Source organism: Aythya marila, assembly GCF_965140915.1.
Source record: "Aythya marila genome assembly, chromosome: 21".
Lineage (NCBI taxonomy): Eukaryota > Metazoa > Chordata > Aves > Anseriformes > Anatidae > Aythya > Aythya marila.
In genome coordinates, this window is record NC_139062.1 from 6,955,975 (window position 1) to 7,099,335 (window position 143,361).

Sequence of the window (143,361 nt, forward strand, 5' to 3'; positions counted from 1 at the left end):
ATGCAGGTGAGTGTGAGGCAGAACGGCCAAGCTGGTGTATTAACACACTTCCAGGAATGTAGAGCAGGCTCTGTCACACTCATACAGCAGAGCTGATCAAAGCCACATGTGGATCTGATAGGATGCTGAGCAACATAAGAAACAAAACTCTGCTTTGGTCCCAACAGGTACTTGCCCACATGGCTCAAAAGAAAGCGCCTTGGTCGTTCATGATAAATGATGTTGGGGCAAGGCAGGGGACAGTTCCCCAGAAAAAATGTTGTTTCAGCTGCAAAAACAAGATCAGATTATTTGGAAAGAATGGAAGAAACAGCAGTAACAGAACAGGGCATGGCAGAAGTGTCTCCTTTAACAACCGGGCTCTAGGAACATATGCTAGACCAGAACTCATCTGACCATGTGGTCCCTTTATCTCCAGTGGGCAGAAGCAGGTATTTGTTATCCTTTAGGATGTTTCCTAAGTAGACATATAAAATAGTAAGCAGACTGTAGATGACTCTGTGTACTGCCTGTTGCCATGGGACTTTACAAATCGGCCACTGGCTGGCACAGATTCTGTGGATCAAGATGGTTGTCTCAGGGGTGGTTGTCTCAGGGGCAGCTTTCCTCATTGTCTCCAGGTCAAATTTCAGGCTGTTCTTGAAGCAAGCCCTCTGGATACAAGGAGATGAGGGAAAAAAAGCCTATATATATATTTGAGATCTGCTTAAGAATTGTCAAAGATCGTTACCACATGCAGAAGGGAAACTAAAACCCCATGTGGTTCATGACTTAGCAATAACTTCTTATTGTGGGTTTCTTTTATCTGAGCAGTGTGATGAGCAGAATTGTGAGCTGATACAAAAGCAAGAGCACTGGCTTCTACAGAAAAATGGGGTGATAAATCCAGAAAACAAGATCTAGCTTAGAGAGGGAGAGTCTCCAGCACCAAAGTGAAAAGCAGAGGGAAGGAGCTGAGAGATCACATTGTACAGAAGAGGACGCAAAATGAGAGGGATGAGGGAAGAGCAGGGAGGATGGACAGGGGCAAGCATTTCTCCTGGTAGCTGGAGGATACAAAATGCCATCAGTAAGGTAAACAGTACTTTCTTCTGCAGTACAAACAGGTGCAATGTTGTGGGCAGAGAGCGCGTTTTGTTCCTAGATGCTGTTAAAGACTCTTCAGGCCATCTCCCCTCTGACTCCACATCCATATCCATTCCCCTGGGACAGGCAGCTGCAGGACAGCACCTTCAGAAGAAGCACCATTTTCTTTCAGGTGGCCCTTTCCTTGTAGAAGAACACAGTTTTGCACACTGACCCCTGCAAGCAGGCAGCTAACAAACATCTTTGACTCTTCCCTCTCCTGTCCTTGCTCTCATGGCAAACTTCTCTCCCACTGAGTGAAAGAAGGGCCGTGACAGTCCTCATCCTTCTCGACTGGATGGGCAAAAGCTCCAACATACTCAGCTGTATCCAATGTCCTTCCTCTGTGCATGCAAGGCCAGAGTTTGCTATCACATCTGCAGCTGCTATCTGAAGCCCATGTCTTTTCAGTGATAATCAGGTCTAACTTGGTCCCTAAGAGGAAATGTAAATGTTGCTTGTGCCTGTGCCCATAATCTCCAGTCCTCATGCAGCAATTTACATTTACATTTTCCAAAGGTCCCAGGCTGGACAGACTTACATCCTGCCCCTGCTTAGCAGCAATCTGGCCTGCCTTGGCCCTGCTTTGGGAAGCCATCAGTGAGAACAGAAGGGTAGAGTGGGGTGGGGAAATCTGCTGTCTCTTTAATTTATATTTATGATTTTTGTTTGTTTGTTTGTTTTTAAACAAGTTCGTATATTTGGTCCATAGGCCTTCTGTGGTCCCTATTATATCATCCTTAACGATCAGCTTGGTTATTCCTTCGTATACAACATTCACCAAATTTACACCAATGGAAAGAAAAGGAAACAAAATGAAACATTTCTTTTTTTTTTTTTTTTACAAAGAAAAAAAAGATCAATTTGGCTTTGACTATGCCAGCTACCTAGATCAATGGAAAGTCCTTAAGTGTGGGCAAAATGCCATGGCCAGGTAGGTTAGAGGGAGGGCATGAACTCAGGGTTAATAAATGTACCCAACCCGTTGTCTCTGGCCACAGAAGTCAGGTCATTGAGGCCAGGCTTGCCTCTGAGTGCTCTGGGAGGAGCTGGATACTTGGAGACCCCTCCCCATCGTTTCTGTCTCCTTCACAGCTCAATTTGGTGCGAGGTGGAAGGGAATTGGGAAGGAGTAGGGTCCGGGTACAGGCAGATCTCTGGAAGGCTGGTGGTGTTTTCTCCAGTGGTACCAAGTTGCTGGAGTGGGTTGTTGGCACAGTCGGACTCTTCAGTAAGCTTGGCCTGTCTCTACTGGTAGGAGACCCAGAACAGCTGAATGTTCTCCCAGCTTCATCCTACGCTGTGTAGACAGGCTCACGTTCTTGGCCAAATAATCAACAGCAGCTGAAGTGGGGGAGGGAGGGGAAGGAGGGTGAGAAAACAGCACAACATGAGGATTAGCTTTTTGTAGAAATGAAGCATTTGACATCAAAGGATATGTAACCAATAGACCTTGCAGACTGACTCTTAGAAGAGAGGCCTAATTCAGTGGTTGTCCCAGGCACAAGGGTCCTGTTATACTCCTAGGAAGGAGTGAAAACAGTCCTGCTAGAAAAAAAAGACAGGGTTAAGCACTGCTGTGGAATGCAGTGTGATGCTGCAGTCCCTCAAATCTCTCCATGGACCTACCGAGAAGAGCTAAAATTCTACTTCTACTATGGAAAATGGTGTTTCCAGAGGAGCTGCCTGAAGATGGGCCTGATCAGAAAGCCAGCAGGATCAGACCTCCAACTTCACCTCCCTGTGCCACCTGCAAATCCAAGCCCTGCATGCAATGATGCCAGTGTAAATGGCTGCAAAGATTTCAGTGGGACCTCCCCAGTCTGGATGGGGCTTGAATCTGACTCACCCACTGCATGCTGACTCATCTCCATGAGCTCTGTTGCCTGCCTTCACCCTTCCTTCCTACAGGAAACTGCTTTGTTTTGGTGAGAAATGCAGCCACAGCTCCTGAGGCAGTGCGTGAATCTACATCCCAGCTCGCCTGACTGCCCCGTGGTCTGAGGGGGATGAGGAGCAGGGCAGGATGGTGACATTGCTCATTAGCTGAGCTTCAGTCAAAGTCTCTCCCTTTCACTAGCTTTAATGTCTCAAATTAGATTAATAAGGAGCTGGCAGGAGATGTACAATCAGTGCCAATGAGTAAACAAATTTCAGCCATCAACGTCTTGTCAGATGCCTGCCCCAGAGGAGGTCCCTTCTAGACACAAATTCTTATTAGAGTTGTCATATCTATTAGAATTCCTTTCACGCTTCTGCGTTCCAGCACCGGCATCATTAACACAGCTCCGGCCTTTGGGAACCACAAGGACCACATTAATCTGGCATCTCTGCTCCTCACCGGCTGGGATAGCACAGGCTGGCATGCTGGAAGCAAGCAGGCTCATCTCAGGGTAGATTATATGGAAGCACAGCTTCTACTGGTAGAAGGGTCCTTTCAGATCTGAGTTGGGCACTTGGGGATGGCATGCTGGCTGGTGCTCCCCATGGACTGGGATCCTGGAGTAGCTTGTCTCAAGCACTGATCTCTATCAAGTTGTGTTATGGTGTCTCCAGCTTCAGGGAGATACCTAGGATTAGAGTCTGGGAAAGACCCTATGCTATGGCTCTTGTCCAGACCTTATCAGTTTAGTCCCCTGATATTTCAGGTCATGACATTAAATAATGACTTTGAGAAGCTGTATGTAAAGAGGGAATTCACTCCTCAGGCATGTGTGTGTGGTTGTGCCTCTTTTCTTGCTGGTGCCTGTGCTCTGGGTGAATTTGAATGCATAATTGGGAAAGGAGGGAGAGCAAGGTGAATGGTTGGAGCTGTTCATACTGCTCTTGGCTGTACCCAGCAAAACGGAAATTTGATGGCAACCCTATCCTCCTGAAAAAAAAAAACAAAAAACAAAACAAAAAAAAACCACCACCCACTTTCAACTCTCAATACTGCTTTTTGTTCCTAAATTCCTGTGGGAAGAGTTAAAAGGCACCAGGGCATCCCACACCAGAAGTCAAAGTTATGTTTTGTTGGTTTAATACAGGGGAAGCCAAAAAGGCTTATGATTTTTTTTTTTTTTTTTTTTTTGCCACATCACAGAATGAAGAAATACATAGTTTGAACTTATCATCAATAAATAATGCCTTTATGGAGGTCATCTCACACTGATCAGCATTCAAAGAGAAGCAGTGAAGAATTAAACCTGGAAGGAGTTAGAAATATCTGCTAAATTCAAGATGCACCGAGAAAGACAAGAAAAAAATTTCTTATATGAAGGTCAACTTCATGTAAGTGCCTGCTCTAGCAGGACTAATTAGCAATGAAAACTGTTTCCTCAAATAGAGGTTATTATAAATGGAGCTCATTATAGGAAATGTTTGTAGTGAAGCAGACATATATTGCCTGAATTTACCTGTACGTATAAATACCTATACATATACATGCACACATGGAGAATTTGCTGCTTAACATAGATCCCATGTTAGAACAACTACAGTTGGCTTGTGCTGCAGCTGCCGTGCAAATTCTTAGCAGCTTTATGTGTAAAACTTGCTGTCATGCTGGGTGTGACTCCAGTTCCCTGCACTGCAGAGCAGCAGCATTCTAGACAGTGCGTGGTGGTTTCTCACCTACCTTCCTCGCTCGAGCATGAATCCTTCATGACTAGCTACCTAGAGGTCTGTGGGCATGGGACACATCTGGACTAATTCTGTTGACCACACAAGGTTTGCTGTTAGTAGCCTGGGATTTTTAGCTCCTGTGATTACTAACAGAAAAATACTCCTGCTCCAAACCGAGCCCAGTGGGCTCTATACTGGACTTCTAAATCGAAAAGAGGGAGCTGTGTGACAGAAAGCAGGAAAGGAAGGCAAATAGAACAACTTAAATAGCACTGGGTGAGTAGCTCTTCATGAGCACAAGGAGAGGCCCAAGTAAAATTCCTGCAGCAACCAAGACAAACCCTTCTTTCTCTTTCCCTCTCCTTTGCTGGTTGTTCTTTCTCAGAAAATGTAGATCGTCCTCCTTATTTTATTTTTTACACACATGGGTGTGACTAACGTCTTGCCTAAGGGAATCTTTATTGGAAATACATGGTATTGGAATTTGTTTAAGATTTTTATCAATAGCACGTGTGTCCAGCCTCACATTCAGAAGCGAGGGGAAGGTCAAGGGGTCACAGATCAAACTCCCGAAAAACAAAAAAAGGAGGGGTGGGGGGAAGCTACTATTGATCCCGTCTGCCGCCACAGCCGGTTCTCATTTAGCTGTAGAAGTTAAAGACATTAAAGGGCTGTGACGGAGAGGGGAATAAAAAGCCACAGCCAAATGGAAAGAAAGGTCACTGAGGACAAGCTATGGGCAAGCAGGAGTGCTCCAGGAGGAAGAGGATGCACCTTTAACCCTCCGCGGATCACTCTCTCACAACACCATACTTATTATTAGTTTAACACTGGCAGGTGAGCCCTTTGCCAGGCTTTCTGGAGGAGAAACAGACCCTCCAAGGGCCTCACTGCCTTCCAGGTCTGAGCTTTGGGTTCGGGATTACAGTTCCAGCCTCACTTCAGTCTTAGTAGAACCACAGCCCAGTTGACAGGCACTGGCTTAATGGTTTTTGTAGCAAAAGCTGAGTGTGGACCCAGCCCTTACATTATGGAGGGCAGGGGAGGAAGCAACATACATTGCTCTACATCACTAAGGGATGGCATTAAAATCCCAGCTTTCCTTTGGCTGAACAGGATGAACATTGTAGGGCTTTCGGAGAAGCAAGAACTGGAGATGGGGGAGGGAATAGATCTGGGAATTCCTGTTCTTCTTTACTAATAGAAATGTTTTTACCTAAAATATTTTAATTAGGAATTTTGAATTGGACTGTAAGGGTTCTGGGAGCAATCTCTCTATGCGAAGCAAGCTCCAACTATCTGGTGACTAGATTCCCTTTTTCTCTCTAGATGGACAAATTTCCATGCAATCCCTTCCAAAACAATAGCCGTACCTTCACAGGTCCCCTCCCTCTCCTGTCATATACCCTGCACAGAGGAATGAGGAATACATTCAGCACACTTACTTTGTCCATACTGTCCATATTGGTAGCCAGCCACTGGGTCCACACTGTAACTGGTAGTGCTGTAGGTGGGAGGACAGTAAGACTGCGAAGTTGGGAGGCTGTCCACGGACTTGATGGAGTCACTCCGCTGGCTGCAGCTGGCAGAGATGGAGTTGGTAGTGTCCAAGCCACCGTGAAGGGGAGAGATGGAGAAGTCAGCCTGGGGCTGTGGAGGAACCCCACTGGGGTTGCTCAGGATGCTCATCACCTGGAGAAACACAGGAGACAACACACCATCATCCAGAGGAGAAAGGACGTGCATACCTTCATGCATTCCAGGGAGAGGCTATCTATGTATACTGGTGCTTGATCAGTATAATATGCTGTATCAATATAGGTTTAACTCAGATGGAAAATGAAGGCCTGCTTTCACCTAAGACAGACCCCACATTTGGCTCCCCTGTGCTTAACGCTTTATATGAAAGACATTCCTAACAGGTAATGGAGAGGTTGCTTTGTGGCACACTCAGTCTTTGGTCTGTTTTTTGCTGCCCTCTGAACAACATTGACTGTGCTGTTCAGAATGAACGCTAGAGAAAGGAATAAAGCAAGGAGAAACCTGCTCAACATGCTGCCGTGAGCTAGCACATCCTCCCTTCCTATGCACAGCCCTCACAGAAGAGGGGACCCATGAGATATCAAGCCATGATCTGCATTTAGAAAAAGGGACTCTGAAGACAGCCACTGTCTTTGGAAGTCTGAACGGTTTGTGAAGGTCCCTAACTGAACTAGACACAAACCCTTCCTGGTTTGGATGCAGATTCTGCAGTAGGGACTGAAATGTCAAAGCTCTCTTTACCCTCAAAAATCTGCATTAAAGGATAACTAGTCCCAGTTCAGCTCATTTCAGTATAGTGCTTGGTTTTAAAATGTAATTAAATTTGCACACAAGCTATCTTCCTGCTTAGAGACCTGAAACAGATGAACTTTTTTTTTTTTTTTTTTTTTTTTTAACTTTTTTTTTCCCCCACAAAAATGCCAGATTTGTTCCTGTGGGTGAGTTTGAGGTAAGCTGCTGCCTACAGGCCTTCACACCAGTGCCCTGATCCCGCCAGCGCTTTAATGCAATTGCCTTCTGCAATCAGCAAAATGACCCTCGGGCTGCCAAGTTAAGAGTGTAAAGAGTTTGCAGGAGCGGGACTGCGGCGAGGGAAGGAAGGGAACTCCTGATGCCTCTCGTTGATCTCTGCCGGCCGCCGCAGGCGTGCCTGGCTACATTTGTGCTGGGGAGAGGTGGGGGGAGAGGGGACAGCCTGTCACCTCGGGGGGCCAGGCCAGCGCTCAGATGCCGAGCGGCTGAAAATCTCCGAATTTAGCATAACCTTATTGACATCAATTAAAGTGGCAAATTGGAAATATTTGGAGCCTGGCAAGTGGTAAAATGAGCCCTTTATCCCCCACCAGCGGCCTGGTGAGCTATTGTGCGGAGGATACATTCTCTGGAAGGACACAAGAGGGGTTGTATAGAGCGGCGTCTCCCCTTCCTCCTCACCCCGACACCTTCCCCATCCCCTCCTCCCTCACCTTCCTGCTGGAGCAGAGGCTTAGGCTTGGCGCTGGCCTTTGCTTTCTAAAGCTTCTCCTCCCCCCCGGAAGGGCTCCGGAGTCTTGCCATGATGCTTTGCCTTGATGTGATGCCACCTCCCGGCTCAGCTGGCCTGAGACCCTTCCCAGGCATTTGTCTGGGAGGGGGATTTGGAAGCAGGGGTGGCTGGACCCCTGCGGAGCAGGAGGTGGTAGGGAGGTACTGCGGAGGGGGGAGTTAAAAAGCCTGGAAAATCAGGCTTACTCTGACCACTGGGTTTGCCTGCAGTTAGGTGCAGAGATGCAGGAATAAGCTTTGAACAAAAAGCACAGTGTTGGCAGCATGGAGCTCAGAAAAAGTTCACTTAACCTTTCCTCCTTCAGGTTTTTCAGCCTGCACTGAGCTTAGGGTTTCCTACTGGTCCCCAAAAGTTAAAACCATCTTAGCTGTTTCAAGAACCAGGGCAGACTCTGCTCCAACAGAGCCTAAATTACCTCTAGCCCTCCAGACCCTCCAGGCACAGCTTCTTAATCACACCAATGAGGCCTCGTGGTATCTAGATGAACTTGTTCAGTCACAACTGTTCACAAAATGTGCCCGTGGAACTCCTTGCCCCATGACAGCACAAAGACTGACATACAGGGAGATGAAGAAAGGAAATTGCATTTAAATATGCAATACTGAGTGGATTAATATGAGAATAGGGCTGTCAGGATGGATGTAACATAAACCTCTCTGCCTCAAGGCTTATGCAGCAGGGAAATCATGGGAGTGTAGCCTGAATGTAGTTTTCCAGCTGCTAAGTTGTTTGTAACCTTCCACTAAAGCTGGGTCATGAACTTTGATCTGTCTCAGCTACGAATCCTCCCTCTCTGCCCCTCAGTGCTGCTGACTGCAGACATACCTCCTAGCATCAGCCTCGCCTGGGCTGTTGGTGTCACGCCCTGCACCGCCTTGCCCCCATGGATATCCAGGACACTCATGAATGTGGCAGCCACAAAACATCAGTGGACTTCATTTGCAAGCAGAATCAGATGTTTAAAACAATAAACATCCTTCTTGCATGTACTAATACACAGACGCAGGAATTGTGAGTTATTTTGGGCAAGCTCCAGCTTGGGCAGCACTAAGTAGGAACATTTTGATGCTCCCTCCGTGAGCTGTCCAAGTCTGGCAGGGCTGCTGGACTGCAGATTTGGTGCATGCACTGCAAACCTCTGCAGGTGCAGGAAGAAATCATGCACTAGAAAACAATGGGCTACTGGAACCTCAGAGACTGGAGGGCTTTCTAGTGCTCTCTGTCTTGGCCATCTCCCCAAAAAGAGTCAGCTGCTTTATATTACTCAGGAAAAATATAAAGGTCTTAAAGCAAGCAGAAGTCATATTAACACTTCCACTAAGGCCTTTTTAAAAAGAAAAGGGGTTGTAAAGTAATGTTGGTAAATGAAACCCAGATTCACACTCTTTAAAGTGAGAGGAGCTGAGACTGGAGAAGACACTTGCACAAATCCTACTAAAGACAGTAATTGGCTTTAGTCAGTCAGAATCAGGACTGGTTTCTAATCCTGGCTCTGCTACTGACTCGCAAGGGCTTGTGCGAGTCACTTAAGCTAGGACTCAACTCAACTGCCCTTAGCCACGTGAAGTTAAGTTTCTAGTCTCTTCTAATCCTCCAGAATCCCTCTACAGAGAGACTGACACTTCTAAGGGACAATTCACCCTGATCTAAGACCCCTTTCATAAAAAGATGGTCTTTATTACCCTCTGGAAATGCACTGTGAGACACAAGGATGCTGATATTTCATCATGATGATACCAGGGTGGTGAACGGACATGTAAGCGAGCAGAGGTCAGAGAGAGGGGGTGCTGGAGGGTGAGTGTGAGATGCACATCCCTGCTGGATGCTCCCACAGGGGTAGGGTGGCTGTGTACTGCAGACCAGCTGTGATACAGGCTCAGCGGAGCCAGGAGCCCCAAAGAGCCAGTTCCCTCCTCAACAAGGCTGACCGTGGGAAACATCTGCCTTTTCCAGGCACACTGAGCAATTTGGGACTGCCAGCCACCCCCCTCCCCCTGACTCTGTTTGCACAAGGACAGCATCTGATCTTCCCCACCCCAGGACACGAAGGTGTCAGAAATAACAAGAGCAAACCACAGATTTCTACTCCCCCTTTGCTCTGCAGCCGCCCAGCATGGATAACCCTACATGAGCCCTTCAGCCTCGGCAGGCCAGCATTATCTGACTTCTTGTTTCAGCTGGATAAACTCATTTTCCAGGCAACTTTTGAACTTAGGGAAGTCTGAGGCATCTGGAGAAATACCCTCCTCAAGAATGCAAAGTCCTTTTACCTTTTCTTTTTGACCTTGCTTTCTTATAATTTATTACTTCTTGGTGCATTATCATCACTAACTAAAAATCAATACCCACTTCACATCTGTAAGGTTTTATCTGGAGGGAAATCTGCTACCTGTCCATCACAGTGACTGACAGCCTTCCCTTTCCCCTCCCTCTCATCGGTTGTCTCTCTCCCTTTCCCCATCTCCTTTCCCTCTGCTGCTGTCCCAAATCAGTCACAGGCTTGGCGTGGGCTTGCACTTTAGGCTAAGTCAATAACAGCCACGGTGCTAGGGGCCTTCGGCCTTGTTCCTACCCTTTCCGGAGGTCATTTGTCATGGGGGAGAGAGGGTACAGGTCTCGATGTGTTGGGGAGACCAAGGTTAATGAACAAAGACCCTCATGGATGAAAGAGCCAGCCCCCCCTCCCTTGCCTCCTGCTGCTGCTGCCCTCCCCACCCTCATCTCTGCAGCTCCCCCCTGTCCCCCCCCATCCCCCCCCTGGGACGTTTCATCACTCTCTCCCATACTTTAAAAGAGTTAAAAAAATGTAATTAATTCCCTCCATTTCTGAGCTGGCCCTCAGGGCCTCTGGCCATGGAAACTGTAGCAGGGGAAATGTGCACCCTTTATGATAAACGAATGTGGCTTTGGAAAGGCAAGTGCAATTAGGGCCTTCAATCTGTGCAATCAGGCCTTCAGATTTTAGGTTTGGAGGTTGGGGGGGCAGGAGGGGCTCGAGGGACAGACAAGTGATAGGGAGAGATACTGCTCAGATAGAGAAGGGTGTGTGCATGTCAGGGAGGGGAAAGGGGGGATAACAGGTTGGTCTGACAACAAAACCTTGCCCCTGCAGACCTGGCTGCTGGACGGCCTCTCTGGCCAAGATCTCCATGGGATGCACAGGGATGGTCTGGGCCATGTTGGACAGGCTTCACATCCTCAGAGTCCCCACATCTCCTGCCCTGCATCACTGGTTTGCTCTGGGCTTGCAGAGATGCCCAGCCAACAGGCATCAGGCCCTGAGACACTGCAGACTTGCCATCTACCCTCAAGTGGTGCTGCACTATCTCATGACCAGGAGGACGCAGAGACGTTGTACGGAGATCAGATCCAAAACCCAGAGTGATCGGGAGGCAGGAGCCCGTGGACAGCATTTTCTGGAGTGACTACCAATGCTGCGTGTCTCTGGTTTTGTGCACCTGATTTGACACAGCGTAAAGCATCCAAAATCAGAGGCTGCCTTAGAAAAATGCTGCATTTAGAAACTGCTGAGCCTGGCTAAGTTCTGAATAAAGGGAAGACGTAATCATCTGCAACTAGCTGAAGGGTGTTAACTCCAAAGAAGCTGCCGGGTAGTCCCAAAGGAATGCAAACTGGATACCAGGCGGCAACTGAAAAGGACAAAGCAGAGGAAGGGTCTCCTGGCAGTTGGCAGTATTTCTGAGGCTGTGGTACTGTTTCCCTAGGAAGAGGTAGAAATCCTGTCTTTGGGAAAGGCTGGAAACACAATTGGTTTGAATATTTAATCCTAATCAGAAACATTTAGGAAATTCTGCTGTGAAGAATCTGTTTGTAGGCTGAAATCTCTCTTTGTTGCAGATTCTGTGGGGACAACTTTTACACCAGTTAGCAGGGGATGAATATCTGACTGATATTCACACTCGTGCTTTCCCAGTACGACTATGTGCCTGACAGTCATGTTGGGAAAGGTGTTAGGTCTTTTGGTTTTATACTGCGTGGAGCAAGCTGCCAGTGCACTGTGAGCTCCTCTGTGAGAGGTTGGTCTCTGTCATTCATGGTCGATTCAGCTTCTGCTTTGGGGAGGTCATGTGCTGTCCTCAACATCTGTTCTTAGCTACTTGGTGGGGACCCAGATTAATCTTTTGCATCTTTCCTTTGCAGTCTTTTCAGCTAATCTTTTCCTTCTCTCTTGCAGAAGGCACCTTTCCTCATATTAATGCTTTTTGATCTCTGTGGATTCATTTTCACTTGGTGGGAATAGGAAGAGCTGATTATTCTATACATATATTAAATAGAAACAAAATGAAGAGGTGACTGTAAGACTACTGAAAGACGAAGAAAGAGTTGGGAGGAGATAAATAGTTTCCCCAAAGATCTTCACTTGAAAGGAGGATAAATATATGCAAATATGCCCCTAGGTAGGACTAAAATGACTTATGTAGCAATCACTAACAGTGCACTCACAAAGCCAAGCAATTAATTTTGAATATTTTCTAAATCACTAGACCCAGCTGAGTTGTATCCCAATATGCCAATCCAGTAAGTGTACCCATTAAATTTGATTTTGCAGTCAGGCCAAGAAGCAGGACAGTGCTTCACACTTTTTGTGCTTAGAAAATATCTGATTTGTTCAGTCTAATAGCATTTCCAAATAAATTTTGGGGCTTGAGGAGTGAACTTGACATTAAACTTCCTTACCTTCACTGACTTCAAGCACAATCCTGATTCACACTGGCATAAATGAGCAATGACTGACTCTGTACTTCCACTTTGGTGTGGGTTAAAGAAAGCTGGTGCTCCACTGCCCCAGCTTTACCTCACTAGTTTAGCATGAGCAGCCTCTGAACAGACTCCATCCAATGCCCACTGGTCTGAACAGCAGAAGGAATGGAAACAAATATCACATCCTAGAAGATTTGGTTTTATTTCAACTCAACATAAAATTTAATAGTGCCTTTTAAATAGAATTTGAAACATCAGGAGTGAAATCTAAGCTCCAGTGAGGTATGTGGGAGTTCAGCCATTAATTTAAATGGGGCATTTATTTTGCTGTAGGATTTGGTTGTATTATAAAAAGCATTTGATGTAAATGGCTTCATCTAGCCCAGCACTTACAATCAACCCATCAGCATGTTACCTGAGCATCAGATGAGGATTTCTAGTGCTGAGAGTGCTGAGGAGAATGGTGTTATAAATAGGAGCTAACAGAATCTTACAAGCTTTAGATAATTCCTCATCAATCCGAATTCCATGGCTTTGTTTTGTTTTGTTTTGTTTTGTGTTTGAGAGGCAGATATGCTATTGATTGAAGGAATGCTTATGGTCTTCTCTGACTGGAGTTTCTTATAAGGCGAGAAGAAGTAGAAATATTTGCTTCCTATTCTAATCAATGTTATTGCAGTTGGTGTATTTACATTGAATAGATGCAGATAAAATGGCCATACCCCCCAAAATGTTCATCACAAATGGCAAAGGATTGCTGTGGAAGGACTCCAGGGCTGCTGTTGTATAGCAGTGATGTTTCATTTACGTAACCTTTTCCACTCCAGTGGAAAATGTGTGGAGACAAGTGAAATGACTTTCCCAAGGCCACACAAAGTGGATCAGAACCAGAGCCAGGAACAGAATGCAATGTTTCTGAATCCTTTCTGGTAAGTATGGGACAGACCATACTGGACCCCTTCAAAGTGATCAGAAACAGTTACTACAGGTCTGTGCTTGAACTGTGACACGGTTTGCCAGTGAACAGTAAAACCAGAAATATTGTCAATGCCTTTCAGTGACTTAAAACATCTGAAGGATGTTTCAGCACAATAGGGGAGTAGTCTAGGACACAGCAGGTGAAACGGAGATGAGCATTTGTGTCCTAAGACGACCCTGGTCACTTGATGGATGACAATCTGCTACACACTCAAGATGGAGAGGGCTTGGGGAGATGCTGGTGATGAGATGGAGCTGGGGATGCAATGGTGAGCTGCAGCAAAGCAGGCCAACGCAGGCTGCACAAGGGGAGGATTAGAAAAAAAAGGCGATGGGAAGTTATTACCTGATTGTTCAAGGCTATGGTGAGGTTCCACCTGGAGCACTGCATCTTGTTTTGGGCACCCTGCTTCTGTAGAGATGTACAAATTATGGAGAAGGTCTAAAGAAAAGTTTCTAAGCTATACAAAAGAATGGGAAGGTCTTAGCTGTAATGGTAAGAGAAATTGCTTAACCCGGGATGGGCTAGAAAGAGAAATGGGCTCTTCTTGCAGTGGAAATACCATAAGGAAACCAGAAGTACCATGGGGTTATACATCCAGTAAGGGCTATAAGGAACTTTGCAGCAGAAGTGTAATTTGGAGGGAAGAGGGCAGGCATCACTGTGAATAGGAACCACTTGATCTAGAAACAGGAGCTGCTATCCCTTGTGATAGGGCACCAAATTCTACTATCACTTCTGTAAAAACAGATGCTAAAGTTTCTAAAACTCTGGATAACCAGAGAGGAAACAAAAAGGCATGCTGAGCTAGCATAAGCTGTTGGAGTTAAAGGGAGGTTCCAGTTCTATGGCTTTCAAATTCATTAATGAGAAAAATCAAAAGACAGGACTCACCCCTTTCAGAAACAGGAGAGACTCAAGCCTGCAGGCTAACTAGTGCTGTGCCATGTTGAAACTGTCGGGGTTTGATTTTCAGGCACTGCTGAATATTTCTTGTCTGAAAATGGGCTGTTTGTGCTTTACATCAACATCTTTATTTGCTTTATGTTACCTAAGCTTGAAGTGTTTTTTCCTGATTAAATTTTTGTAATTGCTAAGACACTTTATAGAGAAAACCAAAAGAAAGTCGGTGCTTCCCAAATGTGCTGGGTGGTGATCTAAGCCACCCCATCTTCCTTATTTCCAGGTAGTTAACCACACTAAAAAAAAACAAAACAAAACAAAACAAAACACAAGCAAACTCTACCCTAATTCTGTTTTACTCCAGAAAATGTTTCCATGTTTCCCAGTGAAGACCAAGTGAATACACTGGAAAGGAAAGCCTCCATGGGAAAATTGCTTTGTTGAGATATGGAGCATCTCTGGGCACCTTTACAGAGGGTATTAATTGCAGGAAGATGAATCTTGCTTGTGGCATTTTGGAACTCACAAAATCATCTCAAATGAGAAAGCAGAAAGGCACAACCATGGAAAAATGGAATTCCTGAACATTTTCAAGCCTTGGGAAGGACCCAGCTTAGGTTTGGCTTTGGAAATGGGTTGGGTTGGGGATCCTTGTGTCTTATTTTGCACCTATCAATCCAGTTCTGGGTAATCTCAGACATGCTGATGACAGGTGGGGAATGAAAATTTTTCAGGTCTGGGTGAGAGATTTAAAATACCAAGAAATAAGCAAACACATACAAAGGTTTCCTACCATATCAGCCCTAAACCTATTGCTGTGCATCTGCCTGACATGAACAATGGCAGGATGGGGAGATCATGCAGTATAGCTAAGTCCCAGCAAATTAAAACTGTTTTATGAACTTCTGTCATTCCCCACTGAGCTGGCTCTCCTGTCAGCAGCCCCACACCAGCAGAGACTAACAAAGACAAGCCAAAATTCACAGAAAGGTCTCCTTTTCCCCTCCTCCCTTTCCATTTCTCTCCCTCGCTTTATTTATTTATTTTCCCATTTCCCAGCTAAGCTGATCTGTGCTCGCTCACTATCACAACCCCCTGCGGACACTGGTAATGGAGTGCGGGTGCTGACTTACTGCTTCGAAACAAGATTTCCTGAGATCCTTTGAGCCTGCTCCATGCCCCCCCCTCGTCTGCTTTTCTCTCTCTGTCTCTTTCTTTTTGGAGAGTGGAGGGGAGCCTCTATAAATGTGAAAGGAGCTGCACTACAAAGAAATCCCCGAGTGGCATATCCCAGCCCCAGGCGAAACTGCTTGGTGCACTGATAGTCCTGCGTATCTGCTGGAGGACTCCTCTTTCTCTTCCCCTCCCTCTTTCTCTGATCAATCGAGGGCTGTAATCAGTTAAGGTCCAGCTTAGCTGCAGTGTAAGATACACCAGTTAAGCAAAGCCAATGCCTCCAGGGTTCCCACCGTAAATACGGAGAGGTCATGGGGAGATTAAATAACCCTGATAAGTTCAGCAAGTGCAGTGCTAGCTAGGCGCGCACCAAACACTTAATAACTTGAGCTGGCAGAAGAATGGAAGAAGGAAAATCAGAAGTGCTTCCTAATCCCAGCTCCTCTGCTGCTTGTTCACTTCCTCTCCCAGCTCCCAGCCTTCCGGAGGAGGGTCGGTGCCTTTTTTAAGGTGAGGGTTTCTCTTTTCACCTCACCCCAATAAATGAACAATCCCCTGGTACTGTCCAAGAGTGCAGGGATGAATTTGTAAAGTCAGGACCTCGCCTTCCCTCACCTGCAGGAAAATGACAGCTCCTGAATCCAGGGAAATGCCTCCTTCAGCCCTAAGCAGTGTTATGTGCTTTTCCCTTGGACTTCTCTCTGCTGCTAGGGAGCAGTGTGGGATTTTTAAAGACAGGGAACTACTTGCTTTTGCCAAACATGAGCCCCAAACCTTTTAGGATCTGAACGGTGGGACAATGGAGCTGTGTCCACCATGGTCTGGAGCCAATGGTGTGGAGGCATTAGTGCAAATAAAAAGGTGAGAAGACAGAAGAAAGTTGGTATCTTTGCTGAGAACAGTAACTTAAATAAAGGATTACCCTTACAGTTATGATGTTCTAGCACAACAACCTTTTCCTTTTTTTTTTTTTTTTTTTTTTTTTTTCATGGTAAATCTTTTCCTTCCTCTCCATAAATGCCCATTTTCAGAGATGGCCCAGGAAAAATTGAGCCCTTTGTATCCGTTATTTATAATCACCTTTACACTAAGTTAATCACCTTTATACTAAATTCATGCTGTGCTGGATCCAAGTAGCTTATATTTTCATAATGCACTTCTTGAAGAGGCTGGGGATGCTTGGGCTGCCAAGGGGACTTTGCTGTGCAGGATAAGCTACTGTCTGCTTCTGTTTCAGAAATGCCAGAGCTCATTTCTGCCCCTCAGACATGAGAAATCTGGAAGGATTTGGTGACCACCAAATCCTCCCCCAAATTCTACCTGGTCTTAATCCTGAGCAAGTGACTGGCTGAACACAACATGAGGTTTGGAGCCAAACAGCACTACATCAGCTCCCATCTAATTGGACATTGGCCCACTAGGCATTACTGATAGGGAAAAAAAAACCAACATGTAAGATTTATTAAAAACGATGCAGACGCACAAAGAGCAGAACAAAATCTTTAACCAGAAGTGATAAGAAAGCCCTAAAGGATTTGAGTTTAGATAAGTATCCCTCTTTGAGTCCTCCAGCTCTCTAAAAGCTATTTGGACTGGAGTTTTTCTGTGGTGTTATAGGTGCTTACTTAAGCAGGGGATGAGATTACCTCTTCCCCGGGTGTTTCAGCATTTCTGCACCTGGGGTCTGCTGAGGAGCAGCACAAAACTTGATCAGTTTGCAATGGTTATTTGATTAGCCATCACAAACAGGTGAAGCCTTGGAACAATAAGTATAAAAATAAAAGAAACTCCTGGGGTAATGCATCATTAATTGTGTCTCTTTCTTATTTATCTAGCACAATTCAGTTCAATTGTGGCTATGTCTGGCAGCACTCCAAAATAAAGTATTTTTTACAATTATAATACAAAGCCATTGAGAAGCACTCTCAAACATCAGAGTAGTAAAATGCCTACCTTTAAAACCTTGCTTTTCCTATTAACATTGTTTACTGCCTTGAACTAAGTGACTTTTAAGAAGAAAAATATATGTTGATGAAAAGTAGCTGTCTGCTGGCAAAACTATACCTGCACCAAAGGGAAGGGTCAGTACCTCATTAAAACTAAACCCCTTCCAAAAGAAAACAGTAACACATTTACTAAATGGGTACATAAACCAAAACATTCCTTGCTCTCCAGTACAAATGCAAGGAACTTTGTACATTAACCCCACAACTCCTGACCGAGCTACAAACTCTCTTTTAGGAAAATATCTTGACTGAAAGACTTGAAAATGGCAAATCTTCCAAGGTGCTGAGTCAAGTTGTGCCCCTCGCCCGTCCTCCTCCCTGTGGAGCCAAGAGGAAGAGTAAAGGTATCACACCCTTGCATTACTTGAGCGGAGTTTTTAAGGCATCTCCTGCATGCAGAAGTTTAAATCACACAAGCCACTGCTGATCCAGAGATAAATGGTGGAAAAGGGATTAGAGATACTTAGCGGAGGAGAGGGAAGACTCAGGAAGGGCTGATTATTTTAAAGATATGACTATTTAAAGATAATGATTGCATAAATTTAATTAATGCATTTTCATGCTGCAAATGGCCGTTTTGTAATTAATGTATCTGGCCTCGCTAAGCATGGGAGATCACATCTCCCAGCCCCCCCCTCCCTTCTCGATTCCCCCCTCCGCCTCTCGTTTAATGAAAGACAGAAAGCAGATGACAGAAACAATTTGTCAGCCAGTACGGGTGTCAGATGCCTAATTGGTTGCGCTGAGTTAGTGGAAAGTAAAGGGGGAGAGGGTCGAGGCTGGGGGGGTTCTTTCCTCTTTATCAAGGCTTCAGGGTGGGTGCCTGTATCGGTGGGGGGCGCGGCGAGGGGGCGAAAGTGTTTCTTGTTAATCGATGGAGATTAGGACACAGATTGGCTGTGGCAGGGACTGGGCAGTGACAAGAAGGGGACAGGAGAGGCTGGTTAACACCCGTGCAAACAAGCTGCCATATCTCACAACGCGTTAAGTCCCGGCAGCGCTGACAACACCAGCGGTCCCTGGCTGTGACGGCTTGGGGAGAGCTTGGAGAGTGGCTTGGCAGCCCTGGGCACAGTTCCCCCCTTTCAACGTGCACCCTTCAGAGAGGGCCAGATCACACCCTCCAGCCTCACTTTGGAATTGAGGAATCGAGGCATTGGCAGAAAGTTTGGGATCCTGGGGATGGGGGGGGAGGATGAGGGGCTGAGGCCATGGGTAAAGCAGAAAGGAGCTGGTCAGGATGTCGAACCCAGAGCACTGCGCAGGTCTTACTTGCCCTAAGCTTTGCTCTGGGTTCAGATCACTGTCTCAGTGTAGGATCCTCAGAAAACCCACACGTTCTGTCTCCTCCCATGCCTGCCCCATTGTGAGGTTGCTTTAAAAAGTGCAAGATTAAGCAAAACAGGAATTAATGTATGTTCCATCTGGTTCCTGAGCTTTGTGGGTGCATTTTGGTCACTTGTCATAAACACCACAACCAACTAACTATCCCCATGTCATTATGTGGGAAGCAAAATCTCCTTCTCCATGCAAGAAGGCCCATGAGTCTGAATCTTGCTGAATGAGGGAGCAGAGGCTGCGAGCCCCCCCCAACCTGACTCCAGCGAGGACCGAGCATCGCAACCCTTCAGCCCCCCCAGAAGGCAGCAGGACACAGCACAGGCTATCCAAAGTCACGACCAGGAGAAAAGCAGAAATGTGTCTCATTTCTATGGTCTAGGCAACTCCCATGTATTTATTCCAAGCAGCAGGCAGAGCAGGGCTGCCACCTCTCACCTTACAAGTGGAAAAACGAGCCCAATAAAGGCCGATAACTTGAGACTGCACCAAAGTTTATGGGGGAGCAGGAATTTGATCATCCCAAACCCAAGGTTGATGTCCTCATTCCTGACAGCCTTGCTTTGTACTAAATTAAGCAGAGAAACGAGAAGAATATCAAAACGTTAGATGCTAATTGCTTAGTGTCTCTACAGGACTCCCCCTGGCAATATAAGAAAGCTTTACAAAGGTGGGAACAGTTTCATCAGCTCTCACTGACACCAAGAAAGGTGATAGGCAGAGAGACATGGGGAGAAAGAGCTAAGAATAGAAAATGTTGAGTTTCCATACTGGGCTCTGATCACATTTAAACATGCAGCCTGTGGTAATAAACATACTACTAAGCTTCTGCATTACACTGCAGGTCCCTTTGTAAGTGGTTTACGAAGGGTCGCTAGGTGATGAAAAAATGTTATGAAAAAGATAAACAACCGTTTCTTTTAGATGAAAGAAAGACTTTCAAATAGCATAAATGGAAATGGAAAGGGAATGGGTGATGGATGCAAGTGAAAATACAAACTTTTGATTTTGAAAGATCAAAATAAAATAAAGGCTGCAATTTGTAACAAAAGTATATTTAAAATAAAATATCCAATTGAAACAATTTTGTCCCTTTGCTTACAACAGAAAAAGAAACTCTCCAGAGAGCGTTGAATGAAATGGCACCATTCTGCTCTTTGCAAAATGTCCCAGCAACCTGCCCCCTCATCCCTGGTCATCTCAGTTACCCACTCAGCTGCAGGGTGAGCCTGTTACAGATATGTGACAGCATCTTGTAATCTGAAGCCATTCTTATTGCTATCTATTTCTGCTGCAGTGACATGGAATTGATGCAGTCTAGGGGCATGTACCACTGTGCAAGACCCTGCATAACACAAGAAACAAGATCCCAAATCCTCAAAATGGCAGATGTATCAGATCTGGGGACTTGCTATCTCCCATCAAGCCTGGCTCTCTTACTACTCACACCCCAAGAAAGCAAACTCAGAAGAAAAAGAAAGAAGGTGAGGTATCATACCCTTGAATCAATTCCCCTGCCCAACTCTAAGAAGCAAAAAATGGCCTAAGATGCTGCAGGTAAAATGGAGGAATGGGAATTACTAATCCCTGCTGAAAATTTGACTTGCACAGACATTGAAGAAATATTCAGCATTTACTTCTTCCCTACACACGGCATACTCTCTCCCCACCACAGCCCAGCACTGTCCTGTAGACTCCGGTATACACCTAGCTTTTTCCTTCTGGTTTATATGACAGGAGAGCAAATCACTGGGCAGGGGAGCTCTGTGCGGGAGGAATATAGTCTATTGTGTATTAAACAAATGCTAAATGATTACAAGCACCATATTGGCAGAGAAAAAAGCAGGCTGCGGTGAGTTGTGCCTGTCACATCACTGCTCCTGCTTGGCAAATAAGTTCTAATGCCCAATTGGTATTTATTAGATGACATACAACAACTGTCTCATTAAATCAGGGCTTGAGTGTAGGCCGGAAGTCTTAATTTAAAGTGTCACAAGCTATTGAATTCAGATGCCTTAGACAGGAGGAGAGAGAAGGGAAGGGAAAAAATGGGGTTTAGAGAGGTAGGAAGCAGTAACTGGTCCTAACCCACCTTCTGAAATGGGTTGTGATTTTGATGCTGGTCTGAGCTCTGGTTCAAAAAATATTTGTTCTGCATTTGCTTTCTCTCTCTCTCACTCCCCTTTACATGCACTTTCAAACTCTCCCCCTAATAAACGGTTGGGCACCTTTCTCTGTGCTTTAAATGCAGCGTCGAAAGCAAAGGTTAATGCTGGAGATTGCATTCCAATTGAAAACGCGGCAACCGGTAAATTTGGTTTGTTTAGAGTGGAAATGCTTGAACTGCTGTAGATGGGTGGCGGGTGCGAGAGCATGGGGAGAAGGGGGCGGGAGGCACTCCACGCGCCCCGGCTTCTCTCCGGACAAAATTAAATTTCAAAGTTTAATGAGTTGCGAAGGGCACTGGATTAAAAAGCCTGGTCCCTGCGCTACCAAAACTGAAGCTGTGCGATGAAGAGAGAGAGAGAGAGAGAAAAAAAATCCCACCAAACCCAAAACGTCATGGAACAGAGCAAGTGAAAAATGTCAGGGCAAATTGCTCTTGACAGTGTTAATATCTGCACCTCATAGCAATAATTACATGTAAATAAATAGTGAAATAGCTCTCAGCTGGAGTCTGTACTCCGAGTGCAGATGCCACTAACAGCCAGCTGGGGACCTTTCACTCTTCGACTGCCATTTTCCCCCCTTTCTTCCCTCCCTCCCTTCATTTCATCTATGCCAGAGCTGCGAGCGCAATTGCTGGCAACTGCAGGTCTGCTCGCAGCCCTCCCCCCTGTCACAGCACCATGCTCCCTCCCTCTTCGTGTCGCCCTCCCAGCCAGGGGCTGCAGTCGGCTGTCAGGGGAAAAAAACATGCTGCTTTTAGCCCCTTGCAAGGGGAAAACAAGCTTTCCTGGATTCACGTCTGGCAGTCATGTGAGTAAAGCTGAAGGGATGAAAACAGCGTGGCTGGCTACCCTTCCATCTCTGTGGGCTCCTAAAAACATCAGATGGGATGGAGCTATCTCTTTCAAGCACTGGGATTAAGTTCCTCATATCACCAAGGTTGTCTATATTTCAAAAGAACACTGGAAAACATGCGGTTCAGCATCAGAATGCAAAAAGATGCTTCATTTCCACAGGAGACACATCTCCCATTGCTATCAGTAGCATCCACAGAGATTTGTGAGCCTGAGCTGGCTCTTCTAACCTTTGCCCATAAGAAAAACACACTTCTATAAGCCCACATCATTCTGCACTTCTACAAACCCCCGTCACTCCTTCCTAGGGCATGGCTCACCACAGGGCATCATGCAAGGCTGCTGTGACCTGAGCAAGGGGGAAAAAAAGCCACCGCACCATCAACAGCATTGGTGAAGGTGGGCTGGAATCCATCTCTTGCTTCCCCAGGCTCTGGAGATTTGCTGGCAGCTTAAGAAATCACAAATGATGGGGAAAGAGTGAGTATCACCAGACTATTCACCATCACTTCCATTGAATAAAGGGAGTAGGGGTGAAAACCAAAGTGCACGAAGTGTTGCTTCACTCAGTGGAGCATCGGCCTGCGGGACTCCTTGCCTCACGAAGCAGCAGATGCGTGGATCAAAAAGGAGACTGGAAAAGTACATGGAAGGAAGGTCCATTGAGCACTACTAGACAGAAAAAACACCTTTTTTTTTTTTTTTTTTAAGGAAATTCCCTAAGTGAAAATAGTGAGAGACCAAGTAGTGCGACTACCACTGTGCTCTCAACGGCCCCGATGTAAACCTTCCCACCACCTCCCAGGCCCTTCACTAATACAGCCAAAGAGCTGCAGGTGTCTCAGCAGGGAGGGTGGAGGGGAGGACTGCGGAAAATAAACATGCAATTGCATACAATTATGCAGTTACTAAAAATGGAAGCATTTGTACAGAGAAGGCCTTTTGGGCTAGAGCAGGGGGCTTTGACTACACCCAAAGTCTCAGGTGATAAGGTTCCTACCTTAAAAGTCTAAATTTAAGCAAGATAAAAACCCTGTGTCTCTGTTCTCAGTCGTGGAGATAACAACCTTCCCCACGGAACCATGAGAAGAAACACATCCCAGGATGATGAGATGCTAAGATATTACGATGAAAGTCTTAGATAAAGCTAACCTCATTATTGTAGTCCCGTTTTCTTCTACTCGATCAATTTATATCTCTGCACCCTCAGTTTAGCTCCCAGCCCTACAAACCAGGGCCTAGTTATAAAGCCACAGGGCCCCGCTAACCATCCAGCAGACCCATGCTGCCTACTCTTTGCTGGAGGAACTGCAATAACTTGTGGTCTGAGACAGCAGCAAACAAGCCCACAAGGTTAGCACACCCAAAGGGGGCAGGAATGGTTTCGCCCAGCCACACAACCCGACACCCTAGCACCCAGGGGTTGCTGCTCCTCTTGCCTGGCGGGTCACCCCGAATGAAGTTGGCCCCACTGCCAAAAGGTGACGTGCTCTCCCACCAAACCAGCATCACTCCAGGGCCAAGCTGCTAGACCAAAGCAAATGAATAAAAATAACCTGCCACTGATAATAGGGAGATATTCTTAGTGAACTACTGCCTTGTGTAAGGGAGAAAAGCTTTGAGGGTTTTCCTTTCGGCTAATGAAATTCACAACAACACCCCACACTGCACTGAGCAACAAACACAGCTCCATTATTTGGAAAACAAATATGTTCTTTAGAGCTTCCTGGTTGTCAAACACCTTTTTGTTTAGCTCAACAACTAATCCACTTATCGGAGGATAAAGCTGCCAGTGAATCACCAGTATGATAAAAGCATGCACAAAATTAGCAAAAATTTGCCTATGGCTCCTGCACATTTAACAAACACCAGCTAAGAGAAAAATGATTTCCTTTTTTTTTCCTTTTTTTTTTTTTTTTTTTTAATAACTGAGATCCCCAGGAGAGATTCTGTCAGATAGTGGCTTTTATTTTGCTTGCAGTTTCCCCCCCCCTCTCTCTTTCCATATAACCCAAGCACTGAGGCAAGGAGATGCTGGGAGCTGATATCAGATGCACGGTGAAATTGGAGGTATTTGAATAAGCAAGAGATGCAGACAAGCAAAATTTTATCTTGTTTATTTTTATTATTTCATTAAAAAAAAAATAGTGCTCAGGCATTGGCTGCTTCCCTAGGACCTTGGCTGTGCTGGATGTTTTCCTGCTCCTGAGGCTGTAACACCTATAGGACACTGGATTTGTCCTTCCCTGCTCTTCAGTGCGGACTGCAGCCCTTTGGGATTTTAGCCTCTCCTTTCTCCTGCATGACAGAGCCATGTGAACTCTCCCTGTTACGTGGATGAGGAAAGGTTGGGTAACCAAGTTGTTCACAGGGGTTATACTTCTCAGAACTTCCAGTCCTCTGCTACAACCGTTAAGTTACCATCCCACTCTTAAAGTCTTTCACTGAAACCTTCACAGGGACCTCACAGAGCATTAACTGGGTAAACAGAAGTTATCTGCCCTCTGAAATTCACTCAGCTACATAAACCTTGGGAATTCTCCATTATGGATGTATGCAGACATGTTCTTGTGAGATTTCCAACATTTCTGGGCACAGTTATAAACCAGTGTATGTGAAAGAGGGAATGAGAGAAAGAGAGAAACTGGGAATGAGAGCTCCTTAGCACTGGAACCTAGATAAAGAGGGTTCCTCCTGGCCAGGAGGAGCCAATAAGCTGATGCACGGAGCAGCAGCCAGACCTTGCACCACATGTTGCACACAAACTGCTTCAGAGCCCAGCAAGGTCATCTCAGGTGCTGAGGGTGCTTCCTTGGGCCCAAATCCTTATTTTCCTGAGGTAGTATCAGTTTCAGCCAGACATTTGCTGGACACTGTAGATGAGCAGGAAGATGAGGTTAGTTCAGGACTGAATTGCTGCAGCTGAGCTGAGAGCACTGGGGGCTTTGAAGGCTTCTGGCTGTACTTTCTGAATGTGCACCTTTACTGGAAAGTACCACCAGCACCATGAGTATTGAAGGTGCAGATCAGCAACTGTTCCAGGCCATGGTGCCACTGCAAGAGCCAGAATGGAGAGTGCCTAAAGCATCCCAATACCTTCTTTTCCTCCACCAACTTTGCCTAGGCTTGAACAGGACCACAGCACATGATGAGGGGATCATTTAGGGGAGCTGGGAATTAATCAAGAGGCACCCACCTGTCAGGCTGGTATCTGGAACTAAATGGAAACACTTGCTAGTGCTTGACCTCTCGCCCTCCAGACAAGCCTGCGGCTCTTGAGTGGCTGGAGAAACCCTCTTGTCGGGGCCACAGCTCTGAGACCCCAGGTGAAATAAAGCAAGGGGAGCAGGCAAGGAGAGGTGTGGGAGCTGGGTTGTAAGAGGTGGAGGAAGCAGAAAGAGGTCATAGCTGGTGGGGCTGATGCAGGGACCAGCAATCTTTTGGCACTGGTGGCAGAATTCAGTCAGAGAGCTGGTGAATGACTTGGATGTGATGGGGAAAAAAACAGCACACAAGGGGTTGGCCAACAAGCCAAGAGCAAGAACTGCCCGAGGCTCAGTGCTGTAGGCAACAGGCTGCATATTCAGAGATGCTGGAGACAATTAAAGTCAAATACTCCCATGCCTTTCTATATGTCCCCTGGATGGGCTTTGTTTTGGATGAGGTATATCAAATGCATCGGTGTGGGCTGTTTAGCAGTACAGCACATGTTTCAGTGTTAAATCAACCCTTCTTGTACTTAACAGAGGCCAAAACTGTACTGACTAGTGGTCAAACCAAGGCAGTGCTAGCTGCTAAACAGCAGAAGAGAGCCCTGAATGCCTGCCAAGAGATCTTCAAATACCAGTCCTACGGTATAGGATTAGGACTTAGGACTTCAGGGGCATCTGTGTAAACACCTGAGGGAAAGGAAAGGACAAATGCTTCAGGGAAACTAGCCTTCTCCAGCTGTTCAATACTGAAGAGAGAAGAGTATGGAACAAGATCTGAGCCAATGCATGACGTGTTGGGACATCTTATACTGGTGACAGCATCTTATAAGATGTCCTCTGGACAGAGTTTATACTAGAAGCCTCCTGGAGCTGCAACATAGACCCTAAAATTCTCTACATGAAAACACTTTACAGATGGGCACAAAAATGAAAAAGGGAAAGGACGTTCATGGGAGCTAGGCAGAGACTGAGAGCTAGGACAGCAGCTCAGAGCAAGGAGTTAATTTGCTTTCTGAGTTTTAGTAAGCCTGTGGTCTTGTGATGGGAGTAAGAGGACAGAAGTGGCTGCTATGGGAACCAAGAAAGCATTTTCCACAATTGGTCCTGCTTTTTCTTCTCCATTGCTCCAAGCAGCAATGACTGTGAGGCCCCAGGGAGAGTTCTAAGCCTCACTGCACTGGGTGCTGTACAGAAATGTGGCTGAACTGCATTCCCTTGGGCTGAAAGCCCGGAGGTATGGATGCTGCAGTGAGCAGTGCTTTTGTAGAGACTCATGCATAGAAGAGATGAGGAAACAGAACACAGCTCCAGCCAATGATGCAAAAACATCTGGGGGATGGTATGTGGCTAAATTGAACGCCCTAGGAGTGCCAGCCCTATCTGGCGTTGAAATCACCCTGCTTTCTGGGAGAGAAGAAAGTGCTGGAAAATCATGCCACACAATGACGGAGCAAATGCCTTTAGAAGCAGGCAAGACAGCGTCACATTTTGCTGCAATACCAACGATCCCCTCCAGCCCAGCTCTCCTGCATCAGCGACCTGGCTCTCACCACTGCTGCCCATTTTTAAGGAGCCCTATGTCCCCTTGGAAAGTGATCCCCCAGGCCACCACTGCCCCACCTCCTTCTCCTTGCTGCAGCCTGCGTGTCCCATGGCAGGAGGTGGTGCCCACCAAGGTGCCTCCTGCAGGGCACAGAGGTGCCAGCAGCACAAGCAGCCCACAGCTTCAGTAGAGCTGTTGGACCCACATTCCCAACAGAGTTGCTGAATCCTGTGCTGGCTTTTAGGTCTGGGGAGACCCCATGTGGCTCCTAATTCGGGGCTGGATTTGTGCTCAGCTGCACACTCTAATCGCTAATTAAAGGTTTGCCATCATCCTCCAGCAGCTGTCAGTGTCCTACAGGTCGATCCCCAAGCAACACTCTGCTGAGCCAGAGCTGCCGATTGGAAAGTTCATTGTATGGGCAGTGTCCAACCCCTTCCCCATCCTCAATACACCAGGGTATTTATTTCCTTGTAGAAAAGGGTTGCAACATCAGACAATGCTCTGCTTTGCACCATCTATTCTCTCTTTCTTGCAGTCAGCCCACAAATATTTCTTGCTTTCTCCCCTTGTTCATTCTTTTTTATTTTTTCTTTTTCTTTTTTCTTTTCTTTTTTTTTTTTTTTTGAACGAAAAAATGTTATTTTGTGCCTCCTGAGCCTTGTCGGCTGGGCTCGGCTTCTGTATCAGCTGGAGGAGCTTATGAGCCTCGTCTCCTCGGATTTAGACTGAAATTTTGATTTTCTGCCGCGCTCAGATAATGTGGAAATCCTGTTCCCCGATATTTACTGTTTATCAGTGCAGCACAGCGCAGTTCTGGGGGGAAGGGAATCTCCCCCTCCATGTCTCCCCTCATCCCCTCCACCCCCCATCCTGCATGCTAATGGAGTTTGACTTCGGAGCAGACGCTACAACAAAAGCCTAATTATGGCGAGTGGAGGGGACAAGGAACTTCCCGGCAAAGAGGCTCTGCATCCCTGGGACAAACCCTGATCAGTGTCCCCATCACCGGGGCCTGCCAGAGCATGGGGCTGTTCCCTTGTCCCATCTGTGACCACCGAGCCATCTGTCCCTCTCTTGGCCCACTCCTTGCAAGGCTTTGTCACCTTGGGCGGACCTGAGGTCCCCTCCAGCTTTATGAAATCAAGGATGGGGGAGTGCAGGAGCATGGCAAGACTTGCCACATCCGCTTTCCCCCTGCTCCTCACCTGGATTAAGTGGTCTTGTCTCGTGCCTCCAGGTTGCCCTGAGCATCCTGGTCTATTGGATGAGCTCCCTCTCCTTTCACATCACGTTTGTCCCAGAAGAAGCCCACGTGTTTGGGGACCCCCTGAGCATTCCATCTGCAAGCACAGTCACCTTCCAAGGCACACATCCTGCTCCCCGTGTGCCAACACAAGCCAAGCCCCGCGTCCTCCAGTGTGGATTAGTGTTGCTGAGCCCTTGCAAACTCATTCCTGAAAGGAACCTGGAGGCAAGAAAGGGAAGGGGCGGGGGGGGCACTTCGCTGCCTGACATGAACTAGGCAAGAAAAATAAAACAATAATAAGAAAATCTGGGGCTCAGCAGCAGGGGAACAGCTCTAAGGACCACTTAAGTGGCCAGCGGTGCATAATGCCTCACTATTAATGAGGCCTGCTGCCGATCCCTAAAAGGATTGGTTATTGTCAGATAATGTACAGGGTTTTCTCTTTGCCCCCCAGCCCCTCACGGGGAAAGCAGGCATTTCCCTGTGGTTGGGATTGAGCTGAATAATGTCCTGGCCACCTGCAAACGTGCTGGGCTTTCTCTGCAACTGCATAATTAGAGGCAGGAGGGTAATGCAGCATGGAGAAAGGAAGGAAAAAAAATGGGGAAAAGAGTGTTTTTTTTTTTTTTTTTAAAAAAAAAAAAAAGGGAAAGGAATGGAAAGGGAGACAGGAAACTTGATAAAGCTCAGCTAGGCGCTCTCAGTTTGCACTGTTCTCTATACAGCTTGGCTGTTGGCTGGCTCTTCTGGTTTAAAGTGACTCCACTTCTTATGGAAACGGAGAGGCGGTATTAAAAAAAAAAAAAAAAAAAAAAAAAAACAAGACACAGAGAGCTTCCTTATCTCATGGAGACAGTTGTCAGGAATCACTTTGACTGAGTCGTTTTGTCTCCATGCTTTTTTTCGCTGTCAAGCAGGCCTCAGGACATGGATCAAAGGAGAGGCGCTGAGCGCTCGCTGAAACTTCTGATCCCTTCTCGGTACAGACGCACGAGTGGCAGACAGCTCTCCTCCACATCAAATGGAAGGAGAGAGGAGAGGGAGGAAGAAGGGAAGGGAGAGGGAGAAGAAAAGCTGGGAGAGAGACAGAGAGAGAGGAGGCTGCGAGGCGCTCTCTGCCGCTCCAGATCTCAGGGGACAGACAGACAACACCAGTCTTTGCTTTCCCTCTTTCCCATTTCTTATCCAGAGCGTCCCCTTGCCAGTGTCCCCCCAGAAAACTAACAGTAACACAGATATTTGCCCCAAACTAACAGGTGAGCTCCCCAAAGGAGCCTCAACCCAGCTGGCCCTAGACATCAATGGTTCCCAGACCAAGCTTTGCACTGAAGCAAGAATCACTGTGAGAGCTCCCTCCTGCATTGCACGCTTGGATATCAGTTTCAGCTCCTGCACTGGTTTGGTGGGTGAATTCCTACACTAAAACTACCCCCTGGGTGTCAGCCTTGCCTCCTTCCCTTCAATCTCTAAAGCTGGTCCCAGCAGTTTTTCTGTTTTTGCCAACAAGCAGTTCCCCACCCTTTTCCCTGTGCTGCTCACGATTCCCTTTCAGGTACTTATTCCCTGAAATAAGATCCCCCTCATCTCCAAACAGGATAGGCTTAAGGGCTGACTCCAGCTTACTGCGGCGAGCTAAGACCCTCCACACCTTTGATCAATTCACTCCTTGCACACCCTAGACCCTGCTAGGATTTCTGCTCTTCAGCCCTCACTGTAAATTGATCTGGTGCACGCCTGTCTGATGGAGGCAGGGAGCAGCATCTTGCATCTCACCTCACCTCCACTGCTCTGCAAGGAGAAGACCCCTAGGTGGCACATGCCCTACAACTCAGCAGCCCCCCCATTATCTCTCTGCTGCACACACGGCTACATCTTTTCGCCTCTGCTCTTCACCCAAACCTTCACCCAAAATGCTGCAACCTGGCTGTCCGCAATCCCAGCAGCTGGAGGGCTCTAGGCTGGGGGAAGGCCTGGGTTTCCTTTATCATTAGCACATGTAGATGGTGAAGTGAACAGAAAAAAAAACTGTACTGCAAAACAACCCCTTTCAAAAGGCATCCCTCAGGCCTGGGAAAGCTGGAGGTCGTGGCATATCCCCCTAACAGTGCACACCTGTGGTGGTAGGCTGTCCTGCCTCCTTGCATCTCTGCTGTTCTCTCACACCCACCGAACCCAACATACTTTCCACAACCCCTCTTTGGGGAAAAAAGAGGAGGCAGGTTGGGCTTAGTGCCTGACCCATTGCAGAGCTCATTGCTGCAGATTTCTCCTGTCATAGATGGCTTTTCACAGCCATGGCACAGCTGGAGCACAGCTGTTACACCACTGCCAGACTTTAACAGGCACACAGAGTGCATGGGCACGTACACTGGTGTGCACACAGTGTGTACACGTGGGACATTGATGCCCTTGTGCACACAGACGTGCGAGCACATGCATGTATGCCCCTGCTTCTGAGTCCTTATTATTCCTTTTATTGCATTCCTCCCTTTTAAGCTTCCCCTCTATTTCATGTCCCTCATTCCGGCGCTGCCTTTCCCTGCTGCAGTCCCTTGATTCCTCTCGCAGCTCAGCACCAGCTCCCCAGTCCCTGGGTTATTGCAGCTCTTCGAGCCACGTGGCGAAACACTCGCCTCTGAATGCCAGAGGTCGCTCAGAAATGCCTGTCACCAGGCTGGATGCTGTATTAATTGCTAATCTCTCATTTTCTCTATCTGCCCTGCCTGCCTTGTCTCGAGTTCCCTTATTAATCATAAAGCAGGGCAAATCCTGCATGTGATTCCTCCAGGTCTGTGTCTGCCAAGTCCCTCTCACCCTCCCCGGTGAGGAGAAGAGACAGGACCCAGAGGAGAAACATTTCGGCTGAGTCGGTGCAACAGAGCTGAAAGCCCCAGCAGCCCTGCTCAGCCGTCAGCAGGAATTACAGCCCCGGCAGCACCCACCCGGCTTTCACTTTGCTCCCACCCGCCTGTAAAATGGGAAGCTACAGCACAGGGCTCAGGTAGGAAGGAGTATTTAAAGATTTTAGGGTACAGATTTTCACGTCTTAGCCTTGGGTGTCTTAAATACATGCTCCCTGCTCCTAAGTCTGGGGGCTTATCAGACATTTTCACACCTCCCTGCACTTATTCCTCCTGTTGTCACTGGTCTCATCGTTCTCCTCACTTCCCCCCTCCCCTTTATTTCTTCTCCTATTTCCTCCTTATTCCCCTTTCTCCCCACTTCATCTGTCTCTGATACCTGAGTTTACCAACAGCGCAGTCCCAGGGGCTGATCCTGGGCCATCTGAAGTTAACAGTGAAGCTCCTGGCAATCTCAAGGCTCAGGAGCCGTTTGCTCTGAAATCCTTTGGTGTTTCTCTGATTTCAACATCTCAGTAATACACACAGAGAACAATGTCTGGTGTGGAAACCACACAGGAACAAACACCACCGGTGCCACCCAGAGCATTAGAAGTAGGGTTAAGGTAATAAGATACTATTTTAATTGTTTCTAATCAGTTTTTAATGGGACCTGAGCATCCAAATTAATCAAGGAAACTCATGAAACCTCGTTTGCTACATATCTCCAGTGAGGGCTAAAAGCAGTTTCTGCAAACTTCCTTGCAAGCAGAGTTATGTGACAGTCAGGTGTAAACGGCATGGGTGAAGATAGTTTTACTGCAGAGGAAAAATGAACAGAAAGCATTTTGGTGCCTCAGATATCAATTTTCCCCCTCCCATCCTATTCCTCTGTTTGCAGAAACAAAGTCATGAGGAATCAGGCAAATAAATACGTATCTATTTTCACACGAGAAAAATGTTCCGTTCTCCCCTTTTGCCACCGCTTGGAGCAGAGGCGTCTAACTGACAAGAGCAGATGGGCTTTGTTTGGTTAAATAAAAAAAAAAAAAGAAAAAAAAAAAAAAGGAAAAAGAAACTTTAGTGGAAAAACCACCAGCTTTCCTGGGACACATAGGTTAAAAGTTTAGAGAGACGGAGCTGCATTTGACACTGAGCAAGGGAAAACGCCAACGCAGTCTCAGCAGAGCCAGTTTCTCCTGGAAAGAAATCTGGAACCCCTGTGCCCCTGGCAAAAAAGGACACGGATTTTAGCACGCGTTTGCCTCATCCTCCTAAAATCCTGCGTGCAATCTGTCACAAGGTTGTGGGGAGGCTTCTTTGTTGAGGTAGAGATAGGGTGCAAAGAATAATCGTGACTCAAAATAGGGACAGAAACCACCTTCTGAAGGAGAAAAACTTTATTTGAGGGAATCACAGTCCTCTGGAGAGATGGGGCTGGAGGGGGAACTCAGAGGAGGCAGCATACGGGGGAATAGGGCAGAGACTACATGGAAAAAAACTGGAGTGGAAAAGGAGTGGAAGGAGAAAAGGAAAGGAGAGGTAGAAAAGGGAGGTAGAGAAAACCATGAGGAAAGGTTAAAAAAAAAAACTTCTGTGGGGTGGCACCCAAGAGCAATAGAGGTTAAAGAATATTAGAAGAACATGTTCCTACACTAAGATAAGCCGGAGAAATGAATCCTTATCCGTCCAAAACCAACCCTTTAAAATTCGAGTGAGAGAAGGGTCTCCTTTCAGGGAAACGGGGAATCCTTAATGCTTCCTCCCTCAGCAACTGTAATGCCAGGATGTTCCCAATCTGCTTTGAGGGATGGAAAGATTAAGAATAATAAAAAAATTGCAATAAAATATGTGTGAACGAGGGGGTAATTGTGGACAAATGCAGCATTCAAATTCATTTTTCAGCTCTTTTACACACCATTTCAATCTTATTTTCTGCTTGTTAATGAGATCTTGTTGGTTGGGGTGGGCACGGCTGCCCAGTATCGCTTGGGTAATTGCACATAATTTTCTCTCTACTAGTGATTTGCATCAGATTTTTTTTTTCTAATTCTTTGCTATTTAAATCCCCTTCTCCCTTTCCCCCTCCCCCCCAAATCTCACCCTCTCCTCCCCCTCTTTCTTCCCCTCCCCTTCTCCTGGCCCAGCAAGACTCATTTTGAATGCTTATTATAGGCACAGTGTCTCCAACAACAAAAAAAAAAAAAAAAAAAAAAAGGGAACTAGACAGAAAGGATCCATGTCACTGAAGGAAGCAGCGCTGTCTCTCTGGAGCCAGACACCACGATGCCTGCTCCCATCTCGCCAGCTAACATCGTGTCCTTCCCAATTGCCAGTTTTCCCAAAAAGGCTGCAGCTGGCTCTTCTCACGCTTCTGCCAGGACCAGCGTGCTCCTGACAAGGATTCAGATGATCCCTAATCCCACTCCACTGGGGCCGAGGAAAACATTACCCTGGACAGTGGAAAGAACTGGAGCCCTGGGATGATGTCAGGAAATGTGAAACTGTGCTACGCTTGTGTAGACTAAGAATGTCCCTGAGTTTAGGACTTAAAATTTCAGGCAGAGCCTGACCTGTGCCTTTAAGGCTCCCTCCAGGAATGGTGATAAACCTGAAATTGTAAAACCTGATTCCAACCTTCAGTCTCCAGCCACAGCCACATTAACTCTCTGTGCTGACTATACTGCCATTACACTGGGAGTGAACTTGCTCATAGAGCAAAAAATCCACTGAAAGCCCCAAGAAAATTAAAGCAACAAATATGAGATGATGAACAAGTTTCTCTTGGCTCTTAGTGTTTCTGGAGGTGTCTTAATCTTCTGGTGATCCTGTGGGTTTGCTGAAAGAGTCAGTGCTCTCAGAAATAACATGGTATGAAAGCACAGGAAGCGCCTGACTCTTAACTATGCCTCAATATATTCTTCAGCTAGACAGTGGCCATTTGCAATAAACTAATTGTCTTCTGCTTTTCAACAACCCCTTGCAAGACCCCAACATGCTACAGTGAACAAGTGAATCAGACACATTTGAGATAATAGGCCAGGAGCTAAAAAGGAAGCAGAAATGTTAGGAGGGGAAGCAGTGGACAGGATCCTTCTGAAAATGTGAAGTCATTTTAAGAGGCAGAAGAGATGTACTAGAGAGGAAAGTAGCCCAGAATACAATATGACCCTACTTCTTTGTTGTTTAAAAAGCACCCAGGGAATTGCCCATCATCACAAACAGCAGAGGCTCAGTCAAACGTGGCCCTCATTTTTCTCTTTGTGTTGACTTGTAAGGTACTAATTTACTTTATTTCCTTCCACCTCAGCCCACACTGCATACCGCTTTCCTGAAAGACCATCAGGCAAATGTTGATCTGAAGTTATACTGATTTTACCACTACAATGAGCCACTTGTCATAAACTTTACAGCAGCCACAGTGAGAGGCGAGTCCCAGCTAGCAAAGATCTGAACTTCAGAACAGTTGGATGCAAAGTTTGTTTTGCTGTCAGTGTGAAGCAGGACCTGGCTAAGTATCTCTTGGTGCCTGGCCTTGCTCTAGTTGGATTTGACAGGTATTCTCAGATAAAAGGGAAACGACTCCTCTGTGGGATGAAAATGAGTTGGAAATGTTTAAAAGGTATTCATGAAATCCCACCCATCTCCACACACACTAGTTTTACAACCTACTCTGTTCCAGTGCTTTGAGAAATGGTGAGACCAAAGCTCCAGGGCCAGAAACCACCCACTGGATGACTGCTACCTCTGGTTCTCACCCTTTGTATTTAGCTTTGCTTCAGGCCTGTATCTCTTTGCTAAGTTTTGGCACAGGCATCAGCCAGCCAGGAGGCAGCTCCCAGCCGCAGTCAGGCCAGCTGAATCTGTGACAGCTGCTGCTAACCCACGCGACCTCTGGGGAGAGATGGGGACCTCACTGCTGCATGCTCCAGCTCCCTGGTACTGAGCTACTTTCTGCTAATCTGTGACTGCTGCAGCCACTGAGTGCACCCTGGCAGATGCAAGGTGACTCATCTGGCTGCAGCTGGCCAGCCCGTGACATACACATTCTCAAACAGGCTACGCTCAGAGCAAGATCTCTTTCCTACAAAGGCTGTCCCAGCACGAAGCAATCTGAAATAACTGCTCAGGTTACCCTGAGGTCTCTCATTAAGATCTGGGAAGGGGTAGGGAATAAAGGATCATGCTTGGGTAGCAGTTTAATTGTGTGGGACACTCCTTTGCACAACCAAGACAGTGTTCTTAGGTGAAGTAAAACATCATCATGGGATGAAGTAGCTGAACTTCCCAGCTGACTTCTTGCTCCTTGGCAGTCTCAGCTCTGGAATAAAGGCACAACAGCCTCTAAACTGGGGCAACGAGACGTCACTTCCGAGGAGGGCTTTAGAGATCCAGGAGCAGAACAGGATGAGGCACAAAGCTGTGCATGCTGCAGGCTGGAAAACAAGCAAGAAACGTGGCCATTTCCCATGTGAAGTTTGGGTAGAACTTTCAGCAACGTCTGCCCTTTCTGTCAGGAGGGGGAGGACCGAAGTGCATGCAGGGGGAGCGCACCGAGACTGCAGAGGCCGAACGTAATCCCCTTTTCTCTGTTGTGGGAATGGAAATGCCATGCTTCTCCTCTTGAATTTCAACTGCCAGCACCGAGCCTGTCTGGTGGATTCTGGCCGGGACACCCAATCCCAGGGTAACTGGATAGTGTGCTGAGCGGCAGCAAATGCTGGGAGCTCTTGACCTGGCAGGCCCCCACCCCCTTGTCAAACTGCAAAGAAATCTCCCTCCTGCTGCTGCTGAAGGATGAAACCAGAGAACTGTCTGTTTGCAGCTCTCAGACAAATTGCCATCATTTGAAGTTCCCATTTTTTTCTACCTCCTGACCACTCTCCTTCCCTGTGGTTGATATTTACCCCTGCAGAGAGCAAACAGATACCACAGATACTTGCTCAGGAGAATGGGAGGGTGGAGGTGCTATGGGCTTTACCTGTAATGCTGTGAAACAGCTGAATCTTATTGAGACCTCGCAACACTTACACACACCCCACTATATAGATGAGGATACTTCTGTATTTCTCGCATCCCTCCACTAGGAACAGCAGAGAGCTTAGAAAGGCAGGAAGTTGGCAAGATCAGTAAATATAAAGCACTCATAAAATAACCTGGGTTAGCCTTTTCATGCACAAAAGAAATAGAAGAATTTATATGCTGATATCTTGGACCTCGCATGATTAGAAGCATTAGGGAAATAGGAATCTCCCCTTCTTGGGGGTGCAAAGCTCTCTTTTCTTCAGGACTTCAAGATAATGTATCCTCTCTTTCCCATACAAAGGGCTTATTGGCTCAGGACTCTATCTTCCCCTACTCTGAGCCTGGGGGCAGGGTAATTTGGGATAGGGATAAGCACAGAAAAAGCATTGGTCTGGTCATTTTAATGAGTCTCTGACTTAGCAAGCAGGACTAGTAAGTAGATGATGAACCTACAGAAATGGAAATTGCATGATGGACTAGTGTTTGTGCAGCTTATCACGTGCATCTCATCCTTAACTTATTCTTCAGTTCTAAATTGCACTTGTGAAAATCTGAATTAGTCATGTGCCCTGGACTATCTAACCTGCAGCCTGCCTTTGAATTCCATACCATATGCTCATCTCCCAAGCCTAGTGCTATTAGAAATCCCTTGTCATAAAGATGTCTCCCTATTTCCCCCACAAATTACACTGTTTGAAGCAATATTCAGTCCCGTGCCAGTCACACTTTACATTTTCTATCTTATGACCATTCAAAGCTAGAAGTGGGATTTTTATACCATTTCAGAGAAGCTGCAAAATTTCCCTCTTTCCATTGACACTCAATGTTTGTTTTCACACTTGAGAGATCACAAGATATTGGACCTTAAAATCTATATACCTCTGTGATGTCCCCATTTATTGGACTCCTCTCTAAACAGTTGTAGCCTTTTCATTTCAGATACCTACCTCATTTCTCCTGTAGTTTCAAATTATTTTGTACTTCCTGTCTTAAATAGTGTTACTGGCCACTCTGAAACAACTGCTACAGGGCACTTCATATGTCTCCATATTTCACAAGTGACCGAGAACAAAAGCAAAACATATTTGGTACCCTTCCAGGACTGCAGACACCACAAGAATACAAGTCCTTGCTGTTATTTTTTTAGTGTGCTTTGTTGCACTTAAAAGGAAATGTGTATTTAGAATATAGATTACATCAAGTAAACCAAAGAGAAGATTAAAGGCTCTATCTAATGAGGTGACAAAATATTAGAATTCTTATTCCAGGATGGTGATAGAGAGCAGATCTAGTGTGGGCTGTATTCTCAGCTGGTGCAAACCCTGACATCTCCATTGACTTCAGTAGAGCTCACCAACTGAGAACATAAGTCTGCTCCCATTACATCCACATAGCACGAGCTCTGCTCTCTGTATTCTCCAGACTTGCTGATGATGGAAGACTTAACCTCTCTACACTGCTGAGGCTCATTTCTCTGTCATGTGCAGCACTGAAAAGCTGTGCATGCAACTGACAGCAGTCTGATAAAACCTGGGTACAGGGCCCTTCAGAAGGCAGCTGGGCCGAGCCTTGGTGCTCTATTCTGAGCTCAGGCAGGGATTTCAAAATCAAGGGTGTGATATATGGGGAGGCCGTAGATGTTGCCTGATATCCTTAAAACATACACACACTCCATTTTTTTACACCAGTAGATGCATGTGAAACGTATCTTTCCTCCTTTAAAGCTTACCTACATCTCTTATTCTGATCTTGTGGAAAGCATTTAGCAGAACTGATTACATGACAAAATATTTCTCAAAACTAAATCCCTGATCTACAAATCCTTATGTTTTGAGGAAAGTCAGACCCATGGCGTTTTCACAACTAGTGGCTTTCCAAGTTTCAGCCAGACTCGGACAAGCTGGCTCCAACTAATCTCTAGATCAGTGGTCCACAAATCATGGCCTACTCTAAAGAGTCTGAAAAAGGTAACTGAGAAAATCAAGCTTGCTGCCATTAGGATAAAATCAACAAATGAAGGGCACACACCTGCACTGGAATTTTTCTGGAGTGCTGAGAAGACAAACACCAATGCTCTACGTCCTGCTGTTTGCAATTACAGTATGCTATCCTGAATACAGGAACTAACAGGATACAAATGCTCTGGCAGTGTAGTGCTGAGCTCAGGATAGATATTGCCGATAAACAAATTAACTAATTGTTTTAACGAGGCTGCCTCCAAGAATTCCTGACAATAATAATAACTCCCTTGTTTACCATAATTCATTGTGATAGCCTGAAGTCTGCCCTGCTCTCAGAGGATCTGGACCAGCCAAATACTGTCAGCCAAATAAAGAGAATGGAAGCAGGTCACATACCTGTGGAGAGAGGCCATTGCTAACAGGATTCATGTGGTTGGCAGGAGCTGCAGCATTCATGAAACTGTCTGAGTAGCTGGAGAAGCTGTGTCGGGCCCCATAGGCAGAGCCGGTGTCGGCAGCAGCGGCTGCGGCAAGCCCTCCCTGGTGCATGGTGGATGGCGGCAGGGGCTGGGGTCTGTGCACAGTGCTTCCCCCATCTGCGGAGAGATTGTTCAAAGGTCAACCAACAGTCGTGGGGTGGTATGGCTGGTGCTGCGCAAAGCATGGACTGGTAGTTTGGCTGTCCTGATCTCAGCTTCTGTGTCCTACCATCAAGGTGTTCCAGGTGAACACAAACATGACATGTGACAGCACAAAATGTGTAAACCTGGGACGAAACGTCTGAATTTTCTCTTATTTTTCCTCCAGACCAAGGGTGCAAATTCCTTTGTAAAGGCCAAGGCCAAAGCCGGCTAGAATTAGCAATACTCCTAGGAAAACCACAAAGGAAAAGGAAGGGAACCACAAAGGAAAGCCTATACCATGCTCACTTCGGACTGATGTGCTCTTCATTTCAAATCTGAGCAGGACAACAGTCATGAGACACACTGGTGTAGCAGAAAGGTCCATGAGACAGTGGGCAGGCCAGATCTGCCTGTTCTCCAGAGGAGAAAGCAGAGTCTCCAATGACTTGAGGCAAAAGCTGGCCTCCCCAGCTAAAGGAAAACCACCTACCTGTTACAAGAATCTAAGAGGAATGTCACAAATCAGAAAAGGAGGTACCAATGGGATGAGTTAGGGCAAGGGGAGAGCAGGAGTGCAGGTGAAGGGATGCTCACCTTGGGAAATGGTGGTTGTTGGGTAGGTGGAGTCCGGCAGTTGGTACGGGGGCAGCGTTGGCATTCCTGTGGGTGGGAAGCCCCCCGGCAGCAGGTGGTTGAAAGCCGCGAGTTGGTTCGCTCCTGCCTGCTTGCGCCATCTCGCTCTTCGGTTGCTGAACCACACCTGAGACAGGGACAGGAAAAAGTACGTGTGACTCTCGGAGCAGCTGTCCTATCACACCTAGACTGGGTTACAGCATCCTGAGTTACAGCACTGGTCAAAAACAGGTTCAAATTGCTGCCTGATATTGACTTTGAGAATGTTGGTCTCTGTTCCTCAGTTTCCTTTCTTTCAAGTGACAGTACTACCACTGCTCTGTTTCCTGGGTGAAGACACATGCATTTAAAATTGTGAAAGATACTGTTAAGAGCATGGGAGGGTGCTATCAGCAGTAGGGTGAGACGAAGAGGAAAAATTTAGCTTGTGTATTCTGAGACAGTCCATACCAAATAGATGTGTTGCTACCACCTGGCCATTCTGCCTTGTTATCTGACAACTATGTGAATTATGCTGAAGGATTATGTACCATAATAGCAACACGGCTGCACTGTTAGGAGGGATAAATAGACAGATTAGCATCATGGTTTCTATGTTAGACAAGCTAAATAGATAGAACCAGACCGGAGGGAATACAAGGTTTTCTTAGCTTCTCTGTACTGCAGCAAATCACTGTTGTCTGTATGCTAAGACATGCTCTCCTTGCAAGAGGCACTGCAGTGTGCACTAGCATTGTACTGCAGCCAATTTAAATCTCCATGCATTAAAATAAACTCAGTATTAATGCATGTGCAAAGCCAAGCTCATGTTTCCTACAGTGCTACTTTACCTGTAAGACGCTAGGAGAGATTTTTCTAAATGCATTTGTCTGCCCTGATGTGTTTTATCATGAGCAATCTCCCTTCTGGATAGCGGAAAGGGCTTCTCAAGCTGTCTCTTGGGCTTGGTTTACTTTATTTAATCAGAGAGGCTCTCAGGACCGATCTCTGTTTGGGGTTCAGAAGTATGCGGATAAGCTTTCAAGCCAGATGAGAATGCAGCTGCTGGACTTTGTGAGGCCTAAAGGGCTAGGAAACATGATTAAATTTCACAGCAACAAGAAAAAATGGAGCAAAAATCAAGAGCGTAAGACATTCGGAGAAAAAAAAACCTCCATCAGGCTTCCAAGCTGCTCAACGTCAGATCAGAAGCTGGGGTTATAAGGGTTTGAGGCACTGCAATCCAAACTGTCCCCACATCTTGTGAACCAAAACAAAACTCTCTTCCCTAAACATAATGGAATCTGAGTCCAATGCTCCGACATGATCCAAATCTCAAAGTGGGAGTCTTGCTCTGGCCTTTAAATTGAGTCTCTCTGTAAATGCTCACTTCTTAGCTTGCCTTTTTCTTATTGGCACCTGTGGGTATGTATATTCACTCAACAAGGCAACCTGTTTTCATTTAGAGATTCTCATTTAATGGAGTGTTGGCTCCAAGTCCACACACACTGCAGTGCTGCTGCAAAAACAAGCATATGATGAGCTTTATGCACAAATTCCTTTGAGGTTCTCTAGATCACAGTCTATTATTGCTCTTTGGACATGTTACTCATCTAACTAGTGTGCTTTAAAAACAGTTTGATTCAGACCCGCTAATGACAGCTGTGTGTGACCTGCTGGCAATGGCCTTGTCCTGGTCAGTCCTTCAGTTCTTGCAGTTATTTACATCCATGCACAATGAAAACAAACAAACAAAGAAAAAAGCCCAGTTTTCTTTGGAGGAGCTCATCTAAATTAACCTCCCTGAAATGTATACAGTGCTGATGTCAGGTCCTTGGCACCCGATGTGCCTCTTTACAGACCTGTTCCTACTGCACTGCGCTACTGAAGCAGCGTAACCTCTTAGCACCTTCCAAAAGCGTGACAGAAATAGGTCAGCTTACATCCGATCTGCATTGATCAACAGAGTCCATGCAGGTCAGAATCTCTGTGCTCATTTTTGGCACCATAAGTCGCTAGCAAAATCTAGGACAGAGTTAGGGAGAGAAAAATGAATGAACATCAAGGTCTGTAGCACTTTATAACATTTTTACACAGCCCAACACATGGCACAGTTTCTAGGAGCTGTGAGCAACACAAATAAAAACCTTTCATTTGCCCTGCTCATAAAAAGTGGATGGTCCTGTCCTTTTCTCACACGTGCAGGAATTTGTTAATTCATGCACATTAAGGATACACTACGCATCTTCTCCTCTCATATCATTTGCTTTCACTTGCACAGTTACGGACATAAAAACTTGTCAAGTATTTCTATTAACCAGAACACCAGGAGATATATATACCTCCTCTCTTCATAGAAAAGGGCCTAGCCTGTGTCTGGAAGAGCTCCCACTCCAACAAAGATCTCAGTGCTGAGGACAGCATAAAAAATTCAAATAACCAAGGACCTATGAATCCAGGAGTTGGGAGGGAAAGAGAAGATGAAGTCCAAGAAAGTAAAAGCCATTCTGGTGATTTCTGACTCTTTCCCAACATCAGAAAGGGTGGGAAAGTTCCTTTTTATAACCAAGAGCCAGATGTTGGCAAATCCACTGGGGATTAGAAGTTCAGAAGAAACATGTGGAGTGAGAAGGTCTAGTATAGGACTGGGTTCTCCAACAACATCTCCACGCGTACTCTGGTTTCCCTGTGGTGGTTTGTCAGTCGGCTCGGCTAACATATGATCAAAACACAACTTTGGAGAGATTTGCACTGTATTACATTACACCACATGAGGTTAGTGCTGCCCATGCACCAACACACGTATCTGCGTAGAGTTCAAATTCACACCTGTGTGTATAACTCCTCCCATCTTGCTTCTCCACATCCACTTGAGGGTGCAGAGCTGCTATTTCATTTTATTTTATTTTATTTTATTTTATTTTATTTTATTTTATTTTATTTTATTTTATTTTATTTTATTTTATTTTATTTTATATTTCATTTCATTTTTAAGGGAGATAAAAGGATACATTGGATCCTTTTACAACCATGTCGTGTTGACCAGAAAGGCCTCTGCAGGGGCCATTCTTGGGGTGCCCTCCAAACTTCAGTCTGCAACACACAAGGGTATGGGAAGAAAGGAGGGAATGCTATTTTGCATGGCATTGGACTACAACCAGAGAAAAAGTCAGTTCCTAATTATACGATGGGATCCTTGTATGACTTCAGGGAAGCTTTGCTTTTCCAGATTGAAGTCAGTGGAAATATTACTTCATTCAATAAATTTTGGTCCTTACACAGTCCATGCATCAGGTTACAACTTCTACAGTGAGGATAAAACCCACGTTTTCACACATTTTAATTTATTTCAAGAATCAACCACCTGAGTCAGAGGCTCTCATTAACTGCCGGTATGCGCCACACCCAGCACAATGAGGTCTGTGTCTCAGCTGGAGCATCACAGCAAAAGGAATAATAAACAATAACGATAGTAAATACATTTGCAACCAAATGTGATTCACAACTACATGCTGCAGTGCACTGCTTCCTAACGGAGCCTGGCTGGAGAACGCAGCCCCAAATACACTGAAACCTTCCACAAAGAAATTGATAGGATTTATCTTCCCGTGCAGAGGAAGGGACATTTCATGGCCCAAACAGGTTGATTCTGCCCCTTACTTATAACCCACAGAAAAAAAAAGCAGATACATTCCAGCTAATGACGTTAGCAATTCTTTCCCTTCCCCCGCCTTAAAGGTGGCTCAGGCCTTTATGCTTATAAATCATTTTACTGGTAGTTAAAATATAGAGGCTAAAGCATCTAACTGTAATGCGAGGCGCACTTCAAAGGGAACCTGCTTTCATTTCACAACAGTTAAGGTTTTATCAGCCACTAAAGATTCCCCCTGCCAGAGGATACTGTTACACCATGTTAAGCCCAGGGTGAAGGCTACGTCTGCTAAACCCAGACTGGTGGGAAGAAGATGGGAAGGGGAAGAAGTTTTGAAGCTGCTGGTCTGCCTGTGGAGATGTTGTTTGAGAGGCTGCTGGGGCAGAATTGCACAATTACGGTTGTATGCTGGGACCAGGGCAGCCAGCACTTGCAAAAAGGACTGTGTGAAGAACCCAAGAGCAGAAAAACTGGCACTGCAGAAACCTGCTGCTTCTTAACAAGACAAGTTCTTCGCAATCATTTCTCTGTGCATAGCAAAGAGATCTCGTGCTATTTAAATATGCTGCTTGCCAAAGGTATGGCAGTACATGTATAATACAGGTCATTGAAGGCAACAGTTCATACCTGCTAGAGATATTTGGGGCTTTTGTCCCCATTAATTGGCTTCCAAAAAATGCATTATATAGACAGGAGATGTGTTACATACACTGCTCAGCTCTGCTGAGGGCAAGTGCATAGATACAGAAGTGCCTGTATGGAAAACAACTTAAAAAATTACGTCCTAGAAGGTTCTTCATGTTCATCCTCCCAGTCAGAGTGGGTTTGGGGCAAAGGTTAGGGCACTGGTTTTTATTTAACATGAACACTTGCACCCAACCCTGCCAAGGGCTGGCCCGAGATGTCCCAGCCACTTGTTCTCAACCAGCAGAACAGTGGAGAAGGGCTGCAGAGACAGCTGCCTGCCAGGATGGGGCTGGACTGAATTATCCCTGCAGCCGCTGAGATATGGGTCAGCTCCCACAATTTGTCAGACAAGGAGAGGAAAGGAAGGTCAAAAAGAGCCTCCTGTGGGAAAGAAAGCCTGTTGTGTTCCTGCTCAGCCTAATCAGGACTTGATGTTGGAGAAAGATGGATGGGATAAATGAGCTCATAAATGGAAACAGGGATGGAAAAGCCAAGCCGTGCCCTTGCTCTCCAGCAGCATGGAAGCAAACATGTGTTTGCTTTCACAGGCCCAAGAGGCTGCAGAAACCAGGTGGAAAAGAATCATCCATCCCAAGCAAGCACACAAACTCCACCAGAATCTGATGAGGTCTCTCCCCAGGCTGCATGGGGGAGGCTGTGCCAGGTCAGGTTCTCCCTGGCAGCAGGGCAGGTCCCTGCAGTGCCTCCTCACCTTGTCCACACTATCATAAATGCTGCAGACCCTGGGCTTTCTAGGCGGCTGATGCAGTAGGCTTTCAGAGAGAGGAGCTCTAGCAGCAGCACTGATGAGAGACCCAAGGTAGTTACAGCTCCATCCTAATGTCTTCCCAGGCTGGAAGGGCCAAGACATTACAGTGAGATGGGGTCCTGCAAGGCCCTACAGCAGTTTAGTGATGCCAGGTGCTAAGGGGTGCAAAAAACAGACATCAGGGACATATGAACATCATCAAGGCTATTGAGATAATTCTTTACAAAACAAGAAAAAAAGCCCCTAGCAGTGCACAGATTTTAGGCACACAGATTTTATCTGTGCGTGTAAGGATACAGCAGTATCTGGTGACACTTTGGCTCAGTGCCCAAAACACTGAGCCTCTGTCACTTGTGGGTGATACGGTTAAGATAAATATTAAACAAGGTTAGTGGAGCAGAACAAATGATTCTTCACAAATGAGATTATCCAATGAATTTAGCCTATATTTCTCCTGGCATATCCCTGTTCCTGAAGGTGTTAGCTATTTATAACATTCTTCTGAAGAGTTTGAACAGTTTCTGGTAAATGCTTTTTTTTTTTTTCAAACTGCTTTTTATTCAACAAACCATTGTTGGCAGTGAAATATTTCTTTACGGCACAAGTTACTTTACTCTTGCAATATTATGTATAGCCTTTGAGTAGCTATCCATGAATTAGTTGTGACATAAATGCTTCCTCAACCAAAAAGCCATCTCTACCTTTAAATGATCATCACAGTATGAACACCTTGTAACTGCTGATAGATTGCATCCTCCAGACATGGAAACAGGAGGCAGAAAAAATGGAGCAGGTCCGTCTGTCCACTTCTGTGCTGAGACATCCTGTCTAAGCCCATGTTTGAACTCATGGCTTCACATCTCCAAACCCAACGCTGACCAGTGATACAGCTTCACCAGGGGGGTTGGACCCAATGATCTTTTGAGGTCCCTTCCAACCTCTACAATTCTGTGATTCTGTGATTCACTGTTACGAGGGAGTTCATACTTATAGAATATATATATATATACACACAATTGAATGACATAGCTACTGGATTCTGAATGACTGTTTGCTGATGCTATTGCGTTTTCCAGATCTATTTTTTACGTACTGTGATTACTTCAAGTCGTAAGAGAAAATTCTGTTAAATTAATAAAACCTCTATTTTATTTATCTGCTTATCTTTATAAACTCTGTGTCTGAGGGTGAATGGGACTTCTGGAAGCCTGAAGACATCTGGATGACTTCAGTGCTGCCATAAAGCAGCCGCAAGACTGTGCATTTTATGAAGTGCTCTCTCTGCACTTGCTCACTTGCTTCTTAGATGGCCCAATTTTAATGGTGTTTGAGTTGCATTTAAACATTTCAGAATGGGCTTTGATGTTCACACCTCACTGAGGTGAATGAGATGTTGGGGGAGTAGATTTCTTGCTGCTGTTGTTTGCCTGGATATAGACTGGGCTTTAGCAGCAAACCAGCAGCACGTTGAGTTACACTATTGAGATTTTCTTTGCAAGGAAAAGCTATGAGCCTTTATAATAACTTAAACACTATGGGAAGGGGCTTAAAGCTTAACAAACCCTTGCAATGCCTACCCCTGATTATTATAAACGTTCTCCATTATTGACCAAGCTGAATCTATTACAGTGGTGCCCCAGTAAATAGAAAGCCTCCTCAGCTGGGGAGGTTGAGGACAGCCTGAGCACCATGCGTGCTGGTTCACGTGCTCACTTCACCTGGCACACACAAGGCAGCAGCTCTGCTAGCATCAGAGCTTCAGCGCAGGGCAGATGAACAAAGCGTGTGAGAACCATTTTGGTCCACCTTTGTTGAACTGGAAATTTTGGGATAAAGGTTCTCCTCATAAAACCTCTCGGAGGCCCTGTTTGTTTTTAATACAATGGGACAGACACTCTGCTGCTATAAATCAGTGCAACTTCACTGACTTCCATTTAGACCAGCTGAGTGCTCAGTGTTACACACAACGGTTTCATCCAAGGCACTGGGACCTAGTTCATTGCTTTGGCCTCTGGGCCCTCTTGCCTTTGTAAGAAAAGTAAATTGTTACCACATTGTTTAGGCGATCCCCTTTTCAGCTTGTGACTGTGAGGGTGGCAGTTCTGCCCCTTGGTCCAAAGCAGACCAAGAAAAGCAGAATAGGACAAACAAGCAAAACCCAGAACTGACTTGTCTGAATCTCAACACCAAAATCCGTGATTTTTCCTAAAAACCACTTTTTACTGTATCAAATGGATTCCTCCATCTGCAGAAGCCAGCAAGCTCAAAGGAGCACTTTCTGACATAAAGTACTCCAATTGTTTCCTACAGGTTCCCTGCCACACACGTACAAACCAAGCTGGTCTTGTCAAATTATACAGCAAGTCCTGAAGTTTGTATTCATTCCAGTTGATTTCAAGCAATGTTTTGCTAGAAGGACTACAGGATTAAGTTTATCATCTTCATCTTCAGTAAATTTCATACTTAATGAAATAATGCTGACTCTCTCTAGCAAGATGCCCTTAAGGCTGATGCAGCTGGGACTTTGTCCCCCATGAATGGGACATTTCTATTTCCAAGGGTGCTGGTCACTGTAATTCTCCTACAAATATCAAAAGTGCTGATGCTTTTCTAAGGAAGTCCATAGATGTGGGCAAAGGATGTGCTTGCAATTTCAAGAGATCACCTCTGGCTTTAGGAAAATTTAGGTCAAAAAGGACTTGCCACTGCAGTTTGGATATCTGAAAATTTACTTTACAGTTTGTTTTAATTTATTTTTTTTTCTGTCGCAAGTAGATGGATCAAGGGCTTATTTGGAGGATATTAGCTGGGGCAAGAGTGTCGTTGGTTACTCTGCAATCCAATTGCATTTCTGTTTATAATTCAGGCTGGACGTGAAAGAACAGCAGCAACACTGTGAGACATCCAGCACCGATTCACTAAGTGAATGAAAACTTACAAGCTGGGTTGTACGAGGCTGGTTACCAACCTCTCCCTCTCATCATCTGCATCCTTCTGTAGCAGGATCTCCCTTAGCCGCATCCAGGGAAGCATCCAGACCCCACTGCCATCTCAGCAGCATTCAGCCCTTGCTGGCTTTACCTTGCGGAGCCGCTTCCTTTCAGCTGCCTGGAACAGCACGCTGCCCTCACCCTGACCTCCCTCGGGAGCTGGATGCCGCTTGGCACCGCGCCACGGGTCTCTCGCCGTGCCTGGCCACACGCACCGGCAGCACTGCTGCGGTTCTCACGGGCCAGCCACCGCAGTGCCAGGGGCTGTTCTCGCAGCAGGCCATCTAGCTGGGCGCTCTGGGGCGCGAGAGTGCGGTTGGCCCCGTGCCGTGGAAAAGGAGAGTGCCAAGCTAGGCTCTGCCAACGAGAGCTCCAGCTCCCAGCTCCTCCGCACGGCCTCTCAGTGCCCCAGCTGCTGCCAAAAACACGGGGCAGCTGTTGTGTCATAACCTCATCGCAGCTCTCTTCACAAGAAATGTAAACGAGTCGGACCCTCAGGAAGAAAGAAAACATTCCCAGCCGACCTTTAAGGGAGGGGGACTGCCTCAGAAGGGCCAGTTTGGACACTTCTCAAAGAGTTTGGGAATCCAAACACCAGGCAAACAGCATTAGGCTCCAGCAGCTTTTCATGACTCCAGCTTATGCTCAAAGCTAGAGGAAGCCTGGCTGTCACCGCACCATCCTTCCACATGACGCCTTTGTAAAGCACCATCTCAAGGGCAGGCCTCTGACCGCAGGGACAGCTGGTGAAAGCACCGGGGTCCCCACTAGCACAGAGCAGAGAGAGAGCTGAGAAGTTCCCACGAAATCTGTGTATTTTCTGCATAGACTGCAGAGAGCTGCTGGGAAATGGGGGAATGGTGGTTTGAGCTCCTTCACACTGAGAACAGAATTGCTTTGTGAAAAAAATTTCAAGCAAAATGGAATGGAATTTCTTTTCTGGTGCTCCATTCGGCATGTCTGAGCTGCTGCAGCATGATCTAGAATATGGCTGTTTACTACAGTTTGAAACTGTGTCATAAAATACATATTATGTGAGTAGCCTAGAAATGCACCGAGATTTCAGAGACAGAATTGCTCTGAGCCTTTTTATTAAATGAAACATCCATTTTCTCCCAGGCAGAAATCACAATGGTATCCATCATAAAAATGATCAATAAAGCATTGGGTTGCGACTCCTGCTCTCCAGTTTAATTTTGTTATTGAAATAACGGTTTCTCAGTGCATGGAATTTCCTGGGAATTAATAACAGAGATCAGCATCACAAGGCACCCACCCCTTCTCACTTTTGATTTAATTCCAGAAAGTGCCCACTGCCTAGACTATAGGAACTAGAATTAACGTACTTGCATGCAGTATGCATGCTTGTACCCAGCTGCCTATGATAGGACCATCTGAATCACACTGAGAAGCTGCCATTTATTTTTTTGGGAACAATTTTGGTGGGTTTCTAGGAAAGCATTTTGAGATAATATTTTGGAGTCTGTCATGTCTGAGTTATTACAGCAGTAGGGTGAAGGGAGAGGGGCTGTTTGGGTGGGAACCTATGCACTGAGGTCTATTTGTGAAAAACATTTCCAGCATACACATTTCAAAACGACTTGGGATTGTGGGGCCGGTCTGGGGACAATTTATGCATGCGTTCTCCTTTGTTTTACCTTATATTCTTTTTGTTGATAGCGTTCAAATATCAAATTGAAAAAAGCACTGATGTTTGTTTGTGACTAGCCTTCAAATTACAACACATTTGGCCAAGCAGATACACAAATGGGATCATCTAAGAGAAGGATTAGTTTCAACTCGCTAGCCCTATGACTGATGTACCTGGTGTCTCTTCTGACACTGACACCGGTGCTGCCTCAAGAAGTCATTTCCACACTTAAATACGAATTTCTGACAAAACTATTTTCCTACTGAAAAATGCTATACTGACAAAGCTGAAACCATTTGTGAGAAATGGGTTGTTCTGAAAAATGTCCATTCTCTAGAAATACCAGTGAGAAGAAGTTCAAAATTATCAGAGAATCCCATTAAGGTTGTTTTTTCCATATAAGAACTTTAACGCTGTCAGTTATGTAGTTGCAAAAAAACAGTATAAAAACCCAGAATACACTGCAGATCAAAATCAAAGCTTCCATTAAATTCACTAAGTGAAATGCTTAGCTGTTAGACTTAATTTTAAAATCCATGAACACTTGGATTCAGCAACTTGTTTTCTGGAAGTGTTGAAATGGGACCATGCAGATGGGCAGGAATTTGTTCAGTACTGGACAATTTGTGTGGCCACATGAGTCAAGACATTGCCCTGCACAAAAACAAGTCAGTGGGAATTTCCACTGGTGGCCTCACTCAGCACAGATCTGGCACCATAATCCTGGTTTTGCGGAAATCCATGGCAGTCTGCGCTGTGTTTGGGATTAACCTTTTAATGTCTCACACCGTATGGTGTGTTGAAGCCTGAACACTGGAATCCCGCATCTAACCCACACAGACACTGCCGTGACCCTGCTAAAATATTGCTCACCCTCCCGTGATCTTCCTAGCAGATGAGAAATTGGAGCTTGGAAGTGCTCCCCCTCCACCTCTTCTTGTTGTTCAGCTTGTGGATTTTATTAGCTGTCAACGTGTCAAACTTCCACTTAGCTAGACAGCTGCAGGACTGGCCGGACTCTAAGGCCTGCCAATAAAGTTTAACAGAGCTATCAGCTTTTCATGTGGAGGAGATTACAGTACGTGAACACTCAGGTATCAGAGGGAATGAACGAGACCTAGGCAGGTTCATCTTTCATGTGGTAAAGCAGAGAGCTGAGCAGGAGAAAGAAGCAAGGAGAAAGTATGCACAGGCCTTCTTGTTTTTATTCAGTGCTGGAACAGTGATTAGCTCAATGGGATTGCAGTGCAGGGGTGGTGTTAATACACGACACAGTTAGAAAGCTGGGTAGCAACATCTGACCTCTGCTTCAGAGATGGGTTTGATCAAGGGACATGGCTGCACAGCAGACAGAAGGCACAGTTCCAGAAGATGGATGAGGAATGAACAAGCACCAAGGAGCAGTAAGGGCTACTCTCAAGTCTCTTTTGTGACCACGGGCCACCAAATACCTTTCATATGTCCACCTCCCATATTATATGCTAATATGATAAGCTTCTGCAGACAAAGTCTGTCTCTGGGTAGATGTTAGCATGGCCCTTAACACCCAGAAACCCTGGTCTCAGCCAGACCTACTGTTATTGCAGCTATCTTTAATCCAAAAGTGCACCTTTTGGCCTTAGAAACTCTTCTGAGACAGGAGTATGACTATAATGTGGTAGAAGATATCCTGCTGGATGGTGCATGTGAGTGCGTTTGTGTGTGTGTGTGGCTTTCCCCCCCCAAAAAAAAAAAAAACTTGATTGACTAATGTTTGTAGGTCCCGAGAGCCAGTAAAAGATCTGCTCTGATATCCAGAAAATTTTACAAGGGGCGGCAGGCTTAAAAGTGGTGGGAAGAAGCTGAGCCTGCCAGGATGTCAGAATGAGAAAGCCATCAGGAATGTGCCTTGGAGAACAGCTGCTTGTGGAGCCCTGGCAGAAACCTCCATGCAAGCTGCCTGGGAGCAAGTAGGGGGATTCAGAGATCACAGCTTGAGACAAGGGAAAGGTTCTCCTTATTTATTTATTTAGCTTTCCCTTTCTCTGCTCTCACCTCCCTCCCTTCTCCCAGTCTTGTCACGGTGAGGCCAGAACCCCTTGGAAAAAGAGAGAATCTGCCTCTGTTTTTGCACTCCCTGGCACTTCAAGGCTCTTCCCATCCTCCCTAGCATGTCCTCATCACAGCTCACACAATGCAGGTTTTCTCTTACCCCATGACAAGGTGTTACCTGAACTCTGCTCTTTCTTGAAATGCCCTTTTTTTACTTTTTGCAACTCCATTAACAACTTTATGTTCATCTACACAAGCAAGAGCAATTAGGAGTCGAATATGAAAAACAAAAGCGGGGGAATCCACACATTCCAACATTTAGTAGATTAGTTCCCTAAATTAGCCACTTTTCCCAGTCTCCACCTAACTAAGGTCCTGCATGTCTAGCAAATTAACACTCTTGCTGTTGAATACTCTGACAAGGCCTTTTGACTAAGATCAAAACTGGAAACAGCTTAAAGTTCACCAGATTCCCTTTTTGGTGTTTTTATAAGGCAGACCATGAGGGATGATGGATTCAGGAAAACCTGGCACCTCCCAGGAGGAAGCTGGAGGGATGTAAGGATGCGTCTGCTGCAGTGCTGTGACTGGCTTAACACTGGGAAAAGTCCTTAGCCAGGGAACACCCCAGGTGTGTGGGAGAAACATCCATGCCCAGACAGCTCAGGGAAAACAGCAGAAACTTTTGGCACTTTTGGCTTCTGAGCAATCACATCAAGCTCATTATCGTGAGAACCACAGAACAATAGCAAAAAAAAAAAAAAAAAAGAAAAAAAAAAAAAAAAAAGCCTGTTTTGTTCTGGAGAAGCAGGTTAATTGTCTGTGTCCCTGCCACAAGCCTGGAGTACTTTCCCTCCTCTCTCTGCCCGCAATTCAACTGTTGGCTGTGTGTGCAGAGAGCCCTGTGCTTAGCCTGAAACCTAATCACACCAGCCACACGGAGGACGGACTGCTGGGGTCTCCATTTCACTTCTTTAACCCAGCACAATCCCCAATCCCTCCCCCTTTCCTTCCCTTTCCCCAAGGGACTCTATTATACCCCCCGATCTGTTCACACTCCTTATCCCTCTGCATGTTTGCACACACTGCTGACCCAGCCTTTATCTGGAAGACATAAGGGTCTCTGTGTGGAGTTCCCACAAGGGCTATTAATCGTGTAGATGTCAGCGTCCCCCGGCTCCAAACCCTCCCTTCCTTCTCCTCCCCTCTTCTTCCCTCCCCCCGCCCGTTTTGTACTCTCTGGAGATCAGGGGGGAAAAAAAAGTTTTATGAAAATTCACACACACAACTTGCAAACTTTGCAAAATATGATCTGCTCCCCTGGGCAAGGTTGGTAAATGGTGTGATTTCTCCTAAAACACCAAATACAAACATACACACACGCTGCTTCCTCCTAGGCAAATGGAGGAATTTCCTCACACAGAAAACAGAGCTGAACGCCTTGCCAAGTTAGGGAAAGTTTGGCTCCTGGTCCCAACCTGGGTGGAAATCCTCCAGCTGGTACCTCTGCAACAGGCCAAATACAAATGGCATATCTGCAAATTCATGGGAACGTGGGAATCTACAGAGCTGGATTTTTGCCTCAGATTCTTGTGAATGGGGCTCCAGAGAAGAGGTGCAACCAAATCACCACCTTTCAGCACCCTCCTCCCCAGTGCTACCACCTCCTTCCCCAAGGTAAGCAAGAAGCTGTGCCACCAGGTTGACTCGCCATGCGTCGGTTCTCATTCTTACCTGAACTCGGGCCTCAGTGAGCTTGGTTCTCTGAGCGAGCTCCTCTCGTGTGTAGATGTCTGGGTAGTGGGTCCTTTCAAAGGCCTTCTCCAGCTCCTCCAGCTGCTCAGCGGTGAAGGTGGTTCGGCTGCGGCGTTGCTTACGCTTCAAAGGCAGGTCTGGTTCAGATTCAACATCAGAGCCTTCATCCAGCCTGTTACCTGGGTAGGAAAGAAGTACGAAATTATGTTTGCATGGGTAAAAAGCAATAGGGAGAAAGGCTGTTGAAACAGTTCGGCATGGCAGTAATCTCAGTTCTGTAATGAAAGTGTCCATCAAAACAAATTATCTGTCCCTGTGCAATATAGCTATCAGCTCTCTACTGCTACAGTAGTTTCCTTCTACTATTTTTTCCCCACATTGTAAAAAGACAATTGAACAAAATAAAATTTGTTTGCATGAATGAGATGGCTCAAAGTCCACAGTGGTTACAGTGAAAGAGCTTCCAGTTGTTGACTTATGTTATTTCAATAAATTTCCATTTTTAGTTTGGAATGACTGTTTTTAAGAGTTGCACATTTTACATTGAACATATGTAGAAACTGAAATGAGTGCACAAAGTTTTCAACACATGATGCTTTGGCTTTTGCAGCTATTTTTCTCTTGTGTTTTTTTTTAAGTATTAGTGTTTGATATTTCAAGTTTTTAAAGAATCTTGGGAAGAAAAGGAGAAATAGGAACTTTTGCATTTGGGAAAAATATGTCCTGCTCCCCTTCATCTTTGTGTTGGACTGCCCACAGGACACAGTTCTTCTTCTCTTACTTTGCAAATTTCAGTGGGCATTTTACAGAAGGTCAGACTCTTGAACAAAAGTCCTCCACCAAGCTCTATTTGTTCACCCATTTCCTCCACCTTCCCTTGCCCTGGATCTCTGCCCTTCCCTTTTCCCTACCTTCAACCCCAGGCCAAACCTATCCCTTTCTCAGGCCCTTTGCTTTTCTCTCTCCTCCATAGCCAGCCGATGATGCCAGCTCTTGTCTGAGCAAAATTAAGCAGGGCTTGCTGACAGTGAGTACTGTTTGCAGGGCACAGAAGGTGCTATCAAACAATAAACCCAAATAGAGCTGGAATAAGCCCAGTTCTGTTCCTTTTGTTATCCAGCGGTAAAGCAGAAGGCACTATGTTGATTTACACCAAGGCTACAGCCAGACCCATGGATTTTAGATGGGACGCACTGAGCACGGCGTTAGCTGCGTCCCCAGTGTTTGCGAGAAGCCTCTCAGGGTACAAAGCTGCAGTTTCAGAAATCTGTGCCCGAGGCTTCAGGTTATCGCTTCCCTGCAGTGCAGACAGTGATGTATGGAGGATCTCAGCTAGGATAAAACTTTATGTCTGTCTTTGGGACAGTGAAAAATATGCCAAGGGATCACAGCACTAGAGAACGAAGAACGTGATGTATGGAGCCTTTCAGCTAGGTGAGAGATCTGGCCTCTGCCACCTTAGGATCATAGAATCACTAAGGTTGGAAAAGATGTGCCAAGATTATCTGGTCCAACCATCCCACTACCAATGTTACCCACCTTTTCACTCACTCTCATGAAAATAAGAAGCTCATTAAATGTGCAATATTATTATTTTTTTAACCATGCTTGGCTTATCTTTCAGAATAACTGTACAAACATAAGACAGAGCTAAAACACCATGCTCACATTTATTTTTTCCTTTTAGGTAAACCTTTCACAATTTGGGATTAGAAGTGGGACTTACATATGCTCACCTTGACAATAAAGTTCCCTAAGGCTAGTAATAGTGCTTTGCAAGCTCTTTATGTTCAGGTCCTATGCTATCATCACCCAAAGTCTGCCTTTTTCTTTTCAGAGCTGGGAACGACAGCTGTGACTTCCCCAACAGCTGCTCAAGAATGGTGGCCGTTTGAGGAGGAGGAGGCAAACATCCCATCGGAGCTCACTTGTTTATACTGAGAAGATCACAAAATGCCACTGAATTCAGTTGCTACAATACAAAAATGCTTCTATTGTCTATTGGCTTCGCTGTGAGGACGCGATGTCAGAACCGAGTAACTCCAGTTAAGCAAAGCCATCACTTCAAAGCTCTCCCTTCTTCTAGCTCTGGCTTACCAATGCACAGTGTCTTCAGACACATCTGTGTTGTTAGATCAAAACCCCTTTATTTCTCACTGAAGGCAGTGAGAAATTCACTGTTGACTTCAGGGGACCAGCATCCGTCCAACATTTTAAAGACAGTTTTAGTGTACATAGTAGAAAATTGTTACTAAACTAGCTTTTTGGTTATGTCCATTTCCAGGGAAGGTCTGGAATCTCAAGTGGTTAAAAGGAACATCTGTACTTGAAAATAGCAGCCCTGCACATCTGCATCCCAGATGATTTGATGCAGGTAGAAGCACATCTGGACCCCAGAGTACCATGCTGCGCAAAAGCACATCTGGAAACCTACAGCATACAGTAAATTTCTTTAAGTTGATCACCAAAGTCACTGACTATTATTGGTTTAATTAGTACCTTCTCAGGTGATATGGAAAAAAGGATAGAGGTGAGTTTTGGTCCGAAATGTGAGAGGGACAGTGAGGAGGGAAGGAAAAAGTTACACAAAGTTAAATATCATCTATCTCTGCAGCAGAGCATGTTTCTTTATAGCTAATACACAATCCTATATGGTTTATATACCCCACAGTAGCTATGATGCTTCTTTATCACAGGAGCTATCATTTGTGGCCTGTTTCACACCTGGTGCAACAAAGGCCCAGCCTGCCTGGCAAGTACTATGGTGACAGCAATATCAAAGTGACTTTTTAAGATATAACTCTTCTCCTGCCCACTTGATAGAAATGCAGTAACATCTCCTATGGCCCACCACTTCTTTGGTGCAACTGCTCACAGCATTTGTAGCAAGGCTGGGATCCAGCATCTCCCCAGGTGAGGAAAGTCCACAAAACAACCTGTAACCCGTTTCATCTCCCACAAGTCACTTCGCTCACTTTTTTGCTGTGGAAGTCTGCAAGGGAAACAGCCAAACTTTCTGCAGTAGCTTTATGCTCCTAATGAACTATCCCTGATTGGACCACAAAGTTTTGGGAGAGGACAAGCAAGTGTCACAAGCAATTGCCTGTCCTGCTCCCAGCAGCACCAGTGACCCTGCCGGCCATCACCCTGGCTACAGGGCTAGAAAGAAAGAGCACCAAACCTCGCAACATAATTTGATGTAACACTTTCTACCCGCAAGCCTCCCAGCAGCTCCCAGCTGGCATTATCTCCATTTTACAGCCGTGGCAGGGATGGCGGAAGTCACACACCTACGGTCACCCTGTGAGTCAGGAGCAAAGCTGGGAAAAGAAGCCGCAGCGCCTCGTGCCAAGTCCGAGGCTCCAACAACCCGACTACAAAGATGAAACCAAGAGAACAAGAAAAATCCCAGGGCATGTCTGGAACCAGCTGGTCTTAGTACGATGCAGCTGCTGCTGTCAGACAGACTCACTAAATAATATAGAAAGTCTTTTGGCTGAGACAGACTGCAGTAAGAGCCTATTATCTAGTGCATCCCTATTGTCAGGGGACAGTCTCCTTTACCTGTTAACATACTATTCAAAGATCTAACATTTTTTTTTCCCATTCCTAAGTGGCTGAAATGTGCCAGGCAAACCATTGCCATAATCTCTACAAAGTTTCTGTGCAAGGAGAAGGTTCACAGAGCTGCAAGAGCAACTCACAAAAAACTCCCTTGCTAGGCAAGTCTGGGGGGGATCCATCCAAAACCTGAACACTTCGTTTCTTGCCACACATCCCTGTGTGAAAAACAGATGCACAGCACTACCACCAGCATGAGCAATGGGAGAATCCGCATTTGCAGCCTCCAGCACAACCGGGCAATCACTGCAGCAGTAACAGTTAGCACGCGCTGGCAGTTAGTCAGCACGGACAGCAGTGAACACCCTGTAAATAGAAAGGTGGAGAAATATCCGGCAGCAGCTTCTTGTGTGGCTTACCAATCACTTGTTGTGATGAAGGATGGGAAACAGCTAGCTGTCCGATAGGCAGCTCCCCCAGGATGTCATACTGGCTGAAGACTGACAGGAAAGAATGGAACAGAGGTAAATGGAGAAAAAAAAAAAAAATCTCATGGGAGGACAAGCCAGGGAAAAGAAAAAAAAAAAAAAAAAAAAAGAAAAGTGTGTGTTTTACAGGACACACTGACCCCAGTGCTGTGTTCAAAAGCTATTTCATCTTTATTATTTAGCATAACTGTTTGGTAGCTCAGAAAGAAAAAAACAAAAAAACAAAAACAAAACAAAACAAAACAAACAAACAAAAAACCTGCTGCAATCTCTCTGCTTTGCAATGCTTCTGGAAATAAACACAAACTTCAATATGGGAATGCAAATAAATTTGTAAGTGTGAAAATTCCTAATTTCTTCCCCCTGTTCAGAGGGGGCTACACAAATGTAGAGGCTCCTTCTCAGATCAGACCCAGCATAGCCTGTGCCAGAGGGGAGCAAAGACCACATGAAGGGACTTGCTGAAGGTCTGCATGGACCAATGTCAAGTCCCACATCTTTAGGGAGGAGGAGCTGGAGAAAACTGCACAAACCAAGAGTTTTTTCTCCCCATGGAATGAAATGTGGCCAGCGCATGGGTGCAGGTGTGCCCTCAGGATGACATAAGAACAGTGACAAACATAAGCCTGGGCTTGTCCTGAGACCCATTCTAGCATGAGAAAATGTGTAAATTATGGCCCACAAACTCGACATTCCTGAATAATGCTGCTGCTTCAGGTTGGGGTACAATTAACATGAGCTGGGCAGAGCTCTTTGTAGGGGTTTGAAAGGAACAGAAGTAGACTGGGGCTTGAGGAAAGGAGCAAGGAAAACCCTCTGTAATTATGGACTGAATTTGTCCTCCCTCTCCACAGCCCCTTCCCTCTACTTCCCTTCCTCCCCCTCTCTCTCCTCCGCCTCCATTGACTGCTTCTGGGCGCTTCTTAGCCCTGGAGTTAAATTAATCAACAGGATTAGGCAGAATCGGCCACAACAAGACACTCCAGGCTCAGACTGAGCCCTTGATGCTCTGTAAGGACCTGCTGCCTTGCCTTGAAGCACCTTGGTGCCGTCTGGAGCGATTGGCAGACAGGACCAGACATGAAAACGCATTCATTAAAGTGGGGCTCGGATTTTGTTAGCAGGTAAAGGGGAATCACACATTTTTTCCTGCAGTATTTCTTCTCTTTGTCACCCTCTCTCTCATTTCCTCTCTCTCTCTCTCTTGCTTTCAGCTGCACCATCCTAAAAATTAAATGTGCGTTGGATGGGAGAGATGAAGAGGAGGAAGGGAATGGCTCTGTGGAGGGCTTTGCTTTAACTGCACCGCTTGTGCTACAATTGGCTTCAGCAAATTCGCCCAGCCACTGCTGGAGCAATGGTGATGCTCCACAAAAGCGGGCTGGGAGGTGGCTGGCCGGGAAGGTAATGCAGCCACAGGGGAGCTTGGATTTAATGGCACAAGAAAGGAAGGAAAATCTCACTTTGAGGGCATCGCTGAGATCTGAGCACCTCACGTTACAGCCCCACACCCGGTCTCCCCCTTATTCACAAAGCTCTTCATCCACCAAAGCTGTTGGCCTTGGTGTCCCACGTGCGCATGCACGTTTCACTAGTCCTGTACATACACGAGTGTCAGGGCAGGCTATTTTATGCTAGAGGGCAGCTAAAGAGGCTCTCAATGACCTTGGATAGGTTGCTTCCCCTGCCACATGATACTTTTGATGTTTACACTGCCTTAATGATTGGAGCCACATTGCCACTAGCCAGTAAGGAGGCACTCATCTCACAGGTGGAAATACCTCGATTGTGGGTACACATTGTTAGGAGGGCCCGAAATAATAAAACGGGACAAAGATCTGCATATATGCAATACAGCCACAACGTTATTCTCTTCATTCCTGCTCTATTTCCAAGCACTCTTACTGAATTTAGCAGGTTGAGACTGGAACAGGCCACAATCTAGTTCTGTGATGTTGGTATCTCCTTGCTCTTTTTTCCACCTGCTTGTGAGACCAGCCCCTTGGCAGAACTCAAAATATTGCAGCAATAAGCAGCTTTTCTATGCTATTGAAAACAAAAGTATTCATGCACCTGATCAGACTACCTAAACAAACAGAAATCTATCTTTGCTAAGGAGACAAAGCAGAGCCAGAATAAAAGTCATAAAGGAAAATAAGTCCATAAGCTAGAAAAAGGAGTCCCTGTGCAGCCCATAAGTAAATAATTACATGCTTCAGAGTTCCTACTGCAACAGGACAGACAGAATCACACAGAATCACAGAATGTTAGGGATTGGAAGGAACCTTGAAAGATCATCTAGTCCAATCCCCAGAAGGTGTGATTCTGCCCAGTGCATCTATAGCAGAGCCTCTGGGTAGAGCAAAGTCAGATGAAGACATGGCAGAGGGCTCTGCTGTTGCTCTTAGCCATGGCACATGTGTTGGAGCAGTGCGGGTGGGACTGCACACCCCTCAGAAGCACGCTAGCATCCAGGTGGGATACCAAGGATCAGCAAGACGCAGCCATTTATTCAGAGCATGTCCCCTGCACTGCACCTGCAGTCAACAGCTTCAAAAGCAAGAGCTGAAACTCTCCCTGACTTCTTAGCATCTGCCTTTCCCTCTGGCAGAAAGCAAACAAAACCCATCAAAATGCAAACAAGACTATGGTAAGCCTGAAAGAGGGAGACACAGTGGTAGCATCACAGACACAGAATTGCATTGCCTAGATTTTTCTTCCTAATGTGAAAACCAGAACAGCCTCTTTTCTCTCTTCTTGGAAAATGATAAAGTCTTGAGCTCACAATGAGAAAGAGATTCATATTTGTGTGGAGAATAAGCCCCACTCACCTCCAAGCCTATTCAACAGCAAGTGGAACTGCAAAGAGAAGACAGAGCTGTTTCAAATTCACCTCTCATCCCCCCTCCCCTGTCCAAGCGCATTCCCAGATTAAAAAAATAATAAAATAAAATAAAATAAAATAAAATAAAATAAAATAAAATAAAATAAAATAAAATAAAATAAAATAAAATAAAATACACAGCCCATACAATAAACCTTGGGTTTCCCCCTCCCTCCCCTTTCCAAACGGTAAACTCCCCATTCTCCAGCATTTGCTCATGCCTGTGTGGCTGTATTACAGTTTAACATAGTTTAGAGGGCTGTGGTGTGGAGCAGAGGCAGAAAACGAATCACATAATAGTTGATATGCGTTTTAATCAAGTAATTCGGCCCAAGCAGAATGATAGAGCCTGTTGGTGGGGTGCCCTTGAATACCAAACAGACTGGGTAGCAGGCCTAGGAAAATGAAAAAGTCATTTACAGCTCAGCTGGGGACTGCAGTGTTCAGCAAAGCATTAGTGTGGGGGCCTTAGGAGATAAAGGTTTGGGTATTTTTCTTTTTTTTTTCTTTTTTCTTTTTTTTTTTTTTTTTATTCAGGCACTGAACTGGCCAGCTGTAACCAAAGCACAGACTGAGGTAATGCCCATTGTGGGTTGTACAACTTAGAAATAATATGGTGGAGTGGATGCTCTCAAACAGGGGTGCAGGGAGACAGAGGCAGAGTGTACATGTATGCCTAGAGGGAACATGGAAAGGTGAAGGTCAAAGTGAGAGGTGTTTTGCAGCTTGATAATTCCCTCACCATGCCAAGATCTCTTCTTGGAACCATGGTCTTATGTGGAAGGAGAAGCTGCAGGAAGGACAGAGAGAGGAATGCTGGAGGTTTAATAGACAAAGAGGGAGCACATGTAAAAGGTACCCAGGTGTGCACTCCTCCTGTAGTGGCTGAGGGGATGCAGCCAGCCAGCAGGACAGCCCCAGTGAGAACCACACCACCTATAGCAGCAGTCTGACTTCCTTCGTGCCTCAATCCCAGGGATTCAGCCTGGAGGAGCCCCACATTCATGTGTGGGGCTTGAAGACAAGACCTGGATCAGTCTGACAGGCTTTACCTGGCTCTGGCTGTCCTACTTCCCAAAGCACTCAGCCCAAAGTTACTTTCCTCCCAGCTCTGACAGAATTTGCCTCATAACTCAGCCTGGTTCGGGGCCTTTAAGAAAACTCTTATATGAGAGTATCTCACCTGGCACTTGACCATGAAATATATACATGCCTCTAAACAAGATAAACTTCTCCTTGGTCAGGGTGCTTAGGATGCACAGGGGTCCAGAATTCACCTCCATTTGCCATTATAACTTGTCTGCATCTCCTTGAACAAGCAACCTCTGGGCTCAGATCCAGCCAGGTGTTTAGGAATAACTACAAGTAGAGTGTTGCAAGACTTTGGAAAGAAAAAGCTAGAGGGCTTGTTTTCCTTGGGAGAGTCATCTGTCATTTGCATCTTGCCAAGCTGAGGACTTGCATGGAGAAAGGATGCAGCCAACAGATGCTCTCCTCTGCACTGCTCTTGGCGCCGACTGCAGCTGTCCCAGGCAGCCTGCTTAGGTTGGGAACATAACTTCCAGCTTTGAGCCCAAGGTAAGCTAGATGAGGGCTTTTCCAGCCCCACAGAGGAGCAGGAATTGCATCCCTAACCATTTGCTTATTCCTAATCCGTGCCACGCATACAGACGAAGCACACTCCTTTGCAGACGTACCCCAGTGCAGCTCTGGTAAAAGCCAGGAAGCTGTAGTCCTTTATCTCGGGGGAGGGATCTGGCCCCGGAGGCTCCATCTACTCTGCATGTGAAAGTCGTAAGAGACATCAGGGCCCCAGCAAACCCCACTGCAAATCAGGGCCTGGCAGCCAAGGTACCAGCTGTGGTGCCCCCACGCAAGGACACATGGTCACAAAAAAACACAACATACTCTGTTCCTTGCGAGTAGTGAACAAAACCAAATCATCCAGAACATTTGGAGAAAGATAGGGAGGGAGGCAGGGAGAAAGAGAGCCTATGTCTACAACAGCCTTTGTTAATTCCCAGCACTGGTCTGAACATAAACAGATGGAATATCCATCAACTCCAGTCGTCTTTTCTTTTCTTTCAACTTTTTTTCTAGTTCTCGCCTCCCTGCCCCCTCCACCCCTAACACTCTTTCTTCTGGCTTTTGTTTGGCCTTTTAAAGAACCCCGAGGTAATGAGGCCTGCCCCAACTCCCCAGCACATCTGTGAAGTCCATAAAAGGCCCCTTTTTCACTTCAATATTCATAGCCTCGTGTTTGTAGCAGGCGCAGGATCCAGCGGAGGGCTGCACGAGAGAGTCTGCAGGGGCTTGCTGGCTCCTCTACTTGAATTGAAATGATGTAGTCAGAGAGGCATCAATAGCGCTCCCAAAAGTGGGAAGCAAAGGGAAACCAGCTGGGATATAGGGGAAAGGAGGAGAAGAAAAGGTCTGATCAGTTTTTCTGGAGTTTTCCCTTTTTTGCTTTCTTCCCTTTTTAGCATCATCTCTCCAGTTCCCTTAAAACAATTTCTCACAGATGTATGGAAGTCGATGGAGCAGCGCAAACACGTCCCAGTTGAGGGTCTGAGCTGCAGAGAGTAGCACAGGGGCGCCCGGGGTGCTGGAAGCCTGCTAGCATTAAGGATGGGAGAGCTGATCCTGCTTTGACTTACCTATCAAAGCAGCAAGCAAACCCAGGCCAGACCAGTGGGCCTGCAGCACAGGATGCCAGGCCCTTTAGCTGGGCAAGGAAGACTGGCACACAGCTACATGGGGCTGACGAAAGCTCCTGATACCCTAACCCAAGGGAGAAAATGCACCCATTTTGCTTGGCACTCTGTGTCCTGCTTCAGCCCTGCTCCCGGCAGTGGTACCCAGGCTAAGTACTAATACTATGTTTATGCCATGCCTTGACAGGCCTGAAGCTGGGGGCCAAAGAGATGCAAGGACATGCTGGTGGTGCCCAGCTGGCTGTAACCCCCCTCCGTGCTCCAGCTATGCTGCTTTTCCCCCAGCAGCAAGAGTACACAACATCACAGCCACTATAATGAGGGGGGGAACCTCCAGGAGCCCGTTGCACCAGTTTGACTCCTCATTCTGTGCACAATACAATATCTGACCCCTCCCTGCATGCGCTCCAACCACCCTCTGAGGGTGCCCAGAGGTACAAGCACCACAATAGAGAAGGTACTGTACTATCCAAACACCTTCAGGAAAACAACGCTCGGATCCACAGGAGCGAGATGTTGAATGGAGCCCAGCCAGATGACTAGCACCTCCAGGCAGCTTTTGCCCTTACACCTTGGTTCTGATATTGGGAATGTGTGCCTTTGTCCCTGCCCCAAGCCCTCGTCCTTAACCTAGTCCAGTGCTTTTTCCTTAAAATTTTCCCCAACGCCAACTGAGCAAGAAGCACCACACTAATGTCTCAGCCATTCAGATACCAGGTGGTACCTAAAGCAAAATTTACCTTCCTCCAGCACAGGAGTGTAATCCACTTGGCACAGCACACTCAGTGCGTCGCTCGTGCACAGACATGCTATCTTTGGTGCCCAGCATCCTAGTCAGGTGCACAAATCCAGGTTTCACAGATGCTTGCCTGAGACATCCTCTGTTCCTCCTGACTTTGTCCCACTACCCCTCTGCTCACGTACTTGAAGTGCTGCCGCCCTTCCTATTACAGTCCTGGGCCCCATGCGCTCTGCCAGCACATCTCAATCTCAGCTGATGGCTGCCTTGCTATTCCTGCCCTGGGGTCCCTGCACAGCTCTGTCACTGCTCCTCTATCCCAGTTTGTGACAAGTTCTTTTATTTTCATCCTCAACCCCTGTATAGCTCTGCCAGTGGCCCTTAATCTTGTCCTGTAGCTCCTCTGCTGTTCCAGCTCTGGGCCTCCCTGGCTGGATACATCGAGTTAAAGACCTTTCAATATAAGACTCTTTCAGGAAAGATAAACAAATTTAACCTCATAAACCTTTCCCAACCCTGAAAAACCAGCCTGTGAGAATGAGGCACCAGAGACCACTTAACCACACATGAGAAACACATTCCTCCTGCTGTTTGCAAGCCCTGCTTCATTTATCTGAATGTCAGAGCGACTGCCTGAAGCCAAGAGGTGTGTGAGAGTGGGCACGAGCAGCCACTTTGCTTCCTTTACTTTGTCTTCTACCGTGTCTGTGGAAGCAGAGGGAAGCAGTAGGAGTCATTACGGCAGGTGTCTCAGGAGAATATCTGACTCTTTTTCCCTCTTCTGCTTCCTTCCCTTTCTCGTGCCCTTTTGCTTTATGCATACTCACTGCGTGCACACACATCCTCTCTTGCTCCACCACTTCCACTTACTTCCCTGGTCTCGCTGCTGTGCTCCTGTTAGCTCCTCTGTCTTTCTCTCTCTATTTATAACCCTCCCCTGCCTACTTTTCTCCCAATGCACACAAACACTCACAGCTTTACATTAATTTCAGCCCACGGAGAAAACTCCAAAGTGCATGAATGTTAACAGCTCCAGGAGAAAAAGGCCCACAAGCAGAGCATGCCCCTCATCAGGTTGGCCAACAGCAACTTTGGCTGCCGCTGAAAATGTGTTGAGAAGCTGGACTGTGACATTTGCCTGCAATTGAACCCCTCTGCTTGTCTCTGCTGCTCTCTGCTAGCTGAGCTGGGAGAAGAAAGAGAAGAAAGAAAAGCATAGGGAGGAGAGAATGCAAGTGACAGAAAGAAGGATTGAATGAAGGAGTGAAAAGAAAGAAAGATATCCCTGCGCCGCTTGGTCCTTTATCAGCCCTGTCATCTGGTGCAGGGCCCTGCACGCATTGTCTCACCTTGGACAAAACAAAAAGGCGTTTTTGTGCAGATTCCTTTAGAGCTGCCAGAGCCCGCACCTTAGGGGGTCGCTCAAGGCTGAATGTGCAGCTGACAGCCCTGTGCAGCCCGATGTGATATCAATAAACTCCGACACGTCAACTCTTCAGCACAGCTCATGTGGAAGGTACGGCTTGAATATTAAAACCTCCAGCGGCCGGGAAATAAGCTTGGGGTGGAGAGGGGAGGAGGTGGCTCAGAGCAAGATGAGGTTGGCGAACGAGGGGGCAGTGTTAGCAAAAGCTAGGGGCAAGGCAGCCAAAAAAATCACCATTACAGATCTGCTACCTGCTGTCTGTGTAACTATTCAGTGTCATTGCTCTTCTTCTTGACCATCGGTGAGGACAAGAGGCACACGGGCTTGTGAGATGTCTTCCACTACAGGTCCTGGGACAGGGATTCTCTGCTGGGAACTGAGCTGGGCAGGAGTCCAGCAGCCAAAAGAGAACCTGAGCTCACCTGCTCAGTATTCTGCCCTGCCTCTTGCTTGGTGGACATTTGCTTCAGTCATGTGTGTACAAGGGAGCAAATATCCCACCTCTGTGCACACTGCCCTTTATCACACAATGCTGCTCCGCGGCATCGACCAGTGACAAGGTCCCAGCTGAGCTGCTGGCAAAGCTTCCAGCCCAGAGTGACAAGTGCCTGTTTTGCCAGCGCGATACTGAAGCATGGTAACAACTTTTTGCCACTTCTGACACCGTAACAATAAGCCTTCCAGATGAGTAGGAACAGCACATGACAGAAGTACTGCTGCTCATTCGTGCCTGCTAGCACTGGCTGCAAAACATTCTCTACTGATACTTTCCACCACTAGGTTCCAGAGTGAACACCCCCAGCTGAAACAGCAAAGGCGACTCACTCCACAGAAATCAAGCTCAGAGCCAAGTGAGGCTCTCCAAAGTCTACATAATATCCACAGCCTCTATTTCAGCTCAGATGACAGCTCTGAATTTTTAATTTTGACACAAAGGTTAGAACGTATTTTTCCTGAATTAAATACTTGGAGCTCCCCTTGGTAGAGGGGAACCATCCCACCACCAGGAGCAGAGCTGTGCCGAACATGTTCTTTAGTCCTGACAAAGGCAAGACACAACTGCTGCATGAGGCCACGACCAAGACAGAACAGTAAGTTTCAAAGCTCCAGCCCTACAGAGGAGCTTTATTGGGAGGTAGGTAACTATATATGCATAATATTCTGTGTTTTTTATCTGCCAAGAATTCCTCAGGATACATGACTTCATTCTTGAGATATTTTAAAATGTAACAAGGGATCTTTCAAGGGCTTGTGATGATCTCTTTCCCTCTCGGATTGTGATTCTATGAGGCAACTGTGCCCTGACAGACACACAGCATAAGCTGAAACCCTTCACAACTGCTTCTTGCTTAGGAATTCAAGATGAGGAAGAAAGTCAAAAACATTTCCCACCACCATTAAAGCAGAAAGATGTGTTCAGCAGAGCTCTGCTCTTACAGATGGAGAGACTGAACATGTGCAGAGCACTGCTTTTGCCTGTCAGTCACTGATGGGAGCAGGTACATTTGTCACTAGATCTATTTTGGTTAGAACAGCGCAGATCTTGAGATTTTCAGTTCAACAGCCAACTTCCCCAAATGCAGGGAGGTGGTGTATTCCAGGATAACCTTAAGTAACATCTGTTTGACTGGACTTGTTTGTTTTGTTGGGGGTGTGTGTTGTTTTAAAATCTTTTGTTTACTTTTCTTTTTTCTTTTTTTTTTTTTTTTAAACCCAGGTAGTCAAAACAACTCAGCTGACCTGAAACGAAAAACTTCAGTTGAATGTTGACCACGTGCCCTTTGACAGTTCCAGAAATTAAGGCAGCCAAGCGTTGCCCTGCTGTTTAGAGACAAGGGACACAAAGCTTGGTGTCCTTCGTATTTGGCCAGAAACAGGAGCATCACATAGGAATACTAATGGTCTGCAACCTAGTGCAGGGGCTGGATATGGCAGATAATAAGTGGCATCAGTGAGAGTTTCTTAAGCTGGGCAGACATTAAGTGGGGAGTTTATAAGGTGCCTAACATCCAACAGGTGGCTCCTCAGTGACTACAAGTGTGCAAATGGGAGAGTGTTTGTGTGCCTGCTTCTCTGGGACCTGCATGGACACACGCAATCTTATGTGACTCCAGCTAATTTCTGGCAGCAAGGTGGTGGCCATGTGAAAAATCCCATGAGCTACATGTGGGACGGACACAGCGAACAAACTGACTCTGAGCAAAGATGGGAAATAAAATAGGTACTGGCAACTCCATTTCTCTCTCTCTCAAAAAAAAAAAAAAAAAAAGAAAAGAAAAAAAGTCAGAAACCCACAGAAACCTACTCGAAAACCAAGCAGTGAAGTGGTACAAGAAGGAAGTTCTCACCCCCAGCTTGAACAGACACACCAAGTGCACAAACAGTCACAAGAAAAATATTTTTCCAGCTACTGAGGAGCCTGCATGAGAATCACCCACCCTCCAAGGGGCTTGGTAATATGTAAGTTAGTTCCACGCCACGTAATTTTGAAAGCTGAGCACTGACCATGCAAAAGCCTAACCCCTTTCATCCACCCCTTCTTCCCAACCAAATTTTACAGACCAGAGAAAATTAGCTGGAATGTTTAATGAACCTTTTGATATTCATACTTCTTCAGCTGGTAAATAATTTCATTCTGCACGCTGAGGACATTCAGGGTGCAAGCATGGAGATTTTCCTCTTGGGATAGAGCAAGCTGGCTTAGCTAAATTAAGAAATTACCTCCCCTGAAATTTGAAACACTTCAAAAATGCAGTTGCCTGCATTGTCCAGATTCTCCGTGTTTTGGGGTGTAAAGCATTAACTGTTACTTATATTTCTGTAGTTCCTACAGCCCATTCCTAGGGTTAGGAGGGAATTTTGCACTGTACTGAAGAAAATACGGACAAATGATGGCAGAAGGACCTGACAAGGGAAATAGATGGTGGAAATTCATTTTGCAGGTCTAAGTCAAGACTAGAAATAAAACATGGATGTCCTGGCTCCCAGGCAGCTGCTAGGTGCATTGGCCAGGGTGTTATAATCTTAAAAATATAAGAAAATTCATGGCTTGGTCCAATTCCTCACACCTCACCAGGTGCACTGCATAACTCCTCCTATATCAAGCCTCAAACTCGTGCTTCGGTGAAAACACACCTTTATGAAAGACACCACTCTGTTGAATATCACCTACAGCTCTAACACATTATTCACGTAATTGATTAGCCAGCCCTTCTTACTTCAACACTTCCCCTCCATGCCTAAAGATTCCTATTTCATGCTTCAAAAATCCCAGACAGACCAAGCTCTTGGGCTGCACGAGTTTGCTGGACAGCCCCATTGCTGTCAGCAGCAGCAGCATGGCAGACCCTGCTACTAAACAGCGAGCAGAGCACTCAGATGCCATCTAGCAAATCCAACTGGTCAGCAAAGGTCTGAACTCAAAGGTGCCCTTTGAGAGCAGGAGTGTTGATTTGTTTTGGTGGATGTTTTCTAAAAAGACAAGCCAACAGTGAGACAACTTCCTCCACAATGCAAAATAAACCACGCGATAGGGCAGTCAGAAGAGTAAGCAACAGACCTAAACATGAAACCTTGGTAAAACGCGCGCTGAAGAGCAGGCCCATACTGCCAGGATATTAATTTTAACCCTGGACGTGACGTGGTTTCGAGGAGAAACCCCACCGGGATATTCAATCACTGGGCTCCGATCGGCAGCAGCAGGAGCCAGCCCTGTTCTGGGAATGGCGGGGCTGCCCCGGGTCACGTAGCCACCGCTCCACTCCCCACTGCGAGGGGCCCCAGCGCTGGATATTTGCAACCGGCTTTAGCGTCACAGTGGGAGCTGGAGAGGACTTACCAGCCCTTTGTGCTGGATACGCTTTTCGGTCCAATGCTGCCAGCGCTATCACTATTAGAAATGCCACCAGAATACAGGATAGATTTTCCACTCCCTTCTCATCCATTATCTTATCTGTCTGTATTGTCCCCTGTTTGGTATTGGGCTCAGGGACAGCTGACACACACACAGACACAACTCAAGAAGTTCCAGCAAGCCTTGAACCTCGTCGCACGGGCCATGACAGGGTCTTTTGAAGGCACGCTTTGCACACTGTGTCTCTGCGATCTGCGCGAGATGCTGATATTTCTGGGAACGACTTTCAAAGCGCAGCACACGCCCCGTACCTACTAAGTATTAGGTGGAAGCACCCATCTCAACCCAGCGGAGACCGACCGCTCCCTTTGTACCGAAGAACAATCTTCCCCTCGTTGATTACGAAAGATTTTGCCTCATGCTGACTCCATGGGAGCTTTGTCGCACTAGGTACTGAACAGAGCCATGAAAAATCATGGTACCTGCTCCACAAGCCAGGGTCAGACAAATCAGGCATGCATGCCCTCTGGGAGCTGGGGCAAAAACATTTACGTTCTGCTTGAGTTCTTTTAGTTTGTAACAACGGACCACGGCCAGCCTTAGAAAAACAGTAGGAGCAGTACAGATTTTTCTTGACTGCAAGTGTGATCTAACATTTATATTATTTTGGTTTTCTGCAGAAGTTCACTTGGATCAATTTCATACCCAGAAGACAGAAATGTTTCCCTCACAAGAATTGAAGTTTCCATCAAAACATGTACAAACAAGATCAGGTGCATACTTTGGTATACATATATATATAAAGTGCTTGTATTTATAAAAATAAGAATTTTTAGAGTCAGAAATAATATTTAAATTTAAAATATTTTTGTAGCCCATAGTAATGACAACAAATTATAAGGAATTATTTAAGTATAACAGTTTTCACTAAACCAAAGTTACATTCTTTAAATTGGGAACCATTCTAAACGCTTCGATTTCAAAGTTTTTGTTGATGGCACTCAAGATTATTTCCCAAACCTGCACAATGTCACCCTCTGCTGACGCATTCAAATATAAGTTTTTATTTAAAAAAAAAGAGATAAGCGGTCACTTTAGTCCATAATCCTGCCTCTGACAGTTCCCAATGGCTGGTACTTCCTGGCCGAGGCATCGGCTACCCTGTAATTATCTCCTACACCCTTCACTCGGCGGAAGCAATGGTGATCTGCCCAACACCAGTGAACTCAGAGCTGACTTGCGCAAAAAATCGAGATCAGTTTCCTCATTAAAAATAGTTATGCAGTGCGTAGGATCCACCTGGGGCAGTATCTAAAAGTTCAGCTGCTATTTAAGGTATCTTGAAATAGCTGGGCTGGAAAAAGTCTCTCATGAACCACACAATAATCAACATATGAAAGATACTTACATTGATAAAAAGAGAAGAAAAATCCACAAAGACTTCATTACTCGATGGCAAGATTCTGCTATGAGAATTGAAAGTCTAAGAGGAATTAGAAGCCAGCTAAGTAAGGCCATAAATAGCTATTATTTGTTAGAAAAGATTTTATATTCATGAGACAAGGCTGGAGTCCCCTTTTCCACCTTCACCCCGCGTTGTCTTACTGTGCAGAGGCACTTAGCCACTTGGTTTAACGTTCTGTCTGCTCACACGCACACAAAAAGCACTGATTTAACATCATTCTCTCAGCACTTTCTAAGCCCTGCTCCATAAGCTTTAATTTGAGATAGAAATTAAACTGAAATGTTTTCATCTGGTACTTCCTGGGTCCAAAGAGCCAGGTAAATTTAAGTACAACAATACATACAACATACTAGCAAGGCACATACCAAAATAAAGACTGTGACAAGTGGAGTAAGGCCAATATTTACCATATACCAATAACATTTGGGCCTTTTAATATGCTATGCGTGATATCTGAAGGGGAAGACACCTAAATCTGGACTGCTCAACGTGCAAAAAAGGCTGCACCCATAGTTTCCATCTCACATCCCCATCCCCAGGCCATTCCTCATAGGCACTGACAGTAAAGACAACATAAAGGAGACAAGATATTTTGCTGTGCTCCAAATGACCATGAGAGGGGAGATGTGGAAATTAGAAACTGCTGCGGGAAGTGTGATCCCTGCATCCACCTGGATGACAGCTTTTTTCTCTAGTCAGACTGATCGTTTGGTGTAAACTTCCTCCTACTACTCCTTCTGCCCATCACTGCTCTCTCCTAAGCCAGGGATAACGAAATAACAGAGCTCACAAAGAAGGTTAGGAGGTTTTTTGTTTGTTTGTTTTGTTTTGTTTTCCTAACCCCTCAGAAACCCTAACATCCTCTGAAACAAACCCAACAACAACTCAGCTGGTTTTCCCTTTATTATTGTTGGAGACATCTCCTCCAGCCCCTCCCTCCCTATGGATCTGCTGCTAATAAGAATCGTGTAAGTTTGCTGTACACCTGCCAGATAGTCAGATGGGCCCAGGAGCCAGCTTGTGTGGTGGCTGTTTTTCCTGGAAGAGAGAGGCTGCAAAGGCAAGGAGTGCTGTAACACCAGGGCTGGAAAACACAGCAGGAGGCACCTCACACACTGCCACACTTCACAGCACCACACTGGGAGCAGGAATAAAAGGGATGGAGGAGAACAGAAGCACACGGGAACGTTAGCCCTAGGTAAGCAATGCCCCCAGAGGCTCACCAGAGGCAAACCCTGCCTCAGCTAGGTGCTTGTTAGAGAGAGGAATTCAGCAGAGGCTGAACTTAACACAGGACTTGCTGCAGGTTCCTCTTACTGCCCTCACCCCTGCCCAGCGCAGACATTTGGCCTGAGCACAGCAGCACACATGGGGCTGTGCTGACACATTAGACCCTTCAGGGAGCAGAGCCAGGCAGGGGACAGGGTTAGCACAGACCACTGGAAGGGCCCTCACCTTGCCGAGGCTGCAGCAGGGCGCTGAGTCCCTGCTGGCCCTGGAAATGCTGGGGCAGTATCACCCAGACTGGCCAGCCATGCTGGAACATGCAGGCCAATGGCTTGTAAGGCTGCCCCGCTGGCCCACAACACTGCAGCTGTCCTGACTGACCAGCCACAGCTGGCTAATTACCCAAATGAGGGCTACTTGACTGATTAGTTACCTAGAGCAGGGCTGTTCAAAGAACAGCCTGCCAGGCCTTGCTCAGCGCTGCCACACCTCAGCCTGGACACTGTGCGTGCTGGGGCCTGGAAGGTGCTGAGAGGGTAGAAGACACTCCATTTTCTCCTCAGCCAAAAGAAGGGAGGTTGCTGCCTTACCTCCTGTCTAGCTTGAAGATCTTGAGTGCCTGAGGCATCTGTTTGCTGTGAGGGAGCAGAGGGTGGCTACACATGTGAGAGGGACTTGGCAATCCCTGAGGTTTGGGGGAAAAGATCTGAGAAATTATTCAATAAGGGTGAAAGAAATGAGAGAAGAGGCTGGATGGTGTTCAGGGAGCAAGGACAAGCAGTTATGATCAGGGTGGGTTACACAGGTCCCGCAGGAGGAAGAGAATTTTGATGTCTCCCTGAAGAGAGAGGTGCTGGCTTGTAGAGAAGGTGGATTTAGCAGCATAACTCTGAACATCCAAGAAAATGGGGAAGAAGAAACTTAACAGCAAGAAAAAAAAAAAAAAAAAAAAAAGACTTAGTAGGTCATTTCTTGCACACGTCCATCAGCCCGAGGCTGCTCTTGCCAGTGAGAGTTTTTCCTTCAAAAGCCGATAGTTTAAGTCCCAGTGCTTTCCCTAGTGTCCAAATGCCACAAGAGAGGGAAATCCGGGACTTCACTAACCACTAAGACCTAAAATCCTTTTTTTTTTTTTTTTTTTTTTTTTCTTCCCCTCCCTGTCCCTATTTCTTTTGATTCAGACAAAACTTCTGAAGTTGAGTGGACCAAATACGAGGGCGTTTACTCAATGCTCAATTCAGATGTCACTGGGGGTAAATCTCCATAATGCCAGCTGGCGCTTGCTTGAGTGAGCAGTCATTACTTTCTAAGTCAGCCGCCCAGGAAAATCTGCACCAGGCCTGCAGGAGGTGGCCCTGGTCAGTCTGAAGTGGTAAAGGAGTGAGTCTGCCATTGAGAACAGGGTTTAGGTCCCTACACCTTCACAGACTTAGAAAATGTGATACAATCTTAAAAAAAAATAAAAAATGTGTAGCTTCTGTTTTTGCCAGCTGTAAAGCATGAGGTGCAGCACAGTCTGCAGGGGAAGACAGTTTGCAATACTCTGGTCACGAGGCCAGACAAGCAGCTTCCTCTGTAAATTGTACCAACTAGACAACTCTGTTTTTGTTACAGCAGCCTGATCTGCTCCATTGAGTTGTCTGTGGAGAGCGTTAATTGTAATTTACGGAGGCTAAATTCCTAATAGTGGACTAGTTTAAAATCGCAGGCTCTGTCGAAATTAGCGGTCCGCTGATTTAGAATGGTTAAAAATATGTCTCGCAGGCAGCTACCGACTGAGTGAGATGTACTTGATGTTTTTTTCACTCTGCAGGCAGGACCCCGTGCTTATTTCTTCCAGCTTAAACAGCATAGGACACATTAAAACAGAACAAAGCAAAAAGCCTGAAATGAAAACCTCGATAGTAGGAGGGGGGGAAAAGTTAGTGAAAACTCAATGAAGGCAACAGCCGTTTCTTCCCGCCTCAGGTCTGATTCAATCAGGTCTTTCAAAAGAAACTCCTGTCACCACAAACTGCCTTTTCATGCCAGATTCCTCCGGCTCCCCCTCTCTGCCCCATCCCAGCGACTTCCAACAGCACCGATCAATCTCCGAGCGACACCCTGCCCCCCCGCCCAGCTGCCTCCAGCCACCGCCGTTCCCAAGCAAAAGGCAGCTTCACCCAGGAAGGTGGTGGAAAAAATGTGGACAAATTTCTGATTTGCAACACTCTGTGAATGGGTTTATTGCCATTGTTTGAGTGCAAATGTATAAATAAAGCAAAACGAAGATTCCAGGGTGAGTCCGATGAAAAGCAGAAAACAAGAAATTTTATGGCCATAAGTGGCGTGGGCTAATGGTGATTTTTGAGGCACTGGACCATGGTAGTTACTTAGCTAAATGATTGCTGTGAAACCGGGCAAGAGGCTTATTTCTTAATTACTGTTACATATTATGTCAAGCTGACACTTCGAGGCGTGCTCGGGCACTGATAAAGTTAGCCAAAAAAAAAAAAAAAAGAAACTACCAAGACACCCTTGCCATTCTGAGAGGCTGTTTTTAAAGCGTGTTGCTGGGGGGTGACGGCTGGCACTGGGAAAAGGCCAGGCTGGCCCCCAGAAAAGGGTATCCCAAACCCATGCTCTGCAACAGAACAGAGCTAACGGCAGTGCTTACCTCTCCTAGATCCATAGGATAATAAGACTGGATAAATCTCTGGGAACCTGGCAGCCTTTCAGCTGGCTTGCTCACCACTACCATAGCACTGCTCTGAGTGTCTTCGACTAGCCCAGAGCAAAACATAACCGCCACAGTGTGGGAGCTGAGCAGGAAAGCCATAGGGGACTGAAGAGCCGAGAGAAGCAACGGCACGAGGATGCAGGAAGTGGACATCCCTGCTACCAAATGCCTAGAAAGAGTGAGAGCCAGATTTTCCTCTTGGCTGCACAGAGCCCAAGCATTGTAACTGGGAGCATGATTCACCCCGAGGAAGGATGCACACGGGATGGATCACGGAGCAAGGCAAAGCAGCGTATTGACCCCATCTCAGTGGAGCTGCTTTCATTTCTAATGCCCACAGAGCTGATTCTGCTTATACGCAAAGCTCTCCAGAGCCCAAGTCCTGCCAGCGTAACCCCAAGCTGCTAATTCCTTGCTCCCAGATCTATCTATTTAGCTATCAATTATATTATACATATACTTTGATCATGTATACCCCGTATATAAAAAATCTTACTTTGAGGCAGCTCTGATTATAGAATCACAGAATGGGCAGGGCTGGAAGAGCCCTCTGAAGATCAGTTAGTCCAGCTCCGTGGCAAAGCAGGATCACCTAGAGCACCTTGCGCAGGATGGCACCCAGGTGGGTTTTGAGTATCACCGGAGAAGGAGACACCACAACCTCCCTGGGCAACCCGTTGCAGTGCTCTGTCACCCTCCCAGTAAAGAAGTGCCCCCTCATATTGAGCTGGAACCTCCTGTGCTTCAGTTTGTGCCTGTTGCTTCTCGTCCTGTCACTGGACACAACTGAAGAGAGACCAGCTCCATCCTCTTGACACCCTCCCCTTAGATATTTATATATATTAAGAGGTCTCCCCTCAGTCTTTTATTTTCCAGGCTAAACAGACTCAGTTCTCTCAGCCTGTCCTCATACGACAGTAATTTACAGTTTCTTATAATATCCCATAGGCTTACAAACCCACAGGCTGTAGCTCTGACCTCTACTACTTCACAAAATAAATATACACCTATAGAGTTCCCCAGATGCTGCCCTCTCTTTGCACAGTGCACCAGAGTCTGTACAAATCCTGAACAAAAGCGTGGTCTCTGCATGGTTTTGTCAGTGTATTTTCTTCCCAGTCTAAACCGGTGCACTCCAGAAAAAGAAATAGAAATTACACATTTGCAGTGCCTTGAAATAATTGGCTCACCACTGGCTTCAGTTGGACATAAACAAACACTAGAGAATATTGGACTAGAAGAGATGTAAAAAAAGTGGCATCACAGTGGTTTTAATTTGATTTAACCGGCAAAATCAACACCTCTATCTCCATGTGACTCTTCAATTTGTGGCATGCAAAGTCCAGATACTAGTTTTACAGCTAGGTCAGTTTTATCCCATGTAAGCTGATTATACTCTGCATTTAGAAAACAAAAACAAAAAACCCTCACTATGCAAGAATGCTAATGGCAAAATATATTCATAATTAATTTAATAACCCAAACTGCATAATTGCAACAAGTAAGCTCATCCTGAGGTGTTTAACTTATATTTCATGAGCAGAAAATTCCTCTCCCTGAAAAAAATAATGGAATATGAAAAGTCCTCACTGAGATTTCTTCCCAGACTAAGAAATTTCATTCCCTTGGAATTAGTTTCTGTCCTCAAAACTCCTCTGAACAAATGTAATTATTTGTAAATTGCAGGCTTGCTTTGCAGCTAGCTGGCCATGCTCCCAAAAATGCATTGATTGCCCATTGATGTTGGAGAACAAGTAAGGGCACTCATTCAAAACTTTGGGAGAAGGAAGAAAAAAAAAAAAAAGAATGCAAAAGTCGGGCTTCTTTTTTTTTTTTTTTTTATTTCCTTCTTATTTTCCTTTCAGCCCTTTGGAATAATTTGCCTTCAAGAGTCCTGGATTTGCTCCAGTATTTTTGAGGTAGGAAACATGCAGAGGTTTCATTCTTTATTGACTCCATCAGGTTCAGGTTACACGTTGGGGTATAAAATTATAAACAAATGGACGGCATTTACATTTCTGAAGTGTTTCCAATCCCCTCACCCTCTTGCCCCACTTAAAGGTACATCATAAGCAGTGCCGCGTGGGTAAAGGGAGCCAGGTGCTTAATCGATAAACAAGACATCCTTTCTCCCCTCTTCTGGAAATGGCCTGCTCTCTGGCTTGAGTCCAAACTGAAACATGCACTGAGCGGGTGAGTCTCAGGTGAGCCCCAAGGAAATCAGACTTGTGTCCCAAACCCCAGGGTCTGAGCAATTACAGTTTTGTAGTCCCTGTAACATGAGCATCTGATGAAGGATAAGCTGTAAGTTGCCTGTTTTCATGGGCAGGTAACCTCTGATCAGAATCAAAGAGAAGGTGTCAAAGAAATGGGACAGGGATATGCCTGGCAACTGCTGCAGCAGCCCTCTTGGTGCCACTGCATTTTCTAGGGGAATGTTGATTCAGACCAGCTTGGCAAACAGGCCCAGCGGTATTTTCTTCTCTCTGTAGAAAATAACAGCCATCGCTTGCTCTGTTGTCATATTTGTGACTGGGAAGGGAGGAAATGGAAATTGTAAAGTTGCACAACCCTAATCAAGGCTTATGGTTCCTGGAGAGAGGAGGGACAAAGTGACACCAGCACTGCCGATGTCACTTTTTGTTCTAATGTGTTTCAAGCAGACAGTCCTGCCCAACCCTCCAAGCCCCCTGCAAAGATCAGAGGCTTGAGTGGCAAGAACGTGCAGGCAGCTGGGGCAGTGCTGGAATCAAAGCCAGCCAAGCCCCGTACAAATCACCGACAGAGTTTGCCCTTGATATAGTGGTTTGTCATTAGAAGCTGGAAGTGCAACACTTCTCCCAATAAGATTTAACCTTGACCAAGAAATGGTAATGATGCCACTTCACAATAGTATCAACATGGTCCTCGTGCATCACTGCATGACTGCAAAGCCAGTGCGAGTTGGAGCAAGGGCTCCTACTGATGCATAACCAGAGCTGGGGGGGGATGCAGTAGCTATGTGAAAGCTGGCATTTGTTTCGGGGGAATAAGCAAAAACAGGAGTCTGACAGCAACAGAGCAGTTTCCCATGTGACAGATCATTAAATACCCAAAATGGCAGCAGCCCTGAGTCTACTGAGTGGTTAAGGGACCAATAATCATGAAGAGCGATCTCCTCAGAGACTTGACATGACAGGGACAACAGCTTTAGCATGTTTGCTAGTGGTGTTGAGAAGTGCTAGTCCAGAGCTGTTTCACATGAAAAAGGGTAACCTGATGAATTATATCTAAGTGCTCTTGCAGCACTTAGAGGTTTCTTAGCCATCATCCAGCCTCAGGAGACATTTAGCTAAACCAGAGCAGCAGTGTTCTGTGTTATTATCGTAAGAATGAGACAGGTTGGTCATTTTGGTTCCCCGTTATGCTGGGCACTGGAATGAACACATAGTAAGAGACAATCCCTGGTCAGACAAGGCAGAGGTGGGAGCAGAAACAGAGCCACGGAAAGGGGAAGCAGCTTGATCAAAAACAAAGCAATTGACTGCTAGAGCCAGAAATGAAAAGTTGCTGCTTGGAGTCCCTGCTCAGCCCCATTGCCAGTAGACAAAACACTCAGAGACCTGGGTGAGGTTGCACATTTGCACGTTAACTAAAGTGGTGGTGAAATAAAATTCAGTTCCTTTTTTAAAAAACAATAACTAGATTTAACAGGTGAAGTTCCGTATTTTGGTGCAAGGTAAAGTATATCCATCAGATTCACTGGTTTATAACAGAACCCGTCTCTTAAGCCTTGCACATGTCCACAACTCTGTTAAAACAAATATAAAAAGAGATCTTGCATACACTGGGGAATGTTTATTGCTAACTGAATTAATGACCCCTCTTTTAGCTACTCACTTTCACAGGAGGTTATAGTGGAAGTATCTTCTTACTGTGCCTGTGTTTCATATCATCAGACTACTCACATGTGTAAAGTTAAGTATGGACATAAGTAATTGCAGATTTGAGACAGGAGACAATAAGGACCAAATTTTCATTGGCTAAGCCTAAGCCTCCAAAACTGCATGCCTTAAATTGGGAGATGTGGTTATGAATGATCATGTTTTCATATGCCCCAGAGCTCTGAAATACACACACAAATATATTTTGCATGCACCAACCTAAGTTCTAAGCAATGAAACACAGACCAAATATTTATAGATTGGAGAGGGGAGTAACTGATTCCTTCTCTGATGTAAATGGGAAATCTCCTACAAAATATACTCGTTTCTTAGCACATAAGGAACATGATTCTAGATTGGTCCTCATGAGACTCCTTAGACATGTCAGCACAGATGACTTTTAGCAAACAAAATTGGGAAGACGGTGGTATAATTTGCCAAATAATCAAAATGCTACTCCTGGAAATACATAAAAAATAGGAGATACAGAGCTTGTGGGTCACAGCCCTAAAACACCAAAAGACCCTTCTCAAATCCACAGTCTGTGACCTACTCAATTTGCAAAACTCTATGAAGTGAAGCCATTTTATGCTATATGAGAATTTGGCACAGCGAGTGGGTTTAGCCGCAGCACTGAGACGATTTGAGATGGAGAAGGCTCTGATGGAGGGGGAATCTCACAAGACACAGGCTCAGTTCCTTCTTTAACTGTGAGCTCCCGATGGGACACGGAGTGACACACCTGATCTAGCCTGTGCTTTAATTTCCCTCCCTATAAAGTACTGATCATATTGCCCTTCAGCTGGGGTGTGGTGACCCAAAATCCCATAATGATGCTTTGGTGAGTGTGTTGCCTATGTGTTCCTAGATAGATTTTTCCAGCCAGTCACATTTCACTGTGACCTTTTAAAAGGTTTTTCTTGCTGTTACAAAGTGTGAGATATCTGTTTCTAGGTGGAATAAACCAACAACCATCTATTCAGTGCTTGCTTGCAAATGAAAATAACAAAAAATAAATAAAAAATAAAATTAAAAAAAATAAAAAACACAACATTCAGAGGAGATACAAGTGCTCACAGGAACCTTGAAATATATATTTTTTGGTTAACTGTGATGTTGCCTGTAGCTCTTTATAGCACTTTTAAAGCATCAAAGCTCAGATTTGTTATATTGAACCTGGAAAGCTTCAAAAACTTTTTGTAAATTAAAATTAAAAAAAAAAAAAAAAAAAGATACCAACAGCTATGAAGTGGTATTTTTCAGATGGGAATATGCTTTGATTTCAGTGGCTAATGCAAATAATACCCTCTCCTCCTCCTTCCCCCTGCACCCCCAACAGAGTTTTCAGTGCTGCAGACAGAAGGTGGGGAAAAACAAATATGACATAAATTGTCTTGGTAAACAAGTAAATAGTGTCATTTAACTCTCCCCCCTATGACTCCTTGCTGGAACTTTGAATTAGTTTATGGCAGGGCTCTGTCAAAAGACCCCCCTCCCTGGAAACAGAGGTGAGACCTCAAAAGCCATTGTCTCTTTAGTTAATTAATTAAGGTAATATTGGGTAGAGCTTTGCTTCTAAGTTCAAGGAACCCAGCTGGGGGCAGCAGCCTCTTGTTTGATGCCATGAATACGATGGAATGAGCTCCGGGCCCTGCATTAAAATCCAAAATCATTTAAAACATGCCGGGGAGGAGGGGATGGGGGAAGAAGCCCAGTTTATAGAGCTTTACAGCAGGGCCGAGCCTTCTTCAAATAACTACAGGGGGTTGCTTTGCATTTTACACCCCTGCCAGCTAAGTGGCGACCAGTTACTGGGTTCATGACTTTTGTTTTTTTAAGACCAAGACAGGAGGAGGCTGCCTTAGTTGCAGAGCTGATTTTCTTCCCCTTGCAGCCTCCGTTGGCTGGGGAATGCTTCTTACCGGTGCCTGGCCCAATCCCTATAAATGTCATATTGGTCAATTTTGCTTACATGGGGAATCCTCTCACAGACATGGGATGGGATGACTCATTTGGATAAAGTCGCCCACAGACGTAAGCCTTTGCATCCTAAGCTGGAAATGTGTTTTATTTCCAAGTAGCATCTAGTTGTTTGCTCTGTGAGCTGATTTGCCTCTAAAGAAAAATAAAAAATAAAAAAAAATAAGTAAAAAAAAAAGAGAAAGCCAAATCTCCAGGTCCCTATTCAATCTTTTGGTAAAACTCCTGCAGATACCATGGGAATTTTCCTGCCTAAAACCACAAGGTTTTGAAGGAAAAGGCTGTGGCTGGGGCTCTGCTTAATAATTTTCACATGGAGCTCCAGTCCTGGCTTTGCTGCTATGCTGTGTGAACCTGAGCAAGCATCTTCACTTCACTTTTCCCCCGGCTCCTTCCTGCGCTACAAACCACCTCTCACTGTGCATCCACACGCCGCCAAATGCAATGGCTACAAATGTCACTCCCGTCACCTAAGGCAAACAATATCCGTCCATCAGTCTGCAAAGCAAAGTGCAGCACTGGGCCTCGGTCCCTACCCTCGTGCCACAGGCTCCTGTCGCGTAAAAGCCGATCTGTTTCTTAGCTTTTTACATAAAACGGGAACTAACAAGCTGACGGGTGCAGGATTTAATGCCTGGAGATTGCACGATCTTTGTGGATTTGAACCTCTCTTTTCCCCTCATCCCCATATGCTGTGTATTAACGTCTGCCTCTGTGTTAAGTCTAATTTAGTTTGGTATCTTCTCAGGGGAGAGGTTGGCTCTCATCTGTATGTGTCTGCCGAGCGCCAGGCACACCGGTGGCACTGTATAAATAACAGTGATCATAAATAGCTGACAACACCTGCTGGTTTTGAATCGGCAACAAGTGATAATCCTGCGAGCAGCTAAATGGGACTTTGGGATTCCGGGTATTGGCCTGGTTAACTGGCTTCTTGGTTTGATTATGTTTGTGTTTTCCTATTTCTTTTTTCCTTTGAAATGCCTCAGGGAGCCACCGTGGGGATGGGAATGATACAAAATCTGCTGGTCTTTCATCACGTCAGCTCCTCATCTGTTGCTTTTTTTTTTTCTCTCCACCACCCCATTTGTGATGTGTTCAGGCAAAGGTGCCTTATGGAAACCCCAAAATGAAATACAAAAAATATTCCCACATTTAAGGGGCAGCAACATATCGCCTGTCCTACAAGCACCTGTGCCCATCACCGAGGGCAAAGGGATTACTCATGTGAGTAAAATCAAATGTGGATGCGTTCGCTCGAAGGGTCAGAGGCCCAGCTAATTCTAGCCTGGGACCAAATTGTCACGCTTCCCTGAAGTCAGACCCTACAAGCAGGAGCTGGGACTAGGCACATGCATAGATTTGGGCATGGCAGGGCTGTCACCAGAGCTGCACAGCAGTTCCTGCAGCTCCTTGGGAACTATTGCCCTAGCTGATTGAGCAGGTATTTCCCTAACAAGGAAACAGTTTTGCCTTTATTATTATTTTTATTCTTATTATCATTATTATTTATCATCATTATTATTACTTTTGTTCAGTGTTTCTTCTCCTGTTGCTGCTTTAGGTTTTTGTCAATAGATCGGTTTTGCCCTTGTGGCTCAGTCTGCGTTCAGGTCACCTCTCTAGGAGCAGGCGTCCTTTGGAAAGCACTAAGTACGGGTTAGCAGGGTCATAAGTCGCATAACCCCCTTGAGGGAAGTTTGGCTTTAGCCAGCCATGAAATAGCAACTCTTCCGCTGCAGAGGGGAAGGTGAGGCTGGGGAAGGGGGGTAATTTTATTATTATTATTGTCGCTTGACCTCCCAACCTAGCACTCAAAGCTGCCTCTCGTTAGGAGCGTGCAAAGAGGCATATGGCCCCGTGGTGACCAGAGACGCACTGGGTCAATGCAACCCATGAGCTGTCAGCCCCCAAAACCCTCGCAGCCACTGTGGCAGCGGAGCTGAGGTGCTCCCACCTGGAGGGCTCACTGACAGCTTTCTGTAGCAGGGAGATCACCTTGGTGTGACAACGGGGACAGAGGGGACCTACAACCCCCCCCCCCCAGTGAGGCATTCTGGGGGGCTGCAAACATCTCTGCATTCAGGTTTACACCCTACCTGGGCTGTGGTCTGTGCCTCTAGGAGTTATTCTGACAGGCAAAGTGATGGGAAACTTGTTCTTTCCTTATTTTTCTACCATCCAGGCAATGAAATGCCCCAATATCATAAAGTTAAAACACCATCGACCACAAATGGGCATTAGTATCCCCTGGAACTGGGCTCTCATAGAGCTCGCTGCAATTTTAAGGAGAAACCAAAGCTGCTGGGTATTACCCAAATGTACCCAAATGCTGCTCACCCCCCATCCCTGCCACCCGCAAAGTTGAGGCTGGAGCAGCTGGTGAGAGTGAGGTGACCCAGTAGAGCCCGCAGAAGATTTGGCATTAATTTCAGGACTTCTTTTAATTAGTTAATTATTATTGCATGCCGGTTTAGGCATTGGTTTCTGGACTCTTACAGGTTTGCCATCCCCTGCCCCTCTCCACAGGATGCTTGGGGTGTTCCTCACCACCACAACGACCGGACAGCACAGGGCCGATCTCCCAGGGTAAAAAAATTAAAAAATAAAATAAAATAAATCCATCAAAGCCTATTAGTTAAATTGCTCTGTGCAAACCTAATTGACCACAGGGGATCTCCTAGGCAAGCAGGCCGTAAATCGCGATTTTAACAGCGGCGGGGGGAAGGAATGGAGGGGGGAAAAAAAAAGAGAGCAGAAAGTTTGCGATTGATGGCGATCGTTTTAGGCGACTGCCTGGCTGGAGGCTGCGGAGAAAGGAGGCTGATCTGGAGCATATGGTGCAAAGAGCCGGTGCTGGGGGTGGAAGAATAAAAACCCCGAGCGGCGCAGATCCTAAGGAGCTATTTATTCCTCCCCCTGCAGATGTACATTAATGCAGGAGGAGTAGGGGGAGCAGATCTTTCGACTAGAGAAAGAGAAACAGCGCTCCTTCCTTTTAACATGCTGTTGTCTGGCTTGATCTTGTCACTCCAAAGGGACCCATTCAGAGGTATTCATGCATCTGCCTCGGGGGGACAATGGGACCTTAGTTTATAAACTGTCTGTCCAGTTGCCTGCGGCCTTTAGTCCTTTTGTTTTCGCTTCTCTTAATAAACTTTTTGGGGGAGTTCATCAATACGCTTGAATAGCTGATGTTCTCATTCTCAGAGAGGGGAATAACAGAAGGTCTCGAAGGTTTTTTTTTTTTTGTTTTTTTTTTAATAGGGGTGGGGGTGTTTTTTTTCCCCCTTAAAGGGGAACCGAGGCTTGAAAAGCATCAGAACAAACCCTTTAAAAAAAAATCTGAATGAACCCCAAACAAAACCGCTATTCAAAAGAGACGGAGAAATGCGCAACGTTTAATTGCGCGCACACACCCCGAAAGCGATTTTCGTCCTGCCGACAGAATTAAGACGATCTCCGACTGATTTTACAGCTCTCAAAATATTTTGGGTAGGGGGATTGGGGAGGAATTTCGGAGACCGGGCTGATTTCCAGAGGATTTAGGGCTGAAAGCTTGCTCTAACCTCCTCCCCCCGAATTCCTCCTCACTCCACCTTCCTCCGGCAATTGCAGAAATCCCAGCCGGGCAGATATATAGATATATCACCCAAATCACATCGAATGGGGATTGTTTTGGAGCAGACCGAGCCGCCCGCCCCGGTCCTCGGTGCCCTCCCCTTCCCCGCGCCCCCTTTGCAGCCCAGCCCGGAGGGGGTGAGGGGGGGAGAGAGAGGGGATACGGAGATGCCCCCATTTCCAAGCAGCGGCCCAAAGTCCACCCCCCTTCCCGTGGCGGCTCCCTCTCTCCTCCCTTGATTTCTCTGTTAACGCCTTTCTTTGCCTGGCAGGGGGTTGTTTTCCCCTTCTCCCGCCCCGCAAAGCCCCGGCCCCGCAGCCCGGCGTGGAGGCGATGCTCGGCTGCCCCCTCCCCACCTCCTTCCCCGAGCAGCCCCCCACCAACCGCTCTCCCCGGTGACTCCAGTTCAGCGTTTTAAGGCCCTAATGAGTGTTGACAAGTTTAATGAGTTTGTTTTAAAGAGGAAAAAACTGGTCAAGTCGAGATTTCCGAGTCAAATCCATTAGGAGATCCCATTCAAACCCTGCTTGACAGCTCAGCCGCTCTCACACTCCATCAGCCAGCGCATGGCCAGCAGAACCCCCAAAGCCCCTGCCCCACAGCCGTCTCCCCCCGGCCCCACAGCATCCCACCCCCCAGCCCGGAGCTGTCGGTTCCCTGGCACAGACCGGACCCCGCCGCGTCCACCTCTCTCCGACCAGAAGCCCTCTGGGGAGGGGGGGGTCACAGCAAGGAGATGGTCGCCCCCAAACCCACCCCACGGGGCAAGGGGCTACAGGCTGCTGAGAGGCCAAACGGGGCCGCCTATTTCTGTTGGAAATTGCATTAAACGCCCCGCTATTTTCCTTCCCACCCCCGTTCTGCCTCTCCCCCCTCAACCTTCATATAAGTAAACAGCCCCGTGAAGCCGAGGTGGAGGTCACGTTAAGTCATGCAGGCTGACTTCGTGAACTTTGAGCTGGGTGATTAGGAGGGGGGTTCTCCTTTTTCAATTTCTCCACTTCCTAGGTCTCTCCATTGTTCCAATTCCAAACAGCTGCTGGTGCTAATCTTTCGGTTATTTGCAATCAGGAGGAAGAAATACCCACACCCTAGAGCGCTCCGATATTAGCCCTGCCAGCGGAGCAAAGAGACCACTGGAGGCCGAGGCGATGGAGGAAAACAAAACCCACCAAATTTACTGAACCCAGTTTGACTCTGAGCCTTTCAGGTACCTCTCTCAAGCCCCAAACCGCTCCGGCAGAAAGTCCCGGGAGAGATGCTGCCAGGTACCGCACCGCTCGGGGCAGCCCCCATTTTCCAAAGGTTAAACTCCTTCATCTACTCCGAGCCCGGCCGGAGCAGGAGAGGAGGAGAAAATACCGGCCGAGGGCGAACTGGAAGGAAAAGAAACCAGCACAAAAGCCCAGTTGGAGGCAAACCTGGCGAGCTACACCCGGGAGCGTTCTGCTCGAGATGGCTCGGAAAGTTTCCTGTTTAGATATCCCTAAAAAGGGACAGAGCGACCAGAGGGACTCGGGAAACCTTCCGGGCAAAGGAGACCGCCCTGGCTACGTGAGGACAGGCGGGAGCGGGTCTGTCCCGCACGTGGGCGGGTGGGGGACCCTTTCCCATTCATTTATTCTCCCCGTTAATTAGGGGCGATGGGCGCCGGGCGACGAGAGGATACCTGCCTTGAGGCATCGCGAAGGGCGATTCCCAGGGAGCACCAACAGCAAAACCGGCCCAAACCTTTACTCAGAGCCTTCAAACACGGGCTCCTGAAGCCGCTGGGGCTCGGGGGGTCCCACGCGTGCCTCGGCGGGGACGAAAGCGCCGTTCCCGGGTGGGGTAGGGTGGGGTGCCTCCATATGCCCCGCCGGGCTTGCCTGGCCCGCAGCCCTCTCGCCATCCCCGCGGAGCCTTTATTGGTTTACTTAGGTGTTAATCCCTTCACAATCAAGTTGTCTGACCACGGAGCCCCGTCTCTATTCTTGTTTACATCTAATTACGGGTCTGAAGCGCCACTTCCCTTCCCCAGCCACAAAGCCTTCAAGCCAGCTTCCACGTCACCCGCTGGTAGCAGGTAAAGCCTCCCCCCCCGGGGGGGGGCAGCGGGCGGAGGGAGGGCTCCGGGCACCCAGCCCTGGCAGCAGAGCCACCCTGGGGGGGTGCCCGAACCCCCTCTTCTCCCCCCGGCGCGCTCCTGCCGCCCTCCCCCGCCGGGCTCAGCCGCCGAGCCGCAGATGAAAGGCAGAGCTCTCCCGTCCCGGTGTCACCAGCATCGCAGAGCTTCTCTTAATTCAATTAAAGCTCGCAACGCCAGGAAACCGGCGGAGATCCACCCGAGCAAGCCAGTAGCCGGGGCTAACAAAGGACCTTTCTTTCCAGGGGGCGTGAGGAGCCCGGCCAGCCCATGTGTCATCCATCCCCGCGACTCCCGGCTCTTCGGGGTTAACGATTCAGACACCACTGAGAGCTCTGGGACTGCAACTTGGCTTAGATAGCGTCTCAGCCCTGGGGCAATTCCTCTAAATCAATTTTCAAAACAATCAGTTTAGGGGCTTTTAATTAAGCTTTAAACCAGTGGTTAAAAATAGCAGTTTACTTCTTTGGGATGCAAACTAGGCTAGCATAAAAATAAATCAGAGAGACGGTCCCGCTGCCTTTTGGGATTCAGGGCAGCGTAGATTATTAACGTCCCAAGATTACGAGGATTTTTCTTTCTTCCGATACTTATTCTCCCTCTCGCAGCAGCTGCTCTTTCCCTGCCAGACACTGAACTGTCCACGGGACTGCAAAGCCAGGGGATCCCGTGCAGCTTCCCCAGAGAGAAAACTCAGCGAGGGACCCCAGGGTCCCGTGTAGCCCCGGCCAGAGTATCGCTGCGAGCAGCAGGTTCACAGCCTTTTTCTTTACATATATACAGAGCGAAAAATGAAAACAAACACACACACAAAATAAATAAATAAATAAAACCACACGACTGGGTTGTATTGTGAGGAAGAAGCCCAGCTGGCCCCGAAGCCGAGATGCTCGGCTTGCTCCCTGCAAGCATCCACACGCTGCCCCCGCTGCAAACAGCCTGCTCTCCATCCGAGGGGATAAACTCGCCTAAAAGATGAATTTAGGCTCCCTGTGTGCTTTTGTAGTTTAAATCGGATCCTCCGGGTTATCACCGCCACCCCCTTCCTTTGTTTAGCACTTCTGGGATTACAGAAAAAGGGACGCTCGCGGGGCCCAGCCCGAAGCACGCGTTCACACCTTTAAATCTCTTAAACTGGTGTAGGTTTTTGGCTCCCCAAACTCGGCCAGAAAGCAGATGCTTAAATGCAGCGCTTGCACCAAAGGAAGCTCTTTAAAGGGACCACAGCATTAGGTTGATTAAAGAATAATTAAGGGCTGTGGGACTCCTTTGGTGCTGCTCGTAGGACTCCCCGTGCCCGGAGGATTTCTCCCTGGGTGACCCAGATAAATTACAGATAGGGCTGAAATAACTTTTGTCCGCGACGGGCCGGGATGAGCGCGGCCCGCAAATCCCCGCGCAGCGGTGGCTGATGAGGCAGTCATGCAAACGCGGCGACTTAAACCTGAAAAGAGCCGATGTGGGGTGTCTGCTCCTCCCTGCCGGACCCGTGGGGGCTCCACGGGTGGGTTCCGGCCCACTCCCATTTCCATGCCCCCTCTCAGCTCCCGGAGCTCGACCTTGACCCAGCTCGTTCCCGGTTTAAGGGGAAAAGCGGGGTTCGGCCGCCGCGCCCCCGAGCTTGGGCTGTCCCCCTTCTTTTCCTTCTTTTTCCTTCTTGAGGGAGAGACCCCAAGTTCCCCGGGGGCTGCAAACCTGGGCTCGGCGGGAGGAAACTCGCCGGGAAACGAGGGCATGTGCAGGGGCTTGTGGGGGGAGGATAACAGGGGGTCGGAGGGCGGGTGGGCGCTCTGGAGGGGGGAAAAGCCCTTCCACCGGCGGGATGATTTCCCCCATCCCCCCCCCAGGCTCTCCCCTTCCCAAGGGCTTTCTGCTGCCACTTTTCCTCCTCTCCTTCTCTGACCACCCGCCCCCCCCCCTCCTCCGCAAGCGTCTTCCCCCCTTTAGATCTCAGCGTGTTTGCTCTTGACTTCATCCACTAAGTCAATAGTTTGGAGATGCCCTCATCCTCAGAGGCCCGAGCCCCCGTGTCCCCTCCCTGTTTTCTCCCGCGGATAATGGCAGCCTTTTGTCGTGTAATCAAGCTCCCGAGGGGTTGGGAGACAGATATAGATTCTTGGCATTTGTCGGTGAAAATGAAAGCTGGATTAGGCAGAGGCGGCTGCACACTCCATGGTAAAGGACAACAACTATTCCCCCATTGAAAGTCCCATTCTGGTTTGGTTATTTTATCTTTAAAAGTTGTTTGTATTTCTAAAGTGGCTATTGATGCACTTAGAAAGTGTAGCAAGCTGTAAAGCCTCGCTTCAAATGAAAGGCGGACAACAAAAAGAGGAGGTTAAGGGGAGAAAACAGAGTGAGAAAAAATACCGTCATAAAAGGCGGGGGGGGGGGGGGGGGTGGGGGGGTGGGAGGGAGGCAAAAAAAGAGTGAAAAAGATCAAATTCAGCCGGGGTAAAGTTGAGAACCGGCGAGAAAAGTCACGAAGCCCCAGCGGCCGGGATGCGGCGATGCGCGGGGGCTCGGCTTCGCTTCTGCCCTGCCCTGCCCGGCTGCCTCGCAGGGAGGAACCGATCGCGACATGCGATTGTGTGTGCGGGTGGGGGGGTCTGCGATGAGTTTTTCTCCCCGGGGGACCCTTGGCAACCGAACCCCACGCGGATCTCTGTTCCGCCCTGAAGTTATTTCGTTCTTCAGCAGTTGGTCCCAACGAGTTTTCCCCTTGACAGAGGTTTGCCTACGTCTGCACCGTTAACCTGTGTGCATTTTCCCCTGAGAAGCACGGTGGTTTTGACAGTGTCTATATTTATATATATTTTCCCCAAAAACATCACTTAGATTTAAACAGCTTGGATCCCCTCGTCCTCTATATGCGTCCTAATGTGGGGCTGTGCCTCCTCTCCCTCTTCACACATCCCCCCTCCGGTGAACTGAAGGCAGCGAGAACGGGGTTATTTTGTTTGTTTGTTTTTAAAGAAAAAAAAAACACATTTGTTAAATCTGCAAACTTTTCTCCTCCTTTTGCTGGAGTTTCAGGAATGGAAATTGCAGCTTACCCGCTGCGAGCACATTCAGCCGCACGCACAAGGGAGGGTTTGTGGCTGGAAGGAGATTAAGGAGAAAAGTCCAGGAAAAAGAAACAGAGCAACAAGGTACAAACCAAATATTCCAATTTTCACATTAAAAAAAAAAAAAAAAAAAAAAAAAAAAAAAAAAAAAGCACCTTCAAATAGCTCAATTTGCTGCTATTTAGCATCAAACACTCATCTCCTCGAGAAGTGGGGAAAGAATTTGCAAGAAGTGAGTTCCTGCACATAAATAACGAATCCCTCCAGAAAATGCCAGCTTTTCACCAAATCCGCACGTAACTACGTGGATATAGATATAGCCCTTTAAAATCACCAGCAGCTCCGGCTATCTGCCCTCTCTTGGATAATTTATACTATACAAAGGTTGGGGGCTATTAATGCCGTGTCGTCCTCCCCCCAACCCCCCCATTCCTATTCATGTCAGTGTTTCTTTCTTTTTTCGAGCAATCAAATGTGCTGGGGACAATTGTAGCGAATTTAAACATGACTGTCCCCTGAATATCCCTCGACATCGAAGTGTCCTTTGTACGCTCACCCTCTCTTTTCAAGGACGCTTATACATTTAAAAATGCAAAATAATGCAACCAAGGGATCTTTATTAAAGCGCAAGCCTGGGCTCTGTTCGGATCGGTGAAGCTCGAACCCCAAATTTTTTTGAGCTCTTTGCCCGTGGGAAGTTTCGCGGGCGGTTTGAGGACGTTTGTGCTAACTTCGGGAGAGGCGAAAAATCACCCGAGCGTTTTTAACTCCACTTGAAGTTGCTCGAAACCAGTTTCTCGTTGAGAAATCCTGTCGAGTCAACTTTCCTCTCTCTCCTTTAATTCCCAATAAATATGCAAATCAATTCGTCCCCATAATGGGAACGGAAAATAAATAAATTACAGAATTGCCGTCGCTTCGGACTTTTCCCTCCACTCAAGATGCGGGCGCAAATGGCGATGGCAGTGGGTCAGAGGCAGGTGTCCCCGTGGCCCCCCTTCCCTTCCCCGCTCCCCTCGAAAAGAGGAAAATTAATTTTTTCAGCACCCCCACCACCACCAAGGGTTGGGGACGGCCCCCGGGGGCCGGGGACACGGCAATGCTGCGTCCCCGCCCGTGGCGGCTGCGTCTCCATCCCCGTCCCCATCCCGACTCAGGCGGCAGAGCGGGGAGGGGGCAGCCCCTTGGACCCCCCCCCAGGGGGCTGGGCAGGCCGGTGGGGACCCCCTCTCCTCCTCTCCCACCCCCACTTTGGGGACAGCAACCTCTCGGTGGGGACGCAGCCGCTCGGCTCGGAGCCCGCAGTTTCCCCCTCCCCTCTCCCTCCTTTCAAGAAGCCACCAGGTCACTTTGATCCGCGCTCTTTAGGGGCTCCGGACAAAGAAGCCACTGAAGGCTGAAGGCTGCCGGGTGTCCCCCCCCCCGTTCTCCCCACGGCTGCCGCACCTACCCCGAGCGGGAGCCTCGCAGGCCGCCGTGCCCCCAGCCCCACTCTCCAGGGTCAGGCAAAGTGCTTCCTTCCAATTTTAGCAACAGCAACAAAAAAACAGAGAAGAGTGAAAACCAAGAAGGGCTTCCTCTGCCTTCCAGAGGGAGCCCGGGGGCAGGGGGCGGCCGGCTCTGAGGGGGGGCAGCGGGTGTAAATGGAGGCGGCTCCCCCCCACACACACACACTGCCGAGCAACCCTGAGTGCCCTCCCGTGTCCCCAGCGCCATAAGAAGCGCGACCCCCTCCTTGAATGCCATTTTATTCCCCCTCCCCCCCAAAAAAAAGAAAAAAAAAAAAAAAGAAAAACAAAGTTTTTTCACCCCTTGCCAGCGCTTCCCGGACAGATGGAGGTGCAAGGGGAGCGCGGGCAGGGCTTGAACATCCCTTGGGTTGTGCCTTGAAAGGAGGGACCCCCCCCATTTCCAGCTGCCTTCTCTCCGGGAAGACCCGACTGGGTGCGGAGAGGTTTTTCGGGTCGCTATTGGCGGCGGGGATCCCCCCCGAAACAAGCGCTGCGCCCCTTCCCCGGCCCCCCAGCACGGACAGCGCAGCCCTGCCACCCCCCAGCCCCGGGCCATCCGTCGCCCAGTAGCTGTAGGCACATCCACAGCCCTGGCACGGGTATAGCTGCAGGCACAGGGCAGGAGCAGGCTGTCCCCCCCCTCCGCTGCCCCCGCAGGACCTTGGCGCAAGAAGGGCCCTTTGCAGCAGCAATTCAGCGCCGGACCCGGAGCCATCCAAGCACGTAATGTGCAGCCTCAGATCTCCCGTGTCCCACAAGACAGAGCGCCTGCTAATTAATAGACAGCGATTCCTGCAAGCGGCCCGAGCAGTCTGTAATATGATGAACTTCCTTTGTACCGGTGTCACCACAAATGTTTCTGATAACGAAAAGCATCCAAGGATCAAAGACTATAAGCTTCTCAATTTCCTCAAGCTGCCTCTACTTTTCCTCACCTACTTCTTCTCTCTCCCTGCCCCTGTCTCTGCCGTTCCCCCCCGCAGCCCTCTGCCCGAACCCGTCCGAAAAGCCCCCGCTGCCAGTCCTCAACCCCCCCAACCGGGCATCGTCTGGCATCTCATCGCTTTTGGGGCCAGTTCACGCGAAATGCTGTGCGCACCGAGCTCCGTCCCCGGGGAGGGATGAGCCGGGGAGGAGGATGAAGATGAGATTTTTTTTTTATTTTTTTTTTGAAGGGGGATGCAGCAGAGCCGCTGCCCCCGGCCCCGCCGCATCCCTGTCCCGCTGTCAGCTGCCCACCCGCACCTGCGCCCATTTATTCCTTCATTTCTTTTTCTGGGCTGATTCGGGATAGAAAGGACAAGGGACCCGCCCCTCCTCATACGCAGCCCCCCCTCACCACCACCACCCGGCCGGCTGCTTGCTCCACCTGCATCTTCAACACCCCCTCGAGGGGGAAACGGTGCCACCAGAGTCCGGCCGGGCAGCTCGCAGCCGGGGGCAGCGGTGTCCCCATCCCTGTCTCCATCCCCAAACCCATTCCCATCCCCGTTCCTTGTCCCCATCCGGCTCGCAGTCCCCGCTGTTGCCCGGCCGGCAGCCCCCAGCATTTTCTCACCTCCTCCTCCTCCCACCCAAAAAAAAAAAAAAAAAAAAAAAAAAAAAAAAAAAAAAAGTCCAAACCAGAGTGAAGTTCAGATTAACAAAAAGGAAAAAGAAAAAAAAAAAAAAGCCATTGGTAGAGAGGAGTTATGTGGCAGCTGATTGAAATGGGCTTTTTTTTTTTTTTTTTTTTTTTTTTTTTTGGAGAATAGGCTCTATAAATATAATATCTCCAAAGCTCAGGTCTTAAGAGGGTCCCTTATTTGCTTATTTCTTTTGTAGCAGACGTAATTTTCAGAAAGATGCTTCCCCCTCGCCTTACCCTAATGCTCGAGTAAGTACCTTACAGCTTTAAGGCTAGTGTTATATATGCTTTAAAATCCTGCCATGTAAATTCCCCTGAAAAATTTGGAAAGCTTCTCGGGGGGGGGGGGGGGGGGCGGAGGGGGGGAGGGGAGAAAGGGGAGGTTAATCCGGGTTTAATGCTATGATGCAGTCACAGGACCAGGGCTAGGCTGATTGTGTTATCTCTTCCCAACATTTGGGTCTCCCATATTTCACCCAGCCAAATAGCTGCGAGAAAAAAGTGCGTATGGAGGCACTCCTGACGCCTCAGGAAAATATGTTATTAATATCTAAATAACTTCCCAATACTGTCTCTAAATCTCCTCTTCACCACTCCAGATGATGAATTCGTTTGAAGTGTTCTCCCGTCTCATCTTTTCAGTGTCTCTCTCTCTCGCTTTTTTATAACCAGGCTTATTTCAAACTGGTAAATATCTAATTCCTTTAACCATACTGCAGACACGTCTCTCCCCTCTTATATACTATTCTCATTTGGAGAGATCCATATATATATATATATGAAACAGAATAAACCCCAACACAGCCTTAAACTACTTCTTAAAATTATTCGGGCATTAAAAGCGTTTTTTTTTTTTTTTGGGAGGGGGGGGGGGACCGTTTGTTTCCGAACAATCCCCGCGCACACCTGGATCCCACATTTGCCTCGCAGTCTTCCTGCCGCTTAATTCAATCTGTGCCTCCTCTCTTCTACCCCAATTACCGACAAAACCTGGGATTAGAAATATACCTTACAGCTTCCTTCCTCCCCTCCTCTATCGCGGCATCCATCTCCCCCACTCGATTACGAAAGGCAAAATAGCCGCTCTCTATCCCTCCCCGTGGCTCACGCAGTCTGCCATCCACCTTCAAATCGGGCAGCCCTGGCTCGGCCCCGTATTTCCTTCCCTTTCCCCTTCCCCCTGCATTTGCGAGCCCAGCTCCGGCCCCCCGCCCGCTCCCCTGCCCGCAGCCGCGGTTGTTTCCCCAGCCCCACAGCTCGACCCCTTCTCCCTCCGAAAAGAAGGGGGGGGGGAAAGCAGAAAACAAACAAGCAAGCAAGCCCCGGATCATAAACGTCTCCCTTATATTATTTCACTTCCTACTGTATAATTGAACCTCTCTCCCCGCATCCTTGTCTTAAGTTTGTTTTTTAAAACGTCTTGTATTAGATTATACTCGTTTATTCCCCTCTCCAACCTTATCTCTCCTCCTCTCTTCTCTCCTTCCCGTCACACTTGATTTAGGAAGGAGTTTATCTTGCAAACATTTGCCTACTTTGTTTATGTAGACCAGGTTCTGCAGCTACTTGTTCCCAAAAGCCACTGTTTGCCTTTGTAATTGTTATCTGTGTTTATTGTTGTACCTCATTTGTCTCAGCTTTTTTTGTGACATGTAAGCTCCGTGTGTGCTCACATACAGCCCCCCTTCCTTCTCCCTCTCCCTGTATTTTTTTTTTCCCTTTTCCCTCCCCTCTCCTCTCTCTCTCCCTGAAATATGCACAGAATAACTGAGCCTAAAGCCAATGAATTGCTTGACACTACCCTATCTCTTTCCTGCCCCCCATTATTAGAGCTGATCCCACTCGCAACACTCACAAATCCCGCCTGGTCTCTGTTTGATTAGATTGCCAACCTTTCGTAATCCCTTGATTTGATGAAGTGTCTGTTCCCCCCCATTTCCCTCCTAAACACACATTTACAGAGAAAGCGCTTGTTGGTTTTAAATCGATGCAGATTGTTTGCTGATAAAGGGGCTACCCCTCCCCCCCGGCTCAGGGGGACAAAGCCACTTCCCAGGTGTGAAAGCAAGGGAAGCCCCCCCTACCCCCCCATCCCGCACTCTTGCTGTGTATCCATTCACAGCCCTGACCCTAATTAAATTTGGCAGGACCTGTGCACATACCCGAACCTCCCTCCCACCCCTAAAATAAAAAAAAAAAAACGAACCTCCCTGCACCGGCGGGCACCAAATGCCACCGTTAGTACCGGGGGGTGCACCCCAGCAGCCCCCCGCTGCTGCTCCCACCTGTTCACGTTTCCAGCCCCCAATAAACCAAAATCCTCTTCCAGTCCCTTCTTCCACACGCGGCCTTCCCGACCTCGCAAGGCACCCACGCAATATTGCCACGCTGACCCGGGGTGGGGAGGAAAGGGAAAAAAATGGGGCAGAGCTCGGTGCTGGAAGCCCCGTGCAATAAAGCGGAGCTCAAGAGAAATAAAGCAGAGGAGGACACTAATAAAATATATATAATTAAAAATATATATATATTTTTTTTAAATATGAAAACTCGCGCATCAGTCCCGCCTGCCCCTGCAGCTCCAGCCCCGAGCCTCCCCTGAGGGCAGCCGGGCCTACGCTCTCCCCCCTTGCCCCCCTTTAATTTGGGGCTGCCCAAATTATCCCCCCCCCCCCCCTCACTCTCCCCACCTCGCATCTCGCGGTGCGGGGGAGCATCGCATCACCCAGACGTGACCCTCCCTAATAAACCCCAACAGTCATAATAAATAACAACAACACCAAATAATAATAACTCGGTCTTAACAAGGATAAAAAAAAAAAAAAATAAAGTGAAGCCTCATGAATATATGCCCAGGGCTAGCTGGAGTGAGCCGTTTAAAGATGAAAGTGCAAAGAAATAAAGGCTCAATTTAATCTGCCTTAAAACCCTTCAACTTAACGTTTGTGCTGGGAACTCAGAGAGTGAGTACTGATTGGGGATAAATACATTTCTTAGCATGCCTTGGAGCTATTACACCCTTCTCCAACACAGCTCCCTATTCAACAGCCACAGTTTTCATTACCAGCTCTAATAAGTCTTAACATTATTAAATGCCAAGCAGACGATAGAAAGAAACAGGCGCAGGGTGGAAGCTTTCTTTAACACTTAAAAAGAGAGAGCATTTAGGGCTGTCTTCCCCTGGCTCCCCGCAAGGAGAACCCGCAAATGGAGCAAAGGCGTTTGTCAAGAGGAAAAAGGCCAAAACAAAGTTTCCCCTCTCCTCTTTCTCCTTCTCCCGTGCCGCCCCCATCCGCGAAAATAATGAAAAGGTGTTAAAAAAAAATAGTAATAGTCAAAAACCCACAGAGCCACTCAGTAAAAGCTGAGCTGGAGAACAAGTGTCAGGAACGCATTGGTGGTTTTGTGGGTTTGTGGCAAACCTCGCTCTCCCTCTCCTTAAAAAAAAAAAATAATAAATTGGTCGGGTGCGGGGGAAGAGACCTCCGAAGCGTATTGTTATTTCAGATTTAAAAAAAAAAAAAAAAGCAAAATACACAGCGCGCACTCCCCGCCTCTAAGTGATTTACAAGTTGAACGGTCATCATTTACCTTAATTGGGGCTATTATTAAAACATTTCGAAATGCACACTGGTGGAGGGACTGGGCTGTATTCTGATTATTTTTTTTAGCGCTCCCGGTCCCGAGGCAGCGGCGGATCCCAACGCTCCCCGGCACCCCCTGGCTCCGCTCCTCCGGCGGCTGTGGATCCCCCCCGGCTTCGGGCTTTTGGGGAGGATTTTACCCCAACCCGCAGAGTCCCGGCGTCATTACGGGGCAGGAAAAACAACAACAACATCAACAAAAAATCAACAAAATAAAGAAAGCCAAGCACACGGAATTCGGGGGTTATCTCTCGGGATGGGCAGCGCGGCGCTCCGCGGGCTCCCGCACCCGAGTTTGCCCAAATTAGCACTCGACTGCAAACGGGCTGGGTTCCTAAAATCGGGGGCTCGTGTTTTGTCTGCCCGCGATATTACCCGCACAGGAATGGAGCCCGTTCTGGTTTGCTTGTTGACACGCAATTCTGCATATTATTACGGAATAAAAAAGCCTCCAGCTACTGCGGTCGTGGTGATTTTGGGAGGGGGGTGGGGGGGGGACGAACAGGGGGAAAAAAAAAAAAAAAAATCATCCCGCAGTTCCAATTTTTTTCTTTTTGAAGCTACGGGACCCGAAGAAAATAAATCTTTAAAGCCCCCAAAGCTCCCCCCGAAATAAAAAGAAATAAACCGCGGCGTGATACGGGGGGAGCTCTCCTCATACACAATGGACCCGATTTGCAAATGAGCATCGCCTATTTCCAAATCACAAGCAACATTTTGCAACGTCCAACGGCTATCCTTTTTCCAACAGACGGTCCTATAATATTACAAAACTATCTAACAGCAGGGAGTTTTGAATAATTTATCTCCCTTTCTTCCCTTCCTTGGCCCTTTGTCCAAACTTTTTCTCCTCCTTGCAGAATTTTGAATGAGAATAGACAAGCCCTCCCTCCCCCATCCCTTTACTCCATTTTTAAGGCAGCCTAGGGTTTTTCCCCCTTTTTTCCCCTTTTTCTTTTTTCTTTCTTTTTTTTTTTTTTTTTTCTTTTTTTTTTTTTTTCTTCTAATGTTTGCTTTTGTGGCCGGGAATCTTTTGCTTATAAAGGTTCAATAGACTTAAAGGTCTTTGTAAGTGAAGTTCATCTTCAAGGTTGGAAAAAAAAAAAAAAAAAAAAAAAGGATCGGACCCTTAAAGAACCCCCTTTTGTGCACCTTCATTTAAAACTCCCAGTAACGTTTGATGGTGACACGGAGAAGCTTTTCTCTGCCCAAAATTCACCGCACTTCAATATTCCCCGCTCGCCCACATTGTCTCAAATTGGGGAAAAACTTTGCAGTCAGAAACTCCACAAGCAATCGCCCTGCTTCCCACGCGTGGACGTGGGAGCGTTTCCACGCAGGAAGGACTTTGTGCCCACTCCGTCGGCGATGTCGCGAAGTTTCCCCAAACTCCCACCGCTTTAACACCAGTGCGACCCTGACGGGCCTGTGCCATCGCCATTTTGCCATCAATTTTGAAGAGAAATAGCAAAACCTCTTTGACACGAGGGAATAAAATTCTGTGCCTGAACCACTACCTCCCTCTCCTTTAAGTTTCCCCCCTGTTTGACAAGCTTCAATCACATCCACTAAAAATACCACCTTTCCTCTTTGTGGGGGGCTGGGGAGCCATCTCCCCCTGCCCCCTTCCCCAGCTTGCCAAAACTAAAACTACAGAAGCCACACGGCCTGCTCCAGCTGCGTCTCACCCCCAACCCCACATTTCCCCAGGCACAAGGAGCTTGAAAAAGTTTGATTTTTCATCCCACGAGAGGAAAGCACCAGCCGTAGGAGGTGTCACCAGTTCTCCCCCGGCTCCGCAACTGGCCTCAGGCCTTTCATCAGCAGCCCCAGCTTTATTATCCCTATTTATTATTTCACTCAGGGGGGCAGCCCCCCGCGTGGTTCCATCCACAGCCCCCCCTTGCCCGGTGCTGGTGGCTCCCACCACAGCCCCACAGCAGCGCACATCCTGGGCTCCCTAATTGATATTGATTGGCCAAATCGGTCAACTGTCAGCCAGAGTTTCAGGGGACCACTTAGAGAGCAGGAGAGAAATCTGTTTAACAAATTCATTTAGGAATCAGAGATGCCTCCCCCGGCCATCTCTTTCCCCCTTTATAAATAATTGACCTGGAGCAGCTGTGAGCAAAACACTGACAACTCTTCCTCCCAGGGATGGGAAAAGCATCCGGACCCCAAGGGGCTGGGTACCACTGGACCCTGCCAGGGCAGCACCGCACCTTGACTCTGACACCAGACCTTTCTGGAAAGCAAAAATAGAGGGCTCTGGGGCCAGCCCCTATTTGTTATCGATCTGAGCGGGCAGGGGCATGTCCCTGGGCCCACCAGTCCCCTCCAGCCCAGCCCAGGGCACGCACGGCCGCCTCTAACCTTTGTCGCCCAGGATGCCGTCTATGCTGTGCTTGGCCTTCTTTTCCCCATCTTCCTCCTTCTTGTCGCAGTCCTCCTCTTCCTCTTTCTTCCCGAATTTGATGCGTAGCACACGGCTAATCGAACTCACTAAACCTCAGACAGTCAAAGACAAGAAGGCAAATATAAGCTGCCTGGGAATGCAACGCGGGAGCCGGTGGGGAAACCCAAGCCAGAGCCTCCCAGACATGCAGGAGCCCCCACAGAGGGCAGCTCACCCCTTTTCCCAGGGGCATGCTGCACCTGCCTGCTCAGCCACACCTGCCCCAGTGCTTCTGGCTTCTCCCCTGAGGTGCCACGAGCCGATGGCATGGATGCCCCAGGTTGGATGCACTCCTCATCCTCCACCCAGAAGTCCCAGAACCCCAGGGACTGTGTGCAGGGTGTCCCAGGATGTTCTCCCCCAGGGTTACCAATAGCTTGGTGTTGGGGATTTGGCTTGCACCCTATGGGGTACCTGGTGAGGCCTCACCAGCTGGATCCAGCCCCGGGCCTTCCTCTGGACCTCACTCTTGGGGGAACTGTGCCCTGAAGGGGAGGCTCAGCCTCCCCAGAGCAGAGGGAAACTTTTAGCCAGAGGAGCCAGGACCTAAAAAAATGACCAGACCCTCGGCACAGCCCAAGACTGGGGTACAGCACTGCTTCCTGGGGGTGATGGGGAGCCCGGACTGAGAGAAGCACAGCTGCACGCATGCTCCCACTGAGTCGAGTGGGACATAGACCCAGCAGGATCCCCTTGACCCCCGGTTTGGGGCCTGCCCCATGCATGCTCTGCCCAAGGTGAGGACTCCTGGTACTTTCCAGAGAGATGAGTAAATTGAGGAAATTGTCTTTATTGCATTTCTTTTTTTTTTTCTTTTTTCCCAGTAGCTCTGTGCATCCAGGGCACAAACACTCCTCACCTCCACCTTGTGCTTATTTGCTGCAGCAGGGTTTACTTGGGGCAATCCTTTCCCCCCTTCCCATTCAAAGTAAGGGCTGAGAGGATGCCTGCAGCCCCTGGGAACGCATTTGGTGTCAGCTGGAGATAACCATGCCCCAAAACAACTCTCTCTGGCCGTGGGGACCCTGCTGGCCAGGCTGCCTTCTCACCTGAGGGCACAGTGCTGCGGTCGCAGTGCCCATCCTTCAGCAGCCGGTCCCGGATCTCCCAGCTGAACATCCCAGGGTTCTCCCTCTTGTACTCCTCGATTTTCTTCTCCACGTCGGGAGTCGCAACCTGCTTTTGTGGTCAATGGCCACCAGTGTGTGCCCGCATGTGCAAGTGCAGAGAGAGGGAAGGGGGGAGAGAGAAAGACCTTTTAATTGAAAAAATTAAGCCAGGCCGCTAGTTTTGGGGGTCAAGAATAGGTATTTGAGGGGTGGAAAGGGGGAAAATAAAGCTGGGAGAAGGCACTCCTCTCCCACAGCTGTGGAGTCCACTCACCCCCCCTAAAACTAAAGTCTCAGGGGGACAAGGAGACAGCAAGCATGGATTTATCGTGAGCCCGAAGAAGGGAAGGAGAGGGTGTGAGGGATGCTTTCGGGGGAGAGGTCTATAGCTCCCTGAAGGAAACCGGCTCACCCCCTCCCCGCGCACGGGGGCTGAAGCGAACCCTTGAACGTGGGCCACTTGTTGCAGGGGAATCCCGCGTTCATTTCTTCATCGCCCGGCACCGGGCTCTCTCCCCAACCGAGCCTGCAAACTGCCGCTTGCTCACAGCCCCTTCCCCTCCACCTTCCCTCTACCGCTCCCCGTCCCAAAATCCAAGAAACCCCCTCCCGATGCTTCCTAACCTCGGGGAGTTTGGGGAGGCGGAGGGGGTGTGTGTGTGGGGGGCACCGGCCCAAGTTGCAGCGCGGCCCCCACCTTGCACTCACCCTGGGCTTGCTGCCTCCGATGGCCCCGGGCCGGATGGAGCCCGTCTCCTGGTACCTGCAGAGGATTTTGGAGACGCAGCCGTGGGAGACGCGCAGCTGCCGAGATATCACGCAGGGCCGGATGCCGTGGTGAGCCATCTCCACGATTTTGTGGCGGATGTGGTTGGGCAGAGGACGCCCGTTGATGAAAACCCCTCCGAGCTGGTTCACCCGGCCCTGGCCCAGCGGGGTGGACACTGGAGCACGGAAAAATAAAAAATAAAAAAAATTTGGAGAATCCGGCAAAACGCGGTGCGTCCCTCCCCGCACCTCTAGTTTGCACCCCCGGCTTTTGCGCCCTAAAGCCGGGCAGAAACCTCTCCTAGCCCTTGGCCTCGGCTTTTGTCCCGCATCCCTGACGCCGTGCCCTGGGAAAACGGGAAAGTTTTCCCACCGAGGGGCCGAAAATGAAGGGTCCCGGAGCCGCACTCCCCCATCTCCCTGCTCTCCCCGAGGTGCTTATGCGTCTGTACGTATTTTTGGCATTTCACGCGTACGTTTTAAACCAGACCGCCGGTGGAAATAGGAAAAGATTTTTAAAACTGCATTGCAAAGCTAAAAACAAACAAACAAACAAAAAAGTTCCCACTTCCCACTAAGGCGCTCTCCGCTCCTCGCTCCAAGTTACGGGCAGGCGGATATCTGTTTGCAGGCAAACTTTTGTAAATAACCCCTCTAAATACCCCGGAGGGGTTTTGCCGGGCTTTGGGTCCGGTTTTAGGCACGTTCGAGGAGCCGCGATGGGCGCGGAGGCCCCGCCGCGTCCCCGGCACCTTGCGCGGCCGGAGCCGCTCCCGAGCAGCGCTCCCCTCCCCGGTGTGCTCCGCATCTCCCGAGGTGGATCTAGCAGATTAATACGATTTCACAGGTTCGAAATTAGGGAAGGAAAAAAAAAAAAAAAAAAAAAAAAAAAAAAGGAAGAAAGGAAGAACTCAGCTGCGTAATTTGCAGAAAGGCTGGAGGGGGCGAAGGGGTGATTTTCTCTTTACAAAGAAAAGTCGATTCCAGAAATTGCCTCGCGATTTAACAAGAATCATGCACCACTAATTCAAAGTCACTTGGCCAGCACTCCCTGGATATATCATTATCGACAGATAACACTCGAGTGGCCAATTTTACATTCAAGAGGCACTAAAACCGCCGGCCGCTCTCTCTTTTCATTATTCCCAGTCATGTTGTGCAAATATTGTTGTAATCCTTTGATCCTTTCCCTTGCCGTCTGTTTTACTTCATTTGCTACAGAAAAGCACTTCAGCAAATCCCCCCAGCTTGTATGTTTTGCAGCCTGCGTGGCTTTCCACAGGTTTGAGTTTCGCCACTTGATCACGGTCTGTATGAAATTCTCCCGGTTAATAAATGCGGGGAAAGGGCTCCTGCTCTAATTTTGCTTTCTTTTATTTTATTCCCTCGCACAGCCTTGGGCAGAAATAATAACCCGGGTGCCGGGTGCCCACACAAAGGGAAAGCAGACGACCGGGGAAGTTGGGAGCTCTGCGAGGTGGGGATGACACGGGGATGACACTTCGCGAGGTGACAGCTCCCAAGTCCCCCCCCGTTTCCCCTCACCAGCCCCGGCCAAGGCCACACCGCTGCCCGCTCCGCGCTGGAGCCGCGCGTCTGCTCCCGGCTCCAGCAGATGCTCTGGGCTTTGGGTTCTGCTTTCCTCGGGAAAAGTTGGAAACAATCACTTCGGTTGTTTCTTTTTTTTTTTTTTTTTCCCTTTTCTTTCTTTTTTTCTTATCTCTTTAGGGCTGGGACTTTTTTTAGGGGGTCGAAAGAAAATATCGGAACGTGCTCCCCAAAACCTGCATGCTGCCTGTAACTATTTTAACAGGGGAGGGAATTTCGGGATGCAAAGCTCGGAAAGGCGCAGAGATGGAGCCCTACAGCTGCGTGGGGAAGGGCACGGCGTGGGAAAGCGGCTACACCGCGGAGAGGAGTCGGATGCTCGGCTCGGGACCCTCTGATTTAAGTTGAACTTCGAGCCCACCCAGCCCGGCTCCCCCCTTGTGAAAATCCACCAGAAAAAAAGCAGAAAAAAAAAAGGGGGGGAAAAAAAAAAAAAAAAGAGAAAAAAAAAAAAAAAAGAAGAAGAAAATAGGCATTGCGGGGAGGGGGGGTGGTGTCCCAGACCTACCTTCCAAGGGGAAGCCGGTGCGCGGGTAGTTTTGCCCCGGAGCCGGGCGCATCATCCGCGGCACCGTCCCGGGCAGAGCTGCCATGGCGGGGCAGGCCGGGCGGTGGAGGGGCTCCGCTGCGAACCGGGGGCACCCCCGAGCCCCGGGCGAAGGGAGGGAGCTGCGGGGTCGCCTCTCGTCGCCCTCTCCGGGGAGGCTGAAGGGTTCCTCTCTTCCAGCCCGCGGCTGCAAAACAAGGGAGAAATCATTGCTCCGAAAATAAAAAGGATAAGAATCGAAATAATGATGATGATGATGATAATAATAATAACAAGGGGGGGGGGGGTTGGGGGAGGGCTCACCCACCAGAAATTCCTCTTAAAGTTTTAGGGCTATGTCACGACCGGCCTGAGCGGGCGCTCCGGAGGAATGTAACCCAGGCTGCTGGGAGAAGCAGACACATCCAAAGTTGCCTCGGTGCTGGGCTGGGCTTAGGGATGGGGGGGCAGAGAGGAGGGGGGGGAGCCGACTTTCCCCCTTATTTCGTTGTTGCTGCTTTTTTTTTTTTTCTCCCCCGTTTTTTATTTTTTTTTTTTTTTTTTGGTGGTTGGTGCCTGTCGCTACGGGGATGCGGGGGAGAGGGGGGGGAGCCGGAGGGGAGAAGGGGGGGTGTCAGAGGGAGGTTTGGAAGTTGTTAAAGAGCCCAACTTGGGTCGGTGGGGAGGAAGAGCGAGCCCCAGCGCTGTGATAGGCTCCAGCTCCTTTCTTTTATTCATCACCGGGGAAGGGGGTACCGCGGCGGGGCCGAGGGACCAATAAGAGGCAGCAGCTTCCCAGCGCGCAGGCAAATCTACGGGCTCGGGTTATTTTTTTATATATTATTATTCATTACTAGGCTTGGTTTCCTTTTGATGGAAAGCTGGGGCTCTCCCCCCTCCTTTTTTTAATTTTTTATTTTTTTATTATTATTATTAAATACATTGGGGTGGAAGCAGGGAGGAGAAACTTTAGGAAAAAGAAAAAAGGGTTTTGCCTGAAAAAAGTTGGGCGCGTACCAGCCGGAGCATCCCTGCGGTTCCCAGCGGGGCCGATCCTGCCCCAGGTTCAAAAAAAATACTCCCCCCGAGCCTTCACACCCCCGGTTTGAGGGGGACTCCTACCCTTTGAGGGGGGCTTGTATCCTTTGAGGGGGGTGTCTTGCCCGTTGTTCCCACTCCCCATGGACTGGGGAGGGGTCGCACCTGCCCTTCCCCTGAGCAAAGGGAGTGCCCCCCTCCCCCCGAGCTCCCCGCGCGCCTCCCTCATTAACAGCCTTAATTAAACGGGGCTGCTCAGCCGGGTCCTTTCAGGAGGAGCCGAAGGGGCCGGGTTCTGCCGCTCGCTCCAGGTGCCCAGGGCGGCTCCCGGGGCCGACCAAATCGGCAGTGTTTTCCCCCCAAAAAAGTGGGAGCGGGGCCGGAATCCTCCTCGCAGCGGGGCATGACGCCAGGGCTCGCGAACCCTTTTGTTTGCAGCTGTAAAAGGACTTTCCGTGCAAACCGCTGGAAACTTCTCTTTTTCCCTCCTTTAAAAAAAAAAAAAAAAAAAAAAAAAGCGTCCTGGGGGGAAATGAAGCAGCCAGCCAGCGCTGCTTCTGACCTGTCTGGACCCAAAATGTGGTCCCTAAATTATCCTCTGCCCCCTGAGGGCACCGCCACCCCTAATTACCCCCCCCCCTCTTTTTTCACTCCCGTGCTGTCTTCTGCAGCGTTTGCTTTGAAATTAAAGCACGGGCAGACCCTTCCCAGCCCAGCCGCATCCTCATTGCTCCCACTCTTCCTCTCCCCCGCCTCACTGTGAACCCCAATTTTATGTTAATTTTTGTATTTTTTTTTTGTTTGTTTTATCGCATTACCACGTTTAAACTTCGTCCCCCAAAATCCTCGGGGGAAAAAAAAAAAAAAAAAAGCTGAAATTCTTTCCAAGGTGTCAAGTTCCTCCTAAAGTCTCCTAATCTCGGCGCAGCCCAGCGGTTGGGGCTCCGGCAAACGAAAATAAGGACACTTCACCCCCCTCTGCCCCAAAAGCGCCAATTCCCAAAGTTTTAGGCACAAAAATAACGGGCAGCTAGGGGGAGAGGGCGGAGAGGGACCAATTTGGAGCCCTTCTCAGCCGCATTCCTCCAGCGCAGCTGTAATTCAATTATTTGCCTTTCATATGGTTAGATGGACAGAGCCTGGGAATAAAGTTGAAAATTAAACGTTTCTGCTCCGCCGGCACCGGGGGAAGAGAAGGGAAGCGGCCCCGGGTCACAAACCCCTCCCGGGTGCGACGGGGGGGAATTGGGTGAAGATTGGACGGTTTCGGCCCAAACTTCACTTTCTCCTCCCGCACGCCCCCGGGAGCCGCCTGAGTTAATTTTGGGGACGCGGCGACAGCCCCCGGGGTTGCTTCTCGGGCTGGGGAGGGGACAGGGGGGGGGGCAGGCGGGCTGGGGGCGGCACTCCTGGCGGCGAGCGACTTCACAAAGCATTTTTCCAACAATTAAGGAGTGTGCAGGGGTGAAATGGCGATTTCACATGCAGCTCTGGGGGCCGGGGGTGTTACCTGCGCGCCCAGGCAGCGAGCTAAGAAAGTGGGATCCCCCTTGTTTTTTTTATCACCCCCCCCTTTATTTTTTTTTTTTTTTTGGGCCAGTGCTCTGCTTCATTACCCATGCCCACAAAAGAGAGACCCCTTCTTTTTTTCTCTCTTGGGAGCAGCAATAGATTAAAACAAGCATCAATCAGGAAAGGAGCAAGTAACCGCTTAAAGGAGCAGGGCAGAATTCCTCCCCGCTCCCCCATTTCCCTGCGCATCTCCATGGTTTCCTAAGGTATGTTTCTGGTTGATAAATGCCGTATTTCGCTATTCCCTTTGGAGAAGCGACTTGTAAATCAGCCAACTCGTGAGCAGAAGGAATGGGGTTGGAGTTTTTTGGGGGGCGCATCTCGCCCCCTGCCTCACCCGCCTACCGCTGCCAGGGGAGGGGGCTGGATCCGGGGGTAAAAAGATTCCCGGAGGGCAGAGCCCTGCGGAAAGCCGCGGCCAGGTCGCCCAGGAGGAGGCCCGGAGCCCCCTCCCCGCCAGTCGCGATCCCACCACGCGGTGTTAATTGCGATGCTCTAATAAAGTTTTTTTTTTTTTTTTTTTCCTTCCCCCCTTCCCGATGCCATTCAATTTCTAGAGCGATACAGAGATACAGATCTAGAAGGGAGAAAGCTGCTTAGAAGCTAAGTCAGATGCGGCTCGCCTGTTCAGCTAGTGAAACCTGAAGAATTTGATGGCGACTCCCACCCCCCCCCAACAAGTAGGATGCAAAAGAGAAAAAAAAAAAAACGCCCGGGGATGAATTATTTAATGAAAAGTTGCTACCTTCTGCAATTACAAGAAGATTACTAATGTGGGAAGGTTTTCCACTTGAGATCTCAACGTAATAAGCATTATTTTTTTAAGCGATTATCCAATAAATCTCTCTTTAAAGGGCGATAAATCCACCTTGAAAACCGGGGATTTAAAAAAAATATTTCTGAGGGACTTCCGCATTTTTTAAAATGACCATTGGAAAAAAAAATCAAGAAAGGCAGAGTAGCACATTCAGGCTGAAGTGTTTGTTTTGTCAGAAAACCCGGAGAGGAGAGAAGGAATATTTTCAGAGCTCAACAAGGCAGGCTCAGGAAAGCAGGCTGCTTGTTTGAAAAGGCAGCTCCAAGCTGGAAGAGCGGAGTGCTGTTCACAAGCTCCTTCCCAGGGAGGCAAAGTTAACATGCACATATGCTCAACATCACCAAAATTAATTTTTTTTTTTTTTTTTTTTTTTTTTTTCATGAAAGCCCAGGAGCTGCCAGATGAAGCAGATGCAGTTTGGGTGCAGGCATTTGGTGCCTGCTCCCGCTCGAGCCTCCTGCAGCCCCGCAGGCTGAAGTGCCCACCTTTGCACAAGCAAAGTTGCAGGTCTGAGGAAAGCCTGAGCACCCACAGATATCCACGACCCTCAGGCAAGACAGCTCCTCGAAGGGGCACACAAACCACATCTGCTGCAGAGATCTGCTTTTTGCTACGGGGGTGTGGAAGCAGAGGTAGGTCAGGGAGCAGAAAGCTAAAGTCTGGATGCTCTGCTTGAGTGCAGCCCCTCAATAGCCTGGTGAAAGCGATGCTGCTCTCCAAACCTTCTTCCTCCGCCTCCCCTCTTCTTCCTTGGGGAACAAGCCTCTGTTTATTTGCAAGAGATGCTCTTAACATCAGTGCTAAAGAAAGTCCCATGCATTTACACCATGGGCTTTTCTGAAGCCCTGAAGTGGGGAAGGAAACAGTTCTTACCTCCAAGACTGTTCCTAAAGCAGTTTGCATTTTTTTTCCTAGAGCAAAATGCTCATGCACCAGTACAAATCTTCCACACAGACCCTGCAGCTTCGCAGGGAGCCCAGTTAGCCATGCTGTCAATTTGTGCATGCAACAGGAATTCTTCCCCCACCCAGGGGCAGCAAGAAAAAAACCAAGAACAAAACTCCTCCAACTTCGCTCCCCGTCAGAATGCCAGACAAAAGCCAGTGTCACAACACCACTGGGTTCCTCGGATCTGCCTCTCCACTGGGTCAGGTTTAATTTGCCCAGAGTGCAGTATTAATAGGATGTAAGCTGTGCCCTGGAACAATTACCTTATCAAAGCATAACATCTATGGAATGAGTAAAGTATTTTCATTAAACAAATCAAAATAATAAGGCTGGCAATGGCCTTGTTCATTCTTTGAACCTGTAAGTGGCTTTAGAGATATTCAACAGTACCTCACCAACTTCTACACCACTGGTAGTCCCTGCTTAGTTTTTCTAAAGAAGATTAACTACCCCTTGCTAAAAGGCTCACTTCTACTTTTGTCAGGGTGCACAGACTAATTGGGTTTACCCTGCATACAACAGGATCCCTGTATTCCCACTCCTGGTCTCACTTCCCTTTTCATGTGGTTTTTCAAGACAGGGAGAACGCTTTGCTCCAGGCATTTGACTTGCTCAGCATTATGCATTGACAGCAGCATGCTCCAGAGGGCCTGACCGCATGGGAAGGGTGCCCAAGCACAGATGCTGCTGGAGCAGGGTGAGGGTGCAAGCAAAGAGGGGTTTTTCCTCTTAGCTTGCACCTTCCTGGGGTCAGCAAGTTGCACATTTCAAGGGAACAGGCTGGCAGAGGAGGTGGCGAGGGACACGGCTGCTCCCAGCAGGGATGCACTGAGGTCATGCATTTAAGAGCCAATGTGTTTTAAAAGGAAAGAGGACAGTTTCGAAGCAGGGGCTAGCACATTCCACAGGATCATGATTTCAGGACACTGTTCTTTTTGAGATGCTCAGCTCCAGGCATGTTGAAGATGGATTTGAAGAAAAAAAAAAAAAAAGGAGCACCTGCTCTCAAATAAGTCAAGATGCCTCTGCACTGGATGTACACCCAAATCCCTCATTATCTGGAAATAGCAGCTCATAGCTCACCTGTTTCCAGATTAGTCCCACTCCAGTGCTCAGGGCTGGGTCTGCAGCAGCACATTTCTCACCCCCATAAGGATATCACTTTCTTTCCACTGATGGGCAAAGCAGACCCAGATACCTGTGTGCAACATCCAGCTGGTCTCAATGCACCCCCAGCTGTCTGAGTTTTCTGGAAAGCTGAATCTCCACCGTAACTATAATTCACCTTCTCCTTTCTTGAGGGCGGACCTCAAGCTTCGTGAAGCTCTTGGAGATCGTCAGCCACGAGCTAGGTAAATCAGAGCCCAGGACTAGGCTGCATCCCAGCCCACAGCCTGGAGCTGGATTGCTGTCAGCATAGAGGAGAGCACAGCAGCAGCAAGAAGACCTGGAAGGAGCTGTGTGCACGGGGGGACAATGTACAAAGGGGTTGGCTTGGTCCTTCCTGACATGCAAAGAGTCAGATGGAGCCAAGCTGCATATTTGTCTGGGTGAATTAAGAGCACAATCCTCTCTTCCCAGAGGGAGCAGTTGCTTCATATTTATACATTTAGTTTTACAGGTGTAAAATAGCTTCCCTTTATGCTTATATAATAATTTTTCATTTGAATTTCAAGGCTTTATTCCCTTCTTTGGATTCAAGTCTCCTACCTGAACCTGATTCTCCATATTGCCATTAATTCCTTCATCACAGAAATGAATTCCATTTAATTCTCTATAGTCGTTGTTAAGGTAGATCAAAAAATGCATTTGCAAAAGCTTCTTCCCTTTCTCCCACATAGTTTCCAGATCAATGGTGCCCTGAAAATACTTGAACTTGAAGCCTTGTCACTATTCCTCTCCAGCTCCTCTCATTGCAAGAAGGAAAAGGGAGGTGAGGGGGTGTCAGAAGCTCCGGTGGGCTCCCCACTTGCTCCCAGCAAGGTTCCTCATCCACCCCAGCAACAGGTACAGCTCAGCTGCAGCACCAGAGCCTTACCACAAGGCAAGGCCAGGCACCAGAAGGGAAGGAAAGCAGTGGATTTCAGGGAAAGTTTCAGGCACCTGGGTTGTAGGAACACCAGACTTGCTCTCAGAAGCACTGGGTAAGCACAGCACCTCCATACAGCTCGCCCCATTGGCAATAAGTAGCTAGAGAAGGCTTTTCTGGCTATATATTTCTGATGGAGAGTAGCTTTCCTCAAGAACAAAGGAGTTGGTACATAGAAAGGGGCTCAGAAAAGCAAATAAACAAAGGAAGAAACTCAGTCCAGTGTCTTTGCACATATATGTATAATGCATAAGGTGACTGTATTCCATATGGTGCCCCAAAGCCACCACATCTTTACACCATGTGGCATGGGAACACAGCTCAGATTACTGAAGTGTCAAAGGAAATAAGTAAATACTAGCAACACAGAATTTATACAGACCAGGTTAGCTCTCAAGAAAATTTGCACAGTCACCTTGGGCTTGCTGCTGTAGCTCAGCAGTTATTCAGAGAAGCTACTCATTTCAAGTCCTCCATTTAAAGTTGCTTAGCACCCTGCTATAAGAAGTGCTTATAATGCCTATTTCAGGTCAGATTTTTAGTTCTAATACTGTATAATTAGAAGCGTTCCACTACCAACCATAGCATTACATGAGCACACTATTATAGGGACAAGAAAGGTTGATGACCTTATAGCTTTCTTGTTTGTGCCTTCAATCTGAACTCAATAAAGACCTCACATAAAAGTTCTCTTACGGCGCTGAAAAGATGCTAGTTCTTCTCTTAGAAGAATGTTTTGGGGTTTTCCTTAACCTTGTGCAGCTGGCCTGACTGCTTTCTGTTCTCCTTGCAAGGGTTTCCTACTGTTGGGGCAGTGCTGGGAAGGTAGGGGGAGGCACCTGGGCAACCTAGCAGTGGATGCGTGTGGGGAGTGAGGTTGGACCCCTCTGGGTGTCTTTAGAGGGCTGGGGGGGCTTTGTGTGCTCTGAGCCTTGTGCTGGGGTTACCTAGGGTAGGCTGCTCCTGAGGACCAGCCCCACAGATAGAGGTGAGGCTGTGGGAGTGGAGGTAGCCCCCTGGGGGTGACTCTTACACCCCTTTATGTGGCTAAAAGTCTCTTGGTGACTGTGAGTCCAAGAAAAAGTTCATTTTGAGTTAATGCAGACTGTTGCTGATAAATATGATTTATTCTAAAGGAGGTTGACTTGTCATGGTAGGAGGTCCCTTCTGGTGGAGGAACTTGGCTTCATCCTTATGGTAACTGTTTAAATTATTACCTTTGCCCCAGACTAATGTGAATTAACACTGTAAGACCTCTTAGTAAAAGCAGGTTAATGTTTCTGTTACTTTCTTGCTGTCCTGTGGACAAGCTTTATATTGTGGTTTTCCATTGTGCATAGGGTCTGATACAGCCCAGCACCCTGGGTTCTGAGCTCTAGGCTGGTGCCTTGGCTTGTCTCCATCCTGGGTGGCAGAGAAAAAGGGTTGAACGCATCTTAATAAAATCCATACTGGTGTGAAGAGTGGGCATTGGGTATCTTTTCCTGAAGCTGAGTTCATCCCTGGTCATCTCCAGCCCTGCAGAACCTGTATGGGAGGCTTGCTGGGCAGCTGAGAGGGCTGCTTGCTCCTTCCCTCCCTTGCATGTTGACTTTTTCAGTGATGCTTGTTTTGTTTCTCCATGGGTTCTGTCTTTCCTGGGCCCATGTGAGGTTTGCTGATCCTTCCAGGGCTTGTTCCTACCTTTCCAAAGAACTGTAATTTCTATGCTGTGATGTGTGTCAGATTTCACATCCCTTCCCAAAAGCCAGATTGAATTTGGGGCACATGCAGCATTGAGGAAGAGGGATGCAACAAGCACAGGGAATGAAAAGGTTAAACCCCACTGAGCCAACCTTCAATTCCTTTTCATTCACACCAGGTAGCTTCTAATTACTCCCAATGGAAAAGGTCAGGAGGTGGGAGGAGGCTGCCACAACAGGGAAAATGTTTTATTAGTTACTGAGTTAAGGGTTCCCACCCCTGCACCCTGCTAGGCTCCTTACACGCTTCAGTCTTAGCAATGCCAGGCTCCTCCTTATAGGTGATACCTTTGATGGCCAGGTGTTTTTTCCATGAAAAATGCCCCAGATCGGTTGGTTTTATCATTTTTTTTATGCTAGGGTGTGATTTCTGTAGCAGTCGGGCTCAATGCAAAGCGGTATCAGAAGGGGAGCTGCTCTCTCCCCTTCCTTGTAGTGATGGTATGTGTGTGGAGCCTGAAAATGATGCTTCTGTCTCCGTCTGTGCCCAAAGTGCTGGGGCTGGGGGATTGCTTCCTCTCTGTACTGTGGGAAGAGCACTTTCTGCTTCTGCATGAGTGCTTTCTCCTCTGTGGCTGAGCGCTATTGTAAGAGCTTGCTGTGTCTGAGATGAAGCCGTTTGCTTTCCTAACGTGAAACTCAGTGCTGTTTTGTCTTCTTCTTAAAATGTATGTTTCTAGCTATTTTTCCTCATTCTATACTAGTGATTACACCAATTCACAGTGAGACAAAACATTAAAGGAGAAAAATCCTGGTTTAAGAAATTCATATTTTTTTTGTCCAAGGGAGATAAGTCTTCAGAAACACAGAAAGAAATTTGCACGCGGCTCAGCCTCGTTGTGCTTAATCTCATGCAATAATCGCTGCTTCTTGGGTTGGGAGTGGAATAATTAAACAGATATTAAAATTGCAATCAGCTGTCACTGGAATCTAATAGGAACCCTGGGTGATCAACATCTGAACCTCTGCCTGTGGAGAAGTCAAGGGGAGACTTCCTGTGGCTTCCTTCAGCTCCTGGGTGGGTTTTCTCCTCCTGTTTGGGTTCCTCAGACCAACCTGTGCTTCAGGTCCAGCTGCAGCAGCAAGAGTCTCAGCTGGAGCTAGCCCCGTGGGACAGCTGGCTGGTGCTGAGGGCTGCAGACCCAGCTGGTGGCCCTGTCTCACCCCTGTGGGGTTTGGGGCTGCCAGAAGTTTTTTGCCTGCTTTCAGCTGGTGAGTTGCTCTCGCCACCATCTCCAGAACTTCATATGCTCGAGTGCATCCATGCTGGGGGCTGCATTGGTGTGAGCCCTGTGGCTGGCTGAGCCCATGGGGGCAGTCTGTAAGAGAAATCCTCTTCAGGACATCTTACTGCAGCTGGAGCCCATGGATGCGTCATCTGCATCATGCTGTGGTGTGTTGGAGATGCTCCTGACTTTGCAATGTCACCTGTGCACCGAGTCCACGAGATCCTTCACAAGGACATCAGCTGCCCTTGTCTCAAGCCTGAGGAAGTGCCTGAGGACTGCGAGAAGAGAACTTTGTGCCAAGTTTAACACAGAAGAGGCAAAGCATTGGCTTTGGGTCAGAACAGCTACTTGGTGCACAACCCAGGGAGCTTGCTTTACCTTGGTGTGGGCTTTTAAACAGATTATTTATTTATTTATTTACTTACTTGAGACCAGTTCAGGATTTGGAGGTGGAAGACAATCCAATTGCTAACATCATAAAGCAAGGGGGGAAAATCTGCTGATAAACCGAGTAAATAACGCAGGAGGGTAGTTTTTCTCCAAGAGTCAATTCTCATTTCCTGAATTTTATTAGAAAGGAAGGGAGAGGTTTTCTTTCCCGTTATTTTCTCTTCGTGTTCTACCCATAATCAATTGATTTGCTTTAATATTTGACATAGGCGACAAACTGTTGAAAGCACGTAATTGAATTGTTTTGCTTGCTTTCGCTATACTTAAATATTTGCAGAGTGACCTCCTGCTTCTGGCCCCACTGAAGCCCCCGAGATGTCCCTCCCTGCCCCAGGGGACGCAGCGCAGCGGGGCACAGCGCTTCCCGGGTCCGGCCCCTCCATAGCATGACCAGGGGATGAGATTTTGATCTGAATTACTTTGGCAAAAATCCAAAGCAACTCCTTGACTTCAGTGCGGTCGCTGCGCCTGGATTTGTGCCCGGTGTAATGGAAAGCAGGGCTGGGGCCCTGTTCTGGAAGCTGATATTTAACATTCACAAGTTATTTCTCGGTGTTAGGAAAAACAAATTAACAAGCTCCCAAAAAGATTTCTTCTCCCAGAACAAAAAGAATCAAATTGCATTTTTCCCCCTTTAAGCTAAAATCTTTCTGTCTCTGAGACACCTTTGCTGGTTTTGATTAGATTTTTTTTTTTTTTTTGAAACCATTACCTATATCATTTTTTAAGCCCATGGTTACATTAGCTTTGGAAGATGCAGTATCTGTAAAGGAAAGCTCTTTTCCTCTAACATGCAGCCTGTACTTGACTGTTTCCTATTGATAGGAGATAGAGCAGCATGGAAAATAGCCTGCGCGAGGCCATGGTGAAAAGGGAGGAAAGTTAGCAAGGCTGCTCAGCATATAAAATGACCCGTTCCCTTATCGTAATCCCTGGTCCCACTTTCCTACCATCCCCTCCGCTGTCTGGGCAGAGGTAGAGCTATCTCCCAGGCTGTAGGGAGTCAGATAGTAGACGAGCCACACACTTATCGCCCAGCGCAGCGGGCGTAATGGGAACTGAAAATTGCTCTAAAATAAAGTTGCTGGGGAATTAACTTCTAAAGGGTGGAAATGCTCAGAGGAGAGGGGGTGCTGGCCACTTGCTATCCATACAGAATTAAAATTAGGCTTGTGCTCGGTCTTACTCTGTTTCTGCAAAGTCAAAAGGCTCTGGATGGCCAAGTTTTTGCCCCTGACAGCCCATAAAGCTCTGGTGTAGAGGGCTGGATGGATCTGGCCACGGCCGTGTGCTCCTAATGATGGTGAGGAAGGCACTTGGCTGCTTTAGGCTGTCTTTGGGCTGACTTGGCTGCTGGTGCCAATGGCTGTGGGAGCAAAATGCACCACAGGATTTTCTGTGTTCATCTTCAGTGATGCAGCCCAAGCTGAGACTGTTGCGCAGCTTTCTGCTGAGCCCTCCCAGGCTGCCTCTTGTTCCTTGGTGAAACCACGCAGACCATGCCCAGGCCCTTGGCCTCTTTACCAAGAGCCCTGTGTTTTTCTTATGCGGCCTCAGCAGAGCATTTTGCTTCCACTCCTGCTCCATCAGCAACCCTGGCTGCCTCCAGGGCTGTAATTTGGGAGTGTTCAAGCCATGCTTAAAGCAATTATAAGCAAGCAGGGGAGCGAAGGCTTGGCTAGGAGGGAGCCCCACTGAAGGGAATTTGGTGTTTTGTGTCTGCAGGGCCTTTAGAAAGGTGTACTGCTGGGAGGAGGCGTCCTGGAGGGGCACCAGGGGTGATAAGGGTAGAGCTGCTCCTTGTAAACTCATTTTTTCATATTTTTAAACTTAGTTGCTTTGCTAATTGGCTGGGCTCTATGGCAGTCAGAATTTGAGACTTTTTTTTTTTCCACTAGAATATAATCTGCTTTTCTTCCCAATATCAGACTTGGGAATAAGTTTAGAAAAGCACTTTGAAGTACAGGCGTAATTCATTCTGCTTCCCTGGATGAGATGGGACCTGTTGGATTGAAGGGCAATGGCTAGTAAGTACACTTCTAGATAATGCTTTTACCACATTGCAATCATGAAGTGGTCTCGAGGGCTGGGTAGAGATGTGCATCTTTCTGGTGTGATGTGAGTTATCCGGATGGGCTAGCTTCGGTGCAGGGGTCACTGCTGTCCCCTACAGTAACAATTGTCCAGCTCCAGACATGCTAGAAGATGTTGTAACCCATACATTAAGAGTGGAATCAAAAATAAATCCCTAATAAACACTCTAGGGGATGCCATGTGAATGAAAATGGAAACAGAGCCTGGCACATGTTTTTATTGACTTCGGTGTTTTGCACCAAATTGTCCCCACACTTGCTTTTGCTGATAAATTACAGCATGTTTCTGACAGGGGTGGGATGATTAAGCTCAGATGTCTCATTAAGATCTCTTCTTCCCAAAATGTCACGTCGCATTGATGTTTAAAGGTCTCTGTTGTGTGACAAACGCGGTGCTGCCACAAGCAGCAGGCTCCCTGCTCCGTTTTGCAGGCCGGGATGGGCAGGCCCCACACTGGGGAGCACGTGGAGGGGGCTCAGCAGCTCCCCCTCGCAGCCCCCGGGGGCTGCTGGTGTCCCCCCTCCTGGTGACAGGGAGTGAGAAAGAGAGGGGGGAAACGGGGCAAAATCATCCGGTCCCTCTGGGTGTGACACAGCAAGCGCAGGAGGGTCAATCAACCCAATCCAGGCCCCTTATGGGCCCCCACCTGCCCTCACGAAGCAGTTTTAGGGCCCCTTGCCCATTCCTTGGACCACAGGCAGCATCTCCTGCCCTGTGTCCTCGCACCACCCCGTGTTTCTGTCTAAAGGTGTGGGGGCTGAGAGCTGTGCCTCCAAACAGGTGACTGCCCGGCCCCCACCAGGGGATGGAGAGGGGTTTGGAGCCTTGCTGAGCCTTTGGCCCTGTAGCAAGCCCTCTGCAGGACCCAAAACAACCATGGGCTGCTGTGTGCTTGCTGCTGGTGGCTGAGCATGGAGCACAGGACTCCAGTTCAACAAGTCCCTCCAGCATTACCACCATATCAGCACCCTTGTAATGGCACAAGCTTGGTATGCATGGGCACATCAGGAGCGTGGTGTTGGCAGAGGTGGCAGACCAAGTCCTAAAAGGCGATGCAGAAGGAGAAGGCAGGTGTCTTGGCCATGGTTCTGGCTGTGGTGCCTTGGGTTCTGGGTTCAGATTGCCCACGGGGCTTGCTGGCATGTCCGTGTCACCCACCAGTGGTGTCCCAGGCCCTGCATGGGGCACTGGGCTGGGGACTGGAGGTGTGCACGGTGCAGGGATGCTCCCCAGCCTGCAGGGCACAGCTCCGCTCACCTTGGCTCAAAGCTTGTCCAGCGTCTGCCAAAATGATTTCTCACCCCCACACTTGAACGAACTACGGTGTGAAGCACTCTTAGCCGGGGTTCCCCTTCTGGGCTTGCCCAAAAAAGCAGCGCCCGGGCCGGGTTTTGCCTCTGCACCCCCGCGCTGCTTCTCCTCTCCCCGGCCGCTGCTCTCCGAGGCCATCAGCAGGAGGCTGCTGCCACCCCGCGGCCTCGGCCTCCTCCTCCAGCCCTCCTCCTCCTCCTTTGCAGGCAGCCGGGAGGTGAAGAAGAATTTGGGGCGTGCTGAGGTCTCGGCTGGGCGTTGAGCTCCTCGGCTCCGAGCTGCTTGCGAGCCCCGGGTGCAGCAGCTCCACGAAGGCTCCTGTGCAGTTTTGCTTCTTGCAACCTGCAGAAGAGAGAAGAAATCTGATGAATTGCATTTTTTCCTAAATTTTATTATTTTATTTTATTTTATTTTATTTTATTTTATTTTATTTTATTTTATTTTATTTTATTTTATTTTATTTTATTTTATTTTATTTTATTTTATTTTATTATTTCCCCTAAATTTTAGACTCTGATTTGGCTGAGCCTTTCCTTCTCTCTCTGTCTCACCTCTGTTGTCTCTCCCACCTGCAGTCTGAGGGCATTTCACAGCTCCTGGGAGCGTGAGGGGGTGGGGGTTGGCAATAGGGTTAACTGCCCACAAAGCGATTTTAGGAGAAAGGAAATTTAGGCAACTACCAGCGGGCCTGGAATGCCTGTTTAAAACACAGCCCAGTGCTTAGCACACTGAACTGCTGTCTGTGGTCAGGATTTTCGTTCTGAACGCTGGTGCTGGTGACTGGGGATCTGAAAGAGCTGCTGCGAGTGCACTGCTGTGCAGCTGAGGTCAGGTCAGGCTCCTGCATGCAGCAGGGATGTGTGAACAGCCTGGAGATGAGATTTTTCTCTTCTGCCACAAGGATGTTAGGGGTTGGTTTGAGTGCATTTATTTGACGTTTATCCACAGGGTAGCTGAGCCGATGCTGACCCCTATCTTTGCAAGGTGAAACAGGTGCTTGTGCATTTCACCGAGTTAGACCTGGACTTGAGCTGGACAAAAAGAAAACCTCTCCGTGCTTTTCCTTCTGCTGCAGGCAGTGTGACGCAGCAACTTGAAAGGGATGGCTGGGCCCTCTTCTGCACGATGCCTGCTCCTGAAAGCAGCTGCGAGGGTCACGCTCCCCCCACTGGCTTGTAAATCAGAGCTGGTGCTGTGACGGGTCCCGGGGGGGAACGGATGTGCCGTGAGGTTGCTCACGTGCCGTGGGAAGTTGCTTGCTTCCTGCCCTGGGCATCGCCGGGGAGAGAAGCTGCTCTTTGACAAGCTCCTTAATTAGCCAGAAAGTTAGGTCATAACCACTGCTGTGTCTCCCCTTGTCATGGTTAGACTCCAGGGCGTATGAAAAATTGAAACAGTACAATGAGCATTTAGAGGAGCTCATGTTAATTTTAGAGAATGAAAGAGGGATTTTTTTCCCCCTGTTGATAATGATTTTTTGAGTGTTGAATACCCCCAGTAAAGGAAGAGAGAGGAGTCTCTTTTAAGTGGCTTTAAAAACACATCCCTCAAGCTCCTCTGGTTCAGGAGAGAGGTGTTGGACTTGTGATCTGCTGCAACAACCTCTTGCCTGGGATATCTGGGGCTCTGGGAGTTCAGGCTTTGGTTGCTCCATGTCAGGGCAATACAATGGAGCAAAAAGCAGATTGTTTAACCTGGGCAGCACATAAGTGGTGCATTCAAATAGGGAGCAGTGGGTGTGACACAAGCACTGCTCAGGGTGGTTTGGACAAGCTGTTGGCCACCAAGGAGCCAAGATTGAAGTCATCAGCTTCATGCAGAACTTGATGCTGTGGTGGGGTGTGTGCCACAGTTTCTGGTTTGATTTTACTGCCCTAAATGCAAACAGATGCTTGAGGTTGTGGAGTCCTTCAAGGGGTGGGGAGAGCTCCTCTGGCCCTTTGTGGTGTCCTTGGTACTTCACCTGGGGTCTCTGTTACTCTGGTAGCTCTGGGTGCCAAAGGACAGTCCTGGTGGCTCAGCCCTTTCCTGCAGCACCTGGGGGAGTGGATGGATTGCCATTGCAAGCAGTGTGCTCTGCAGAAGAAGGAGTGCAGCATCTGTGCTAGCTGATTGTGGTATGTGATGGTGAGGACAAGTATTTGAGTGCTCCAAACCCTACTCATAACCTTAAGTATGTGTGTAAGTCCCAAAAAGTGAAGTCTAAGGGCTTAGGTGCTTGGGATATTCTGTGTAGATGCGATCTGGAATGTTTTCCTCTGGTGCCAGTTATCTTTCAGAGCTGGAAGATGCTGGACTTGTTGCAGTTACCAGTGGTGAAGTCCCAGATCCTGCCTCTTGGAGCAAAAAGCTGCTGGTTGTGAGGGGCTGAAGGTCACTTATGTTCTTATTCCTTCTGGAATCTTTGTCTGGGGTCTCAGGGTAGCACGTTGCATGCCTTGACTCTTCCCTGTCCCTGTGTCTAGGTAATGAAGCCCTGGTGTCGAGGCTGAGAAGGGATGCTGGGTGTAGCTGAGGCCTCTAGTGGGAGCTCCGAGCTGAGGCTGGAGGTCCACCAGGGTCTGCTTCCAGTGCAGAGGGAGACAAAACCTGGAGGGACCTGCCTGAGGTGCCACCTGCTGCGAAGTATTGAAGTATTGTCATGGACTTGTTTTGGCTTAGCTGCATTGCTCTTGGCACAGAGAGAGGTGTGAAGGGCACCGGGGTGCTTATAGCCCTGCTCTGCTAGTGAGCAATTTGGGAAAACAGACCCAGTTCAGGCCCTCTGCAGACTCCAGGGAGGAAAAGCATGGTGTGTGACCAGGCTTTATCCCTTACCCCTTCCTTAAAACCCTCTTGGCCAAGCTATTTCTGGAGCTTGCCTGTTTAGCTGCTGTAAGGTTCAAAGCCTTGTTTATACAACAAGAGCAGTTAAAATAATAATGGTAAGAGCTGTGTGCGGATGTTTCCAAAAGGCATGGGAGCCCAGAAAATCTGTGCTCATTCAAGAATAGTAATTACTTGTATGGCTTCGGCAGCAGTAAAAACAGCCCTGCAGTGTTTCAAAGTTGAAAGCCTTTGCCAAGCTGCTGAAGGTGAATGACTCGGGTATGCAGAGGCTGTCTCATTGCATTTCTCAGTTCTTGGCTTACCCTTTCCCAGGCACTCTGCCATCTCTTTGCAGCGCCGAGCCTCTGTTTCCTGTGCGTCCAGAGCCATCGAGCAACCGTGAGCACATCACGCCTGTCCTTGAGTCTCTGGATCAGATTTGGGTCAAGGTTAGATTCTAACTTCCTATATGTGTGGTTGACCTCCACCAGCAAACAGGAGTGCTTGAAGCAAAGTCGAAGCACTGAGAAGTGAAATATTGTGTGTTTACCTTTGCTTTGTGTTTGGCATAGGGGGGGGTGGAATGTGCTGGAGACCCTCCCCACTCTTGCAGCGCTCAGGAGCTGTGCCATAGAGGCATCAAGACATAGGAGACATCACAACTGATGGCAAGAAGGTGCGTACAAAGGACAAAAGTCCTTTCAGATGATGTGTGTGTGTGCATTTCATCTCCTGCCTGGTCTGTGGGAAAGCTTGCTGCTTAGGTGGTGCTGTGCATCCAGGTGATGACTTTATGCTTCAGATTCTGAGGACAAATCCTAAATACTGGACAGAGATGTCAAAGGCAGAAGTCTCACCTTAGACTCCTTCCCTGAGACTGACTTCAAACACTTTCCAATGATAATTGAAGATATCTATCCAAAGATAATTAATTTTTTGTTGCCATCTGACCTTTTAATGAAAGCCACATCAGGGTTCTCTACAACTTGCATGCATGCTTGCCCAAAGCCCCCCAAATGGTCCAGCACGGGAAACCTGGCTTGTGATGGTTGTCTTCTAAAAGGCTAAATTTCAGCAGCTCTGATGCTGCTGATATATGACCTGGTGTGTAGGATCTGTGTCACTCAGCATGCCTAAAGTAGCTCTGTCTGACTGCGATGCTCCTGGCTGCTTTTAAGATGCATGGCCCTGTGAGCAGTGAAGAAATTCACATAGGTGCTGGGAAAAACCCTTAAAGCTTTTAACAAGCCATCTGGGTGGATAACAATGTATAGACAAGTCAGGCTTGCATTTATTTGGCTGGCAGGAGTAAATGAGGGAGGAGATGCAAGGGGGTGGATAGCGGCAGCCAGGGCTATGATTTCAAAGCTTGGATGGAGAAAGGGCATCTCCTCTGCCAGGGGAAGAGCTGCACTTGAAGCAATGCAGCGGAGCAGCAAAGTGAGTCAAGGCTTTGAGCCAAGTCTTAAGTGACTGGGAAAGAGCCAGCTGCCTTGGGGCAGGGGCTGGTGGATTAGCTCCACTTGCAGTGGGCCAAGAGATGGGTTGCTGGTGTGTTATCTTCACTGCTTGCCATGGACTAACTGCAGAGAGAGCCCTTGGGGGTAGGTGCTGAAGGAGATGAAGCACTTGTCTCGCTGGGCTGTGGGCAGCCCCATGAAAGTGCACACATCAAGGTGCTGCTGGCTTTGGAGGAGACCTGGAGAGTCCTGCATCTTCATGCCGGGTGGCCCCAATCACGGCAATGCACAAAGCCCTGCTGTGCTCTGATCTGCCGTAATGCTCAGCATCATCAAAGCACCAGGCAGACACTGGCTCTGCCAGCTTGTGGAAAGGCGGCCACCTCTGGAGCTGGGATTTCATGCAAGGTGGGTGCTTTGTGAGCTTCTTGTCCTCGCTTTTGGGGGAAATGTTTGAGAACTTCATCAGCCAGGCTGGGAACTGTCCTCTTTGCGTTGCTGCATCCTGCTCATTGTGTCCCTGTCTCTCTGCAGAATGGACAGGAGGATGGAAGGTGCTGCTGGGGCAGTCTGCTATGGGGCAGGAGGGTTCCCATCTGCAGCTTGTAAATCCCACAGGGGAGCTGTGCTTCTGAGCAGGGCAAAAAGCTTCTGAGTGTACTTATAGCTAGCCCCAAGATGTTTGCTGCTGAGATGCACTCGGGGCTTCAGTTGTGAGTCAGTGCTGGTGTTCCTCGCTTGACTGATGTTGGTTTGTTCCTGTTAGTGGCAAAGCTCTGGGCTGTAGCTTTATAAGAGTTGGTGCCCTAATAAATGAAATAAAAAGCCTGAGGGGGAGCAGAGGTGCACAGAGGGACTGCACCAGGCTGCCGCAGGGTTGGCATCAGCCAGAGGGAGGGATGTAGCTGGGGAGCTGTGAGCACGTCCCTGCTGTCAGACTCACACAGAGGTAGCAAAGCTTGGTGCGAGGGGCTCAGAGGGTGCGCTGCCAGGAGGTTCATGTGGATTTGGTTAGGGGCGTGAAATAGCGATGCTGCTGAGTGCTCCTTCACCATTTATCACTGTCTGGGCAAAGGGTGTGGGAGATGGGTGAAGGCAGCTGACAGCCCTACTTGGTAGCTGTAACAAATAAGTGAATAATGACAAGTGAAATCCCACCCAAAGCACAGCCGCATTCTCCACTGCTCACCACACGCATTTCTCCACTCAATCCTGTCCTCTGTTTAGCACCTGCAACACCTCCAGCCCTGGAGAGAGGGGCTGTGGGTGTTCATCAGCTGCTGTGAGAAATGTCCTTCATTCCTACTTGGAGCTCCTTTTTGAGCCGAACTCATTTATTTCTCCAAAAGAGGATTTTGGATAGGTCTCCTGTGCCAAGATTATGTCAAAAGGGAGGTAGAGGAGCAGGTGAATTTGGAAAACAGATGCCTCACCTGTTATGTCATGTTAGTGTCAAGGCACAGAGATCAGTGTGAATAGAAGTTAAGCTGGAAAACACAAGGAGGGGAAAAAGTAAGGCGCAGACATAAGGAAAAGGGACTGTCACTGTCTGCTGGCTTGCTGCAGGAGGCTTGGAGTGGCTCTGCAGCAGCCTGTGAGCACTGTGTGCTGGGCTGCTATTTGGGTTTTCATTGTGAACCTTGGCATGGTAAGGGTGACTTGAAGGAAGCAGCTTGAGGAGGGTGCCTATCGCCAAATGCCAGCAGTCAGGTGAGGAGGTGGGCTTCTGGTGAGCAGCGTGTGTTGTGGTCAGGGTGGATGAAGGTCAGGGATGGCTGGATGTGAGAAACTGAGCTTGGGGGCCACTTGCATTGGAGGTGAGGTGGTAAGGGCTGGAGTCTGGGTGGGTGCACCTCTGTCTCATAGAAGTAGCGTCTTTCCTCCACAATCCCACAGCACATCTGAGGGGCTTTGCCTTCCCTTGGTGCTCTGGGGTCAGCTAACAAGTGTTATGGGCCACTGTCCCCTAGCAGGCAGCCGGGGATGGTGCACGTGCTTGTGCTGAGCCGTGTCTCCGGCTCTTGAGGGCAGAGTTGGTTTTGGATGTCATGTTCGGGGGACAGATAGCATGGAGGGCTTGGAGGTTAAGAAAACCAGGCCTCAACAAGAAATAATCATTCTAAAACTGCTACCTGTGCCTTGCACAAAGGACAAAACCCTCCACTGCCCTCTTGCTGTCCCTCTCCTCAGTGTCCTTTCTGCTGGGCAGCCCATGGCACCTGGGTGCTCTCCTGCACAGGCTCTGGGCAGATGGAGCAGGTCTAAATGCACCCAAACACAAACTGCAGGGTCCAGAGAGCATCCAGCTCCTTCTGTCAGCAGAAATGCCTCTTGAACAGCTTGAAGAAGCAGGGTAAATTCATCAAATGTCTGTGGAGCAGACTGAGGGCAAGGTAAGAGGCGAGATGCGGGTGTGAAGGAAGTGGTGGCAGGGCTGCTGTGGTATCCGCTGCTTCTAATCGTGTGCTTTTGGGGTGCTGGGGGTACAGGAAGGAAGAGGCTTTAAGAAGGGAAGCTTTGGGGAAGTCCAGGGCAGTGCTGAGCAGAGGCTGGCTCTTGGGGCTGTAACTCTTTGCTTTTAAGTGTGGGCTGCTCAGCTTTCATTTATCCAACTCCTGTACAACACAGCAGCAATAAAAGGAGTTCTGGCCCAGATCAGTGACATCCAGGTCCTGTGCACGCACATGGGGAAGCCTCCACTGCCAAGGGAGGAAAGGTTGATGCCCTCCCCAGGGGTACTCTATGACTCTCTATTTGGGGAATCCAGATGATGGAACCAGAGGCTTGAGGGCCTCAAGACACTGCAGGAAGAACATCAAATACAAGTTCAAAGCATCTAGGGTAGGAAATCAGCTAAAGCTAGGCTAGGGCAATGAAACTACTTGAGACTAGCTGGTGCACAAAGATCACACTTGTGGCTTTTTCCTCCCGCTGGTCTCTTGCTGGACCACAAAACCTTCTGAGAAGTTTGCCCCCAATTAACATGCTGCCTGTTGAATAAGCAGCTGTCAAGCCCGTGGGTCTCCACCAGTTCATGTTGTGCAGCCACAGGCTAATGGATGCAGGACACAAACATCTATCAGATGAAATGGGTTCTATTTCAGTAGTGGAGGTAGCTGTGATCAGCTCCAAGTCATAGCTAGTGATGCTTGGCAAGTGTGTGGCCACTGAAATGGAGCAGTTCACCAAAGTTAGGCTCTGTGGGTGCTGTGTTGCCACTCAAAATGCAATAGGGTCTGGAGGAATTTACAGCAGAAGCTGTCAGAGAGGATCTCTGAGGTGGGGTTCAAGTTTACTTCATACACATGAACACTGATGACAGAGCAGGAGCAGTAGCTGTGTTCGTATCTGCTCTGTGGTTAAGCTGTGCAAATACTCCTTTATCTCTGCAATAAAGTCATTATATATGTAAATGAGTAACTGCAGCATTGTCTGGCTCTAGTTTCTTTAAGTCATGATTCAGTAACTAAGTACACATGCTTAGCTCTAAGAAAGCAGTACTACTTGTGAGCTTAGTGAAGTATTTGCAGGACTGGGACAGAAAACATGTCCAAATCCTGCAGCAGTGATATGACCCCACTGATTCATGCTCAGGCACTGAGAACAGCCACCAGCCGTGGACAAACTGAAGAATAATGAGCAAAGCCTGGTGCTTCTTTTCTGTGATTTAGCCGTGTGTGTTCAAATCGCCTTCCTGACCACAGAAGGTGTGTTCCTTGCACAGATACTCATTGCTACGTGTGAATGTTCAGCAGTGAGGACTCCTGAAAAAAGTCTGCTCATCCTGTGGGGCAGGCTGGTGATGGTGTACTCGCTCCGTACAGCTTCAGTGCACTCAGTGCTGCTGTGCGCCAGGGACTGGATATAGATCATGCATGTCATGAGGAACCATGTGACAGGAGGAGAAATGACTGTAGGAAGAAGGCTGTCCCCCCTCACCAGTTACTCAATGCTATAAAAAGTTGCCCTGACCCAAGTTTTTCTTGTGCCTAGCCTCTGGCCGGTTGTCTGGCACAGATAAATAGAGCTTGCACATGCAAAAGTGTAAGGGAGAGGAATAATTGGTGATCTGAAGATATTTATAATGACTTTGCTCTTCATCTCCTCTCCCTGCAGCCATGCATGTGACCCAGCCTCTGTGCTGGATAGACTTGTTATTGTAGTGTCTCGGTCACGGTGAATGCTGCTGACACATGATCGAAAGATGTCAAGGAGACCATCAAAGCCAGCTTCTCACAGGGAGCCCTTGTCTGCACAGAGTCCTTTGGACCGACATGAAATGAGTTTGAGGTGGTGGTGGGGAAGCCTTAAAGAGGCAAGATAAATTACAAAGCCTTCTGGTCATTAGATGAAATAGTGTAGGAAAAATAAGGAACACAGGGGCCTTTGCTAGCTGATGAGGTAGGTTACAGACTGACATGTGCGCAGGGTGCACATGACAGGGTGCAGAGGAGTAACAGAGGCCGTGTCCTGAAGGCACTTGGGGCATGCACATGGGGTGAAGTCCCTCTGCCCACACAGACTTAGGCAAAGCCCTTCCCTTGGTGAGAGAACCCCAGCTGAGCTAAACCCCTGAAATTCAAATATGCCTTTAAGTGCTCATGTGGCTTCAGATCTCATTTTTATCAGATTCTCAAGCTGGTTGCTGGCACCTCTGCTTTTTCCTCCTGCACTGGGCAGCTGTGTGCCCGTCTTTGAAGTCCATCCAGCTCAGCACCAGGCAGTGAAGTCCATCTCTAAATCCACCCAAAAAGCTTAAATACTTGTTGCATGCTTCAGGTTTGTCCTATTTCTTACCCTTCCCCAGGGTGAGATCACTTTGTGTGTTGCTTGAGGCTCATATCCGGGTAATAAAAATGACTTCCCTCCTCCTCCAAAAAAAAGGCAAAAATGGAGGGGAAGATGCCTTGCTATCTCCCTTCTGCTTGTTTGGAGAGCATGAGCTGCCCCCACCTCCTGGGTACCTGTGTGAGGCTGTTTATCACAGCATGCTGCTATGCATACAGCTGGTGGAGCTCTGTGGCTGAAATAAAGATAAGGACCCATTCTTGGGGGCTGTAAATTATTCCCGTTCTTGCAAACTCAATGGCTTATGACACAGGGTGCTCTGATATGTGAGCTGGAGCTGGCTGGATTTATGCCATGGGCTGAGCGTGCCAGATTTGCTCGGTTTCACTCAGTTCCACTGGGTGCTTGCAGAAAGGCCTGCCTGGAGAGGAACTATTCAACTGCTCTCTGGCCTTTGAATTTCCAAGGTTAGCCATGTGCTGCCACCCCTGCTTGGGTCTATTTTTCACTTGGTTGGTTAGTAACTAACAAACATCATGTGAAGAAGTTGCTGGCTGTGTTTATGGGCAGGAAGACTTCATCCAGCCTAGGAAATCCTTCCTGACAGTGCTCAGCAAGTGGAGTGTATTCATCCTTCTACTGGAGTCCCTTTCCTTTGATGGTGACCAGAAGGGCGTTGCTTTATGGGGAAAAGGAGTTGTGTGGTCTATTCATGCAGGTTTGTAAATCCTGACTATTAAATTCGTGCTCTGCTGCTCTAGCTCCTGTGTAAGCACTGGGTGCCACTGTACTTGGGGGAAAACATCATCAGAAGCAGAGGCACTGATAGATTCTTGAGCTACTTAGATGAGATGTGCTCCAAGTGAGTTATTCCTTGCAGACAGGAATGGTGAGGCAATGCCACTGTTGGTTTCTATACTCATGAGAGTCTGTAACCTGTGGAATATGTAGCTTGGTTAAATATAATACAGCTAGCATTACTTTCCCAGCTTGCAACATGTTTTTTCATCTCTTCAAACAATCTTACATTAAAGACCCAGCAGGAGGCATGCAACATCCCCAGGGGAAGGTGGGGACTATGGGAAGTTCTCAGAGCTATCTCAGATGTCAGTGTTAGAGGCTTATAAATAAATGTTTTGGTTCCTCTTGAAATGCATCATGGATAAAAAATAATGCTGGACTGTGTCCAACAGTGATTCTCCAGATCACAGATGGGGAGCTTGAGGTCCAGTGCAAGAAGCTGAATCATAGAATATCCTGAGTTGGAAGGGACCCATAAGGATCATCAAGTCCAACTCCTGGCACCACACAGGTCTACCCAAAAATTCAGACCATGTGGCTAAGTGCACAGTCCGAACGCTTCTTAAACTCCGACAGGCTTTGTGTAGTGACTACTCTGCACTAAGCTGCTGGCCCCAAGACCTTTTGGAAGTCAAGCCTGGTCTCCATAATGCTCAGAAAGATCACTGTGCCTTTAAAAAGCTCGGGGTTGATAAGAAATGTTGATGTTGGCTCAAGTTATATTGGGGGTTCGAAAGGTTTTAGAGGTCTGGCTGTCTCAATCTAACACTGAAGTTGCTCCTCTGGAAGTTTGCAGTGTGGTAGCCAAAGGGTAGGTGGGACATGAGAGGACATTTTAAAAAGCTGTGACTCTAGATATACCCTGTGTGTTGAGCTCTTAGCAAAGAGGTGAACAAGAGCACCCTGGAATAACTTACGGGATCCTCTGACCTGAGGGAGGGGATGTGGATTTCTTTGTTTTCATAAGCAGTGCAGAAAGCAGAAGCAGAAGTTCATCTTTGTATTGGAAGAAAAAAAAAACAACAACAACAACAACAAAAACAAAGCAGAAGTGGCTTGGACCCTTCTGTTGGGGTGTGTTGACCTGGGGAAGCCAAATGGGGAGAGGAAGATGACCTGGATGTCCAAATACCGGGGCTGGCTGGTGGGAAGGCAGATGAACAGATATATTACCAGCCAGATAATTAGCTAAATGGGGGATGCTGCAAACAATTAAATCTTGACAAATGTAAAGCTAAGAAGTGCCTAAGTGCCCCCCCCCCCTTCTTTTTTTTTTTCCAAAGGCAAAAGCAGCCCTAATGAGACTAGCTGGTGGAAGGGGGTTCAGTTGCACAGCCAGCTGAAAGTGGTTCTGGATCAGATTTAAGTGTTCAGTCTTGCACAAAACAAGCTTTTAAGGAATAAAACATTCCTGGGCTTGATAGAACCACTTCATTGCAGTGCTGAGAAGAGCCATTGCTTCCTCCAGGGTTTCTTCTGAAATTGGGAATGAAGTCTCTTGTCCTCACACTTGAGAGGGTGCAAAAAGGGCTTACAGGAACATATCTTCTCCTTCCTGGCCCTTGTTAGACTCCAAGGCACTGTAGCATTACGCACTGTTCCTCCTGGTTCCCTGCAGCAGACACTAATGAAAAGAGCATTTCTTGTGTCCTAATTGGGAATGCTGCATCTGCATGGCCTTGGCTAAGGGGTGCACCTTGTCTGCAGCAGCTTCTTAGGCTTTCCTCCAGACCATCCAGCAGGGTCTTCTGCTTCTTTCCATTGACCTCCTCTGCACTGGCTGCTTCAAGCACCAGAAGGTTACCCAATATCCGAACGGATTTGCCCTGACCTGCTGTTCTGCTGGAGGCTTTCAGAAAGCCAGGAGAGAAGAGCTGATGTGAGCATTGCTTTCAAAATTACCAACAAGTTGATATGTGGGCCAGTTCCTAGCCCTGGGAATGAAAAGGAGAAAGGATGTGGAGAGAGATGGAACTTAGAACTTTCCAGACAAGTAAAGGTTTCCTCCTCATGCCTTCCCCAGTGTATCGTGAGGTTTGTGCCCCACTGGCTGTCCCAGGTGATACCATCTCTCCCATGATGTTGCCCAGAAATGCTCTTTGACTCTCATCTATCTGGCTGTACTTTATCGATCCACTGAGCTGCATTTTTTTTCACGTTCCACATATTTAATTTTTTATTGCTTGTTTTCTTTCCAGAGAACATCTGCAGCAAAGTCATGTCCAGCTCCACCCCCCACTCCCACCCACCCCCATATGACAGCTTTGGGAGATGAATACAAGGGGTTAACAGCCTTCTGGCTGCTTAAAAAATGAAAACACGGAGAGAAATTAGCAGTGAGGTTCTTCACACCCAGGAGGAGGAGTCTTCCTGCAAGCTCACTTAAAAGCAGCAATTGTTATCATGTTCCTAAATGTGTTTCTGAGTGGGTTATTGGGAAGAATATGCCACTGTATGAGCACTGAGGCTTGTCTAATAGCGATTTCCAATACAAGTTACGTGAAGACAGACTAAGGCAAGCTACTGCCTGTGAAAAGGTTTATTAGCATGGTGTGAAGAGCTCTTTCTGACAATTTCTGGGCACTTGGGAGGGATGAAATCACATAATGCCCAGTGCATTGGGTCTCAAGGTCCTCTAAATCAGTCTTGCCTTGCTAGAGTCAAGGGTCAGATCATAAATTGGTTGAAATTCACTGAAATGATTGTTTTTGCAACTGTACTCTGCCCTTTCCTTCGCTGTATGGGGTGAATAGTGTCAAGACATGTGTCCCTCTTCTCCATCAGAGTGTAAGAGGAGCAAGGGTCTTGGTGAAAGAGCAAGGATTTCGGAGCTGAGGTGAGTTTCCTCCAGAATTACTGAATGGTGTAAAATTAATGCTAAAAAAGACTTTTATGGCCCAATCTCAGCTTTGAGCGTGTTCTTTTGCACCTTTGGGATTTCCCTGCAGAAATATGCAGTCCTTTGCTATGGCAGTAAAACTGCCCCCAGAAAACCACCAAATATTGCAGGACTGAAAGAAGAAAAATTCCGAAGGATGTAAGCTGCAAATGAAGGAGGAAAGAAAAAAGATATGCCACCAAAAAGGGCTGATATTTATGAGAATGAGAGCTTGTCAGGTTTCTGGGGTCCTGATGCTGGTATGCTGGCAATGTTGGACCTTTTGTGATGGCCCAGGTGTGCCTAGAGCAAGCACAGCCTTGTCCTGGGGAGCACAGGGAAGCAATTAACATGGGAGCAGAGAACACATGGTGCTTAGGGATGAAAATAATGGGGAGAAGGGGAGGAAAATCCCAATTCTTTCTGTGTTTGCACTCATCTGAGAAGCCACTAGATGGCAAGAACAACCTGCCGGCAGATGGGAGGCACTGCTAAGATGCTTAAAGCTCAGATGGTGATTTTTGGGGTGATTCTCTGCTGCATTTGACGTTTGGGTGTCTCTTCCCCTCCAGCACCAGCTCTGAATGCATCCAGGGTGTTGCTGGGACCCTTAGCTTAAGGACGATGTATTTTTAACCCTTCAGATATGTGCATGGCAAGGCCAGGCCAGGTCAGTGTTCTAACTTCTCTGCCCTGTCAAACACTGTCCTCATCAGGGGAGAGAGAAATTTTCATCTGATGCTGCGTTTTGTCTGTGATTGAAACAAACAAAAACCCAAACTGCTTAAGCAGGCTTGGAGGAAGATGCTGAGATGCTGAGATCTCACAGTCTTGTTGTCATTGCACAGCCAGCAGAAGGTGCGGCGATGGAGAGATGGTCTCCTCCCACGTTGCTCTGTGCTCTTTGCAGGCTTTAATACCTCTTTCCATGCTTATTATTGGGCTGCCTGACTATTTTTCCTTTCTTTCCTCTCTGTCTTTCATCTGTATCAGGGAACTGATATACTTTCATTCACTGCTAATGGGTAGGGCTCTGGTAAAGGCTTTGGGAGCATCTGGGGCAGGACGGGGGCCAAGGAGAAACAGCGGGGTTCCCAGCACTGTTCTAGGGTGCTGGCAGTCTGCTGGCTGGGCTGGCTTTATCCCAATATACATCCCTTTGGTAGTTTAGTTCCTCTGGGAAAGGAAGAGAGCATCAGCCTGGGTCTTCTAGCCTTGAGCAACTGCATTTTAAGGCAGCTTCTCAAGACACATACATTTTTCCACTGAGGGTAAGCGCTGATGTGTGGAAGGGGATGGTGTGGTTTTATGTGTTTATAAACTACTTGAAGACATCTCTGATCAGTACTCTGTGCTTTTTATTGGCCATAAATTCACACTATAGCAACACTTTATTGCACCATAAGCAGACAGGTGGCTACCTCTCTTAAAACCCTTAAAATGCTGCATTTCTTGCCAGCTCCTGGTCTTTGTCCCTTTATACATCTCCCAGGAAGGGAAAAGGAGGTGTTTGCTTGTAGCAACTTCAGCCAAATGCTTTAAATGGCAGCATAAAGGAGATGGGAGCCACCTATGGGGGCTTGGTCTTGAATTGTGGGTGCACAGAGAAGGAACTAAGTTGCTCCAGCTGGAGGTGATGAGTGCCTGCACTGCTGTCGGTCTCACCATCCCTAATGCCAGCTGTTGGAGTGGAGGATGAGGGCATTGTGGATCTCATGGGGGCACTGTGGGATGAGGCAAGCAAAGCAGCTGTGTTTTAGGGGGCTCCAGCACCCATGGGGAGTGATGTGGGGGTTTGGGCTTCTGCGTGCCAGCCAAGGGCTGAGCATTTTCCACATGCAGATGTGTGTCAGAGGTCTGCCCTGGACCTTCATGCATCAGTCAGGGGTCTCTGCGTGGCTGGTGAGCTGCTGGGCATGTGGCTGATGCTGCCTGCAGAGGTGAAGCTAAATTAGCTCTGAAAGCAACAGCTCAATAAGGAGAGCAGAAAGGCTGTGGGTATGGATTTAGACTTCTCCTGCAAACGATCTCTGAAGTCTGGTACTTACTTTTAATGATTTCTTCGGCAGCCGCTGTTAGCTCTCGTTTGAGTGCCTGCTTCTATCTGTGCTGTGCTCGGGAGTTCATTATCTCACTTGATGGCAGTGACTGAGACAAGGGAGTCAGCACTGAGGGGGTGTTTTGGGAGGTGGAAACTTCATGCGTGCCTGTCACTTCATCCTGCATCCTGGTAGCATCCATCTGCTTTGTGCTGCAGAGGCTGGGGTCATGCGGGAGTGCCCAGTGCCTGCTGGTGCTGTCAGCGGGTCGTGGTCGGAGGCTGTTAACCCCAGGCACTATTCTCAAAGCACTAAGAGGAGGTGAAAGGGAAGCTAGAGGTGTCAACCTGATGCACATCATATTAGCCCTGTGGTCTTCCTGGCTTCCACTCCGTTTTGGTGGATTAAGGGCAGAGAACAGTGAGCTGGGAGCATTGAGGCAGTGACACGGAGATGCTATAGGATGGCAGCCCCTGGGTGCAATCACTTAGGGGACTGGTAAGGACTTGTTCACTGATTTCTAAAAGCAGGGAGGAAGGTGAGGATGCTGCTTGAGCAGGCTGCAGCCCAGAAGGGGTCAGCACAGCCCAAGGATTGGGTGGAAGCAAGCAGGGGATGCGGGGACAGTGCTTTCCTGGGCAAACTCGCTCCTTGTGGGGACAAAGGGGACACCGACCTCTCGCTGCTCTGCATCACCATCCCTGGTGGCATAACTCCTACCAAGCAGAGGACGTGAGTCTTGATAGCTGAAGTGGTCAGAGATGGGGAGGGCTGAGATGGGATATTGTCCCCTCCTGAGTCTCTCCAGATGCTCTTGGGTGCTCTTTCGGGTACCCAACATGGCCCTGCAGAACCAGATGCTGCCCTATGCTGCTGATCCCTTGCTCCATTGTGATCTGTGGGAGTGGCCTGGACCTTCAGGGTCCCAGGATACTGTCATGGAGAGAAGTGGACTTTTACTTAGGCATAAGGAGAAGTTTCTCCTGGAAAAAATAAATAAAAATAATAATAATAAAATCTGTACGTGCAAGAAAGCAAGGAAAGTTTATAACAGCAAATGGTGATTTCAGCTCTGCTCTTGGGGGTTCTACTATGCAGCAAAACAAAGCTCACTGCAGCTGTTGTGCTCCAGCTCCCCAACTTTGCTGCATTTTGATATATAAATTCCACCCCCACCCCCCTGGCACTGGTACCCTGAGACCCTCCGTGCCACATACCAAGCAGTGCAACTCTCTGCTGCAATGGCAACAGGTGCTGCAGATTTACTCTCATCTGTCCTTCTGTCTTGTCTGTCTGTCTGCTGAGGGGTCGAGCACTGGGGCTGCTCTGTCCCCCCTCACCCACACTGAAACTGGGAGGCACGGTGCCGAGTTCAGGGCCTGAACAGATGGTCCTGGCCTGTGCCAGAGCTTTGTGCTGGTGAGGGCAGGGAAGTGTCACAAACCAGTTGCTAATTAGTGATTAATCAGCGAGCTGTGCTGAAAGCAGAAGGTCACAGCAGATGATGGGAGATGGGAGGGCAGACAAAGAGATGGGGCCCCCAGGAAGGTGTGGCTCAGGTGTTTGCATCCATTGGGGAGCTGGTGGTCATGGTGCAGGGAGAGCTTTCCTTTTTGGTGAAACAAACCCCTGAAGGATGTGCCTTAGAATAGGAAATAGGTAAATATTTCTGGGCCTGGCCGTCCAGATGGAGGTAAGGTCATTGCAAAGGGCTATAAAGGTGGAAAAAAGTGGTGAGGTTGGTTTTGCAAAATAGCTCAAATAGCAGCCAGATTCCCTGCAGAGCTTTTAGGTCATCATGGGCTATCTGTTAGCCTCTGAGGGTGGAGATAGAAATTTCTCTCTTCCTCATGACCTGATGTAAAGCCTTTGGAAATATCTTGCCCATTCACTTTTTTCCTCTCTTATTCCAGTGTTGTTCTCAAGAAATGGCGAACAACTCACTGGCCTGGGCTGAATTTCCTTTGGCCCAGCTGGCTGTGACACAGGGTGCTGGTTGGGGCACTTGGGCATGCAGTTCCTCATGTATCCCCACTCCTGTACCCAAACTCTATCTGCCAGGAAGGGCAATGCAGATGGGAGAGCTGCATCCTTCCCTGCACTGCTTCCCAGCCTAACCTGCAGTCAGCTTGGCTCATCTTCTCTTCCTCGGCTCTTGGTTCTGCTGATGCCTCCAGAGAGGCAACTTTGCTCCTTCCCCACAGCGGAGAAAGGGAAAATAAAGCAGAAGGGCCAGTGCCAACAAAGCAAAATGAGGATAAGCCCATAAAGCCAAAGTGACTGGGGAGCTGAGCTGGCTTGGCATGCAGCTTGGTGTGTTTTAAAGGGAATCAGTGCCTAATGCATCTGGACAGGACTGATGCTCATGCTCCTTGTGGCTGTGGGGCCCCTGCTGCAGCTATGTCCAGCCAAAATTAACTTCTCTCAACACAGCAGCATCTTCATGCAGAGCTGGCAGCAACCTGGGCTCTGTCTCCCACTTTTTAGGAGTTCTGGTAGCTCCCCAGAAAGGCATCCCAAGGGATGAGATGAGGCTTCCAGGTCCCATTTATCATGCCAATTTGAGGTGTCTCCATCTTTCAGGGCTCTGTAAAAGCTTAGCCTTGTAGCAATCAGGCTCAGCACCTGCTTCTGGCCTCTTTTCCTTGGGCTTCAATCTTGTGTGTGACCTGGATTTAGCCAGGTTTTCCCTGGGGCATAAGCAGCCCACAATTGTGCAGTTTCTTTTTTTTTTTTTTTTTTTTTTTTTCCCCATACACTGCAGTTCTGCTGCAAAAATAAGGAACATATCCCCAGCTGATGCGCTTACACACTCAGTTAATCTTGTCAGTGCTGGGGTCAGCGGCAGAGGTCTGTGGCAGTAGCCTCCGGTGACATTTTTAAGCTAAATATGGTGAATGGAGTTAAATCCAGTTGGAGGCTGGTCACTAGTGGAGTCCCCCAGGCCTCAGTACTGGGGCCAGTTCTCTTCAATGTCTTTATTGATGATCTGGATGAGGGCATTGAGTGCACCCTCAGTAAGTTTGCAGATGACACCAAGTTAGGTGCGTGTGTTGATCTGCTCGAGGGTAGGAAGGCTCTGCAGGAGGATCTGGATAGGCTGCACCGATGGGCTGAGGTCAACTGCATGAAGTTCAACAAGGCCAAGTGCCGGGTCCTGCACCTGGGGTGCAATAACCCCAAGCAGAGCTACAGGCTGGAAGATGAGTGGTTGGAGAGCTGCCTGGCAGAGAAGGACCTGGGAGTATTGGTTGGTAGTCGGCTGAATATGAGCCAGCAGTGTGCTCAGGTGGCCAAGAAGGCCAACGGCATCCTGGCTTGTATCAGGAACAGTGTGACCAGCAGGGCTAGGGAGGTGATCGTCCCCCTGTACTCAGCTCTGGTGAGGCCGCACCTCGAGTACTGTGTTCAGTTTTGGGCCCCTCGCTACAAGAAGGACATCGAGGTGCTTGAGTGGGTCCAGAGAAGGGCGACGAAGCTGGTGAGGGGCATGGAGAACAAGTCCTACGAGGAGCGGCTGAGGGAGCTGGGCTTGTTCAGCCTGGAGAAAAGGAGGCTCAGGGGTGACCTTATTGCTCTTTACAGATACCTTAAAGGAGGCTGTAGAGAGGTAGGGGTTGGTCTATTCTCCCATGTGCCTGGTGACAGGATGAGGGGGAATGGGCTAAAGTTGTGCCAAGGGAGGTTTAGGTTGGATATTAGGAAGAACTTCTTTACTGAAAGGGTTGTGAGGCATTGGAACAGGCTGCCCAGGGAAGTGGTGGAGTCACCATCCCTGGAAGTCTTTAAAAGACGTTTAGATGTAGAGCTCGGTGATATGGTTTAGTGGAGGACTGGTTAGTGTTAGGTCAGAGGTTGGACGGGGGGATCTTGGAGGTCTCTTCCAACCTAGATGATTCTGTGATTCTGTAAAGGGCATGTAGATGTGGGAAACGAGGAATAGCAGTGCATCACCTTGTCAGAACCCACCCAGCCCATAAATAATTGTCATGTCCCAAGGGAAGCAAACAGGTCCTCCTCGCACCTCCCTGTGGATGCTTGCCCTAAACCTTGACCCCAAATTGGTGCTTGTGCTGTCTGCCGGGCAAAACCGAGCAAAGGAAATCATCCAAATAATCTTTTCCCTCTGCAAGCAGCTGGATGCTGCGATGCATTGATTTTAGCTCACTGACCTCTTTTCGATCCGGAAAAAGGCTTGGAGAAGGGGAGCAGGGAAAGTGATCTTCCCCAGCCGGCTGGGAACCATATGGCTGCTTTGGAGCCGCAGCTCTGCATCCAGCCCCAGCCTTGCCACGGTGAGGTTTTGCTCCTAATTGTTTTGGCAGGAGATGCCTGCTTGTGCTCTGGCCTTGCCAGGTGAAACCAGTAGCTGGGATGGGTGACAAAAGTGGGTCAGGATGGCTGCAAGGTCTCTGGTTTCCCAACCGTTGCCCCTCAGACTTCCCGCTCCTAGGCTCAAATTTGAAGCTGTTTCTGTGTTGCTGCTGTTTATTATCTTTAAAGCCAATGCTCAAGACAGCTACGGTGCTTGTGTGATGTGGATTAAGGTATTTGCAGTGCCTGGCAATGCCACGTCAACTTAAACAGAGCAGTGCCCTTGCCTTACCGATGAAAACATCAAGGCAGACAGGCTAATGAGCCACCCTGCTTTAACAAGCATGTGTTTACAGGCCAGAAAAACAAGCAGAAAGTCAGAAAGCATCAGGAAGACATGACTCTCTTTTATTAAATGCTGATTTTATTGCTGGTGCTTTTTCCAGCCATAGCGACCTGCTATTTCAGCCCTCGTCTATCATCCCAAATGAGGAAGGGAGGAAAAAAAAAAAAAAAACAACAATTAGCTGGAAACAAAGTACTCGTAATAGCTGCATTCTAATTACAAATAAAAAGCTCTCCAAATAGGCCTATCATGCAGAAATAAAAAATTTCAGATGCTTGGCTTGGTGCAGATGCTTTTCTTTGTGCGAGTGGCTGTTAGTGCTTCATCTCGGTTTGTTCGTTCAAAAGAAAGGGGAGAGCAGCTGCATGCTGAGCCCAGAGCTCTCCTCGCTGCACATCTGGGGCTGCATCCATGCCCTGACTGGGAGCCCTGGGCTTTTGTGCACATGGGGATCGGGGAGGGGATGACACATCCCAATGTGTTTTTCTCTTTTTTGGCTGCTGGGTACGTCTGAGGGGATGGGATAATGCAGGCTGGGGTTGGGTTTGTTGCCACAGTTGGTAGCAGTGGTTCAGGGCATACAAATGTAAGGGGTGCAAGCCAATATTGGATAAGGCATCTGATTTGTGCAGATGCATCGTCCTTGTGAGAGGGAGAGGTCCCTAGGAGGATGCATCCTGTCCAGGCAAGCAGGGTAGCAAAGAATGCAAAGCAAGAAGCAGTCAGGGCATGTGTTATATGAGCAGGGCTCACTTTGGTGCCAGTACACCTGGATCAGTCTCAGTCTGAACAACTGCTGCAGGAAAATCCCTCTGCTTCAGCAGACAATGATGGTGGCAAGGCTGAGGCTCTGCTGCCCCATTGGGAGCTGCAAATCCCTGCCTGGTCTGGTTCCGGCTCTTGCTCAGGGCTTTCAGACCCTCCGGACAGCAGATATCCAAAGGGCATCCATATCACTGACCCTCGGGAATTGATGCTTGCAGGGTTTTGGAACCCTGTGCTCCTTTATTACAGCACATGGTAGCTTCTTGTTGAGCGTGGAGTCAAATTCCCTTAAACTGTGTTATTTGTGGGAATTCAGGCTTTTTTTATGCTGGTGGCCTCTGGGCACTCCCATGCTCAAAGGTGATGCCCCGTATCCCAGCCAGCTCCTCTTCCTTGCTGTGCGCTTTCTCCATTGTGCTTTTAGTACCGAAGCCTCCCCTTGACTGCTGAAATCCAAAATACTTGCAGAGGGAAAGGTAGGAGAGGGGGAAATCCATGACTCCCATCCCATTTATGAGCCCAGGTCCCTCGCTAGATTTCTGCTTGATTCATGATCTTATTGCTAAGCATTAGGGCTTTTGTGGAGGGGACTGTGTCACTATCTTGGAAAATACCTATTAGCACGTGCATCTGAGCGAAGGGGTGTGAGGAGGGAGTGTGAGGACAGGGCTCTGTGCTGGGGGTGCCACGATATGGGGGATGTTGCTGAAGCCCCGTCCATCCTTGCTGGTGGGAGTTTTAGGGTCAGGTTTGCATGTAGTAACTCATCCAGGACAAGCAGCATCAGAAGAACATCCAAAGATGCAACTGAGCTGATGATAAGGCTCTGAAACGCGTGTGGAAATCGTGGGCCAGCAGCTTCACAACTGCAAGTCCATGGAAAGCACAGGGCTTGCATCAAGCTTCGGCCTCAGGTTGCATGGGGCTGATGTCCTGCAAACACAACCCACGGGGAACTGGGGAAAAAGTCAGGAGGTGCCCCTCATATCCTCTCTGACTTCAGGATTTGGAATTGATTTCTTGGCTGGGAATTGAGAAAAGAGGGGGGAATCCATTATTTTCACCTGTTTTGAAGCAAAATGTGGTAAAATGGATTTGGAAGATTTGTGAGCATGCTGGAGCGTTGGCAATGGCAGCAGCCCTTTGGGAGTGGGAACTGCACTCCTTTGTGGCAGAAACGATACTTTTGCAGAATCTCTTCTGAGGGCGAGAAAAGAAGAAAAGGGGCTCTATTGTGGCCAAACAGGAACCAAAAGCAAACCTGCTTCCCTTCTGAGGCTTTTAATTCTCCCTGTGAATATTTTGCTCACGGCTGATTGTTTCTCTACCACAGGCTGTAAAAAAAAAAAAAAAAAAAAAGAAAGAAAGAAAAAAAAAAGATAAAAAAAAAGATAAAAAAGCCACTTTGCCAGTGTTTTTTGTGTTGCTTATAGCAAAAGCGGTGTAAATCCCATTGCCTCCCACTGAAACTGAGGAACTGAAACCACTGCAAACCGAAAGAGAATCCATCCCTTTTTGTTGAAGGTTTAAAAAACAGCAACAAAAAAAAGCCGTCACAGAGCCGGGAAGCCTCAGCCGCAAGTGAAATTATGGATTGTGTTTGCGTGTCACTGATACTCAGTGAACTGCTATTGTGTTTATTTTCTAAAGATCTGTAGCCATCAGAGAAATGCAATGTAATTGCTGCTCTGTTTATCGACGGCAGGCAGGGAAAATCCATCGCTGCAGAGACTTAACGCCCTCACCGCCGGATCTCGGCCAGGATGAGGTCCCTGTTTTGCTGGCAGAGCAGACAGAACATTTTTGGGGAATGCTCCATAGGTGGGGAGCGGTTTCCCCATCCTGCAAAGTTGCATATTCCCCTTGTATCTCACCCCAAAGGCTCTTGTGGGGGTTGTGGCATCCACGGGGCTACAGGAAATGCTGGCTACAATTTCTGCCCTACCCAGTCCTGGGTGCCTAGTGTGATTTTGGGTGCTTGCTGCCACAGCACCAGCTATCAGGAGGTTTCCTGCTCTGGTTTGGACCGGAAATCTCAGCTGGGGGCAGAAATGCCTTTCATCCAGCACAGCCCAGGGAGCCCTTAGGTTAGTATTTTCTGGGAAAAATCTGCTTTCCCCGTTTCCTCCACCCTATAAGGATGCTAATTCCCATCTTCCTGGGCTGTGCACAGCTCACCCCTCTATAGGCTGTGTGGCTCTGAGCTCTGCTGCCTCCAGCATCCTCTGTGGGAGCAGCTCAGCCTCTACCTCTGGCAGCATTTAGCTCTTGAGCCTCCCCAGCAAGGAGGCAGCTTCGCCACAGCATCCAGCTGTTCTGATCCACTTTTTTTTTTTTTTTTTCCCTTTGGTTTCAGCGCCAAGATCTCCAGCTGCTTTCTTAGCCACTGTTGGTATCAATAGGCATGGTGTGGGGACTGGTGACCCCCTGAGATAAATGCAAGTCCCCTGCCACATCCTCCAGCATTCTTCTTCCCTCTGCCAGAATAGCAAGCGCTCTTGAAATGTCCACTGTTGAGAAGGGAGGGGAACCCCTGGGAACTCCTGCAGGCTGGCAGGACCCCTTACCACACGATGGGTTATCGATCCCACCATTCCTATCCCCAACAAATTTCCCAGTTAATTACAACTGTTGTTCTGCTAATGCTGTTGTTTTGGATCAGGTAGGACTTACAGTGGTGGGTTGGAAAATGCTCTTCGTGCTCTGTCGGGGTGGCTTCTGCAAGATGCCTGGGTAGCGATGGGCAAAGTCCTTGGGGGGCTGATGCAGATGCTCTGGTCCAGCACCGAGACCCCTGTCTGATAGTCTGAATGGGGACTGAGTGGCACTGGGGATCAAAAGCACTGTGCCTAAACCTTCCTGGGGTTCAACTGCTTCGCAAGGGAGCAAACAGCTTCCTGCAGAGCAGCTAGACATTGATGGGGGGGGGACACAATTGCGTTCTCTCCCCACAGCCCTTGCTGGTGGCATGCAAGAGCACACCAGCAGCGTACTGGGGCTGCTCACCTGCTGCCTGCAGTGCCAATTATTACAGGATTTGTTGAATTCATTGTTACAAACAGGGATTGCTCTGGGTTGGAGCCAGCTTGGTCCCCCCAGGACCCCTCTTGGAGCCTTTCTCGCTCTTGGCACTGGCCCTAGGCCCTAAGCCCTCTATCAGTGGTGGCCAGTTTGGGCATGTAGGAGCTCGGCTGCGCTGCCTCACCAGCTGATAATGCAGGGGAGAAGGACGGAGGGGGTGAGAAATCCCCCTGGGTCCAGAGGTGACCTGAAAGAGCCCCCCCCTTGGGGCTACAAAATGCCTGGGGGTTAAAGGAACGGGAGCTGGAGGGGCAAGAGATGGTGAGCCCTGGTCCCTGGGTAAGTGCAGGGCTGGGAGCGTTTCTGCTACCGGCTCCATGCTGACCTCCTTTAGATTTTGTACAACCCTGGGGAGCCCCAGCAACCCCCGCAAGTGAAGGGGGGTGGGGATGGGGCCACAGCATCCCTGGAGTGTTAACTAAGCTGCCTTTTCCAAACATTTTTGGAGAGCATGAGTCAGTCCCCTGCTTGGGCTCCTCTTGTCCACTCCATCCATGCATGGCTGCCGTGCCTCACGGTGTTGGAGAAGCTGAAGGGTGAGAGTGCAGTGAAGGGAAAAGCAATTGGTGTCTGCTGCTCAGGTGGATGCCCAGCCTGGGGCTGGCCCTGCAGTGTCCACTCTTTGGTGGTGGCATTAAACGAGATTGTAATGGGGACTAATAGCCCAGGGCTAGTCCAGGAGCTGCTGCTTATCCTTCCCAGCCAGCTTTAAGCCATCCCAGAGCACTCAGGGGATGGATGCTTAGCTCTAACAAGCAGAGGAGGCTTGATGTGGAGGATGCTTACAGTGGGATGCTTTTCATTGGTTGGACATCACAAAATAAACTGTGATTAAATGAAAACAAAACAACAACAACAAAGCTGGGAGGACACAGGGGTCCTGCCCGAGAGGCACCTAAGGTAAGACGGGCTCTTGCAGCCAAAGCTCCTGTAATGCTCAGGGTTGGTGGGAAGACGGGCAGCAGCAGGGTCTCGGGCTGAAAACCCACTTGCTAAATCTGAACCTCATCAGTTTTTAGGGTGGCACACCAGTCTGGCACTGGCACAAACCCTGCTTTCAGGGAAAAAAAGGCATTTTCTGGGCAATAAAAGGAAAAGCTGATCGTGGCACTTGGAAGGTGCCAGCTGAGCAAATGACGCTGTTTCAAAGCAACTTGATGTCACCAAAAATCCTCCTATCAGAAAAACAGTGACTAATGAAAACGTTACTTGTTTTGATGGGAACTGAGACATTTGGGGCAGTGACCCGGCGTGGAGGTTTTTGTCCCAAAAGCACCTGTGCCCAGGACATTGTAGAAGAGTGGTGAACCAAAATAGCTGGGGTAACACTAAATGTGGTGTTGTCTAGCTAGATGCCAGGCTTGTGAGAGAGAGTATCCCTCCAGACTGTCTCTGAGTATGGGTTTTGACCCCATGGTTGGCCTCCATAGGGGACTCGGGGCTACTTTCAACAGCCCTTACCCCTGCCTGCCTCTCTTGCCTTATATAACCATCCCATTCCCCCTTCTGCAGCTTTGGTTTTCCCTTCTCCCCCCTCCCCTTTGGGTTTTCTGTAAGTAAAAACCAGCCTTATTGATTTTGTTTCAGTAATGGAGAAAAAATTTGCCTTTGGCCTGAGCTTTCAGGATGGTAAACTCCAGCCAGGAGTGTAAGTTTTATTTTATTTTATTTTTTTTCCTTTTATAGCATTTCTAATCTGTGTTTATGATGCCAGCACTGACACATCCTAAACTATAGCATGGCTATAACCCCTGGAAAAAACTCCCTGCAGGATTGAAATAGTGGCTGGCAAACATTCCCTCCTCGCTGCAGCTTGTGAATAAAAAGCCATCAATGCTTTAAGCAAAGGCTTGTGCTGGGGAGGGAGAACTTCTGCTGGAGCCTATGCATATTTTATCACCGCGCTTATTCACTTCGAGCCCTTCTCCCTTCAAACGCCGTGCAGATTTTAATTAAATATTCGTTCACCAGGCTGTTATTCCAGCTTGGCCAGCCTCCAAATGACCGTGTTTTTTCCCAAATGATGGCAAGGGGATGTGCTCCATTCGCCCAGCTCCGTCCCCTCCACGTCCTCGCTGAGGTTCGTCGTCCGCAAATGCCGCTAATTATGTTTGTCTGGCTGGCCGCCTGCTCCCCTGATAGCATCTTTCATTACCGCCAACCTCTCGGCACTTGCGAGGAGCTGGCTGGCATTCCCAGTGTGCTGGGAGCTCCGCTTCTGCTCGCGAGGCTCTATTCCCATCTTGCAACTTTGGTGGGTAAATTCGGGGTGAGGTCTATGCCGAGAGGTTGGCTGCTCCCACTGAGCAGCTCCCAAATCCCTGAGCTCTCCCCTGGTTTTTCTGCCTTCCTGTGGGAGCTGGATTCAGCATGTGAGCCTTGCGGGGCATGCAAGAGACCATCGGGTGTCCCTTGGGTGCCATGCAGCAGGATGGGTCCAGGTCATGAACAGAAAAGGACTGGTGGGAGATGTGGTGGTAGGGAGTTGTCTTGGGCAGAGTGACCATGAAATGGTAGTGTTCTCAGTGAAGTCAGGAGGGGGCTCAGTAAAACTGCTACCTTGGACTTCAGGAGGGCTGACTTTCAATTGTTCAGAACACTATTAGGGTGGGTCCCTTAGAAGTCAGTCCTGAAGGACAGAGGGGTCCAGGAAGGCTGGACACTCAAAAAGTCTTCAAGGCACAGGAGCAGGCTGTTCTCATGTGCTGTAAGATGAGCTGGCAGGGAAGAAGACTGGTATGGCTGAACTGTGAACTTTTGCTAAGTGTCCAGGAAAAAAACAGAATTTATGTCCAGTGGAAGAAGGGGCAGGCAGCTCGGGAAGAGTACAAGGAAGTCTCCAGCATATGCAGAGAAAAAATCAGGAAGGCCAAAGCCTAGTTCAAGCTCAACCTGGTCATTGTTATGGTCAAGGATAACAAAAAAATATGTTTTAATAAATATATTAATGGCAAGATGAGGGCCAAGGAGAATCTCCATCCTTTACTGGATGCAGGGGGGAACATGACTACTGAGGATAAGGGAAAGGCTGAGGTTCTTAATGCCTTCTTTGCATCTATCTTTACTTGCCAGACCACTTATCCTTGGGGTATTCAGCCCCCTGGTGGATGAGGGAAAGGCTGTTGATGTAGTCTGTCTAGACTTCAGCAAGGCCTTTGGCACGGTTTCCCACAGCATTCTCCTGGAGAAGCTGGCAGCCCACGGCTGGGACAGGCACACTGCTGGGTTACAAACTGGCTGGGCAGCTGGGCTCAGAGAGTGGTGGTGAACGGAGTGAAATCCAGCTGGTCACCAGTGGAGTTCCCCAGGGGTCGATATTAGGGTTCATTCTCTTAAATATCTTTATTGATGACTTGGATGAGGGAATTGAGTGCACCCCCAGTAAGTCTGCAGATGACACAAAGCTGGGGGGGACGTGTCGATCTGCCGGAGGGCAGGAAAGCCCTGCAGAGGGACCTGGGCAGGATGGGTCGATGGGCAGAGGCCATGGGATGAGGTTCAACATGACCAACACAGCTGGGAGAGGACAGGACCCTCCCAGCTCTGTATGGCTCATGGAGGCTCTCCCCATGGCAGCACAGGTCTCCCAAAATGATGTAGGAAACTCCCCAGCATGCAGGAGAAACCATGGGTGAGGGCTGAGAGGTGCCACCTTGCCACAGGCACCAGGGTGCCTCTTTCCCTTCCTCTGCCCTCAGATCCCACTTGGCTCCTCTGAACAACCTCAGGTACCGACACATGCTTGCTCCTGCTTGTCGTGAACAAGATGCTTAATTTGGCAGCTTGCTATGCTTAATATTTCCTTCATGTATTACACTGGTTTTAAATGCAAAACATGTCTGGATAAGCTCACTTCTTCACTTTTTGCTTTTTTTCCCCCTCTGATGTAGCTGACACGTTGAAGGTAGCTGTGTTTAACTAATAAAAAAGATTTTAAAATGCTAGTTTTGCACTTCTTTAATTGACTTCCAATTTCCATTTGAATGCAGCCCGACACACTGCAAAGGGAAAAAGAGCTCCTGGTAAATAAGAAATGCGTCATTCACTGTTTTCTACCATAATCAAAAATGTAAAAATTAAGAATCTGAATCAACGTACATTAAACTATGTAATTGCCTAAATAAATGCGGCGGGTGGATAATGGAACTTCCTGATTAGAAGAAAATACCAAATTTATTGCAAGGGCTGTATTTGGTTGCAAAGCAGTGCATTTCAGCAGTTGCACCGCCTTAGGAGGGAACAGCTCTTCTTGTGGGAGATAAAGGGAGCTGGTCTGGGGGACATGAGGACAGCAATGGGTGCTGGTGCCTGTGAAAGGGTGAACCAAAAAAAAAAAAAAAGGTGCTTTGCCAATCTGATTAGCAAAAATAAATAACATCTTGATGTTGCAAGCTGCAATGAAAGAAAAAGTCATCTGGGTTTGAGTATCGCCTTGCATTTGTCCTTTATCCCTTTCTTCAGTGCTGTTTTCCCCTAACCTCAGCCAAAATTCATTTTGCCCTCAAGCACAGGATCGCTGCGTGCTTTGTGCCCAAAACCAGCTTTGCCCTTCCCTGCAGAACAAGCACTGCTCCAGTACGGGACGTCCTCGGTGCCTTCAATCTCCAAAATGCCTCCCCAGGCGAATTGTGTTAATATTGGAGAGTGCAGGAGTGGGGGGAGAGCCTGGCCCCCACGGTCAGAGTTATTAATCTCTCACAGGCGTGCTGGGGAATGAGAAAAAGCTGTTCTGTGTTTATTCACTGTGTGCACGCTCACCTGTGCAGGGCTGTGCAGCCTGGAAATAAGGAGTTAAATCATGGGTGAGACGTGTGAGAAGGGCAGGGTCCCAGCAAAGCTTTTTGGAGCTGAAATAAAAGCCATCAGCTGGAAGAGCTCCTGCTGCCTCCATTCCACTGAACCTCCCAGCCCTCACTTTCCAGTGCCAAGCCTGCTGCTGCAGGGATGCCCAAGGGCTGGAGGCCAGGCTTGGGGATGCAGTGGGGATGGTGGTGCAGAAAATGGGGGTGCAAAGGGGATGCAAAGAGGATGCTCTGGTGACATGGCCAGTACCTGGGTTTTGCTGGGAAAGAAGGAGAAATGTATTACAGCATGCGTGTGCATGTGTTGGGCTTGCAGCTCTGAGTGTGGGCTATGGAGGTAACCAAATATCAAGGAGCTAAGTAATAATAACTAAGAGTTTTTTC

General features: G+C 48.0%; 1 protein-coding gene across 3 annotated transcripts; it reads right to left on the bottom strand.

The window, feature by feature from the left end:
• Window positions 1-2,353: 2,353 nt before the first annotated feature.
• On the bottom strand, window positions 2,354-101,672 carry PAX7 (paired box 7; the record flags this gene model as incomplete). Of its 3 annotated transcripts, XM_082777222.1 has the most annotated exons (10): window positions 2,354-2,469; window positions 6,177-6,423; window positions 13,866-13,931; window positions 38,193-38,392; window positions 39,014-39,179; window positions 52,546-52,745; window positions 97,513-97,641; window positions 98,644-98,773; window positions 99,412-99,647; window positions 101,588-101,672. In XM_082777222.1, the coding sequence occupies 10 exons, from the start codon at window positions 101,670-101,672 to the stop codon at window positions 2,354-2,356; spliced, it is 1,575 nt and encodes a 524-aa protein (XP_082633348.1). The 3 variants fall into 3 exon arrangements, with proteins under 3 accessions (XP_082633348.1, XP_082633349.1, XP_082633350.1); XM_082777223.1 differs by lacking the exon at window positions 13,866-13,931; XM_082777224.1 differs by lacking the exon at window positions 13,866-13,931 and having other exon boundaries at window positions 97,513-97,647.
• Between the last annotated feature and the right edge of the window lie 41,689 nt (window positions 101,673-143,361).